Consider the following 121,896-nt stretch of genomic DNA (forward strand, 5'->3'; position numbering starts at 1 on the left):
CCTTCCTAGCAGGAGGATTTCTTACTAAACAAAAAGATATTCTTCTCAGTGGGAAAGCATCATTGCTTTCAGGACTCAAATACAGTCTCCTGAATTAATCTTTGATGGGAGACACTAAACTTGTAAGAAAATAAACATGCTAGAAAAATAATATACTTCTGACAGATCTTGTATTTTCCAATAATAAAAATGTTTTATTATAACCTGTCTACAGCATGAATCTCTGGATAGTCTCAATCCCAGTCTGCTGCCGTCCCTCCTCTCTCCCTATTTTATTATGTCAGACTCTAAAGTGCATTCCTTTCTCCAGGTAATATTGGATAGCCAGGAAACAGTCATTGATCTGCTTTCATAGCAGTTAGTCTTTGAGAGTTTATATTGCTCCCTGTATCCTCCTGTGTGGATATGGAAAAGATTCTATATTCTTGGTTAAAAAAAAAGACAAGACCAAGTAAATCTAGAAAAGTAAGGGCTTATTTTTCTTTGTTTTGACAATGCAGTGGTAGTACTTTTTATTTCCTTCTTTTTTTTTTTTCTTTTTTCCTTTTTTCCCCTGGTTTTTTAAATCTTTCCTTGGTTTTTTAAAACTTTCCTTGGTTTTTAAAATATTTTCTTTCTTTTGGGGTCACTAACATCATCTAGGTTTATTTTGAGTCATGATAAAACTACATTATCCTATTTTAATTAGGACCAGATGGTGGTATGGAAAATCCCCTATAGTTCTGTATCTCAGTGGATACTTTAACCCACCCCCCGCCCCTTCCCCCGCCCCACTTTGTTTTAACAGCTTCTTTTGAAGTTTTGGCAGTGATGCAAATTAATAAAGGAAATAAAACCAAAAGGCATTTCTTCCTCAGTTAGTTAAAAATGTGGAGTAAGTGGGCAGATAGTATAAAACATTGCTAGGGAAACTCATCCTCTAGTTCAGTAAGGCATAGTCTGCTTTTTCATAGATTTCTAGTGGTTTTTGAAGTTCTTACATCTGAAGAAATTTCTAGTGAAGTTACTATGGTAAAATGTGACAGGATGTATATAGTAAAGAGACAAATTAAGTATTTTAAGCATTTCTTCAAGTGAAAAATGAGATTACACATTTAGCAGAGATAAAGTACAAGCAGTATTTGTATCTGCATATTTAAGAACATAATGTTTCTGTACAAATAAGTAACTTCCTTAAGTTATTGGTTTTGTGATATTTGAACTGAATCATGGATTCTACACATAGCACTTTGCTGGACTTCCTTTACTACAGATACTGAGAATTTTGTGAGTGAAAGATCAGGAAGACCTGATTTATTTATCAGACAGCTCATGGGTCTACTCTGACCTCCTCTCCTCAGTTTGTTTTAAATTCCTTAGAATTAAAAATATACTAAGAATGTATAGATAATATTAAGATAGATTAGTAGAGTTTTTTTGAGAAACTAGACACCTGACCACATTCTTAAAGACAAGTGCAAAATGTTAATGGAAATTAGATGAGGAAAAACCAAAACTTTTGAAAAACAAAAACATTAAAGTCTTTTTGATATGTAGTAGGCTCAGTCTTGGTACTCCATCTTAAACAGGTACGAGGAATTCATAGAATCATAAAATATGCTGAGTGAAAGGGAGCCATCAGGATCATCATGTCCAACTCCTGGCCCTGCACCTCATAAGCCTATTGTTTGTTCTTGGTAGGGACTTATATCTGGCACATGTCCTGGTCCTTTATTCTGGAACTCTTTTTGAGTAATGAGCTATAAGTAGAAATGGAAAAGAGAGTATGAGAAAGTATGAGTAAGGGCAGGGGGGAGATGACATCTCTTTCATTTAAAGAGGATTATATTTACAAATACAATTTTGGGGTTCAGTTGGTTATTTTTTTTTCCTTAATAAATTCAATTAGCTCATTACTCAGTCAAAACTCTATCAATTATTATCAGTTGATCTTAAAATGAAATGGTGCTTAAAATGCATATGTGCACTATGTTTTGACTCTTGGCAGGAAACATGGCTAGTGTTAAAATGCCAGTGAGTTTCTGAAGAAGAAAATTTTCTTCATGCTTCTTCTCTTTCATTGATAAAAAAGGAAAGTACTGACACAGGTTTCTGCAGTTCTTCCTGAGCCTAATAAAACTTTTTGTGATGACATTTTTCCATCTATAGATTTGTCACCTTATCTTTGTTAGTAAAAGATCAACTACCTCTATAATGAAACCTGAAAAATTTAATTTCTCTTAATGTCTCAGACACTGAGTCATTTTCTTCAGGATCATGTAAATCCCTAACCTTTTCCTCCCCAAAGTTTTCAGTGAAATTTATTCAAAAGGACTTTTTTTTAGTTCTAGTAAAATGAAACCAATTGTTCCCATTCTTTCTCGTGAAGTAAAATGTAAGCAAGTTTTGCCTTTCCAGATTACTACCATCTGTTTCCCTTTGGGGTGGGAAATAGCTAGATTTGTTTTCTATTGACAAGATACTAGTAGCGCTTACGACATCACTAATGCATTTGTCTTGAAGCCTTACATAAATTGTTTTGCCCCTTAGGTGATCTGGGCTTAATTCTGGGAAATAAATGCTCTCTGGTAACAATTCTATGTCCTTATTAGTTTCTCCTCATCAAATGGAACAGAACAAGATAAATGATACCTGTACTGAGGAAGATTAGAACCATCTGTCTTGCAGGGGAAAAGCCAGTTTGGGTGGTATTAGCTGACAGATTGTATACTCTGCCTGATCACTGTAAAGAAACAAATGAAGTGGTTAACAAAGAGCAGATTTTAATAGCTATTTCTAATATGTAATGACTACCAGCAAAAGATGCAAAACAGACTGGTTGCTGCACTAGTAGTGAGACAAATATTAATTAAATTTATTCACTTAAATAAATTATACCAGCATTTTTTGGGGGAATATCTGTGACTAGTACATATCATTGTGAATACAGCTTGCAAATTTTGTCTTGCTTGGAGGTGAACCTCCAGCTTACCTTTATATATTTAGTCTCAATTTGTTGGAGGAATTTAACTGACTTCAAAGAAAAAGTGCCTTCTGAAACTGCTTCCTGTGACACAACAAATTTACCATAGTTCCTTTCCTCTTAATAGAGCAAACCTATTGTTTTAGTCTTTTGTTAAGTCCACTGAAGTAAAATTTAGTCTTTTACTTGCTTTCTATGGAATACTATTTCCTGAATGTTAAGTTTCGGGGGGGTGGGGAATAGCTCTTACTCAGTTATTAGTCAGATATATAAATTACTTGATTTTGTAATATTAACTCTTTGTTTTATATGTTTTGATCTATTTTACTATTCCTTCAACATTGATACCTGCTTTTACATAACTGGCTATTCAATGACTTTGGTTTGTCTCGTATAAAACTTCTGAGAATTCTGAACGCTGGTAACAGTACCTTAAAATTTCACTTACTTTTGTTGATAAGATTATTAAATGCAGGTGGTGGATGCCCTTCTGCACTCTGCTGCATGTTTGTTGCCTAAAAGACACATAGAAGAAAAATAAGAATGCTGGGTTACTGTCAAGAAATTTTGTCTTCATGCTTTGCCCATTAAATTGAGTCTGTCCTTTGTGCAGCACAAAATCTCACATGGATTTGAGAGCTTTTGATATTATTTCTTCTTTATAAAGAGTGCAAATTCAGTACCTTATTGACAAAAAAAGGAGTATAAAGGATTTGGTGCTAATAACATGAAGGTCATGGGTTCAACCCACAACTGTTCACATAAGGGTTGGGACTTGATTCTGGTGGGTCCCTTCCAACTCAGAATATTTTGTGATTGTGTGTGATTTTTTTTTTCACACAGAAACAGTGCAGTTTATATTCTGGCTTGTGGCTAATATTGTGAGACCCTTTTTCTCATAACTCTTTGCTTCTAAATAATTTGTAATCTGTCTTTGTGTGGGGAAGCTTTAAAAATTAAGTTTTCTTTTTAAAGTGCAGTTTCTTGCAGTGCTAATAATTTTAATTGCTTTGTGTACTTGATGTGAAAAATATCTGCAAACAAGCTTTGAAGCAGCAGGATAAAACATTTAGGTCTGATTTATTTTAACTGTTTGATCTAGAGGCCCATTTCCTGAGATGTCTGTGGGCACGCTGATCATAGAACCAAGCAGACACTGCATAATTATTTTAAGTTGTCATCTCTGTATTGCACTCTGGTGGCTTACAATGGAGGTGTAGAGATAGGTATCATTATTCTATTTTTCATTTATTTTTGCCAAAGAACCATTTGCAGCAGCTTCTTGTTTTACCTATTGATTAGAAAAAAGGACACCAAGAATAAGTCACGCGAGCTGTTAGTCTTTCATCTACCGATGAAATGCCACATATAGCTGTACTATCTGCACACTAACTTTCATACATGTTTTGGAAGGAATTTGCAGATTTTTTTACGTGTGATTGTCACTTTTTTAATATAATTTAAGCCTTATTTTTCATTACAGCTCTGAGTCCTCAGAAGCTAGAAGTTAGTACTTTTTAAAAGAATGCTTTCAGAGTGTCTGAACACTGAAAAACTGTAAGTGAAAATAAGCTATTATAGGCAGAGTAGCCATGGCCTCTAACAGATGTATTAACCTGTGACAAAACTGGAGAGCTCTTTTACATGAGTGTAAGGGAATCCCAAAAGTTTCTTTAAGTTTCAGTTTTCTTAGATTTATACACTGGGTTTCAGAACATAAGTAAAAATGGTGTTTATGTGATTATTTCTTTTAAGGTAGTTAATTCCCTTCCTGTCCAAATATCTGTTTACCGGGGCATCAATATAATTATGTCTTAATGATAGTGACAATAAATATGTTCTCTATAGATTTACTGCCATGACTGCTCTCAAGCTAAGTGTTTGTTCAGCCCAGTATTTTAGATAGGTTGGGTAAAAGAGCATATCTCCCAGGAGAGCCATTAAGCATATTGGGCTGCAAATTGACTCCTTATTGAGGGGTGATTACTGTCTCTTCCTCTGCATAGACACTTAGACTCACACAGAATACACCATCGAAATAATATTTAATACATGTGGGCAGTGAAGAAGAGAGCATTTTGCACTGGCTCTGCTTTTAATTTCTATTGAGTATTTGTACACCACCTTCCATCCTATTTGGGTGTACAAAACCAAAGTAGCATCCATTCCATCTACACATGGAAGAGAGAAAACAAGCTAAGAGTCTAAAGTATGAGAAATTTCTAGTCAAGTGAAGATGTGACTTGTAATCCAGAGAAGGATTTTTTTGCAAGTTGTCAAAGTCAATTAAATATTACAGATGAGAATTTTCTCCCACTGGATTTTAATCAATTAAATGGTGATATAAATGCTCTTTTGTGTGGTTTGACATCATTGTGGCAGTCTGAAGAATAATCAGTAGAAATGATAAGGATGGTTACCACTGACAAGTTTATTAGCATTATCAGTTTCCCAGTAACTGACCTTTTCCCTCTGTGCCTCACTTCTCTTCATCTGTCATGATTCATTTTGTAACATTGATTTCCTTTTACTCTAACAGTTTCTGTGTGACAGACTTCAAAATCCCAATCAGCCCTTACAGTTGCTCACACAGTGTTGAGAAACTACTAGCTGTATTTAAAGAAAAAATGGGAAATTTATTTCTTATTGGGCCCTCTTGAGAGTGTTATAAAATTTAAAATGTCACTTGCTACTGGTACCCATTTATTTTGAAATACTATACTTAATTTTTAAAATTATGCAATCAATATTTTTGCCAATATAGAAGTTGCTATTGCCACTTTTTTATTATTTTATTAACTGTGTCTATAAAATCATGGTCTGACTGTTACAGGATACAAGTAATTGAAAAGCGTGCTGGGATGTGCACCCATGTATCCACATTACAGCCTCAGCTCTCCTGTGCTATGCACAGCAACCTGGCTAGGAAAATTACAGTATCTCTCTTCCTCCTGTTCTAAAGCTACACTTCAGATCCTTTATCTGTAGTTTTTAGTGCAAGTATAGTCATGTAAATCATTCCTATTGAAGTTTTTATGGCTATGTAGATGGGCCATTTGTGTACTTAAAATGAAAGAGAATTTGTTCCCTAAGACAATGGCACTTGGATGGTGAATGGTTGTTCACCTGATAAGTGTGATGTGCACCTGTGGCTTGTTTTCTCAATAATCAGCTTTTCCCATCAGTAAGACTTTTCTAAATAAAATACAGCCCATCTCTGCTAAGTCCGAATTACATACTTTTTTTTGTCTTGTTACCTATAAAATTCTATAAAATGTTTTGCAGTAAAAATGAATACCTACTGTTCTTAATTCTTCTGTTCTGCCATAATGAAAAATAAGTAATCTTAAAAATTATTGTAAAGTAAGTCCTAAGATAGTAGGACTTGGTGTTTTTCATAAAATCTGCATGTTAATAGATCAAAAGTCTTTCACTATCCCAGTGTGACTGACATTTTCAATAGAACACATGTGGAGGAAAATAAGACACAATTACTAGGAAATTAACAGCTGAAAATGGAATATTGATTTGAACTGCAGTCAAACACGGTTTGGTTTTCTTTCATCTAATTTCGAGTCATTTTTTGTGGTAGACTTCGGATCCTTTTCCTATATACATATGTTTTCAAATCCTGACTGCCTTAAGGTCTTAAGGCAGTCACTTAAGGCACTGGTTTTTTGCCTTAAGGTCTACCACGATCTAGTTATTCGCCAGTTTACGACCAGCACGTCAGGATATCTTGTCCATTCAAAACTACTCATCTCCAGATATTCACTTAAGATTGGCATGTTAAATGAATAAGCATAAGGATATTGCACAGGAATTGTTTTAATTTTTAAAAGACTAGTTTAGAGGAGTTGCCTGAGTGCTCATGTAGGTGTTTCATTTTGATACTTAGAGCATCCAAAATTTATTTAAAGGTATATACGCTTTTACAGTCAAGAATTGCTTTTAAACCTATTTAACTTATCAGATGTCGGGTCTGGATATGTTAAAGCAGTATTTGATTGCACAGGATAGGCAGGTGCCCTGCCTTTTGTCTGCTTTGTCAGAATATGCCGGAGAGGTGCTCCCTGCTGTGCTACACAGTGGCTACAGAGCTCCCTGAAAAGAGCTCAGGTGTACCCCAGACTGGTTTTTCTACAGTTATTCTGCTAAGTTTAAGTCATGTGATGAAACAGTATTTAGTAAGACTACTTCGGCCATAATTGTTGCTCAGTTTTTCCTTAAGGAGACTTTGAAATCCAGTGGAGTCAGTGTGGAATTGCCCTGGAACACTTAGAGCATTTAGACTAAATCTCTTAATTACTCAGATTCCTGTTGTAATCCTAACAGCTACCGCACTGTAGTCTTTTGTTTTGCAAGATGAAACTATGACAAGTAACAAAACTGATCTTGAAAATGGAAAGCGTGAATAAAGATTTTTGTTGGAATAAAGGAGTACAGAACAAAGGGTACTTCTGGCATTTGAGAGACGTAATCCTGGGCTTGGCATAAAACCACATAGGTTTTGGAGCATGTATTCATGTATTGTTACTAAGTTTTCTCTGTATAAATTGTGACTAAATAAAAATTGGTTTACAAATCTCTGCATCAGTACTGTAGCTTACTTAGGATCCCCAAACTTATCTCAGGGCTTTCTTGGTGCTACATTGGTGCTATCTTGTAAACTATTCTTTGTAATAACATAAAACTTCAGTAATAGCAAGATTTAAATTATTCTTTTAGCCAAATGTCACTAGATCTGCTTTTTACTGCCTTCTGTGGATTAGTATTCCTCTGAAATAATTGTTTCTTGGCTGTCACATTTCGTCATGTACAAAGAGAATGTTCATCTCTAAGACTTGTAATTCCAAAACTTTCCTTCAATATATCTTTTTTTTTAAAGAAATTAATTTAAATACAGTATTGTGTTTCATCTGGTTTAAATTTTACATCTACATAGAAGAAGTTTGCTCAAAGAAAAGGAATTACAGGCATTTTTCTATGCATTTCATTCCACCACTTGTTTTTTGATGGAGAAAGTTGAGGGTTATTTCACTCAAGTGAAAGAAAAAAGATCTAGTTAGAAAAGAATATGAAAAATGTTTGATAATGTTATCTGGCTGCTGTCTATAATATAGAATACAAGTTGTTTTCAATTATCATAGGTTATTTATATGAACTATTTGTAGATATACATGAAAGTACCCTTGGACTTCTGGAATTTGATATGACAGTCTCCTGCAGTATGGTGTTTGTTTGACTTTGTTGTTTGTGACTTATCTTTTTCTTTCAGCACAAGAGCTGTCAAAGTATAACAAGTGTGAGGGGTTTTTTGTTGGGTTTTTTTCGGGGTTTTGTGTGTGTATTTGTTTTTAAAGAAATCATGTTAGGATCCTTTACTTTACTTTTGTAAGTTTGAACTTACAGCCTTCTTTTTATCCCATACTTACTTCTTTCTAAACACTGTGCATGTTAAACTGCCTGTTTTCCTTCTTCTCCATTATTCCCTTTTAGCAAGACCTATATTTCATCAGCATATTCTTGTCCCACTTCCTTACCATGTGCTTCTTCAAATTGAAGCTCATTTAGGGTAATACTGTGCATCTTGGAAGCACAGGTCCTTATCTGTGCTGACAGGCAAACAAAGGATCCCTTAATATTTTTCACATATGTGGAAACTACACCTATAATCACACTGAAGATGAAAATAAAGTCATTAAATGGATATTACATGTCATTATTTTATCTTATCACGTCAGCCCTCAGCGATTTACCAGGCTTAGGATATTTGGGACCAAAATGGGTCCAATTGATGAGCAGTGTACTTGTTTATTTTAGAATTTCCAACTGCCTTGTAGGTGACAAAATAAAATCTAATTATTTTGATATTTTATTAAGTGGTCAGTCAGCCATTATATAATTACTTCTGAAAAAAAAGAAAACCAAAACAAAGTAATCTGAAAATTATGGCTATCAGAAAGGTAAAGCCTGTTGATATTTTTTGTGAGAACAACAATTGCAATGTAAGTCTTGAGGAAAGAGAAACAGATGAAATAGTACTGTGAGACTATAGTGAATGCTGTTTTTCCTACTGTGTACAATTATATATAATTAGATCTGTCCTTTTTTCATTATGCTGTCTCAAAATTATTTCTACCTATCTAGATACTGAATGAACTTGTAAATAAGATAGCAAGATCAACACAGTCTGAAGAAATAATTAGTAACAATTTAACAGAAATTGTTCTGTTCAGGCTAAATCAATAGTAATGGAGATGAATAAATGGGTGGAAACCTTAAGTAATTACAAATCCTTTAAATTATTCTTTAATTACAAAACAGGAGAAAAGAACATATTTAATTACTCTTAGAGATTCATTAGAAGAGAAGTTTCTGAATTAAGTCTTTGTTCTTTCTTCCCTAGAATACACTCATTTAGGCAGCTGGTATTCTGTTTCCTGTACCTTGTTGAACTTCTCATCCAACTTGGTTAGCTAGCCTAGACATACAAACCCAGGTATTCAATTTTTTCCCCACAAGATGAGTTATAAACATTGCTGTGAAGAAGACTTCTTCTTGTTCTGTTAACTAACTTCTCCACTTTGGTTTCACACTGCTTATTTTTGGCACAATTATTATTTTTTCATCCCTCTAAAAAGGAAATTCTTCTTGTGTTCTGTATAGTTGAGAGGAACTTCTGAGAAATACTGAATTTACCTTACTTAAATGAAAATGTAAGAGTAGATTTAGATGGGGCATGTAACTAAAAAAAAAATAAACCTAATGGTCTGCTTTTTTATTCTTCTGTACCATAGAAAGTTCTTCTTGGACATGTGAATATATTGACTATATTGTACTTTTGAACAGTTTTAAATTTTAGTTATAGAAGTATTTCCCTATGGACTTTTGATATATATTTATTATCTATAAAAACTCTGTTGCCTTCACAGTGCTTTTCTATATTTGTAACTGTGGTGTTGCAGAAGAGTTATGAGCTTTATGATGCATCATGAGGCAGAAGAAATCCTGAAAGGGAAAAGAGGTGTCAAGATTGACTCTAAAATGATTACAACTAAATTAGAATTAAGCAGAATGAATTGGGAAAGCAGGTACTCTATGAATCAGCATGGAAATGCAAAGGTCAGAGAATCTTAATCTAGAGAGTCCTGCTGAGACTTGTGTCCCACTCAAAACCTAACACTGCAATTTTGCTTGTCTGGACCTTGAGAAGCACAATTAGAAAGATTCTGCATAAAAGCATTTGCTAATGACCAAATGGTTTTTGGTTAGAAACTATTTCTGAAGAAGGCCATTCTCAATCAAAAGCCATGAAAGATTGCCTTCTTAGTTAGTGTTTTGGATTTATAGACCACTGAGAGATTGAGTCAATCTTTAAAATAAATGGATGACTTAGATTTGTTTAACTTGTCTCCCTTCTTTAGCTGGAAAGGCAACTAGCACTGCAGAACCTGATGAGAGACAGACAAACAGCCATGCAGATTGCTTGGACATGAGAATTTCTCAAATATTTCAGGACATTTTTGGACACTTACTACTGTAGTTTTAACAACTGGATATGAAGTTCATTCCATAACAGAAAATATAAGTATATTACATTATATATTTCTATTTTGCTGTGTTTTGGTTTTGCATTACATGTAGTTATTTTTATCCAGTAGTTGCTCAGAGATTGATCAAATGACAAATGGACTCTGAATTCTGTCTGCATTGAGTGTGTTCTGGTTATGTCTGTACTGCAGATTTATTTAAAAGCAGACACATGAGCTGACAATAAAATGACAATAAAATATCTGAAGTACAAAAAGACCAGTACAAAATAACAGTTGTGTGTGGAAGAGGAGAGAGTATTTAAAAGCCACGCTATTTTCTTGTCTGTACTGAGATTTAATGAATTGTTAGTGAGTAGCACATTCTCCATGTGGATTTTTTTTAATGCAGGGAACAAGTGGACGTATTCTGAAGTCTGCTCACTTAAATTTGAATCAACTTACCCAAGGGAAAAAGAAACCTGGCTAATAAAGCTATACTGCATAGGGAAGAACTTGCCCTACAGTACTCTTGGTTGATAATGCTTTCTTGGGCTGTAATACGTTTAGAGGGAATTAGGAAATATTTGTGTTTTTGTGTATGTAGTGAAGATTAAATGCACCTTATGCATTATGGGTTCTCTGTAGCATTTGGAAATGAACATAGAATCTACACTGTTATGTGTTGCAAGTGGCTGGGTATATGGCACTGCACATGCATGCTAAACGAGTTAGATCATCCCTTATTTGTTAATATTTTCAAAAATCACTATTGCATTTTTAAAATACTCTTGGGTTGAGAAAGAAGGCAACCAGAAGACAAATGTTTCTGAGGAAAGAAAGACTTGCTCTTTGAGTAGAGATTTTTAGAAGGATACACAAGTATATACAAGTCCTAGTCAGTCAAGGTCAGCCTAGAGTAACAGCGCTGATGTGCTGAATATACTAAATAATTTTTTCTTTTTCCTTGCACAGAGCAATAAAAAGGAAGAACCGAGCAGTTTTACTGCCAATACTTCCCTTATGCTTTGTATTTTCCTATCATTATGATATGGGCTATGGGACACTGTTGCAAAGGATTAAAGGTATGTAAGTCTGTCCTGTTCTCACAGAGAACCAAGCTTCAGATAACCTGTTATGGTTTTTTTTTTAATGACTGGGAGAAATCTTGTAATAGATATTTGATGGTTTCTTTGACAGAAATATTATGTCTCATTTCTTTTCCTGCTGTTGAAATCAGATATTTTGCTAGTCAAGAGTACTCATTTCTTTTCAGTTAAGACTGTCATTTTCTCTTCTTGTTTCAAACACAGCTGATGTAAGAATTGGATATCTGAGAGAAGTGACAGATGTAGTGATTTACTTCTGTATTCCACTCTCCTGCTGTTTTTTTGGGGAAAGGGTTAGGGATTACAATATAAAGGAATAGAGACATGAATCATGGCCTTACCCCTTGATGAACAAACACAGTCATCAGGTGATGATCTTACTGCAGTGTCCTGCTAAGACTGAAGAAAGGTGAGTCCTGGAAAGTGGGGTCTTGCCTCACAGTTGTCCCTTGTCTATGTGATTAAATTATATACATTGTGTTGAAGTTTATGGAGATTCATTTATGTTAACTCTGATTCCTAGTGAAGGAGACTGGCTCAGTGAGTGTTGACTGTAAGTGAAAACAGCATCAGACCATGGCATGTCACCTTTACAAATTGACTTAGTTAACTAAATCTAACTAATTGTCTTGTCTGCTACTGGCACAACTGTATTGAAACAAAATAAAAATCTGTTTTAGCACTTAGTCTTTAGCCTCCAGATCTAACACTTGGGTTTCCTAACTCCATATGCTTCATGGGAAATAGTGGTAGGTTAATTAGACAAAGTCTGCTGTAGTTCCTACTGCATGCAGGTGCAAATACATTTAGGTGATGCAGGATTGTATACCTGTGACCATTTCCCCAACAGCATTAAACAAACTTCTCTGGATTTTATTATGAAGAGTCAGCTAAGCATAGGGAAGAAGGGGTAGTTCTTAGAAATAAAAGTGTTGAAAAGGAGATTAGTACACACAGAGCAGAATTAGCACTTGAAATTTAGAATTTATATGTAATGTGTTTACTGTGTACCATGTGGTCCATAGGTTGAAGAGGAGCAATGGTATCCTATTGCTTTCCAAATATGAAAAGTCATCTTCGTGACTTCAGATCCATTAGGAGAACTTCAGCAGTATGCAAGGCTTGTGAAAATGTTTCGCAGAAAAGAAACTGTGGAACCAAATAAAAAATAAAATAGAATATTCCAAACTAACTCTGTCTTTTCCAGATTTTTTTTCTAAAAGAAATGTGGTAGATCCATTATAAACTCGTGAAAGCATTTGATGGGGTATTACCTAAAGATTAAGTTAGCATGAAAGACATGGAAATTAGTAGAGAGGTAAGCATGGGAGTAAATAAATTATGTCAAATCTTGGGCTTGAAAAGGAAGGCTAGGCTTCAGCAGGGTTATTAACAATATTTCTCAAGATTTGGTCTGGATCTTCATTTGCTTTATATTTTAAATTATGAGTAGCTTATCCTAATCGAATCTTTGGGTGACAAACTTGATTAAGTTCATCAACAAAGAAGAAATAAGCTGTAGTGCAAGAAGAATTGATGTTCTGAAGAAATGAGACAACAAAATAGGATTCAATTTGATAATGTCAGCAAGAAACTGGGGATTAATAGGAATTTCTACCACCAGAGCTCATCAGCTGGAAATGGTAGAAAAAGGGAAAACTTGAATGCTGATGATGAGCAGAATGAGTATAATGTGATGAAATATCACATCATCCAAATAATGTGATGAAATTGAGTTAAGCAAAGTCTAGAAGCATCAAGTGAGGTTTCCTAGTGTCACGGCATGGTTGAGTTGGAAGGAATCTGAAGGTTATCTGGTCCAAGCCCCCTGCTCAGACAGGATCATCCATAGCCAATTGCCCAGGAAAATGTCCAAAAGGCTTTTGAATATATCCAGGGATGCATATTTCACAACCTTAGTACAAACAGAGTACAGATGGGAAGGTGCAGGAAAATAACTCCTGTGGAAATTTATATGTAATTCAGATCACTTCTGGAAAGGGAATCTGTAATTTTACTGAAGAGCTGAAACTATTAGGGAATGACAAGCTGCCTTGCAAGAGGAAAAAAACTGATTAATTTGATTTAATTTTGTAAAAAGACATGAGAGATTTGGGTCTACAGATCCTACTTACAGGATAGGATAAAGGAAAGTAAGAGAAGGAAATTAGACTAATTACCAATATCAGCACTAGATTAAAAGGAAATGGAATAGCCTGGATGAATCTGGTCTGAAAATCAGGTTCAGGAGTTCAATTTTATTTTACGATTAAAATTACGTAGTTGAAGAGAAGGTTTTATGACACAATTAACCTGCAGCCACAATGCTTATTCTCAATACTCAACTGATCCCCGTGTTCACTCCCATACCTTTGCAACCATTTCTCTGCTTGTCTATCTATTCTGTTGGTGCATGCCGTGCTTAATCTCTCTGGTGTAATAATGAATGTATACACCATTCCCTTTACTGTTCTTTCTTTAAATGGTCTCTTTCTTCCAGGGTACACCTATCGTCAACCTCATAGCCAGTTCCTTCTCCTAAAATAATCTGCAGTTATTTCTGTGCTGCATGGTGAACCTTGTATCTGAACTAACTTGATCACATAACATCTGCACCTGCTGCCTTTCACCCTTTGGCATCATTTTATACCCCTGAAAGGTTTCATTGTTTCTCTTTCATTAGGCATTTTGTTTCTGATCTTGCTTACAGCTATTTTTTCCTTCTGTCTCTAGCCTACTTCACCAAAAATTATCTCATTATTTTAGTATTCTTCCACACTGAAATATTGGAAGGGTATTTTTCCTGCTCTATAGCTTGGGCTAATTAAAACCCAAACTGAAGACATAGAGGGAAATACCTGTTGCGAGTTCTGCTTGTGCTGTTGGAAGGTCCTAAATTTCCAGGGCTGTGTATCAGGACCTAATCTTTTGGGTATGTCAGGGTTACAGAACAGCTATCAAACTATCTTTTCTAAACCTCTGAGGACACCAAGAATCAACCCGCTGTCTGTGTTCTTGGCGTTGCTGTTTTGCTTTTCCTCCTAGTCCACGTACACATTGCTGGTGTTTTCCACACAAATTACTAGAGGAGGGGATGGATTTTATGGCCAGCCTCTAATGGCACAGAACATCTCCACTCAGCAATGGAGCTCTGGCTGCCTTTTCTGAGATTTAGATAGATGAGTCCTTGTGTCCTGAGCAGTCAGTGGGGCAATGTCCTCTACTACATGTGAGGGACAGGCACAGAGATTTGTCTGTCTAAATCCCTGTCCCCAGGATCTCTCACTATTTCATAATCAGATGCTATATGCATCTGACTGATGTTGTGGGAGTGGTAACTGGTGTTGGATATTACTGATGGTCCCAGGCACTGCAGTACTATAAAAATTACATCTGGGAGATGTCAGTGCTCAGACCTGTTTTATAGAATGACCATAATCCTGACTGCATTGCAATATTCAGTCAGGCTGATCACACATAAATACAGTTTAAAACCACTGCTATAAGGATCATAAAGCTGGGACTTAAGACAGATAAATAAGATTGTTGGCATTGTGCCAAGTGGCATCAGCCAAAACAAATGCATTCTTTGCCTAATCTTCATCTCTTCTTATATCACAATCAGACCACCACAACCTATGTACGATGTTCAGTCTGTATCTTTGTTTTTTGGATTCTCTGTCCTAGATGTTTTCATTCCAGTCTTACCCAGAGCATTCTTCACTCTACAACTTTTCCCTGCTATGCTTCATGTTTAGGTAACTGTCTTAGCAAAGCTTTTTGTGAGCAGTGGGCTTTGAGCAATGCTTCTTCAAGTCCTGTGCTGCCCACATTCTGACACCTTTTAGGCTTGTCCTGAGGCACAAAGAAAGACTGTGCCCAAATATGGCACATCTGTGACACTGTGTAAAAGTTTACTTGTTAAAGTTTATGTACACCTTCATGTGAATGTCTGATCCACTTTCTTCTCAGATTCCTAATCACCCCACCAGTCCAAAATTCCTTAGAGACAACTTTGCTGGTATATTGCATCAGCTTATTTATAAAATACATAGCTATGACTTGCTATTTTGCTAATGTGGTCCAAACAAGAATGTAGGCCAAAAAAATCAGTTTCTTAAGTTTTTTTTCCTTTGCTTTCTAGTTGTAAGACTGGGGAAATTTACCTTTTCTTTCTTTCTTTCTTTCTTTCTTTCTTTCTTTCTTTCTTTCTTTCTTTCTTTCTTTCTTTCTTTCTTTCTTTCTTTCTTTCTTTCTTTCTTTCTTTCTTTCTTTCTTTCTTTCTTTCTTTCTTTCTTTCTTTCTTTCTTTTCTTTTCATTTATTTTTTTTTTTACGGTGAAGCAGAGAACATACGTGCTGCACAGAGCACTTTGCTAGAATTGCCTAAAGGACCTCTTACATGTAAAGATTTGTAGAATATCAGAATATCTCAGAGCAATTTCTTCATAGAAAAATAGGAAGATGGTATTAAAGCTACATATCTGAAATGTGATTATAATACTGCATTTAACATAACTAAATCATTAAAAATTTGATAAGATTATGAGTTCTTATAAAAAATTAATGGATTTTTAAAAATTAGTACTTTCTAAAGCAATTGGTTTCATATTATATGTATCTCTTAAAAATAATCATTATTCTATAGTATATTTTCCTTGTTTATAATGAAATATTGAATTTGCACTGTCTATTCAGAGTCTGAAAAAAACTTTCACTGGTAGTAAAAAAGTCTGGTACTGACCAAACTCAGTATAACCAATAAAGATACGGTAATTGGTAGTTACAAGTTTGTATAAATATATAAATAAATATATACCATTTTCAAATACATTTCAGGATACACAGCTCAATTTGAAGTCAGGAGCAGGCAGTCAATTTCTTTGAAAAATAAGACACTTTTTATTTGCTGTTCTTTAGGCAGTGAACTCACCATCTCTGCTTCTGGAATAAACAGCTTTTATCAGAAGTAGGTTCAGAAGTAAACACATAACTTGCTAACTGTGTGTTTTACTGTTAGGGAAAACTGTGTTAAAGTATGAGCAGAGATAGCTTCTGAAGAAGAGGAAACAAATTATGTAGCTATTTCCTGAATCTTTTTCATGCTTGTTCAACATTCTGAAACTCAGGATAATTTGTTTTTCAATACTTGAAATCAGAGTTTCACTACTAAGATGAATATTAACTTAGGCTAACAGCAAGCAAAATTATTAATGTATGTTTTTGTAATGAGTAGATCCAAGTGGCCTTACAAGTACTGAAAAATTGAGGGATTTTTTGCATGCCTTTAGCATGGTATATCCCAAGAATATAGTTTTAGTATACTTTAATGTTCTGATGTCACACTTGGAAAAATTGTTTCTGTATTGGAAAGCTTGTTTGGAAACAGATTATTTTGTGTTTTGGATGGAAATTCTTCTAGCATTAATCTAATTGTGGAAAGAAAAACAAATGCTCAAAAAGCATCCAAAAATTAATTAAGCCAAAGTCTATACTGACAATTTGTTGACTTAAAAATTAAATTCCAGCTGGAGATAATACCCCAAATATGACTTTGAAGACTACTTAACTAAACTCAGAATATTGCTACAATAAGATAGGCAAATATATAATGGAACAAAAGCTTCTCAACGCAGAAGAAATTAGCACAGTTTCCATGGTTTGACTTCTGAAAGCGCATTAACTTCTGCATTCAGTCCCTTCTGTAATTGGTTCTGTCCCCTGCATGCTAACAATGCACACAGTCTGTAACTGATCTCAAATGTGATGAGTTTTAATGGTCAGTGTAAGAAAATGAACACAAGTACTCCACTTTCTTGTTTTGTTTGGAATAACAGAGCATGTGCTATGTTCCCTCCAAGTTCTGAAGTCCACCTTCCTTTAATTTTGAAGAAGACTTGTATGTTTTGATATCTGTCATCTATTGATAGATACTCTTTTTTCCAAAAAAGAAAAACAATTGAACCAGCCTTTTTGGGTATTTCTATGTCTCCATCTGTGCCTTTTAGCCCATATTTTAATCCTATGAAAGGCATTTTCACAAGAGAACAGTTTTAACAGACCATACAACAGTTTTTACTTATAAATCTTAGAAAATTAGGAAATACCCTAATCATATCCACTCTGAATTAAGAATCAATATCTGTGTGCTTGTGACAGATTCCTGACTATGATGTTTGATCAAAAGCCATTGTTAAAGGGAGAAAAATCATGGTGCAGGTAGCAGTTTTAGGGGATAATAGGGTAGCTATATATTAATCCATCCAAACTAAATTTGATTTTTTTTCTCCTGAAGTTTGAACTTAGATCAATAATGTTAGTCTATTGCAAGATTCCACACTAAAATGTGACAGAAATGAGGTAAGTTTCATCCAATATTACACAGTATCAGTGAAATGTACCAAATTTATTAAGGAAAAGGCTCCAAGCAAGATGGTGTAACCCACAATTAGATTTAGATGGGCTATATAGAATGTGCCAAGAATCATCAAGGAGTTAAGGGTTATTCACCTTTATTGTCCATATTTTTTACTGTTTGCCTTGCTTTTGTTTTTTGAAAAATGCATGGTTTTGTTTTGAAGATGCTCATTCTTTGTTGCAGAGCTAGTTATTCTACTGCCAGTATATTAATCAAAATGCTTGCATGTGCTATGTGCAGTCATATCTGTGACATAGTGACAGATACAGAATAATTGAATGGTATAACTTCCTTCAGAGGACAGTGAAATAAAACAGGGGCTTAGCAGTGACAAGATTTACTTGGGGTAAATACATGCTTACAGCACAAGTTGCCCACATTCATCATATTTGTTACAGAAATAAATAAAGTGCCTAAAACATCCTGCTCCTTTCTGTCATTTGTGCTCAACTGGCCTCAGCTGCTAGACTTACTTTAATATATCACAACAACTGTCTTTGTTTCCATGAATCACTGGGGAAAAAAAGGAGAGCAATTCCAGGGGGAGCCTGTTCTGGCCTGAAGGCACTACTCTTACCACCTTAATTCTGTTGGATTTTTCTGGTTATTATGTCTGATAGTCATATATCCTGAATCAGTATCATTTGGAGCAGGATTGTTCTGGAAAAGGGAGAAGTCAGTCATGATTAGGATGCCAAAAGTAAGCTGTTTGTGTTCTAATTATAGGTATGAACCCCAGGAAGTGCATGCCACCTGCAAGCCACAAGTGCCTCCACCTCACTCTTGTTTATCTGGTTGTGATAGTATGTATGAGCATTGAGGAGAAACAAGCAAAGTCGCTTTGGAGAGTCCAGTTTGGGCCCTTCCTTACAATAAGGAAAGTTGAAAATCACAGCCCCTTCCTACATGCTTTGGAGTTATTTTATTGCTGACTGCATGTCACTGCTTTTAAAAGAAGGGAAAGCACTCATGTGGATATATAAAAACAAGATTGTTTCTGCATTATTATTAATTTCCTTAATTAGCCTTGGACTTCATTATGCAAAAATGCATGGATTTCTTAACTTTTTCAATTATGAGCTTTCTTAAGATTGAACTGTTTTCTAAACTGCACAATCCTCTATTGAAGGTAACTGGATAATGCTCATGCTTGTTCATCAATAACATTGATGCAGTGGTATTTCCCATTTGTTGCAGAATCCTGTATGGTACTAAGCAAACTTTAGAAATGCTGTAAATTCATGTTTGGACAGCTTTCAAAAACTAAGTTGTCCTTGCAGCAGTGAATTGCATGAATTTGAAATAGAGTCTCTGGAAAATGTCTAATGAAATCAGTAAGTTTTTGTCTTACTGCTGATTTTCTTTGTCTGACATTTGTAAGTCATGGGAATAAGGCTTTAATTCAAGGTATTCAAGGCTACTGAGATATTGTTAAAGGATATCTTTTTTAATTAGCCCCCAGTTTTCATGAAACCTCCTTTACCTTCTATAAACTTTGCTATTGCTCAACAGATTAATAATTTGGTACAAGGAGAGAAGTAGTGTAATTATCTTTACCCTTTTTTAAGAAATTAAAAGACAAAAAGTACTTGCATTGAGCCAATACACTGGATGTACCTGCCTTGAAGATCATGAATGGAAATTAGTTTCTTTGTTCTGCTGTTGTTTTTTCTTCTTTATAAAACAAACAGTAGGACGTTATATAGTTACTTCAGATTTGTTAAATTTACATTATTAATCTTCTTCTGCATGTTTTGTTTTGAATAGTAGTTTTTCCAGTCACTCAGGAGGTACTATCCTTCTTGCCTTGTCCTGGTAGTGCTTTTTTAACATTACTACAGCTTTTCAGACACTGAAAACAAATATGTTGTCTAGAAGGCTACTTAAAGTCCATGCAGAAGTCCACCTGATGTGACGGTATTTTCAGAAAAAGTCCATGAGACCAACAAAATCAAGGTACTGCTCTCAAAATTCAAGTTGTAATCACCCCTGCACAATTTCTGTCTGTAACAATATAGTAGGTAAGACTTCAGCTGAGGGAGGAACAGATCAAGGTTTTGTTCTTCAGGAATTTCAGATTAGCAGACTCCACTTCTGCAGATTGCATCCTAGCAACACTCTGGATAATGGTGCTTACTGTTGAAGAGGTACTACTGCTTAAACACTTAAGACTGGACCAAAAAGAAAACTGTCCAAGTTTTGGCTGGGGAAGATTTTAATTTTTAATTTGGCTGAGGTAGATTTTAATTTTTTTTTGGTGGCTAGTATTGATCTGTGTTTTGGATTTGTGCTGAACACGTGGTTAATAATAAAGAGGTGTTTTTGTTATTGCTGAAAAGGTAAGAGCCAAGGCCCTTTCTGCTTTTGGTATTGCCACACTGGTGAGGGGACCGGGGGTGCTTGTGAGGAGATACAGCCAGGACAGATGACCCAAAATGACTAAAGGGATATCATGCTGGTATATGAAGTGGGGGAAAATGGAAGAAGGAGAAAGGAGGGTACATTTGGAGCCATGGCATTAGTCTTCCCAAGATGGCTGAATACCTGTCTGCCCACAGGAAGCAATGAATCAATTCCTGGTTTTCTTTGCTTTTGTGTGCAGGTTTTGCTTTCCTTATTAAACTGCCATGACTTTTCTCACTTTTCTAAGTCTTTCCCCAGTCATATTAATTCAGGAATTAGTGAGTGGCTGCATGGGGCTTGGGTAGCTGGCTAGGGTTAAACACAACTTTGCTCACTATTTTAGCCCTCCACAGCCTTGCTCTAGATCCAGATCAGTGCAAAACACCCAAGTCCTCCTTGAAAAGGAGACTGGAGTCTTTAACTTCTCTGCCAGCACAAGTGAATCCTACACCTTTATACACTAGTCTGTAGATGTGTATCTTCTCTGTACTCTCCTTCAGGATTGAGTTTTGAGGGTTTTTTATAAGCCAACAATACTCAAGGGATTGAAAGCATAGCCTTCATATGAAAGGATCTACAGACAACAGCTTCAAAGGATTTTAAGAGAGATGAACTTTTTCTGGTTCTTCACAGTATGACTTCTTATAAAAGGTGACAGCAACCGCTTCTAGTCCTGTCATACTGGGGGAAAAAAAAAAACCAACAAAGCCAACAAACAAATCCAGAAGTAAGGTTTACTTTCACAGAGTGCATAGTTCTGTGTGGAGTCCGAAGACCACCACTCTTGTCAGCAAGAGCCTGCTGGGCCCCATTCAGGAGACACACAGATGTGGAGCTCCAAATCTCTAGGATGCCCACACTGGACCCAGGGTATCTCTGACACTTGGATGCCTATGGCTGCCACTGAACTCAGGCGTCCAGTACAACAAACCTGAGAGGAACCCAGGCTCTGAAATCCCCCTTCAAGTATCCACAGCTTAAGTACTTCCTTGAAAGGGCATTTCTTTTACTTCATTTGTTTCTGTCTTTTTATGTCAAGACAACATTTTTAGGACACAAACATAGTTATGGAGATTCTAGACCTACAATAGAAAAAAAAAGTCGAAATTAAGTTTTTCACGTTTTCAAAACAACACGAAAGGGCATCGGCACTGCTATCTGGCCACAAACAGGCCCAGAGCCGGCTGAGGCCCAGAGCCGGCGTGTCTCCGGGTAGGTGTGGGCCGGGAGCCCGAGGAGGGAGGCCGAAGGTGAGGCACGGCGGCGTGAAGAGCCGGGACAGCTAGCAAGGGCAGAAAGAGGGCAAAGCGCTGCCCGAGGGCTCCTCGACGGCTGTCGCAGGAACAAGGACCGCCCGGCAAGAGACGACAGCCGCGGCACCGGGGAAGGGGAGGGGGCTCGGGGCCGGGGCCGGGGCCAGGGCGGTGACTCAGCGCCGCTCGCAGCGCATAAAAGGCGGGCGGCGGGCAGCGGCGGGGCTGGGCTGGCCGCGCGGTCGGGGGCGGTGTGGCGGCCGTCGGGTCTGCTGGGAACGTGCCCGCGGGACGAGGACGGCGCGATGGGGATGGCCAAGCTGCGAGTGCTGTACGCCGCCGTGGCACTGCTGTGCGCGGCACCGCCGGGGCACCCCGGCGCCGTGCTACCCGCGGGCGAGGGGGACGGGTACGGGGTGAAGCTGTGCGGCCGCGAGTTCATCCGCGCCGTCATCTTCACCTGCGGCGGGTCCCGCTGGAAGCGGCTCTCCCTGCTGGCGGTGGAGCCGGCGCCCGCGGCCGGTGAGTGTGCCAGGAGCGAGCAGAGGGGCAGGCGGCTGTCGGGGCGCTTCGCTCGCTGCCGAGCGACGGGCTGCGAGGAGGGATGGAGAGAACGGGAGGGAATGGGGAAGGGCGAGCGCCCCGCGGCGCCTCTGGCTCCTCCCGCTCTGAGCCGCTGAGGGAAGGTCCCCGTCCCTTTCTCGCTTTCCCTCTAGATCCTAGTTGGCATTCCGAGACTTTTGGAAGGACGCCCTGAGATTCAGAGGGAAGGGGACGGCAGGTCCTGGGGCATTATTTGCGGGGATAATACGCAAAGTTTTTGGTCAGTTCGGAGATACCGCGCGGCTGCGCAGGGCTGCTGGCCGCAGAGGAGCTTCTGCTACAAAATCCCGCAAAATCCCACTTCTCCCCTCTCTTGGCCGTGTAGGGTGGTCTGATGCGCCCTGGGGAGCGGTGGGAATGCCTGTCGCTATGGCTTCTCCCCCTTCCCAAGGCTCCGTAATTCCTGGGGCGGCGGAACGAAGTGGGGCTCACGGCGGGGTTTCCCTCCGGACGGGAGCCCTGGCGCCGCGCTGCCCCTCTGAGCTCCCGGGATGTGTGGGAGCGCACGGACGTGGCATCGCGCCGATGTTATCACTCCCCGGTGCTACCCTGCATCAAAGAGTTGGCACGCTGGGGAGCGTGGACTCTGGTGCTCCGGGTTACAGTCTTTGGGCTGTGCTCCCAAGCTGCGGTAAATGTAACAGTAATTTTAAGTTATTACTCTGATTTATGTTGGTATTTTGAATACGTTTTTTAAAAGGACAGAAGTTGTAATTATGACTAAAACGTGCAATGGAAGAGATTATTTTCTTCTGATTAAACACACTTCAGTGAAATAACCTAAGACTTCAGGCAGCTAATGAAGCCAGTATTCTGGGAATTTTTGCCACTTTTTTTCTCCCCCAACAGGTTGAGTAAAAGATAAAAGTAACTTTTGTAATTATAACAAATTACTTACATACAGCCTCTGTGGGGATTATGTACTTTCCCAGAAAATTTTGCTTTCCTTTTTGTTAACAGTAGCTTCTGAGAACAGCAGTCACTAAGGAGCCTCCACTATGCTGCATGAAGTCTAACTAGAAGACTTCACCCCAAAAGACTATTAAAGGGCAGTCACTGTCTAATTACTAAAGTAGCTACAGCTTTTATTTTTGCACATACTCAGGCTGCTGTTCTATCTGAAACTTAGGTTCTATATACTAATTAGGAATATTTAAGTAAATACAAAAGTTGCTGGATAGTCTCATGTTCTTTCAGCTTTCTGAAACAAAAAAAATAACTATTAACAGCATTAAGATCACAAGACAAAGACTTGTTTTGGATTCTTTTAAAATTAGGAATTGAAGAAGCTGTTTTTCTTCACATTAGTTGAAGTAAGCAATGCTACTTGCATTGCAGAAGTAAAATCAAGAGAAACAGTGTAAGGTCAAAGGAAGTAGGGCTGTATTTTTGAGAACACTTTAGTCAGTGAGATGAAGAATGTCATAAGTAAATTCTGCAAGCCCCTGATATGCCTTGAGAAATGAAAGAAATGAGAGGAAAGCATCAGTTTAAAATAGCTATAGAAAAATGCCTTCTACGACTCAGTTTACATACAATCTTTGCTTATTTAGTCCTTCCTACATTTCTTCTTCACATGATGCTACTTAGTGTGATTGTGCACAGGAGAGGAGGGGTCTGATCTAATGCATCCAACACAAGACACAGCTCTGTGGTGTTTCTGGATACATGCCTTTACAACAAAATTCTATTTCTGTGGAAAAATTGAGACTTCTCCTTCAATAAAACTGCAGTTGTTGACAGGATGCCTTTACTTCAGTTACAGTTGTTTCTGTGCATTCTGCATGTCTAACAAGAGGTACAGACTTTAAAATACAGATTCTGCTAAAAGTAAGCTACAAGTAAATCATGGTGTGGAGACTCTCAAGTACTGACAGTTCTCCCACATAACAGTGTTCCATTTAAAACTGAATGGGTTTTGTTGCTGTTTGTTAGAGCTGTGTAATCCTTTTGATGCTCCTACTCTCTGAATTTAAGATTAAGTCTTCTCTTTAAAACAGATTCTGCGCAAACAGCAAGTAACAAACTACTGGGAAGCTTCAACCTGCAATCAGTTTTGGATCCTGAAGTGGAGCAGCTGCAGAGAAGCAGCCCATTTCTTGGATGGGAGACGTTTAAGGACTTGTATAGTTTAAATTACTATAATGAATATGTACCTGTGGCAGGTGACTTTAAAAAGCTTGTTCGCCAGGTAGAGGAAGCTATTCAGAAGGACAGGGGAGGAACAGGAAATGCAAATCCTGTGGAATCAAGCAGCTACCTTTGGGCCAGGTATCCCAGAAGAAAACGGGAGTCTCTGGGTTTGGCAGGAATGTGTTGCAAATGGGGCTGTACAAAAGCTGAAATTAGCACTATATGCAGAGTTTAAAATCCTCTCTACACTTTTGCATGAAATCAGTGTATGTTGCAGTACTACTTGATTGATTACTTCATGGAGGAAGAAAACTCTTGCTGTATTTTATCTTGTCTATATGTGCCAATCAATATAGCTGGTTTTCTTTAAAAAAAACCCAAAACCAACAAAACAAAATATAAATGTAATTGCAATGAGTTTGTTTTGCTGCAGTAACTTCTAATCTCTATTTTTTACTAAGTCTTTTCATTTTAATGTTGAGCCTTTACACTTATATTACGAATGTATTATATCTTTGTAACACTTAAAGAAAAACTTCAATATTTCAATAAAATGTAATTATACTAAGTGTTGCCAAATTATTGTTCCTCTGTCAAAATAATGAATATAGAATCATAGAATGGCTTTTGTTGGAAGGGACCCTAAAGATCACCTAGTTCCATCCCCCCTGTCATAGGCAGAGACACCTTCCCCTGGATGAAGTTGTTCAGGGTCCCATCCAGTTTTGGCCTTTAATACTGCCAGGGATGGGGCATCCACAGAAGGCCAAAGCTTCTCTGGGCGATCTGTTCCAGAGTCTCACCTCACGGGGAACAATTTCTTCCTCAATATCTAATGTAAATTCTCCCTCTTTTAGTTTGAACCCCTTATTTCTACTGCTACTAACTTTCTAATGAAGTGTTCCACCAGCTTCCTTGTAACATCCAACAATAATAAAATGGGATTCATGGTACAAAGCTGTAGAGGGAGAGTATTTTGCCACTTGAAATCCCACTTGACACTGACTCAGCTTGCTGATTATTTTGACCACGTTTTCCATTTCCTTGTAATTGCAGAATTGTTTTTATGCAGTGTTATCTTTATAGAGACTTTACTGCAACACAACACTTGCAGCCTGCATTTTTTTATATTGATGTCTAGGCTTAAATAGTTAGAGTATTAACACTTCAGTCATTCCTTGTTTACTTTACTTCCCCATTTTTTCCCTACTGTGGCTGAGAGTGCTGGATATGCATCAAGTAACTTGCTGTACAGACACTTAGACATCTTTCTGTGCATTCTTAAAGTATGCTGGTCTACACTAATTCAGATGTACTTCTAAGTTGCTAATTGGTACTGTATTTATGAATAGCTGATTTATTCCTTGTAGTTTCTAATCCTTTTGCCTTCCTGCATGTTTTTCTCAGCTGTAAAAAAGTTATATTTCTAGCAATATGGTTCCTGAGGTGAGGGTTTTGGTTTTCCTGACCTCTGTGTGATGCTCAAGGTAACTTTGTACCAGCAGTTGACTCAGAGTATACTTCAGGGCTTAGGCTGTGTGGTTGATGCCTTTGGCTTTGTTCTTCAAAGTATCTTTTGACAAGTATTCATTGATTAGACTACTGTTCTCTGCAATTATTGCATATTTTTTTAAATTCCTTTTCTTAAGATATTATAGTTACTGCAGGAATTAGGCATCTATCAATCCTTTTTATTTTTTAAGACATGAGTTTAATTCAGTAGAGATTGGGCAGAATGGACATTCAGTACGAATGCTGTTATCTTCCACGTGAAAAGAACCATCTCTTCTGTCCTTGTAGCAATATTTATGAAGAAATGAGTTGTCTTCTTAAATGTCTTAGTTGTAGTGACTGTAAGATGCTTTTTGCCACTCTGAGTGGAAACAGCAACTGTGTGACATTCTGCTATAGTTGGTGTGGGTTTGTTTTTGCAACAGATTAGCTAAATGTCTACAGCCTGGCTTCCAGAAACTTCTCTTCACACATAGTTTTGGGGTTGGGTTTTGATTAGGATTTCTTAGAAGATAACAGGAGGAATTTGAGGGGAAGTATTCCTTATTTCTGAGCAGTTTCAAGCATTTTTGGAGTTAAGATTACTTAGTACTAAGGTGAGGAATAAGAGGTAGATAGAATCCCTACGAAAAGCCAAAATATGAAAATTCCATGTGAGAAGAAAGTGAAAATTATCCTATATGCATTTGTCTTGCTAGAAAACTGTCTCCCAAGCTTTTGAAAAGGAATATTGGAGAAGGTGAATGGTTATATCCAGTAAATGGTTATAGCTGACTGGAGTGAAACAAAGATGTAGTTAAAACCTTAAATTTGTGAGTTTAAGCCTTGAATGGAACAATCTGGAGTTTAACTTGCTGGGTTAGATGTAAGCCATTGGTAAAACTATAAATAGTGTAAGTGAAAATAGTGTTTGAGTGGAAGTGCTTCAGGCTGAGATGGGATTATAAATAGAAAAATCAGTCTTTATCTGATATAAACAGGCTTTTCTCAGAGGCATGAGTCAACCCAGAGAATAGGTGTAATTTGTGTTTTCATTTGGTTTCTGTAATAGGCCTTGTCATAGTCTGTAACAACTTTAACAGGCAGGCCATGGCAAAGGCAGATAGCACAGACAAAAATTAAGTCTGTGCTTTAGAGTAAGAAAATATTTGTGTACAAATTACAGTGTGCAAAGGGTCCCTTTCCCTTCCTTCTCCCTCATCTTAGTTAATTATATACAAATATTTATTCATTGTATGATATTGTTCATTACATACTAGCAGATAACTAGCATTTATATATCTATACATACACTATAATTAGTTTATTACATAGGAATACGAACAAGGACAAGGAAGAGGACAAGAAACAAAAAATGGCTTGATGTCTTAAATCATATTCAAAATCATGTTTTAATTGGCATGCTAGAGACTTGATTGGATAGTGGACACAGGCATGTATGACCCCTTCAGGAAAGATCTTTAACACTAAAAGGGTATTTCCAGGATGTTTATTCTTAGATCAGAAGGACTTTTGGAAACTGGAGTGACTAAACATTTCTCAGTAAAAAGGATATTGCTGTTACGTAGGGGACTATGGTAGGCTGTAAATAAAGTTGTTAATGGAGATGAGTCTTTCTCTGTGTGATCAAAGAACTTAACAGAAACAGAAAAACTTCATACTACTGGGAAATTTAAATTACCATTTTGATGAGAAAGTGATACAAAAGGACACAAACTACACAGAAAATTCAGGAAAGGTGTTGAAGCACTCTGCAGAAGATGGAGAAAACAGCTGGAAGAAAGTGTGCCACTTAAGAAAAGATCTAGCTGAGAATGTGGACATAGTGGGCACCATAAGAAAAAAATTTACCAACATAGAGTAGCTACAAGGATTAAAAGTATTTCCCTGATTTTAATTCACCACACTATTAGTCACTTACCAAGGATCTGTTGTGGATTAATGATCTGCCTCAGGCATGGCAGGATCTGTCAGGTAAGGAATCTGAAATCCCAAGAAGTGTCCCTACTCATCTGTTGCACAGTCCAGCTGCAGTTCAGGCAGAGCTCCAGCTGGGTCCATCCTAATGGTGGTACCTATTGAGTGAGGAAGTTGGCTGCTGGTGAACAGTAGAGGCTAGATAGATGTCTTAATTTTAGCTATGGTGTCCTGTTCCCTGCGTTGGATTACATGCATTCTTAGGTTTGGAACACCATTTGAAATCAAACCACTTTTATGCCCTTTTATGAGAGCCAGGGCTTATTAAGCTAGGTGTTTGCCTCCCCCAGGCTTAGACTCCAAAGTTGTTAATAGCTATCTGTGGGAATTCAAAAAAGATGAGAGGTTTCTAGTGGTAGGAAAAAAAATATGATTGGATAGAAAACTACAGATCAGAATTTAGTCTAATTCTAATTCAAAGGGCAAGAGAAAATGTAGCAAACAATCAAGTGAACAATATGAGTACTTATAAGATGATGAAGAGCCATCAACATGGATTAAAAAAAAAATCAAATATTGTGATTAGATGTTATATTTCTTGCTATCAAAACGTATAGTATTCATAATTAAACCAGGGTAAGACAGAACAAACTTAATTACTAGAAAATATTCATTCTGTCAGATCCTCTTTGAATCATGTTTCTGCTATGTAACAAAGGTGTGTTTTCAAGGCAGAGAGACAGACCATCTGAATTCACAGCATCTTCCCTTTGGTATAGTATTATTTGACATTTCCATTAATTGCTTATATGGAATGAGACAGTGAAGTCGCAGAAACTGGCAAACAGATGGAGAGGAATTTACAAATGGTATTGAGAAGGAAGGGACTGGAATTACATTGGAAGTCTTCAATCTGGTCTTCAAAAATTGGGGAAATTGCTTCCTATGTTTAGGAACAATCAAAATCTTTTGCCATCAAAACATTCTTTTAAACAGCAATGTCTTTGGCTGGCTTTGCTGGCACACGAATAGAGTGAAAGGACCCTTATGGTAGGTCCATTTTTTTTGAAGACTGAAGTCAAGCTTAAGTTCAACCTTAAATGTTACTTGGGATCTTCTCAGAGGTACTTTCAGAGGTAAGAATCTGCTTATTTGTAAGTGCCACACTTCCCATGTGAAAGCTGCTGTATGCAGACTAGATGTTAAGGTTGATTTACCTTTTTCATTTATAGATCAGTATCTTTGAGAAGCCAGTCCTAAAAGTGACCTGATAGTTAGAAAAGTCCATTGATCTGACCAGCTGTAGCTCAGGAAACACATCCAACATCCACATTTAATAGATGCCTTTTTCAACTGCTCTTGATGTAATTGTTTAGCTTTTTGTTGTTTTATTGTTCTTGTTAGTTAAATTCAATAACAGACTTATTATTGCTAAGAGAAGTTCTTGTTGGGGAGAAATTACTGCAATTTTAAATGTATTGCAATACCCTTAAGCTAGATACTCAGATAAATTTAACTATTTTAAATAATTGATTTGTTAATATTAAATTTCTTAATGAAGTCTTCTAAAAGTTATGTGAAATTTTTTCTATATAATGTAAAGACCAAAGCTAAAATGACTTGTCTAGGTTCAGTAGGAGAGTAGACAAGATTATAGTGTCAAAGTGAAATCACTTATACAATTACATTTGTTGGACACTTATTCTTTTTTAAGAAGACAGTAATATGATTCAGCTGTATTACAGAGATGAAACAAAATGATAATTTTCTTTCCCCATGCAACATTCAACCAGATATCACCCAGATAAAATTGATTTTATATATTTAAAATATTTGTACTGATCACATCCTTTGAACTTAAACAGAAATTTTTGCTACCCTTGTTTAGGTAGTCTGATTTATGGCAGTTCTGATACAACTCTGCAATAGTAAGTTCTTTTCTCCTGACATGCTTAATCTAGCTTTTGGCTCTCTTCACATTTCCATTTCTTCTGAAAGTCTTTTCCAGGTGGCAGGTACCTTTATGGAAGTCATCTGACAAAACTGCAATCTTATTATTGTCCCTTATTACAATAAAACAAATTGAGATGTGTGTAACCAGACTTATCTCCACAGGTACAGTAGTTCAAGACCGAAGACTGACTGAACATTTTAAGTATTTTGTTCTGTCATTTGTTATGCAAGCAGAACATGTTTGACATGTTCCTCTCTGTTCAATCATTCAATTTGAAGATCCTAAAATACAGACAATAGAAGAAAATGGTGTTTGGGGGACATCCAGTGTGTTAGACCCTGGCTACTATTTATTGGACGCTGCTCATTACTAGACAGTGCCCTCAGTGAGGAGGAGGAAAGCAGACCAGAAGGCACTGTGGCCACTCAAACTGCAGCTGAATCAGGGGAGTAACCCCTGCTGGTAGCAGCTGCCCCTGTACAGAAGAAGATACCCAAAACCAAATCAGTTTACTTTGTGAGGGATGAAGAGGAAGCAGAACCCTCACCACAAGAGGGAAGAGGCAGGGCCAGAGATAATTATCCAATCCCCACCCCTGTGTGAGCTGCAAGACATAGGAAAAGATTTCAACCACCAGAGAGGAGAGGTTCCGTTGGTCTGTTTGCTCCAAAGCTGGGATATTGTGGCATATGGTATGAAACCAGATGGTAGCAAAGCCAAAGAACTGGGATCCCTATCACAGAATTTGCGCAATGAAAAGGGGATTGGGAAGAGGACAGAAACTCTCAGCCTCTGGAGGTGATTTCTGTCAAATGGGAGGGAAAGGTATTCTTTCAAGGAAGACTTGGTACACAAAAGGGTGTTCACTGCTGTGAACAAAAAAACCATTTCACAAATATAGTGCCCAAAAGCAGTAAGGTGCAGAAAGCTCACACAGCTTTATGTCCCTTCCCTCCACCAGTCTGAAAACAACTAAGAACTGGAACAAAACAAACTTGGAAGATAGATCATCCATGTTGCACTGCTCATTTTTTTGTTGTTGTTTTTTCTGGATTGCTGAGCTCAGCTGTGTTTGGCACTGTTCCCCAGGCTTGGCTTGGTCCCATGTGGCTAACTGCAGCACCTGTGGGGCTTGATTTGGCTCAGCTGGAGCTTTGGGCTCTGCACAGCTGCTTCTGCTCTGCCAGAGTCAGGGTATTCACTCCACTGGGCCCTAAAGAACAGAGAAAGGACCAGGGTGACAGAGCAAGGCTGAGTGCACCAGGCTGATCCTGACACCGTCTTGGCTAGGGAGTGCCAAGATGGCACACTTCCCCTTCTTGCTGATCCTTGGCTTTTCCTGCTGATACCATAGCCCCATTGATATGTGTGTGGTTTGCAGTAAACCATGTTGTCACACCCACACAGCACTGAGAATTCCATCCCCACTCCCTGTAACCAGGGCACTGTGAATGTGTGCTGCAGCCCAGCAGATCAAGCAGGTAAACCCCTGTGGTATGATGGAGGATTGTCAAAAGAAAAATAGGGGAGGTGGGGCGGTCTGCAGATCACTCAAACCTGCCAAGGCAAGCACTACATGGTTACAAATAGTGGCACAACCATCGGATGGCTGGAGAGGTGCCCTGTGCCTCCTGCCACCACCTGGAACTCCATCTTGGCCCTTGAGAAACATGTCCTGTTGGGACATGGCAGCCTTGAGAGAAGTCAGTTGGACAGTGGGACTCATTTCAAAAACAGCCTCATAGACATCTGGACCAGAGAGCAAGGTATTGAGTGGGTGGGCAAAGTCAAATGGAAAGATGATAAAGTAATGAAAATCAAGACATTAGAATTTCTAACAAACTAAGAAATGTAAGGGGGTGTAAGGCACTTCTGTCTTAGAGACTTGCATCTCTTTAAATACTGAGAACAAAAGGAAGTGTTTCTTCATCCCAAATTAATTTTCTTAGTGAAAATCCTTATTAAAAAAGAGATTAAAAGCCCCCAGTAGGTAACACTTTTACTTTGGTACATCTAAGTTTCTTCCAGTAGATAAATGCTTAATATGGCTATGCTAGGAGGGTTTGGAAAGTTGTATGTGCTGTATTCTACCTCATCAAATGGAACAGCTGCCTTCAGCAGTGATTTAAATAGCAGTAACAAATTTTAGTGTGCAAAAGAAAATGTTGGCAGGCATGTGTCATCCATTGTATTCAGTTTTTTTTTTTTTTAATTTTCACTATCCAAATGCAAAAAGAAACACACAGTTAAGTTTCAGGTACGGATACACAGTTTTCTAAAAATATCCCTTTCATGTTCTCTTGACTAAACCATGTGTTCAAATGTTCACATTTCAATCATAAGTGGCAGGTATCTTTTCCTCCCTGCTCCCTACCACCAAGGTACTTTTTCTTCTTTAATATAAAGTACTGTAAACCTCTTATTCGAAAAGAAAAATTCAGAACAAAACTTCTCAGTCAAACACCTGTTCAGAATTGTTGTCTGGCATGGCACAACATTATTAGTTTATTTTGGTATAGTAATGATTGAATTTTTTTCAGCCAGGTTAGGTGTCTGTGAATATTTCAGACTTAAGGCAGACAATACACAGTTTAGAAATATATTAGCACATATTTGTCATGATATGACATTTTCAGTAGAAAAATCTATCAATTTTTCATAATTCATTGTGCATTTTACATTTCAGAAAGCTTCTCCCATGCTGAACATCATCCTTCTTCCTTTAGTCTTGTTCTTCTATACCTCTGCTTTTGCTCTCAGAACTCTAACCTCTATGTGTTTGTGATCCTACATTCCTGAAAAGCTTGCGATCTTTACACAAGAATTACATTTCTTCATCCTTAATACAGTAACATCTTTTCCCATACATTTCAGGGCAGCTGGTCAACATCTCAACTAAATGCAACAATTAAAAATTTAATTTTAGGGAAAAAATGTAATTCTTACATATACTTTCACAGTTGTATTCATCAGCACATTTAACAACAATTATCTCAACTATGGAAGCTTTTAACCAGTACTAGGACTTGACAAGAACATGTGTTTCTTTTCCTGAAAATTCATTTCTCCTCTGGCTTACTACATGACTGTTGCAAGTTTGTGGAATACTGTGTGGAATAGATTTAAAAACTGACTTTGAAACGTAACATATCTATACTGATAGACAACTAATCAATACTACACAACACAATACTTGATTGCAGAGATTCTATAAGATACATTGTGCACGTATTAAAAAATTCTTTCACTTCCAATATAAGTGCAAAGCAGTAGTTAATATTTTAATTCTACACTGTAGTAGCAGTCATGTATACATAAACCAGCACTTTTTGTATCAACAAAATCAAACAGCATGTTGGGTAGCATAATTATGACACTAATGTATTACAAATGCAATGCCAACTGAAGACATTTTCTAAAACAAAGTACTTAGTCTATTAATACAAATGCCATGTAAAAATATGACATTATCAATGCTACTGTAGATCTGAGAGCTTTCAAAATACAAAATACAGTGTTTTTTGGTGGTGTTGTTGCTTTGTTGGGTTTTTTAAAGGTTACACAATTGGCAGTAGCAAATTCAGCAAAATCACTACATTTATATCCTCAACAGCTTTTTGAGAAAGCCACCAGGTCTGCTCTGGGACATAAATATTGACACTGCAGATGACTATACATCTCCCAAGTCCTAAGCACTACTTGGTCCTATTCTTCAAACTAAGAACATTAATCCTAAATGCTCAAGCCCTCTGTACAGGCCTCTGGTTGTTAAAAAAGACTGTCTCTGGCCAACAGCACACAGTTACACTGCAGTGTAAAGATACAGCTTTCTCTCAAAATGATATAGTACTAAAGTAAAAAAAAAAAAAAAAAACAGAACAAAACCCAGAACAAAACAAAAACACTCCACAAGACACTTAAAAATCATCCTTGAATTCACTACTACATTTATGCAATCAAATAGACTATGTAAATAGTCAAACTGTAGTAGAACAAGAAAAAGACCTTTAATTCACTTGAAAAATTAGCAGACTGGAAGATTTCTTCATTGCATTACACAAACTTCCCTGAGATTTTTACATAAATTATGTTTAGTCTACTATGTATTTGAAACCAGTGAGCTACTGAGTGTCATACACTGCAAATGTTACATAATTCCTGCATATGTTATTCAGCTGAAATGCTGTCTCAATACTTTAAAGCTTTATCTCCTTTGTTACAAAAATACACATACATAACTGAGACTACAAATGCAAAGACATCTTTTGCACAAAATTTCAAATCCTCAAAGCAATGTATAGAAATTGAGAAAACATGTTAAGTTGAACATAGCACTTCAAAGTTCTTTGCAGCTTAAAAACTGTGAAATTGGTTTGAAAAATCATCTATGCAAATGCTTGGTGGCAAGAACACTAACAGAAATAGTTTTAAATGCAATGGGCAGAGAGAAGGTTGATGCTGCTCTCCGTATTTAGCACTCTCTCATACTATAAAATAGTAATTTTGTAGGAGTGACTGTGGGAGAGAAACATCACAGTGGTACAAAATACTGCTATACTGGCACTATATTACACCAAGTACGGATGTTTTTGTTTTGATTTTTTTTTTAAGTTTTTTTTTTAGTTTTTTTAAAAGCTGAGGTTCTTCAATTTCTGATAATATGGATGTAGTTTACCACAAATATTAAGGAGGCTCCACAGTGAAAGTAACTTCTGTTTCACTAACTCACTGCCACAAATTTTAAAAATTAACACTTCATTTTAAATATAAATCTGGATGTCAGGTCAGTTTGCCAAGCTGTATATCCCCTTAACTGAACTTCTCTCAGCAGAAGTCCAAAAAGAACCAGCATTATACTTTGCAAACAATAATGCTTAAGTAAAAACAAACAAACAAACAAGATTATTTGAACTAAAAATAAACAAACCCTGCAATTATACTGCTTTGAGATATGAGATTATCCCCAAGTTTTATGCCTCAAGGCAAAACCGAAGCATTCTCTTGTCCAAAAATTTTTGTTACTTATTTCAAAAGCTGAATTATACAGCATTCAGGTAGCTCTGATCTCCTTCCAGTTCTCAGTAACTGGAATCCTGTCCTTGCCCTATGCTGAGTGTGAGCAATTGCACTTGTAACTCCTTCCAAACAGTCTCATGTTGGGTATTACCACAGAAATAAATATGCTTGGGCCACTTCAATATAGAACAGGATTGATGTGGTTGTGACTGGCCATATCAGATACTGAGTTGTAAGTACTCTTTTTCTGTGCTGGAAGGAAGATATTTAGATGATCATCTTAACAGCAAAGTGAGGAATTGTGAAAGTGAGGGCATTTTCTAGATTTTTAATCCTGCTTTGAAGGTTTCAATTCATTCACTTATGACTCCATGAAAATTACAAGGATGGAAAGAAAAAAAGAGCAGCATTTAAAAGCAGTATACTTAGCTTTTCCTTATTTACACTGAAAACACTGCCTTGTGTAAAATGAATTCACTTCTATGTGTTATCACTGTATCTTCAATTCTATAAAGGCAATCTAATACTCATCAAGAGAGGAGTAAGAATAAAAGGATAACATCTTTGCTTTTTCATTTTTAAATTAAAATTTTTGCATGGATTAGTAAGTTTTCTGTCTCTCCCAGTAAAGCGCAATTTGCTCCCTTTCTCTCAAAATACTTACAGTACATCACACAGCTACATCTCTTTGGATATACTGCTGGCTGATAACTGATTCAGACAGGCACAGCAAACCACTTCTATTTTGTTACACAGAGAAGCCAGTTCTGCATTAACAATGAAAAAATCATGAAACTGTATTAACAGATAAAAGTCTTTGTGCAACACACAAAACAGGGTGCCTAGTCACTATATACTCAGTGTAAAAGTATTTCTAGAAGTCTTTTCTGGGCATCTCTACTTCAACAAAGAAATACACTGTTTTTTTATCTCTTATTTTCGTTACATTTTAAGTCACCTCTTTTTTGTACTGCCAAGTAAGGCAAATAATGGTGTTGCTGAATGACCACCCATTTTTTAATTTAGAAAAATAATTTCTTTCCCTATTGAGAATTTCAACATGTTCTCATAGTAACAAATATATCCTGATAAAAAAGCCCTAGCAGGATTCCTCAGTATGCAGATTGAGATAGGGTATTTGCCACACAGATTTTACTTCCAGCAAGGATAAGATGTGTGCACATGTACATATGTCAAATATACACAGCTGACCAAGTACATTTTGTTCTGCATTCCAACTCATCCTCTGAAGGAGGGACAGTTTTTTCATCCACCCATGTTTTCCCTTATATGATCCACTCGCTGAGCAAGATCCCGAAAGGTGGGGCGCTGGGCAACATTATTGTTCCAGCATTCCTTCATGATAGCATAAATCTGGAGAAGAAAAAAATATTGATAGTAGGTAAACAGATACCATACATATTTACTTGAAACTGGATTAAAGAATATCCAGCTTAACTTTATGCTTCCAAACAACAGCTGCAGAAGAGTGTGCCTATACTCTTGCCCAGTGACAGCAAGAACCTAGGATAGGTGGCTCTGCAAAAGCTCTTATTATGAAAGACAATTTTTTAAAAGTAAGCATGAAAATTCACTCAGCTGTTTTTTGAAACTTTTACAAGACTTATGTTACTTCGTTAAGTTTTTTCTTGCTCTTTTTTTTGGGAAGCTCAAAAATGCTTTAACATAACGAGCACCAGTATGACCAGAAATCAGATTTACAAAGACAGTAATTCTGAATAAGACTTCCCCTGCGAAGCTAACATATATTTCTCCACATTTGTATATTAAATTCTTAATTATTCTTCATATATAATCAGAAATAAGCAAAAAAAAAGGTTACTGTGCAAACTGAACCAACTTTGGAAGATATTTCCACTACAATAGTTACATGGCAAGAGTTTTCTTTTTGCCCAAAGATGTACCTGATACCTGGTCTCATACAACTTGCCAAGCTTTTCCCCTACTCTTCTCATTCATTCAATCCAGACTGTTATTACCAATTTCTCATACTTTCAACAGTTTTTCACATATTGCTTAAGAACAATCTGTACAGCTACCAGGAAAAAAATTAGAAACTGTTCCTTATCTTTCAGCAGATTTGAAACACCTGCATTGACCAAGCTGCTTTAGAACCAAGTCTCAAGCAGCTTGTAAGCTGCAAGATAAGCTGCTGCAAGCTACAGGTATCTGGAAGATTTATTATCTGTGATGACTGGCCTTCCAGGATCAAAAGGGGATGAATACAGTTTCTGACACAGAGACATTTCCATCTTGCTTTGATAGCTGGAAAAATGTCAGACACTGAAACCTTTGGGTTAGTTAAAATACAGTTTCAGTAAACAGATTTATTATCTTATACATATGACATTCAGGTTATCTACAAAAAGCCAAGCCTTGGCAATTCAACAGTTGCTGTTCTGGTACATAAAATGCAAGAAAGGTTCTTCAAAGACTTCTCTTTCTATTCTCTATACATTTTTTCCTCCCCCGTCGCTTCCTGCCTCACTTGTACCATTCTTTTTCTCCTCTATTAGATCACTTGACCCTGATGTTTTCTCTTTCACCAGTTTTAACAGTATTATTTCTTGACTTATTGCCAAGTGTGCTTGACCTTAAAAGGATGCAGCAATTAATCTGAGCTGGCAATTACAGATGTAAAAAACAACAACCCATAACTATTTTCCTTCCATTTTTTCACTACTGACTCACCTACACAGCCCAACCAGGTCAGTTTGACTGAACCAGGTTTTGTGCACCCTGCTCTGAAGAATAGAATACTAAAAGACTTAGGAGTGGTATGAAATTATTTTTGAAAGCATCTGGTATATAAATAAAACCAAAAGAACACTGAATTAATTTATGTGCTCTGAGGACAGCTCTACAGGTGTACTTTAGTATCTACAAAGAACATGAATACAAATCTGAAGACTCTGAACATAGAAAATATGATTCATATACTTAACTGTGCCTACAGTCTGCAAGTTGAAAATACTTGACGGTGAATAATACACATTATAAACATGAGCCTTCCACACTTGAGAAGGGAACAGTAACAGAAAGGCAGTAATCAAGATAAGAAGCTCTTTACATCCTGGAACTAAATGTGAAAAACCTTAGGTGGATATTAAGATTTTTTTGCTGAATATTACAGATTAAAAAAAAATCCAAAGTTCACAGCTTTGAATGAGAATCTCTACATGGGACTTACACAGAACAAGTTATATATACTAATCTTGTTGCCTTAATACATGTATCTTTTTGAAATAGAAGTGTGAGTGCCCAAGTACAGCAGTAAGTTACAGCAGTCCCACTTAATATATCCAGCAAGACTACAGTCTGGGCTCCTGAGGCAGTACAAGCTAAAGAATTAAAAAAAAAAGATTATACTCATCATGAAACTGATAAAATAACAGCACAGCCATTCCACTTGAATAAGTACTTTAGTGGTCCAAGCAGAACAAAATGTTAGTTTTGCATTTGCAGGTACTTGACTGAGCAGGTACTAACTGAGCACCCTTCACACTACAGTAACATTTTAACACAGTCCATCACCTCATCAGGGCATCCATCTGGTCTCGGCAGTCGTCCATTATTCTTCAAAAGCTCTATCAAATGAAATACAATCATCTGCCCTTGTTTATCATTGCCAATCATGCGCATGAATTCCTGAAACAAAAGGCCAATTGTAATATATAATCTTTAGAGGAAAAAAAGATGCTGCAATATTCTTACCAAGCAAAAATTACTTATAAGAATAATAAGAATGAATTGAATAGTACATAACAATGATCAAATTATAAATTACATGTCCAGAGAATATATCAAAATTAAAGATTTTTTTGTGTGTGTAAAATTAAATAATGACATGGAATAGAATAAAATGGAATGATACATACACAATTTAAAGCACTACGTGAAAAATCTTTAAAAATGTTGATCATCATCTGATGATTTGACTACCCTGGATAAAGAGAAGACTGAGGTTTTAAATTACTTCTATGCCTGAGTCCTCAAAGGCAAGTGTTCCAGGCACACTGCCCAAGTAGAGAAAGGCAGATGGAGGGACTGAGAGAATGAAGACCCTAAGACCACTGTAGGAGAGGGTCATGCTCATGACCATCTAAGGAAAGTGAACGTGCAGAAGCCTGTGGGACCTGAAGAAATTTATTCAAGGGTCCTAAGGGAGTTGGCAGATGAAGTTGTTAAGGCAAAATTTGTGATGACTGGAAAAAGGGAAAGTAACCCTGATTTTTGAAGACGGGAAAGTGAAAGACACAATGAACAACAAGCTAGTCAGTCTCACCTCTGCCAGGCAAGATCATGGAGCCAATTCTCCTACACATCATGCTAAGGCATATGGAAAACAAAGAAGTGACGGGAAACAAACAACATGGCTTTACTAAGGGCACAAATTTTTTCCTGAGAAATCTAGTAACCTTCTCTGATAGAGCTACCTAGACTTATACAAAGTTTGGCACTGCCCACATGACATTCTTGTCTCTAAATGGGAGAGACATGGGTTTGAGGTATGGGTGCCTCAGTGGATAAAGACGTGGCTGGAAGGCTGCACTCAGAGCTGTGGTCAATGGCTCACTGTCCACGGGGAGAGCAGTGATGGGTGGTGTCCCTGAGGGGTCAGCACCAGGGCCCAAACTGCTCAACATCTCTGCAGGGGACGTGGACAGTGGGACTGAGGGCACCCTCAGACGTTCCCTGGCCGCGGCCTGCGCGGGCAGCCACATCCTGCAGGGAAGGGTCCCATCCTGAGGGACCTGGGCAGGCTGGAGAGCTGGGCCCATGCAAACCTCATGATGTTCAGCAAGGAGAAGCAAAAGGAGAAGCAAAAGGTTCTGCCCATGGGCCATGGCAATCCTGGACACACCTGCGGGCTGGAAGGGGATGTGATTGAAAGCAGCCCTGTGGAGAAGGACTTGGGGGTGATGGTTGATGAAAAACTCCATGTGACTCAGCCATGAGCACTGGCTGCCCAGAGAGCCGAACGTGTCCTGGGCTGCATCCAAAGCACTGCTGCCAGCAGGGCCAGGGAGGGGATTCTGTCTGCTCAGACCCCACCTGCAGTGCTGCATCAGCTCTGGGATCCCAGCACAGGAGGAACATGGACCTGTTGGAGTGAGTCCAGAGAAGGCCATGAGATTGATAAGAGGACTGGAGCATTTCCTTATGAGGACAGACTGAGGAACTTGTGTCTGTTCTGCCTGGAGAAGAGAAAGTTGTGTGGAGACCTCACAGCAACTTCCAGGATCTGAAGGGGGCCTACAGCAAAGGTGGAGAGGGGGAGAGGGACTCTTAATCAGGAACTGCAGTGATAGGACAAGGAGTAATGGGTACAATCTGAAAGGGGAGGAACAAAGGTAATTAGGAAGAAATTCTTTTACTGTAAGGATGGTGAGACAGTGGAAGAGGTTGCCCAGAGAAGCTGTGGCTGCCCCATCCCTGGGGGTGTTCAAAGCTGGGCTGAGGGCTCTGAGTAACCTCATCTAGTGGGAGGTATCCTTGCCTATGGCAGGGAGGATTGGGACGAGATGATCTTTAATGTCCCTTCCAACACATAACATTCTGTGCTTCTGTGATTAATTAGTTTTAAAAGGATTAAACTCACAGCTGGTTCTAAAGAGCTCTGTGGAACACTAAAATAACTAATGCTTTGAAAAATGCTAAATAGAAAACAGATATTGTCATGCTGATGTATTAAAAACGGTTAGCAGGACTAATCAGTAACGACACAGCAGAAAAATTAGTATAATTAAAGCCAGAAAAAATGGCTTAGATAAACCTTGCTCTCCAAAAAACCAAAATAACCCAAAAAGCAGATGAAAACCTCACTCAGACTGCCAGACATCCAAAGTAAATGAGGATGTAGTATTAACTGAAAAAAATTTCTAAGCACAACATAAAGCATTTTTTTTTTCCTCCAATGCTTCAAAATTTCTTTAATGATCCTTGACATGACAGTGTGAAACACCCATTGGCTGAATGTGTAAATGGCCAGGTTTTGAAAACAATATATAAGTATATGTTGCAGTGTGGTTTCCTGTCTCACCTATCCCAACCCCCTCAGGGACGCCAACCTTTCCCCCTCCCCCTTTGCCCTCCTGCCTAGGAGCTGCCCATCAATCTTAAACCTTCCAGCAAGGCGTGGTGTGATTGGCAGATGCCCCCCAGGCCTGGGCTCATTGGTTTGTCCTAGCGTCCACATCCCCTGAGCCTTCCCCTGCTCACACCTGGTTGGCCCTCACCTGTCCGTCCCCTCCCCCTGTCCCTGGGGCTTAAAAAGGACACGAGACCATGCGGTGTCTGTCTGTCTGAGAGCTGTTACCACATTCAGAAGTCTACCATGCTACAATAAAACTCTGGATCTAAGCTCCACGGCAGAACCTGCTTCACGTCTGAACCTTTTCTACCAAAGGTAAACTGAGTTCCTATTTTGTTCTGAGCACCCAGCTGCAGCACCCAGCTGGCCAAAGGCATCTCTGAGGTGAAAGACGCCACAGCTGCTGCCTTTGGTCCAGCAGCGAGGCCAGATGAAGCCAAGCAGGACACACCCGAAACATTCGGGGTCTAATATTTAATAAGTATAAAGACTACAAGAGTTGAACAGACCACTTTGGTTAAATTTACCAAATTACCTTTTCTTGATGCATACCAATAGGATAACCAACCTGATGAAGTTGTGAATGCACGTGTAGAATTGATTCATTGAAAGAATAGTCCACTTGTGCTCGTGGACTCTATCACTTTTCATTTCACAATCCTTCTGAAGAACTCTAGGTGTCTTTATTTATGTTCTTATGCTGGAAGAGCTGTCCTGAGTTCTTCCTTGAAACCTCTGATAGCTCATTGTATGGAATTACTGAGAGGTCCACTGAGGCCAGTGCAGAGGTATCCTCCAAAGGCATTTCTGCCTATCATCACTATTCAGCTCTCAAAACCAGATTTGTCAGGACTGACTGTCTGGCCAAGGGTGAGGCCAGCTCCAGTAAATACAGGAGCCTGAACTCTCCTCTGTTATGCCCATGGTTACTGCTAGGTGAAAATAAGATCATGTATCTTATTTTCAATTGGAGGATAATAGTATCTTTCTTCACCCACTGTAAATTTGTCTTCAGACACCTGTCAGCAGTCTGCAAAAAGCCACTCCTTTTTTTCCTTTAACTTTGCTAACTTACTAACTTGGGTTCTGCTAACATAACTTACATAAGGAACTTAAGGTATTTTAACTTAATTTCTATGTATGTGTTTGGCTCAGCCTTAAATTTGGAACAACATTAAAAATAAAGGTCATGCAATGGACTGGTTGCAGCTGGGATAACTCTCCACAAAGGATCAGAAAGAACAACCTATAACAAGAGATTTTAAAATATTTTTCAAACAGAAGTTACAGAATGAATAAGATATGCACAGACTATGAAGTAATTTTCAAATCTTCTTTCTTTCTTATGGCTTGATACCGGTTACATTTTAGTTACTACTTCAGATTAGATGCTGTCTCAAACACTAAGGTATCTCCAGAAAAGGATCAGTAAACATCAACCTATTGAGGTACATGACAGTCTAGGAAATTCAAATAAACAAATTTTCTGAGATTCATAAACTATATACTTACAGCTGGTGGGCTTTTGCTTTTGTCGATATAGGTGAAGAGTTCATACAAGACCACACCAAAGCTCCACACATCTGAGGCCACAGAAAATTTGCTTTCTGTCAGAGATTCTGGAGCGTACCTGCAACACACAGTACAAGGAAAATTGCTCTCTGCAACATGTGCCATTTTGATTTTGAAAACATTTGTTTTAGTAAGACAGATTTCTTTTTCATGAGTAAGTGTTCTTTATTCATTGATATTAGCATGTTCTCATTTCTTTTTGGTACCTTCAATTACTAACTACTCCTTTAATAATAGTTAATTGGTTTTGAAAACCAAATCCACCTTAAACAAACACAGTTGGTGATAACTATAACCAAGTTTGATTTTTTTTCCAACAAGGTTGTAGATGTATTTCTTATTTGTAGTGCAAGTCGACAGGAATTTGATGTGATTAGACCTGCAAAGAAAGACAATTACAGCCTTCCATCACTTTCAGTGAACTGTGTTGCAGGCACTTTTGGAACTAAACTGTACCTCTCCAATAACATCTACTAAGCTGCCATTTTGTATAATTTATTCTTTAGGTAAACAGTGCCTGAGTCAGAATTAAAATACAGATTAAAATCGCATGTATGGAATGGCATTTTCTCTTGGGGTGTATCCAACTGATCTCAGCTGGAAGACATGAATGACCAGTTTTTAAGGAACTAGAATACCTAAAAATGTGAAAGAATCCAGGAAAATGGGCCATTTTAGACTTCCTTTATATCTGAATATATTTTTTGTTGGATGCTATTTCCTTTAAATACGTATTTTTTTGGATCTTTGTTTTGGGAGTTTTCTTGGGTTTTTAAAAATATGTTGAAAAGTCCTAGATGCTACTCTGTGAAGTGAAATACCATGCAAGTGACTTTCACAATGCTGGAAAACTGATGTGGAGCTTGCAAGTAAGAATTCCACAACATGCAAAATGAATTGGCTAAAAGGGTAAAAACTGAAAACATGCCATGATTTCACATACCAAAAGAAGACTTACCAAAATATAGGACTTTCACCAGGTTCTTTCACTTTGTAGTATTCTTTGTCTTGTGGCAAAACTTTTGTCAATCCAAAATCTCCAATTTTAACTCTGTTCTCATTCTCCACCAAGATATTTCTTGTTGCTAAATCTCGGTGAACATATCTTTTTGTTCCTAGATACTCCATGCCCTAGGTGTAGAGGTTACAAACAGAACAGGAAAAGAGTTATTTTTACCACTACATAGCTGCACTTTCCCTAAGAGGATGAATTAACCTCAAAGTTAAAACCAAAACCAGGTTTGTCTTCTCCAAGTCCAAGCTCAGTGACTTCCATTTAACAGAAGGGAGACAGACTAATCACCTGTCAGAGCCAAGTATTTTTTTGATTATGCAGCTGGATAAATGCTACCACTCCTTTCTGTGCCCAAATGCAGTTGGCTGGTGATATGTAGAAGGAAAAAAATTGGGCTAAGCTACACAATCCAGAGCACATGAGAAGATTGTCCAACATATCCATTTCATTTAGCTTTTTTCTTCATTTTCTGCATCTGCTTTCCTGAATGCTTCCATGAAATTTTGTATTATGATTCCTTGAATTTGACTATTATTCACTGTATTCCCAACAGTGTGCTTTGTATCTCTTTCGTATGGACAATTATTCACCAATACAGTTCTGCTTATTGTTACATTCCCACAGATTGCTGTAACAAAGTGTTGGTCTGAAGGCATGTTGTCTTTTGCTGCAGATGATCCCTTCTTACCAATGCACTTAGTTACTTTCACTAACAGTGAAACTTAGAAAAAGTGTGTGTAGTGGCATTACTAAAACAAGAAGGTCTTGCTTAGACAGCAATAAATGGAGGACTGAGACTGATGCTGCACAATGTCAAGAGATACCCAACTCATACATGAAAGGAATCACCAAGCAAGTTGTCAGTTGCATAGTTTTATAAGAAAGCTTATCACCCTTTCAACACAACGGAAAAGTTAAATTACACAAATAGCATTGGTGATCTCAAATGTTCTGAAAAGCAATGTTATTACTAGTCATGCCAAAAGGCTTATTTCTTTCTCTAATCTTTTTTTTTCTTAATGTCAGAAACCTCAGAGTTTGGCTACAAAGTAGTCTTTCTCTCAGATTCTAGTACCTCCCAGTACCATTAGGTGGCATTGCGGTTCTCTCACAGCTCATTCCAAAACTGTTCAAAAATGCCCTATTCCTCATTGCCAGCTTTTTCACTGCCATAAATACCAAACCTTACTTCAAAGTGAGGGTTCTGTCTTACTGGTACAACTAGCCTATGAAAATGCTACAGCTTTTTCTTACTACAATGTACTATCTGAAAACAGCCCTAAAGTTTGATGACAGTAACTTTTCTGTTAGCCTGGAAAACACATAAGACAGATCTTTAATTGAAATCATGCAAATTCTAAGTGGATATCACAATCCTGTGGCTCTAGTCTGACAACAGAGTTTAAATGTGATTTAAAATGTTTCTGTCTTTAAAACTGGCTCACCAGCAAGGACACCTGAAACACTTCAAACACTAGGAGAAGAAAAACCCTTTCCCAGTATTGTAGCAAGGAACCAAAACACAATAAACAACCAAACACATTCATCTTAACCCTCAGGTAATGGGTGTGCCTTCATTTCTCTCATACACTTCAGAGGAAAACAGCAAGGCAGAGGCAGAAAGGTTTTTTCATCAAAATCCCCCAAGATTACGGACTGACAGAAACACACAGCAGAAAGATGAGATGTGAGATGCTGAAAGACCAAACATTGCAAGAAAAGCAAAACCAGCTGAAAAGTGTAACATGATCAGCTAAACAAAGAAAAAGCATTCAGGTTCCATTTTCACAATATCAGGTACTCACTAATTATGTTGTTTTGGAGAAACAGAATGCCACAGATTAAAGAAATCTTAAAGCAATCTATATAACCTCTACTTTGCAGATTGTACAGCAAAACACTCCAAAGCAAGGTACATACATTGTAACTCTTAGATTTCACTTTTCTTAGAAGTGAAAACATTTCTTTAAGAGCAAGCTCTATGTGGATTTCCTACATTTTCATACATTGTCCCCATGTCATTATCAAAACTGGATGTTTTCCCGCTTTAGTATCTGCAGGATGCATATTTTATCTCCCTTTCTCTTGGCTGGTGCTTGGTACTTAGGAAGGAATAGTCTCATCTGCTATTTCAATTTCTCACCGTCCTGAAGACCTGTAATATTTTCAAAGTTCTTTCATGTATGTATATGTACACACACACTAAGGTCCTTTTTCTTTGTAGTTTCTGAATACAGTTCCTTTCCCAAAGATTTCTACCATATTTGCACAGCCATCAAGGGTCAAAATCTACCTTCCAGTCCTCCCAATGAAGGCCTCAGACCAGGGTCCTGAGACATGATGCCACTGTTATTTCATCAAGCTTTGAATGAAAGCCTGAGGACTTCTACACGTTTGCAGCTTCTTATGAGAGTGCACAAGGCCAGCACCTTGAGGTCACAGGCTGAGATGGACACAGAATAAAACAGATAACTGTTTTATTAATAATTTATTTTATTTATAAAGCAGCCTTTGTGTACTCAAAAATCCATGTTGCGTCTTACTTCCATGAAAGATTTGGTCACCACCCTCATAGGTGGTGCTGTTTTTTAAGATTCTTCCAGGTCTCTGCTTGAACAAAGATTGTTCATAATGACTTACCAGCATAAAAACATAATTTTGTTGCAGAAGTAAGTGTGAGATAATTTCTTAGGCCTGTAACCAGAGAATGACTTCTTGTTTTGGAGACACAGATCAGAGAGCTCTTCAACCCTCTGAAGTGGGCGGTCACCTATTCAATCCTTTCTCTCTCCAAAGACACTTGCCATGGACTTGCTAACTTTTTTTGTTTTCCCACATTCCACACTGTTTGCCCATGATTGAGCTTCTCCCAGAGACTACCCACATTGTTGTGCTTCAGTGAAGCACATGAATAGGTGAGATAAGCTGTTAAGGGTGCAGCATTCCTCATACATGCAAGAGGTTCAGCAGCTAAAAGGTTAGTCCACTTTCAAGCAGGGAACCAGCAAGCTCTTTTCACCATGAGAAAGTTTGACTGTCAGGAAAAGGTCTTGGCTCTGGCAGAGATTCTCCCCTGATTGTCAGACCTTTTCTGCAGATATTGCAGAAGCTAAGTCTTAGGACCTTAGGATCTTAAGGTGGCAGGGCACAATTACCAGACATAAGAATATTTGTGGACAACATACTCTAATAAACATCCTCATCCATCATAGTGTGATGAGGAACTTGACAGAAGATCTCACCAAGCCACTCTCCATCATCTGTCATCAGTCCAGGTACACTGGGGATGTCCCAGATGACTGAAAGGTGGCCAGTGTGACACCCATCCAAAAAAGGCCAGAAGAAGGATCTGGGAAACAAAAAGGGCCAAAAGACGGATCTGGGAAACTACAGGGCAGTCAGCTCAGCTCAGTGCTGGGCAAGGTTATGGAACAGATCATCTTGAGTGCCACCACACGGCACCTAAAGGATGGCCAAGGGCTCAGACCCAGCCAGGATTTAGAAGGGGCAGGTCCTGCCTGGCCAACCTGATCTCCTTTTATGACCAGGTGACCTGCCTGGTGGATGCAGAAAAGGCTGTGGATGTTGGGATGTTGTCTACCTGGATTTCAGCAAGGCCATTGACACTGTCTCCCACAGCACACTGCTAGAAAAGCTGGCAGCCCATGGCTTGGACAGGAGCACTCTGTGCTGGGTTCAGAACTGGCTGGATGGCTGGGGCCAGAGGGTGGAGGTGAATGGTGCTGCATCCAGTGGGTGGCTGGTCACCAGTGCTGTCCCCCAGGGATTTGTGTTGGGCCCAGTCCTGTTTAATGCCTTCACTGATGCTCTGGATGAGGGGATCGAATATACCCTCAGTAAATTCATGGACAACACCAGGTAGGGTGGGAGTTTTGATCTGCTGGAGTATAGTGGGGCTCTGCAGGAGGACCTGGACATGCTGGATCAATGGGCTGAATCCAGCAGTATGAGGTTCAACAAGACCAAGTGCCAGGTCTTGCACTTTGGCCACAACAAGCCCAGGCAGAGCTCCAGGCTGGGGACGGAGTGGCTGGGCAGTGGTCAGGCAGAAAGGAACCTGGGGATACTGACTGACAGCTGCTGAACGTGAGCCAGCAGTGCCCAGGTGGCCAAGAAGGCCAATGGCATCCTGGCCTGTGCCAGCCATAGTGTGGCCAGCAGGAGCAGGGCAGGGATTGTCCCCCTGTACTCAGCACTGGTGAGGCTGCACCTCAAATCCTGTGTCCAGTTCCTGGCCTCTGAATTTAGGAAGGACATTGAGGTGCTGGAGCATGTCCAGAGAAGGGCAATGAAGCTGGTGAAGGTTCTGGAGCACAAGTCCTGTGAGGAGCAGTTGAGGGAGCTGAGGTTGTTTAGCCTGAACAAAAGGAGGGTCAGTGGGGACTTCATCCCTCTCTACAGCTCCCTAAAAAGAGGCTGTAGCCAGATGAGGGTTAGGCTCTTTTCCCAGGCAACCAGCAATAGGATCAGAGGACACAACTGCAGCTGGGGAGGTTTTGGTTGGACATTAAGAAGAAATTGTTTACAGAAAGGATGATTGGGAATTGGAATGGGCTGTTCAGGAGGATAATTGGGAATTGGAATGGGCTGTGGGGGAGTTACTGTCCATGAAAGTCTTTAAGGAAAGATTGCATGTGCCATGGCCTGAATGACTGTTCATTCATAGGTTGGACTCAATGATCTCAAATGCCTTTTCCAGCGTAGTTGATTCTGTGATTATGTAATCCTATGTAACCTACTGCTTCCATGTATTTGATGTAGGTATTGAGAAAAGAAATTTAAAAATATTTCTGGTACATGTCTTGAGGGGGTATGGTTATATCTTTTGTCTCTCTCCTCCTCACTCCCATTTATTTTTCTTTTCTCAAATTTCTAAATATGCAATGAAATCTCAGGTGTCTCTAGTTTCTAATATCTAAAACATAATTACAGAATAAAACTAGGGAAGGTATAAGCCCTCTTTATAAGGAAAATGAGATCACAAGAAAGATCAGATGTTTGTACCACTTTTCAGGATTTTATGAATTAGGTTTGGTACCAAATAATTTATTACAGGTTTGGGTACTTCTAAGGCCTCTAGTTCTGCATACAGAAGTCATGTATCTTTGCTCTTACAGTTTAAAGTAAATTGTTTAAACATACACATGTTGTTATGCTGTTTTTATAGCTGAATGTCAAATTTCTGAAAATTCCATTATAGAATGTTTTGCCTGAGTGAGTATATTAACTCCTACAATACTTTAGGGAGTCACCTTAGGGAGAAAAGTGAGTATATTCTGCCTCAGTCAGCAGATAGACCAGTCTCAGCATCCTGTATTGAGATACCCAGAAGTTTTTCCAGGTCTTGATTACATTGCTACTTTTTCTGAGGGTTATGTGGTGCTAGCAGCCCAACCACATTATAGAAGATACACCAAAATAACCAGTTATTGTTGGTTTGAGACAAATGGGATGGAAAAAGGAGAAAAAACTTCATTAAAAAAATATATATAATTTGAAATGTCCTACCTTGCATATCTGAGATGCATACAGCAAAAGCTTCTTGTGGTCCAGCCTCTCCTTGTGTTTCTGCAGATAATCTCGTAAACTTCCATATGGTAAGTATTCCATAATTAATCTTAGATTCCTCCGTCCTTTTACAGCAATAACAAAAAGTAAAAATGTAATTTTTTATGTAATTTTCCAAAGATGAGTTTTTTTAATAGAAGCGTTTCAATTCCTCTATCAGTAGCTATAATATAAAATGGACTTAATACAAAAATATTAATTTATGATCTATACATCACTATGCAATGTTTCATATCCTAATTAACTGCATTTCCTCAAAAAATGCCACTTATTGAAACTCAACAACAATGTGGATATGCTTGGAAAATTAATATATCACTAATCAATATCATCTCATCAATACTTCATCTACTATTGCTAAGGCAAAGTAGAAGTCTGTATGTCTGTGTTGTCAAGATGAAACTCAGAATGGTAAGTGACATCAACTTGTTACCAATGTTATCATCTTTCGAAAAACTTCCTTTGTTTTGTACTCTCTCAGTCCTGGAAAATTTATGACAAATGAGTGACTGTCATAAACACTTACCTCTCTGAACTTCTCAGTATGCATATTTAGGTGTATTCAATATAGCACATACCTGCACTGTAGCATACTCCTTTGTATTTAACGATGTTATCATGCTGCAGTGATTTAAGTATTTCAATTTCTCTTTCAAAATCCCTAAGATGCTCTTCTGTGCTATGTTGCAGCTTTTTCACAGCAACCACCTCCCCAGTATTATCCTGCAGCGGGTCATACCGGCACATCTCAACACTGCCAAAATTTCCCTAGGTCACAAATGGAAACACTTGGGAGTTAAAAACAAGTCCACATCATTCACTCTTTGCGTTTCCTAGAGTACATGTTTGCTCATGTAAAGTGTAGTTTTTGTTCAGTGCTCACAGTACTAAGCATTAAGGTTATGTGATTAATTATTTAAGTGAAAGGCCACAAAACTTCCCTGAGAGGAAAAGTGCAGGACTGAGGCTAACAGTTGAAAAGAAATATATTCCATGAAAGGAAGCAAACAGAACAAGAAACGAGGACAAGGAAAGAGGGTGATGTCCATCTATTTTCTCTCCTTTCACAAATTTCCACTTCCACTGGACTAATACTTTTCCTGCATTTGCATAAATGCCTTTGTCTTGCTTCTTAATTCTGCTCTTTTTAATTTTGGCTTCTTTCCAATTTGTTTCAATGTTCTGGTTTTGTCTCTTTCTTCATTTATATTGTCTTTTGTCTTCCTTTATGCAGCCATCACCTACCACTCTGCTGTTCTCCCTATGCTATGCTATCACAGTGAACAACTATCTGCAAACAGAAATACTTGTGCTACTTCACTTTCAGGCTGCTTCTGTACTTGAAGCCAAAAGAATACTGGTAAAAACCAAATAAAACAGCAAAGAACCATTCTAGAAAAATAGTACTTGGTGAAGATCTGCCAGCTGCACTTGGTCATCTGTCTAGGTCTGCTTTCACACAGCCAGGCTGCAATGACTTGCAAAACTAGTAACCAAATGCTGATTTCTAAGACCAAAAGTTCAAGGCCTACATGTATCTTGAAGACATATATCTTCCTTTTGAATGTAGAGGCTGTATATTCAGATTTCTCAGAATATGCATGCAAAAAACCACCAATCCTACTAGTTCTGCACAAGAATGCTCCAGAGTTTTGTTAACTGAATATCTAGTGCATGTGTGTATCTATCTATCTACCTACCCATCTATCTATCCATCTATCATTTATGTCAGGCAGCTCTGCATTACTTAAAAGTACTCAGCCTTTTGGTGTGACTGGATTCATTGTGGACGTTAGCTAATTTTCTTCTAAGAATACCGTGAAAGTGAAAAAAGAGCTAGAAGGAACTGCACATGTTGCTCAGATATGACTGAAATTATTAACTTCTAAAACAGAAATTTCACTGCCAATAATGTATATGGGGTCATCAAAGGATAACTGAAAACCATAGTTATTTCCTAAACTATTACAAAATTTTGAAACATCTTACCTTGCCAAGTTGCTGTAAAAACTTAAGATGTCTTTCTTCAAATTGTGTTGGGTCCCGATCTTCAAAAGCACCAGAAAATCCAAGTGCTCCAATTCTCATATTTGGCAACATATCACTTTCTGTCAATAGCTCATAATCTGAAAGGTAGAAGGAAGAAGGGAAGAAAGGGAACAGAGTAGTTAACAAGAAAAGGAAGAACCTTATTACAGTCATGGCCTGTTCTACTTTTGTTAGGCATACTTCAAGCTCAGTAGAATATTGACAGCCACCTTTATTTCTATGCAGTAATTTGCAGTCAAATACAATGATGTATTGCAAAAAACATACTAAAAAGAAAGTGAACCAATAGGAAACAGGAGTTGTTTTGATCCTATTATATCGCAAACTCACCTGGAGTGAACAAACTGTTCAGATCACGTATAATTGCTCTAAAAGAAGGCCTGAAATCTGGCTCATAATCCATGCAGTTGTTGATGAGGTTTGCAAGTTCTGTCCAATTGGGGGCAGGCAGCTGGTGCCTATCTTCATAAAACTGTAGTTTCTGGAATTAAACAGGTAAGTCATTTTACATTTTACAACCATGAAGAGTTGCAGAAGCCTTAACATTCTCCTAAGAGTAGCCAAAAATTACAGCTCTAAACCTAGACTTGTTAAATCACCAAATGTCCATCCCACCAATGTTAATCTAAGGCAAGGCTGGTATAATTTATAGTGATCAGTTCAGAAATTTCCAGCCAATTAGTGGTAGAAGATAAGAGGATAGAGAACGATGAGAAAAATAGTGTCTCCTTTATTGGCAATTTCATAAATCCTCAGATGGGTAGGTCCAGCAGAAAATTCTACTGACCTGTGAACTGGCTGCACTGACAGTTGTGAAAAGCTTTGCGAGCATTATGAAAGAATGTAGGGCAAATTCTGAAATACTTAGATATCTATAAGCTAGGTCTAGGTAACCTTGGAGATATTGTAAGAGCTGATTAAAATACCTGAGAAATCAAATCAGGCTTTATGGGAAGGTTACAGTACCTTTACAAAAGTAATTCTATTAGTACTTTTGTGGCATAGTGAAGTATTCTTTTTGCTTGCAATGAAAGAAGCAAATACATATTAATTAGTTTTTTATGGAATATGTTTCTCCTCCATCTCCTGCCCCTACCTGAGATAAAAGTTAACATTACTCATTTAGCTAAAATAGTAGAATTGTTGCAACACACAAAGTACTGCTGTATTTAAGATGTTCAATTACAAGAATGCTAATTAAAATCCATGCACACTTGTTATGAGTACTTTTCTGTTTAAAGTGAAACACTGCTGCAACAAAGCAACAAAAATATGAACTAGATAATACTGACAATTGTCCCCGTAAAAATCAAAATAAACAACATAAAAACAAACTTCAAATCATCTCTTCTGGTTATTACCTACAAGCAAATATGTCTTTTTCCTACAGTGGTCATAGGCCACACCACTTTACATTCATATGGTTACAACAGTAGATGTTCTAAATTAGAAGTGTTCAAAGAACTGCTATGACTGCAGACCCAGTAATACTTACTCTTGAAGAATCTAGTGCACTCAGGGGTTTGTCTCCTCCACTGCAGATTTCCCATAAAGTGGTACCAAAACTCCATTTGTCTGTGGCTAGGCTTAGTTGTTTGGGATTCTCAATACATTCAGGAGGAACCCAGGGTATTCTCTCAAGAAGGACTGTGCAATCACACAAAGAAAACTTGTTAAGATAAATAATGATACCATAAAATTCCCTAACATTTTGATTTGGTAAAAATTACTTTAATACAGACAGGTATTTCATTGCAATGTACTAATAATATTTTTCCAAGTATTTGTTTCCACAAAGAAAATCAAATTATGGAATATGGACAAAAATTAAAATAATATTTGTGAATCAAAGAGGGAGATCCATTTGTTTTACTGTAAAATAAGCCTAAAAGTACAAAATTGCCTTAATATAATTTCCATGTTACATTTGTTCTGTGATTTCTCTATTTCTCCAATCTTACCAAGACTCAACAGCTATCACAAACAACTAAGACATCAATGAATAAAAGATACTTTGCTAGTGGTTGGCATATTATGGCACAGCAAAAGGCACCATAAAAAGGAATTTTACACTATGTGATTTTTAAGCTATTGCTACTGACTGTAGTAACAAGTTAAAATATGGGATTGTACTGATTTGGATTAAGAGCTCCTTAAAATGAGATCTCATAAGAATAATGTAAGCTTCATATTAAAACAGGGAGAATTTAAATAGTTTACTGGCAAATAATGACACTGCACTATATACAAGCTGTTAGATACATTACTTCTTTAGACATCAATAAAAAGTACCAAGTAAGAAGTGTTTTCATTAAAAAGAAAGACCATAAAAGCAATAGTAAGGTTACTTCCATTCCATTAGCATAACAACCTTGCACACATTTTCCATTTAGCTAATTATGCTGTTTGTAAAGCATTGGAACAGTCTTAAGAGTGGATGATAACCCAGTATTTTTAACATCATCAACCAGCTCTAGGTATTCACAAAGAAATGCAATGAAGATGATTTTTAACTGCCAGTCAGCATTTTCAAAAGTGCATTTGGTTTCAGTTCTGAAAGTTCTTGATCAATTACAAGACACTAAGTTCAGCAGCTATCTGCAAATGTAAGAGACTATATTGTATATTTACAATAAAATATAACAATACTACTACCAATGAAACATGGGTTGAAAATGAGAACAGCAGGGAAAAAAGCTCACACAATGGAGAACTGTGGCCTTATTTCCTGTAGCTGTTTGCTAATTTAAAAGGTACACTCAAAACTGCTTGGCTAAGACTGTAGCGATAATTATAAAATTACACACAGATCAAGGAACTTACTATGACAAAATTAGATTAGATGGTGGTCAAAAAAAAACCCCACCCTTAAACTTATTTTTCAAGTCAGAAGCATTGAACAAGAAAGTTGATGCAAAGACTTACTATCTCTTGGCAAAACTGTAATACTGATGCCAGGATCACTTAGCTTTATAAATGGGAGGTTTCCAGACTTCCTGTCTTCCTCTCTGATAAGCAAGATATTTTTTGCACAGACATTCCCATGAACAAGGCCTTTGTCCTCCTATAAACAGAAATACATCTTTTACAAACTGCCCAAAAGTCTTACTGTTGAAGAGATATTTAAAAACAAATACTGTACAGCATGAGGGAAACATCAGCAAATAAAATAATGATCACAGATTAAGTTGACCAAACTCCTGGTACTCCACCAGTTTCTCTCAAACTTACAGTTTTCAGCCAATTTTTGTTATTTGCCTAAAGTCTGAAACAATTTGACATTTTTGAACTCAGAAGAATGCTCATCCATCCACTTAAAATTAATATAAGAATATTTAAATATTGTTAAAGGAAAGACTTTTCTAGTAACATATCCTGTCTTGAATAATGGCCTTTATATGTAACTGGAAAGACTGTAAGGTTGAGACCTAATGCCCAAGAAGAATGCACTAGCAGAGTGAACAGTACAGTGTTTTCCCCTCCCAGTGGTTAAGTATTAACACTACCAGGAAATAGTTTATGTTCAGCATCGTAAGCTGAGGTGGGAAGCCCAGAAAGGACTGATTTGTGGGGGTGGTGGGGGGAAAGCACTACTGCAAATGTGTTTATATTTCATGCTAAAACATAAAGCATTAAAAAAGAATGGACATTCAACTACACTTTGTTCAAGATACAAAGTCTGTCTCTGGATATCTACTAAATAGCTGGTATATGGCCAATCCATTATCAAAACCCTCCAGAGTTTTAAGAATTCAGGTAATAGCTCAGCCTTTCTACACACATTAGTCAGAATCACTTGAATTCTGCAATTAACAAAACTGAACCACTTACCAGAAAATGCATGGCTAATGCCAACTGTTTGGCTACTTCCAGCTTCCACAAAATGTTGATAACATTTTTGTTCTTTTTCAAGTATGTGTCCAAGGATCCAAATTTTACATATTCTTGTACAAGGATGTCTGATTCATAATGATAAAAAGAGTAACAATTAAAACCAACAACAAATAATAAAATTTCAGAGCAGATTAATGACTTTAATAGTACACTTCTTTTGATACCTTGTTGGTGATCTAACTATAAATTTCAACTTCTGTGGTATCTGAGTACTGCCATGAATACTGTATGTTCTTTATACTTTTTCAGAGTGTGGAAGTTCACCTAATTTCTTTTTACTAGATTTAATCTTTTAGGGTTAATTATTTAGATTTAATCTTTTACAGATTAGGTTAAAATCCAGTGAGCATCTTTCCACCCTCACCTGAAAGGCACAATAATGTAACTGTTGATGAAGCATAGTAGTGTACAGCACTATCAATGTGGTGAGCTGAATAACATTCAAGTCATTCACTTCATAGTTGTTTACTATCTATATTCTTACTGGAAAATGCAATGCTTTATTGACAAAAGATGCTTTGCTTGAAAACAGACAAGTATTTTCCCTAAAATTGTGCATATGTGTATGACATATGCCTTCATGCAGCCATCTAGCAAATTACGGCAGAAGCAAGAACTGCCATCTTCATCACTTTCAACACAACAATTTCAAATCACATGACTGAATCCTTGCCCTCAGCTGCAAGATGCTCACATTGAAGCTACTAGTATTATCTCACTGTAACAAAAAACCCCAGATTTTTTTAACAAATTCATTTTAGAGACAGCAAATACTTTTTTTTTTGCAATTATGTGAAACAATTTTTATCAAATTTGTACATCAAGTGTGTAAACCGCTGAATCAATAAACAGCCTTAAAACTGTAGTAAGTCTCTTACCTTCAGAAAGAGAATCATTCCTAGAGGACAGCTATGATCTAAAGGTGAAATATGTAACCATATACCTCTTGCTTTTCAATTATTTCTCTTCAATTATAAACTTGATCTAACTGAAATTTTATATATTGTCCCTATATGTGTGTGTGGTAAAATGAATAAAATACAAAAAACCCATGTGGTTGTCTTGGCCAAACATAATGCTGTGCCTTTTCCAGCCTTCTATGAGAGGTAATTTCTGATTACTGAATCAGAAATTTACAGAGGTAAATTCTGATTACTGAATCCACCGTCTCTTTTGGAAATTCTTTCTCCCTAATGAATGTAACCACCTACCTAATATGCCCATACAATTATAAAATGCTTCCTTTCATACAAATTTCTAATCACAGAAAATAAAGGGTTTTGGGCAAACTGACGTTTCAGCCCAAAGACTGAATGAAGAAGAAAAAATGTCAAAGTGAGATCCAGAAGTCATATTTGAAGACAAATTAGCATATGGCAACCATCCAAAATTAAGATTTCATTTCAAGATGGTATAAATGTATTTCAAGTGTTCTTAAAAAAATCTTATTAATACATAGTCACAAAGCTGTAAGCTAAACTGGAAAGACATTAAACTTTTGCAGACAACGCAAACATTTTACTGCTGCTAAAACTTTGTAGTGTGTTTGCTGAATTACCAGGACCTCATGTTTTCAGAATGGGATGTCTAAACCAAACTTCTCAAAGTTTTATTTGTGCTCATAAAGTCAGCACAGGTGGTAAAGGGCAGCAATGTCTGTTTCTAATCACAGTTAATGAAGATTTTTCTGGGTAGCAGAGTACCTCCCTTTCTAGCTAACCACAGCTGATATAATGTAAGGATGCAATTTTTCTGGCCACTTCATTCCAGAGGCATAGCAAAACTCATCTCAGACAGAACAGACATGACTGAGTCATCTACAGAGGTTACTATTCACACTGACTGTACTTTAAACAATTTTCCCTTTTCTTTGTTTTTACTATTAACTAGCGCTCAGATACCAAGGCTAATACTGCAGCAGCATGAACATGTATTAGCTGTCCAGCTGGTGTTGAACTTCTGCTGTTTTGTTTGGTTTTTCTCTGGTTTTATCAAAAAAAAAAATGTCAAACTCTAATAGAGACATATAAAAATTGGTAAAAAAATAATTAATTTCTACTTACTCTCTTCTCCACAAACACAGACTCCATAATTTAACACCAAGTGTTTGTAAGAAAGCTGGCTCATCATACTTGCTGCTTCAAAAAAGGACTTTTTGGAAGGAGAGGGAGAGATTGAGAAAGAAAATACATCAGTAAAAACAAAGCCCCAAAGTTCTAATAAATTTACTAAAACAATTTTTTAAAAACATTTCAACTATCTCTTTGCAAAGACCCTATGTAACGTATTTTATATTGTTGTTGGTTTGTGTTTGGCAACTGTTTCTTGTTTGGTTTGTTTTTGCTTCAGTGTTTTTGTCGTGGAGTTTTTTTCCTAATTTTCTTTTTTTAAATAACTGGTAGTACACATTCCAGATAGGTTAACAACCTCTTTTTCTCTGCTGGCAAGTGTATCTCAACATTTTTAAAATAATCTTCTTTTTTTCAGTGTAAATTACCTAGGTAAATTGAAGGCAAATTTATCATACACTATTCACTTTCTAATTTATTCTGCCATATGCACTGTTCAGTTTCCAATTGATTTCTTTGTAGCACATTATTAAGTTAAAACAGAAAAAATTATTATGTAATTCATCCACTACTGCAAGACTTTCTCCAACTTTTTCAGGAAAGTTTCAAATACTTTTATTGCTTGCTTTATTTTTTTTATTCTGTTCAGTGGCACCTCCACCTACACTTGCTTGTGTACTGGTTATTCACCCAACAAAGTGAAGTGAAAATGAGAAAATTTTCCTTCAGGTGACTATATCTTTATTTATATCCTCTGAACTTTTAGTAACTGATTAATACTTTAGAATACAAATTTATCACCTATGTTATCAAAAGCAGTATTATAAAGTTACATTACTGTAATAAACATTACTACATCTTGTGAAATTCAGTTCTCACATACAGAGTCTTGGGATTGATTACACTACCAGTTTATTAGTTTGTGCACAAAAGCATTTCAGGTCTGCTAAAACCATCACTCAAAAAGTGAGAAGGCTCAGTGATTATGGGTGAATCCATGTATGGCAAGTTTTTCTCATACATAAATACTTCTGATTACTTGATTTTATTGGAAAATCTGAAGACAGTCTACCCAGAGGAAGTTTTTTTCCATAAATGGTCCCTTGTCTGTAAATAATGAATTTACTGGTTAAGACAATCCTGTGGCCATACTACCCCTCCTTTGGTACTTTAACTGTATAAATTACTTGCTCTTCAGATCTCAATGAGTAGTTCTGAATTCTCTCACAGGTGGTGGGAACAGGGGAAATAAAGTACATAGGTGTACTTCCCAAAGCCAGTCTCAAATCCATATTCCCCGTGTCACAAGTTCAAGCATGAGCTTGGTTCAACATAGAACTCTATACCACACAAATACTCATTTATGAAGTAAATGGGTAATGCTTATGAAAAGAAGAAGAGTAATGCTCAGCATAGCATGGACAAATGTTATATAGCAGTCAACAATCACACCAACCTCAGAGTAGTTTCTGTGCACTTTATCCAGCACCTTTAAAAGAACTTCAGTTTGATGGAGCTGGCCATAGTCTCCTACTTCTTTCCTTACACCTTTGAAAATCTTAGTAAATGTGCCCTGTCCAAGACTCTCCTCCTAAAAGGAAGGAAGGATACAGACAGAAATAAAATTAAAAATATCTGCCTGTTTTAAAAGACATCTTTAGAACTCCCCCCTGTATAAGCATATGCAAGTCTTTAGAGGTGTGCTGGGTGTAGAGTCCAGCCGAGAAGGAAAGGAAGCAACTATATCAGAAACATCTTAAATTTTTGCTTGTCTTTTATTGATTACTCAAGGATCTCAGAAAACAACTTGCTGCAAGAACCAGAGAGGAAGCAATTCCATTAAATATGTATTTAGACATCTCTAGAACCAAATAACTGTTATTGCAGTCAAAACAATGCTTCTTAATTATAAAAAAAATAGTTATTTGCATTACTGAAAAATAAAATAAATTATTTTCCACAACTCTAAGGAAACTCTAAGGAAAGATTACAGCAAAATCTCCTAGCTCGGGTAAGATTCCTTTAAACACACACCTAGGTTTTTAAAAATTGGTGCATATTAAACCCAAAATCTGCAGTAGAAAAAGCAACAAACTGACTTACGAATATCAAGTCCTCATTACGGATTTTGTGAAAAACCATCTGATTGACATTATTGTGTCTCTGTAGCATAGGTGATGAAGGTACATCAGAAACGCTATTGCTTCTGAAGACTAGGAGATTTGATTTATCTGGGAGAAGAAAGAGGGAAAGGAAAACCAAAGTAAATTTGTAAAATATAAAACTAAACCAATACTGTTTCAGAAGGGTTCCTAATGAGGGCTCCTGATTCAACACAAACAAGATATCACATTGAGATCAGTGTATTTTAAAAGCCACACAGCATTAAACTGAAATCAGACTCTTGTATTTTCTAATCAGCAAAATCATCTAGGTTCACTCATGAGTTTTATGTTTCTTTTGATAAACATTATGAAAATATTCCTAGCTCCTTTCACATTTTAACTGCTGCACTATTTGTAATAACAACTGGGGATGGAAAAGGGGATGTCAATTACCTTCTGTTATAATACGAAGTCAAGCTAGTCTTATACTAAAACTAAACCTGAAAAGTATGTCTTTGTGGGTATCTGCTCATATCCACGATTATATTTATTCAATAATTTATCATTCTGATGCATATAAATTTTTTATTTAAATGGAATAATGTTAAAAATTTATTCTCTATAATGTGCATGCATATTTACTTGTTACATCATTTCTAAGGTTTTGAATCCATTGACTATTTTCAATCAAATCTGAGAGAAGTAAAAGTTGTATCATATAGTCTGTTCTGGCAAGTTTGTCTTTAAGTAAGAACTTTGATAAAGACAAAGACAATATTAAACTGTATGTAGTACTACTTAGGAGGGCAGATATTTAAAGATTTCATAAAGCAGAAAGATATGAATATCAAAGGCAGGGAAAAAAATTAAATGCAAATGCAAGAAAAATCCCCTCCTCAGGAAGAAGCCCTATTCCATGTGTATTTTTTTAGTGTTAAAAAGGAGCTGAAACCACACTGCAGACTTGACCTAGCTCAGCTAAGATCAACAATGACAGAAATTCACTGACATTGTTGGTTCCATTGCCTATGGAAGTATTCTCAGTGATAAATTATTCATTTAGTAGCTCTTTCCTTCTCAAGACATGAAAACAATTGACGTAAGAAGAAATGCTGCGGCACACAATCCACTGCAATTAAGAAACCAGTTTTGCTTCTAATCACAAAGCAAAATGATTGCTTCTTGAAGATTATCTTACACAAAAATCATGTTACCATGACTGCTTCTTGAAGATTATCTTACACAAAAATTTTGCAGACACCATGACTGGAAACTATGACTAAGAAGATGAATAAATAGATCAGTGAAATTTAAAAAAACCCACGCAAATGTATCACAGAATCACAAAACATTTTGAGTTGGAGGGGACCACAAGGATTATCAAGTCCAGCTCCTGGCCTTGCACAGGACCATCTCCAAAAGTCACACCACATGCCTGAGAGCATTGTCCAAACACTTCTTGAACTCTGTCAGGTTTGGTGCTGTGACCACTGCCCTGGGGAGCCTCTTACAGTGCCCAGCCACCCTCAGGGTGAAAAAGCTTTTTCTAATACCCAACCTAAACCTCCCCTGACACAGATTCAGGCCATTCCCTCGGGTCCTGTCACTGTCACCACAGAGCAGAGATCAGTGCCTGCCCCTCCTCTTCCCCTCATGAGGAAGTTTTAACTGCAGTGAGGTGTCTCCTCATTCCCCTCTTCTCCAGGCTGAACAGAAAAAATTACTTCAGCCACTCCTCATACAGCTTCGCCTCCAAATCCTTCACCATCCTCACGGCCCTCCTTTGGACGCTCTCCAATAGTTTTATACTTCTCTTTTATTGTGGCACCCACTCTTTTATTGCTGCCCCCAGCACTGGAGGTGAGGCTGCCCCAGTGCAGAGCACAGCAGGACAATCCCCTCCCTTGCCCAGCTGGCCATACTGGGCCTGATGCCCCCCAGGACATGCTTGGCTCTCCTGGCTGCCAAGGCACTGCTGACCCATGTTCAGCTTGCCACAGACCAGAAACTCCAGGTCCCTTTCCATGGCACTGCTCTCCAGCAACTCATTCCCCAATCTGTACATCCAGGGTTGCCCCATCCGAGCTTCAGAATCTGGCATTTTCCTTCATATGAAACTTCGTATGATAGGTCATTGCCCCCTTCTCTGAGGTCTCTTTAAAAGGCTTCCCTGCCTTCAAGGGTACCAATAGTTCCTCCCAGTTTTGTATCATGCATCTACCTGAGAGTCGTTTAGTATTAACTTATTTTTAAGTCTTTAATCTAGAAAATAGAAAACTTTCTGCTTAGAAATAATCTCTCTCTTACCTTTTGGTTTTGGAGGACAGCATTTGATGAACTGGAAAATTATGCTGTCTGAACGGACAGTTTCTGTCTGGTAACAGGTCAAGAGATCCTTAAGATTGCTAAAACTTCTCTTGGTTCCACTAAGATTATATTCTCCGTTCTCATTCTTCGTAATCAAGCAGTGCTTATAATCTGTAGTACTGTCACGCTGCAGAAAATAATTCCATTAAAAATGAAATTGATTAATATTTAATATTCGAAAGCTTATCTAAACGTATAGCACTCTACTAATTAGAGAAAGGATGCCTCAGTAAAATATGATCATAATTTGTTATTTTGTTCTCACTATGTAATATTGATTCTGAGAAAATATGACTCTACTCCCATCACTGGAACTAGCATGTTGATACTAGAGAAAAACAAATGTTAATGAAATCTGAAAAGATAGAGCTGAGAAAACAGATAATGGATCCTAGGAAAAATCCTTTAGAGCTATTATGGAAAGCTCATTCACCCTGACACGGGGTTGCATCAAAACAAAATTTTGCTGGAAGCAATAGCCCTAATGCTTATGCTCCATGTTTGTTTGGCAGGCATTTGGAGATCTCAGCTGTAATTTTGCTTTCATGTCATCTCCAGCACAGTTCTAAGAAATTACTTCCTAATATGTATTTTTAATATGCACTGAATTTTTTCACAAAGACTCTTGAAAAGATACCATTAAACATTTTTAAGCAAGATGAACTATTAATAGTGCTTTTGTGATCCTGTATCTCAATCCTGCAACAAATGTTTCAACAAATTTTGAATATAAAACATCTTCCAATGACTTGCACAAGCCTCAGGGAAAAAAAAAAGTTGCAGTAAAGTCACTTAAAGGCAATGGTAGTCTTCTCTCACAAGCTTGACTCTCAACTTTGCCTTTCTAAGCTTGTTCAGGAACTGATTTCTTTGTCTATGAAATTCCCTACCAAACATACCTCATTGACTGGACATAACATTTCTCCATTCACACATCAGCATTACTTGGTCATTTTCAGAGATGTACCTGTCTCTGACAGTATTAGCAAACTTGCTAGCTCGCTGTATACCAGCAGGAAAATTCTAGTATTACCTTTCCTAGCAAAAACCACAAAGGGAGCTCTGCTAATGTAATTAAAGATAATCCATTCTTGAAAAAAGATCATCAAATTATTTAACAGCAATAATAAAGCATTATATCATCACGAGCTGCAATGCCAGAGAGAACAGGTACATCTGGTTCTCTAAGTAACATATGCATTTCCAGGGTGGCTTTCTCTCTAGCTAACAACAGAAATACCCAGGAGATTTGTGTTGATGTAACAGCTGCAAATTAATATGGCTGGCCCAGTACTGGGGATGAAGACAATACCCAAACCCAGAAGAACCTGTGAAGGAGGGACTCTCAGATTGTCAAAGTCTGTATACCCAATCTAATGAAGCCCCACTTGTGAGGGGGGAGGAGGTATGTGGAAAACCCAGGAAAAACTCAAGTAAAAATCCCCAAACATTAAAAAAACAGAAAACCCATCAGATTGCTCCAGCTCCATCTCTCAAATATTTACCCCAACATCACAGTCCCAAGATCCATGTCATTATCTCCAGAACTCTTAAGCTCTCTTCCCTTGGTCTCCAAGGCATGTGGCATGTGCATTAGCAATTCTGTATCAATTCTGACCTTTCTCACAAGACCCTGAAAATTGCCTTGTCTGACAAAAGTAGCTATAGAATATACATACCAGACAAACATTCTGGAGGAAAATTCAGAATAATTTACTGAACATCTCAGGCTCATTGTTATATCACAACAAAAATTTAACAGGCACTAAGACAGAATACAAACCTCTATAGCAAAGGTAAGGAAATATTTTTTAAAATCTTTAGGACTGCAGCGAAGGACATAGAAACCAGTCTGATTACCCGCTTTCTTCAGTTTACTGATAGCAAAGTCCATGCTGCAGTAAAAAGAAAATGTTTAATATTGCATAATTGCAAAAGGCAGATAGATAAGATGTTGAATAATGAGCAATATTAACAAATATCTAATAGAACAATAATTAAAACTTTCAATTTTGTACAGCTTTCTTTAAGATAATCTCTCTGCCCTTTATTTTCCAATATATAGGGTGATTGCTTAAAGAGAGAGCAGCATATTAAAATTTTTTCATACTAAACCATCACACTTATTTATCCAATAAGAAATGTTAAGGGCTAAAAAAGCATATTCGCCATAGCTTATGATATGATTTTCAACATGCATTATGAAAGAAGCTATAATAAAATTACCTAACAAATAAGTTTAAATTAGCAAAACATTTGTGTGGCTGAAAAAGGTGGGTTTAACCAGGAAAATGGCTAACAAGAAAAAAGAGCTCAAATAAAAGACATTCATTATTATTATAAGAACTAATTTCCTCTTAAACAAGCCTTGCTAACTCACTATTTCTATCTCTATCAAGGAATTATCTTTCCACTTAATTTTTAAAACATGTCACAAAGGCACTGTATTTTACAAGAGAAAAATAAGATGAAAAATATAAAGCATTTTAGTTACATAAATGCAATTAAAACCACTTTAAAATGCCTACCACAGTTCACAGACAACTAAAGCTCATCTTCCAAAAAAATATTGAATTGTCATATTACTAAAAAAAATACTTACAAAATTGGCCCATGACAGTTGCTTTGGATATTTTCAAGGACTGATGGTGGTGCTACTTCTTTACAGAGATAATGATGGGCATCCGCTGTTAATCTGTAATATCCATCAATTAATGATACAAAGGAGAGAGCTTCTCTTAATGACTGAAATTCAGCCTCCTGTTCAATTGCCAGAGAACAATGTGGGGCAGGGAGGGAAAGAGAATTTCAATCTTTAATAGGCAACAAAAAATTCCTGAATATGCTAATGTTATAAAAGATATGCATATATGTGCACATTAAAGTCATTAATAAAAGCAGTTTTTAACTGATGTTTGTACCTTCTACCTTCTTGTTATGATTCAAAACTTGATAGCAACTTTCAATATCAAATCCAAACCAAAGAAAACAGAGAAGCTGTGGATGCCTTATAACTGGAACAGGCTTTTGAGCAATCTGCTCTAATGAACTGTGTCCCAGCCCATGGCAGGGTCGTCGGAACCAGTTGATCTTTAAAGTCCCTCCCAACTCCAACCATTCCACGATTCTATGAAATCTGCCTTAAAAACAAAACCCCTTAATCTAAATAGATGAAACAGCAGAGGAATGTCAATATGAAAGCATTTGAAAGGGAAAAACAAGTAGATACAAGTCAGCATGCAGATACCTACTGCACTGCCAATACAGTCTGGTTCATTTCCCTAAAGGAAAGCCTTCACTTATCAAAGATTTATATGTCTGCCTTCAAGCAGAAAAGAAAAATCTCCAGGAAAGTACCTGCCTGAAAACTTAATTACTAGTCAGCAAAAACTGGCATCCTCAGGTGGATCACAGACAGAAGATGACCTTTTACTACTATGAAGACTGGTACACTGGAGAGGAGCAGGGAGAAAAATCGTGTGGTCAAAGGAAAATGGGTGTGAAAAAAGGTCTTATGCACAGTATGATTAACAGATAACAGCAGGGAAAAAATTACATTAATCTGCAACAACATATTAATTGCTGCAAATAAAACAAAAACAGAGAAGCATTTTCTGAGTCACCCTAGGTTTCATTCAGTAGTGTAACCCAAGAGAACAGGCTTTAGTATGTGTTTGCCTGTGACACCAGAGACATACTTAGCTGAGCATAATTATTGGGCAAGTTCTTTGCTAGAGACCAATAAAAAGAGGTGTTTTTGAATAAGTGTCAAGAATTTAGTGTCTTTAAACTCCTTTTTAAGTGGACCAGGACCTGGAAACAACTGCAGCCCATGGTGCAGACCATGGTGAGGCAGCTATGCCTCTGCAGCCCATGGAAGTTCATAGTGCAGCAGAGATCCCCCTGCAGCCCATGAAGAACCTCAAGTCACAGAAGAAGGATGTGCTTCAAGGAGGTTGTGAGCCCATGGGAAGCCTACAGGGAAACATAGGTGTTGGCAGGATTTGTGGCCCCATGAGCCACTATGGAGCTGTGGAGAAGCCTGTTCCTGGAGAACTGCACTTTGTGGCAGTGACCAGCACTGGAGCAGTTCATGAAGAACTGCACCCTGTGGAAACAATTTGCATTGGAGAAGTTAATGAAGGACTCTCCACCATTGGAGGGATCCCTTGCTGGAGCAGGGGATGAGTTGAGGAAGACTGAGAGGCAAGGACAACATGCAATTAACTGACCATACCTCCCATTCTCAATGCTCTACACTGCTGAGGGGAAGGAAGTAGAGAATAAGGAATAAAGTTGGCCCATAAAGAAGGGAGGGGTGGTGGGAAAATATTTTTAGGATTTTTTTATTCTCATTAAAAAAATGAGAATAAAACCCTACTCTGAAACAAATTCAATTAATTTCCCTGAGTCAATTCTGTTTTGTCCATGATGGTTAATACGTCAGTGATATCTATCCTTATCTTGACCCACAAGCCTTTCATTGCATTTTCTCTCCTCTGTTCAAGCTGAAGAGGGGAGTGATTAGAGCAGATTTGGTGGGCATCTGGTGCCCAGCCAGGATCAACCCACCCCACAATTCCGTGATAGTTATGCCTGCTAGAAAGCCTAACTCAAATGCAAGGTTGTAGTTCAAGTAAAAAAACCTTTTACATTTGGGTATAAAACACTTTCTTAAGATCTTCTTCACAGTAAAAGCAGTAACATTAATTTTGTCCTGATACTTATTTTGTATCATCATTCCTCAGAACATTTTGAAGCTTTTTTGAATGTGTTGGTCTCTAGCAGACAGCTTATCAGGACACCATGGAAACAGCACACTTGAGAACTGAAACCATGGACTCAGGTTTAAGACTAATAAACAAAAGAACCAGTCTGTGTACCAGAAATTTTCCTCAGATATAAACATCTATTTCTATTTCTATTTCATTTCAAGCACATAGCTTTGAATGCAGAAAACCATTAGTGTTCTGATAACACCCCTTACACTGCTGATAGTGTTTAGTTTTATCTCATGCTTATTAATGTAATCATGGATTATACAATACTATGCATACAACAATCACACAGCTTGCTCAAAGCATTATCTATCAGAAAGAACAGCAACCAAAGTAAACAGACCAGATTCTTGCTGTCTTGTTTGTGAATGGTGACAATTCTTCTCTCACTGGAGCCTTCTTGGCTCGCTTGTTTAATGCTGACATCAATGATATCAGGAAAATCACAGTATGTTTGTAAATCCTGCAACAAATATCATATAATTTCAGTAATAACATAAATGGCAATTAAAAATCCTCACCTATTTGTAGCATTCTACAATTCTGAACTTGTAAGCTAACAACAAAGAGGATTATAAAACCTTAAACATGCCAATTACAAGCAAATAAAGGATTTTTTCCTTTATGGAATCATGACTAGGAACATAAGTTGAAGAACAGACAGAGATCCAGGAACCATGAACAGAAATATCCACATATGAGCTTGGGTTTTTATCATTGTAGATATTTCTTCACTCTGTAGTATTTTATGAACAGTGGAACATTTAGATTACTTTTTTGAGAAGGTTTTTTTTTTGTGAGCTTATTATTGGTATCCTGATTAAACAGGTTTAGAAAGCCTGTTAACAATACAAAATGTCATAACCTCATTCAGAGTGATACAAGCTGCAAATCTGTAGCGGGATGAAGAAAAATGTACAGTAGTCCTCTCAAGTCCTATCTACTTGTTCTTCTGGTTGGTGAAAATGTAAACTTGCAAAACAAATTTCTTCACAATCTACTCCACATATGTCATTACATACAAATAAATAAAAATTATTTTTCAGTTCAGTATCTAAGTAACAATTCATCGGTAAAGCTTACTGAAACAAGTTACAATCATGTTTACAAGCATCCATATTAATTAATCCGGTTTTCAAAACCAACTTTATACATAGTTTCTTTACCAGTGAAAATATATGCAGTGTCTGTCAATAATAGGATGATAATATTTTTAATTATGAAAAAATAATTTGGCAATCTTTATAAAAAACATTATTCATTCAAATGCTATGCTTACTAAAGGCTTGGTTGCCAAGCCCAAACAGCATAGTACGCATACACTTTGTACACCTAAAACTGGAAATTGCAGAATCTGACATTTATTACAGCTCCTGTCAGAGCAATTTGCATTTACAGGAAAATTAGGGAAGGCAGAGGGCTGATACATAGCAACTATTAATGAAGTAATTGTCAATCTAAAATATTCCAAGAACACCACACTTCAAAAAATATGGGCATGTAATCAGATTTACTTTTTGCTAAGTATTGAAAAACCCCACTAGCATATAGAATTTTTTACAAATTATTACAGCACACTATAGAAATGCAACTTTTTGTACTTTGGTCTTGTCTGCTACATATTACAAATCAAAATTACCAAACTAATGAAATTATTTTGAGAAAAACACACATACTCCAGTTTGCCTTTACTTTTACCTTTGCATAACTCCCACACTCTCAATGTACACTGTTTTGAGTTTCTATCGGGTTTTGGTAAACTCAACATAATGAACAGTCATGATGGGAAATCTCACACACACACACACAAAATAATACCGATAAATAAAAATGCAGCCGTATGTGATTACTAGCACTTATAGGAACCACTAAGCACCTAATTCCTGAAGAAAGACTATAGGGACTCCACAATCACACAGATGTCATTTTAAATTTGCTAACTGAGACACTGGTAGGTTTCTAACTGCAGCAGGAAAGAGGTATAGGAGAATTTGCCTCTTGTTTGGAGTCCTTAGATCACTGCTTTCAAAGAAGATTTGGAGAATTTCTGCATTTTATCTACACCTGGGGGCATGGTCATTACATTTTCACATTTTTTATATGCCATTGTGAAGTAAAATTTGCCTACCAACTTTGCTTGAGGTAAATCAGAACTTCTAAAACAAGCTTACTACTCTGTTCCATAACAAGTTATTAAAATAATTTTTTAAAATTACCTGCTCTCCAAGTGTCTCACAGTCTTTAAGTTTTCCCCTTGAACATTGAATACCACCATTTCCAGTTATTACAACGGTTGCAAAACTTTCCTCTCCAGAAGGACCTCCACCGGGTTCTTTTACTTCAAAAACCTCTGAATAGAAGGCAGGCTGAAGGGTTTCCAGATTTATGAGATACTTAAGTTTCAAGTTTCTGGCAGTAGCTTTGCATTGGCCAAACTGTTGAATAAATTTGCGGAACCTGTACCTTATTCTTTTTCGCGTCAAAATGTGGTAGTCTTGGATTTTTGCTCGCACACACTTAGGTAAAAACATTTTGTAGCTGTGAATACATAACCAGACAAAAAAAGCTACTAATTTTATCCATTAAATCCAGCAAAGATAATTAGTTCTGTGCTAAACAAGTCAACATTGAAAAGACCTTTTCTAAATGTACTGTTATTTTTACAACTGTAGGATAACAAAAATCCTTTCTTAGATCTTTCAAACAGAGCCCCCTGTCTTCTTCCATTTTCCATTTTTTCCTTCATTTAATTGCGACATAAACTACATAAAGCATTTTCCATAATTCAAAGATATCTGTTCCTTCATTAGAGAAGTTCTAAGGTAAGGCAGCAGAAGTTACAAAATTGCTCTGTTTGGTGTAGAAATTGTAAAGAGGATACTCCATGGCAATTACATGGATAAAGGACAGATTTCCTGGCTGAAAATACAGGTGGTAGAATAAAAAACTGTGGTTGGTTGTCAGTGAAGTTCCTATGTTAGGGACAGAATTAACTCAGCTGGAGTAGAAACTGATAGGATTGATACACCCAAGTGAGTTGATAAACTCAAGAAAGTTTAGCAGAGATCTGCCCAAGATGGTTAAGAGCCTGGAGCACATGACATGAGAGAAGAGGCATATGGGAGCTTGATTTGTTCAGCCTGGAGAAAAGTAGGCCCAAGTATGGTGTTCTACTAATTGTCATCTATCAATACGAAAGGACAAGAGAGGATTATCAGTATCACAGAGGAGACTGATTAGGTACAGAGAAAATCTTTCACAATGACCATGGTCATGCAGAGGACAAAGGAATTACAGGGGAATCTCCATATCTGGACATTTTCAGAACTTGACTGGATGAGGCCCTGAGTCCCTTCACCTAACTTTGAATTCGACTGTGACAGGAACAGGGGCTTGGATCTGATGACATCCAGAAGATGTCTCACCTAAAATTATTGCTTACATATTTTCTTGCACAATAAGCTGCTGCCTTACCTTTCATCAAGAGAGTCAAATCCATGTCTCCAAATCATAAATGGTCATCACGACACAATTTTTTTATTCATTTCTAGTTTACATAATAGGTAAAATTATGTAACTATTTTACATCAACACATCAACTGCCAACAGGTGAACACCTTCTCCTACACACTAACGCGCAAAAATATAACATTTAGGCATGAGATAGATGTGAAACAGTTACAAATTATGGAATCACCTGACTGAATTGTAAATAGCCATTGGGGTTTGGTCCTTTTCTTTGGCCACTCTCATCATATCTAGAACAGCCATTCCAAGGCATTCTTCTTGTGTTTCGTGAGTAACAGGCATCTGTACCCATCCATCCAAAAAATCAGCTCGCCACTGAGAAAGAACGCAAGAAAGCAAATGAAATCTGGTGCACTGCTGCTTAACAAGAATGGAGGTTTGGGGTGCAGTTGTTAGGGGGAGCTGTGGTTGTGTTGTTTGATTGTTTATATTTGGTTTGTTTAGAGGGTTTTATTGGCTTGGTTCTTTAAAGACTGAATGACCTACTTCATCCACAAAAAGATGTACTTATTCATAAGGAATACCAGCTGCTATCATGCTTAGAAGCACTGTTTTGAACTTCATCTCTCCAAATACACAATAGGGCATGGAATTTAATTTCCAGCTTGAGAGGGCTTCAGGCTTTCAAGAGCCTACAGAGTTACTAGGAGAAGATGGAAAGGGAATAGATGCTAATAACACTCACCAATCTGCAGTTAAAAACAGGAGAGCAAAGCATACCTGTGCGAATAGGTAAGACATGACAAGATCGTCAAGGACGGGGCTTTCTGCTCCTCGAAGAACACCATACCGGTATGCTCTGTTGCTGCCACTGCAATACCAGTGGGGAAAATAAAACCTGGTAGGAAATAAATTCAAGCAAATGTTAATAAACAGATATTTTACCAGCATCAGACTTTACTGCTCTCAAATACATGTAACTAGTGTTGCTGATCTGAAGGAGCACTATGAAACCCCAGTTACTCAATGAAGACTTCAGATCCAGTTATTGATATTTTAAAGTACCATAGTATTCTAGCAAGGTGATAAACTGTACTGAGAGGAATGAGAACCTTTGCTAAGTTATTCTCACTAATAAGAATACAGAGAATTTTATTAGTGCCTTCCAGCTTCTTTTGAAACAGTTCCCAAAAAAACATTTGGGCCAAATTATATGATGTAAATAAATTAAGCAGTTTACAAAATGAAAACTGTGACTACAGTTTTAGTTGTCCACATTCAATTATAAGGTTAGGGAAAAATGGTTGCATTGCAGAAACATGTCTGACTATGCAGGACAATTACTCTGCATTTCAGAAACTACTACTTATTTCAAACCTGCAAGCACAGAGGAGATGAGATGCATCATTATTAAGAAAGCTTTTTACTTCTAGTGTATTTTTATTGTTTGTTTCTTCAATATGACACTGGTAAACACATTGGATAGAGAAAATTAATAAAGTACAAAATTCATATCACTCCAGTATTTTTGATTCTTTTAGCTCCCTGTTTTCCAGAAAAAGCCAGCAATCTGTCCATAACTTCTAAGAGACTACAGTTCAACTAAATATCATATTGGTTGTGTTCTCTCACACAGTCTTGTTTTATCATGAAAAGTGTACAACATTTTATTTAGATTACCTTATCCGGTAAATTAGGATGAGCCTGGTTGTTTCATCCACATGGAAGATGTGATTTGGGGGATACCACATTCTGTCTGTTTCACTCATGAGTGCAAACATGTTATGATACACTGGCATGATACCTACATGAGGGGCAGAGAAGCACACATCAGCAGGAAACAGTTTTCACAAAATATTTTAAAAATATTGTGGGTTAAAAGCAGCAGATTGCCACAGTCCTCTACTACTATGGGCAACAGGTATCAGTACTGCCAACAACACTGCAATCACAATCCCATAACCTGCAGGCTGCTTTGCTGGTTAAATTTTTCATTCTTCCTTTATGCTCTCTGACTTTGTTCACCTGTTGTCCTATACCCACTGTTAGATAACAAGATTTTCCCATTTTCTCTGTATGACATTTAATAAAATGTCTTCTTAGCCTCCCAGTTTAGAAACAGCTTACAACAGTAGACTTCTTTTCCTGCCTTTCCAAAATCAGATCATTTGATTTGAGCATTGATTTTACAACTAAGCATTGATTTTAAGATTTTAGACTGATTAAAAATTAGAAGTAAAGCAATACAAAGAAAATTGTAGTGACTAGGACAACCACTAGCCATTTTCATTTTAGTAACTCAGTTTGCAACAAACCCAAACATATACTGTTAAAATAAAACAGAACTGGAAAATATTTTTTTCCCCTCAACAACTTTGATTTATGCTAATGGTAACTGACAAGCAATCCTACTTAATTAGAAACTAAAAAAATCAGTTGAGCATCAACTCTTCAGCAGCACCAGAATTTTAATTTGACTTTAATGCTCCCAGCTGAAACATAGCCTACGACTCAGCATTGTACTGTGCTGCAATGTTATGCATCCCTATGATGCCAGTGTTAGATCTGGAAAACAGGTTAACTGCCTGAAAACTGATAGCACAAAAGGATGAACTGCAGGTATTGACATGCATATTCTGAAGACAGAAAGAGACACAGGTCGAGAGGCCAGAGAGTAGGATGAAAAATTACGATGTCAAAGTTACAGTAGGTCATAGCTAAAGAAAACTTTACATTAAAACAATATACTTTGGGGTAAGAAAGCAAAAAAAAAAGGAAAAACAAACAGGTAATGACAATAAAAGTAACTTAAAATGACGTTATGAGACAAAAGAATTCTGGGAAAAGTCAAAATACCAACACTCCAGCTCAAAGACTTAGAATGAAGGAATTGAAATCCTTGCAACAAACCAGGAGCAGAAAAAACTCCTTTATTTCTTCTTCTGTTCTGAACCACATGTAGGTAACTACTGAAAGGGGAAGACCTCACATTTCTTTCACCACATCTAAACAGCATGTAAGACAATCAGAAGAAACATATAAAACCACGTAGCCCTTTGGAATAAAACATATTTCAGTCTTAAACAGCAACTAGCTTAATAAATTTGATACAAAAAAGGGTTTGCTTCTATAAGGGTCTAGTAAGAGGGCTAAGAACTAGAGTTCTGTTGCATATTTGTGAAGATTAAACTGCTGAAATCTGTAGGCCAGTCATCTAACACCTTCTTAAACCAAAGCTCTACAAAACATACCAGAACTGCAGGTCTTAACATATGATTTTCTAAGAAAAGGAGTCACAGACTTACAGGAAACTAGAGAAAGGGAAAGCGTTATATAAGGCAATGAAAGGGAAACCAAAACGAAACCAATCCCCCACAGGAATAAAACTGAAGGGATAAATAACTGAAAGATTGGCTGTAATTCTAAATGTTGCAAATTTATGGTGCAGTATTACATATTTGATCCATCCAAGTTTTGAGGATTTTTTTATGGCGATAAAAAGAAACCTACCCCGTACAACTAAACATGGTTCTCATTTGATGTGTAAAGTGGGATGAACTATACTATACTACATGTCAGCTGTCCACAAAGCAGTAACTTAGCAGTTACCAACTTAGCAGCTTGATGGCTGTGTGGTGTATGTATCCCCAAAAATTTCAGATCAATTACAGTGTAATGTATGTGAGAGTCACTAGCCTGTTTCATGACTATTGCTAGATGCTAAACACCATTCGGGGCAATGCTGAATATTTTCTATATAGCTAGTGAGACCTAGTTAGCCTCCCTAATACATTTACCCAAACTACTAACCATCCCATGTATGCTTACTGACCAACATTTCAAAACCATATTCTTAAATTCAAATGCTAAGCTGCTGTATTTGACCAAACACATTACAGACACCACAATCACCATGCCACCTCATACCTCAAAAAACCCCACAGGGATTCCAAGATCCTACCATTGCCATTCTGAAACTTTAACCAAGACATGACCGTGGAACTCCCCCTACAAATCAGAAATACTTATATTTTGCCCTCCCCCTGTCTTCCTTTGTATGAAAAGTAAACTCTGCACTCTTCCATCCCTCATATTTTGGCATTTATAGTTCTGAATGGTAACTTGCACCATTCACTGGCAGTATTTAAGAACACAGAGATCATGCATATTTTTCAAGAAAAGGAGTTTCACTTTTTTATCTCTTCCCCTTTAGAACTATTAATTTGCTTTGTTCAACAATTGCTCAACAATTATAAAACAGAGCAAATGCCTTTATTAAATAGAGTCTTAAAAATTGTCCACAAAAATCTGACAAAAGCAGAGAGACCAGAAACTTCTTTTCATGTAATTCTTACCACCACTATTAACTGCAGGGTCTTTTAAAGTGAAGAAAACGGCAATATTTAAATGTTTTCTCTAGAAACAATGAAAGTCTAAAAACTGGAGTGGGGAATAAAAGTCTTCTGCTGAAGCCTAGATATGTCAACAATAGCAATAACTTAGGAGAAATATAAATGTAGGTGAAGGTAAATAAAATCATAAGAGCCATTCACAACAGGTACTGAAAAGCCTCCCCTGGAGTTTTGCGCCACATTAACCATGCTATCAGCTCAATCTGTGAGGAATTAAGAGAGAAGATAGTGACTCAGACATAATTAATCAGAATTTTCACTGCTTTGATTCTCCTGCAAGGGATATCAAGTAAATTTTCTGGAATATTGCAATGACAAGATCTCTTTAAATTTATTTATTTATTGCATAAGGCTAAAGAAATTAGTATATATATAGTATGTGTGTATATATATATATATATATAGTATATTCATACTATATAGTACATAGTATATATACTTGAGTATAGTCAAATAACATCACAAAAGACTACAACACAGCATAAGTTTATACTTCAAACTTCTGTTTCAAACCTAAAAAAAAGTAGAGTCTTCTTTTCCTCATTATGATTTTAGAGCTTCACATCCAGACAAGTCTCACTACTTCATTTATCCTGAAGCAGCTAAGAAAACACAGTTTTTCTGTATCTCCTCTTTATTAGCATTAGGAACCCTTTCTCCCACACAGTATATTTTCATAAGGTAGTGTCCCTCTTCTAAGAAAAAATAAGAAACAGGAAGTGTAAATCACAACAAGCCATGACACCACTATGAAATGTTAAAGTCATGCAGAGTCTGCAATAGAAATACTGTTGTATGAAACTCTCAACTCAAGCGTGTAAGTCATTAGATATAAAAAGATGAAAGTAATTAGTTAAATGATTAATAAAAATCTCAAATTTTCTATATAAAAGTCTAATACATACATTAGTTCTCATACAGCTGGAAGTAAACTGTTTAAAACTTATAGAGCCCTGCATATACCAGATGAAAATTTGCTTGCCTTTTCTGACATAAAAATAGTATCTTGCATTATCATTCATACAAACTGGAGGCTTACCAAACCCTAAACATCACATTCAATGTCACTATCCTGTCAACAAAATGGTTTCTGAATAGTCAATCAAAGCTTCTATTTCTTTTCCTGGAAAAATAGAATTGCCCAGAGTTCTGATTAATTCATTCCCCAGCTAGTGGGGGAGAGCAGGGGGGCTGCATGTTCCAGGTGGATTTTCAGGAAAGCCTATCACCTAAAGGAAGACAAACAAAGAAAAACCAAACAACAACACGACCTCACAATAACAAGCAAACACACACACACACTCACACACACGAAAAAAAACCCCCGAAACCAAACAAAACCACCGAACAAAAAAAACAAACCCTCAGGGAACAGTTACACTCAATGACAACTCTGAGCTACATGAACACTGAGTCGTGTCAATTCTGGAAATTCAGCATGCATAGAATTCCCTTGTTAACAGCACAGAATCTCTTCTCGAGCATAGAAGCAAAGACTACAAATCACACCATTATGCAATGCACTCTCTGCCTTGAAAACATTTCATTGATTGACTGCAAACACTGCCACCATTTGTCACATAAAATGCTTTGAAACAGTGCTTTTACTTATCATTAAAAACTCTCTGCCATTTTATGGTTTTCCAAGAGAGACCAGAATTTTTCAAGGGTTGTACCATGGAAATTCTGACAAATTGCAAATTTGCAATTCAGATGGGTGAGAATTAAAATGAAGATACAGCTAACAGAAAGATTCTGCAACCTCTAGAACGATTTCTCTAAAATATTTCATTTCCATCATCAGTTAGTTCCTCTAATACCACTCTCCCCCTCAGACTAAGAACAATACCTTTTCTTCAATTTGGTGTGACATTTCTAATCTTTTACTTGGCAATTAACTAGCTAACATGCAAGAACTGAACCATGACTAACTCATCAATTTAAATTTAATGTCAAGACACCTTATTTATTTTTGCATTTCTGCTTGGAAAATGTGATAGTCACTTTTACGTACAGTTTTCCTTATAAAAATACAAACTCACAAAAATGTTTATATTTATTATATTTTCCCAAACCAGAGAACTGTTTTTAAATAAAGTTTTTTAAAAAAATGGCCAAGCTTTTGCATGCATGTATCAAACTGGCAGAAAAATATTTAGACAGACTAATATTTTTATAGCCAATACATACCAGATATAACAGATCTAATGTCAAATTAGCAGTGACTGGAAAATTTTCAATTGTTTGAACTCTTTAAAAGATACGTAACAAAACTCTCTGACTGCTGATGTTTGCCTAGATGCAGTCCTGCTTTGCCTCCAACAGCAGTCATACTTGGATATAATCTGCTCTGCTGTCAAAAGATCTATCAGTTGTTCAGATCACAAAATTCATTAACAATTACCAAATTTGTCATATTTCAGTCTTGCTTACTACCCAAATCACTCCCTTCTTAACCAAGTATTCTGACTCACAGCTTACTCCTGAAAGATGAGTCTTGCAAACAAACATTACATGACTGTATGGAATCATATGTGTTCTGCTGTACAACCAAAAAATCGTCTCAGAAAAAAAAAAAAAAAACAATAAGAAGCAATGACTCATGATTTAAGCACAAATGGTTTCTATGAAAGAGAAAAAAAGAACAAAAAGATGATCACTTTCATACCCAGAGTTTGTAGGAACGAATTTGTTTTATTAAAAAATTCAATGTACTTTTGCAAAGAAAGATGTATACACAAAATGCATATTTGAATTATTTTACTACAGATTTCAGCCCTGGTGTATGTTAGACTCTAGGTAAATGCAACAATTCAAAGGTATTCTTAGATATCAATGTATTATTTATTTATATTATACCGCCCTGTTATTTACATACTTTATTTCCTAAACCATTACAAAGAGCATCAACCACACACACAAGCATTCATGTTATATCTAACAGAACAGTTTCCTTCTGCAAAGTGATTAAGCATGTACAATATACAAAATATGCACATAACTTCCAGGACCAATCCGTTTTGCAGGGCTGCATCAGGAAGTAATTCATGCTATTTGCAGCTCCTGCTATGATTTAATTATTCAAACTGTATCTTAGCTCAATGAAAGAAGACTTTCAGTTACAGGATGGTATACCTTTAAATTATTTGAAAAAACATGGCAGTCACCCAGTTCAGCTTCACAACCATTCTAATGGGAACAGTTTTACAGCCTGCTGCTAACTACATCTGAAAGAACAGAGAAATTAGCACTTCAGTCTAAATGCCACCATTTTGATAGAGCTTTGGATTGTTGAAAACTTTCTTGTAGGAAGCTGGATTTCATGGCTTTATTAGATAAACTCTTAGGTATATACTTACCACAGGCTTTACAGGCAACAGCACAAATCTCTTCTGCAACATATTCTCCAGCTGAAAATTGAAGGTAATCTCCTTCTGTCTTCCCAGGAGAATGATAAAGGAACACTTGAAGCAATGGTTCTGTCTGCTTGGGTGCACTGCTATTTCCACGGACGTCACCATTCTGGTGGACAGTAGAAGTTGCTGTACTTTCCATATTTGTCATTGTAAGACAAGCCATAGTTTGTTCTGGTTCTGTTCAGAGCATCTGTCTGAAAGAAATATAAGAAATACTTCTTGACTAACTGTACTTGGTTTTATTTGTAATATTCATATTCAGTGACAGTACTGTTCTGACACTGAAAAATCATTAGAACTTGAAGACAAGCAACTAGCTTAGGTGATTTATGAAAAGCTAAGTTTCTCTTCAATTTACCACACAGCCATAGAGGAAAAGCCACCGACAGTATTAGAGGAAAAAACAAAATATAAACTTGGGAGTCCAGATAGAGGATTATCACTTCTCACTGGATTTTAGACAGCATGTGCTCACCTGCAATATGCTAATTAAACCTGAAATCCAAAAGAATTGTTTTAATGAGATCTGTACAACTCATTTGACTCCCAATTTAAACTTAGAAGACAAAAAAACCTAGCACTGATGAAGAGAAGGATAGAAATAGCACCTTGCAGCTGAGTTTTCTTTGTAAGCAGACACTTCAAAAAAGTGCTGAGATGAGAATCTAACAGACATGGTTTACATCTAGGAATGGGAGATCGTCCAAGACCACCTACTTTCAGAAAAAAAAAAAATTAATCTGCCATCAAAATAACAGTCCTCTCTGATAAATGTAATCAAAGGAGATTAATAATGTAATAAATAACCACAGATATATCTGATAATGAAAAAAAAGTTTAAAAATGTGAGATTAGACAGCATATTCCAAAAGCCAGTTGAAGAGTATCTTTGCTTCTCTGTGGCAGCATCATAATTTTAATTGGTATAATCCCTGCTTAAGACAAAAGCTTATATAACAGTCAAAAAGCTTGCTTTTTATTAGAAGTCATTCCAAGTAGCTACCACCTGGAATTCTGCATTTTTTATTCTGAAAATGCAGAATAGGTTCAAACAAGACAATTAAAAATATTTAATTTTTTAGAATCAAAGTATGTTTTCGGCCACAATGATGTTGCCCTGACCCCTCCTTCTCTTTGAGCTGAACAACCCTAACTGTCTCAGCCCTTCCTCATGGAAGAGGCACTCCAGCCCTCTGATTGTTTTTGTGGCCCTTCTCTGGACTCACTCCAAATGTTCCCTGTCTTTCCTGTGCTAGGGGCCCCAGAGCTGGACACAGGACTTCAAGTGCAGTCTCACAAAAACACACCAGAGGAGGAGAATCACACCCTTTGACCTGCTGGCAATGCTTCTGTGAATATGGTGAAATTGGTTTTCTGGGGTGCCAGTGCACATTGCCAGCTCACACCTCAGTTTTTATCTACCAGGATCCCCAAGACTTCATCCACAGGGCTGCTCTCAAATCCATTCACCCTCCAGCCTGTACTGATCCTAGAGATTGCTCTAACCTAGATGCAAGACCAGGTGCACTTGGCGCTGTTGAACTTCATGAGTTTCCCATGGAATCACTTCTCAGGTCTGCCAAGGGGCCTCTGGATTGGTGTCCCTTCCCTCAGTCCCTTCAACTGCACTAGTCAAGTTGGTGTCATTCCCAAACTCACTAAAGGGTCTACATGTTGCTGCTTAATATATTGAATGGTTAATAAAGATACTCTACTTGAAAATGTAAATCCTTAAGTTAAAAATATGCTTATTGTTCTGCATAGGCATATGGGTGTTACATTCTTAATGCATGATTTTCAACAGCTTTTGTTTATATTGAACTCTGCTGCTTTATCAGGAAAGAGCTGTTTGGAACATGTTCTGGCATTTTAAAAAAAATTTTCTGTTCCTAACTAGAATTATCTAAGAAAGAATGAGTGTATGAATATTAATTAATGTGGGCTAAAGATGATGTGTGCTATGGAAACCACAACAGTTATATCAGCAGGAAATAAAAGCTGAACATCTTAAATAAGGAAAGCATTAACTTAATGAGTTTTGAGATGACAAAAGTATTCAATTACATAAACAAGAGGATAAGACTGTGTTACCATTATGCTAATTCTGTAGGAAAGAGAAAAGAAAAAAGATACCATCACCAAGCGAAAAATCCATTCTTTTACTTCCCAAACTAAGCAACACGAAGAACCAGTGTGTTATAGATATATAAATATGAATGTCTAGACACAAATGTCATTCACTACATTACTTAGGCCCTTATGTAGGGGATACACAGATTTCCTGTGCCTCATTTACAAAGCCAGCCACCTTTAACTGAAAAGATATGTGCTTTTAGCTCCCAAGGTAGCACAGGTAATGAGTCCATGATTAACTAAGGAAAAAAAGCATCCCTCCTCACTCAACAAGGAATAATTGTTTTTTAGAAGAAAAAAACCACCACATGACTATAAACATTATATTTAAAAGATTTCACACTACCTTTGTCGACATTATGCAAGACATAATGCTTGTGCTCTACAACTTGCTTTTATAAAACACTCACAGCTTTAATAACACAGGGAGCCATCTTTAATTACTACAGTAGTTTTTCCAAAATACTCCAAAATTAACCCTCTGTTTATTCAAACCTTAACCTGAACTGACAGATTTTTCATCTTGGTCACTAGGCTTTATGCCTATCCAAAACTGAATGGAAATGTAATTTGTCAACCTAACTGAAAACTTGTCCAGTTTCAGAAGTGTACTAAACAAATGTGCTTGTGCCTGCCTCTCCTTCATAAAGTCTGTGTATTTACAACATATTTGTCCTTTCAAAAAACTCCCATCATTCCCTCTTTGTTTCCATATTAAAAAAATCAATAAACCAAGAAGGGAACCTTACTTAATCACACCTAAGAATGTGAAATAGCAATAAATGCAGTAAAAAATGCAAACTAAATACTCTACTCACTCTGTTCTGTTTGTTGTGCTAATTTCAAAGGTTCCATATGACAATGTGAAAAAAAACCTCAAGGGATACTATTTGTAAAATTGTGACATCACTTCAAATTAAATAACTTTCAAGTTTGTCTTTAACTATGTTAAAGTGCAGACAAAGCAGGTGAAACCAAGAAATAGTCCTACATTATTTTCTTCACTGAAAATAGAAAACATGTTTTCTTGGCCTCTGCCTTATACATGTAAGTAAAGCAGTTATATGGACAGAGTCTCACGTGCAAAGTAACTGAAACGCAAGGTCACCACTCACTGGTGAAAACAAAACAAAACTTTCACTTGTTTTTCTTATCAGACAAGTCTCAAATTAGACACACTTAGTTTTCCCTGCTTTGGTCCATTCAGAGACCACTGTATTAGCACAACAGAAACACTAAACATGGCAAAAAAAATTAACTACTGTTGATCTAGTATATTTAAAATATGACCTATTCTTCTGATGGAGCTAAGCATTTAGAGACAAAATATCAGGGAGACAATAGCATACCTATTTGCAGAACTCTCTGAGTATAATTTTCTGGAGTATATAGATTTGTTCATATTGTAATTCAAAATAATTTCTGTGTTTTTGTAAAGAATGTAAATAATTCTCACCGTTCTATGAAAGGATTTAACATATTCAGAAAACGACTTTTGTAGATAAGTTACTCAGTACCACAAAGGTATTTGTTTGAACAACAAAAGCCCCTATACCAAGTCCCACACATCTTAGAGTGGATGTCTGACACAACAAAGGCTCAATAAAAAAAATGGCCGAACCAATTATCCAAGTAATAAATAGGAATAGGTAACAAAGTCTGAGGTAAGGATGATGTTTTGGAGATGACAACTACTAGCTGTAAGACATGTGATTCTGGTACTGATGAACAGAGTATTTGATTCAATAGAATTATTTTATATTCCTAATACAGATAATATCTTAAGCCATGGCTTCTAAAGGATAAGATTAATCATTCTATACATTGCTGTAACCACAATCACCAGCATGTACAACAGAACATGTCTAAATACAATTCTCTGTTGATGTGTGTATCAGCAATGCACCTGAAAATTATTTTCACCAGCCCCACTGCGCTGCAGTAATTCAATAATTTTAAGTCAACAATCAAGAAAACGGTTAATGAGATCGAAAATCATGACTCACAGAAGACATTTCACTAAAACATGGAGGACATACAAAATTCTCACAATTTAATAATACACATCATTCACAGCCTTCAAAAGATTGGTTTTCAACTTACAGGGTTTCTTTTTGGGGAGGGGGGTGGCAGAAGCATTTGAGGCAACAGGTGGCTCTTGAAGGGAAGCCTCCTGAGCCAGGGTCTTTAGCCATACCACTTCAAATGTATAATTTCAAAGGTTTAAAAATGAGAGCATCCTCTCACTACAGATAAATCCTCAACAGTTAATTACCTTTTTATCACTTGGGAAATCTCTGTACTAAACATGGGAGTGATGAAGCCCTTTAAATAAGCATGTCACAAGACATCCACTTGCTGCAGGAATCCACAGAAAGTCAGAAAAAGCAGGCACGCATGCAGAGGTGGAACATATTGTATCTGCATTAAAAGTACAATATTAAAAAATGTTAATGGCTGTGAACAATACATAATGAATGATTACTGAAGAAATCAAATCTGCTTTTAGATACAGATGAAGTGATCCCCTCCTGTCTTATTTGCCCAAATTCCTACCCTCTTTGCCAAGAACTTAAAATTTAGCCTTTTTTAAATACAAAATTTTTAAAAAAATTAAACCACATTTTTGGTACTGAGACTGCTTCTCAGTTCTAGCAAGAAAGTGGTATAGAAGCTAGATACCTGACTTCAAACATTATCACCAGGTTTTTTTTGCACACAACGTGTTTTTCTTTTCTGTGAATACATCACCAGTTTAAAAAAAAACTGCTGATGGCATTACATGGAGAAAATAGAAACGAAAAGGGAAAGTAATCACAAAAAGAGACATGGTATGTTCACTTCATGTAATAAGCCACAAGAATTAATTCTCTTTGAAAACTGACAACATCCACACATTCCAATTCATGTGGAAGTTAAGATCAACTGTCTTGCAGCAGGAAGGGCAAGGGCACACCCACCCTTTGCTCTCATTGCACAACACTTCTGTGGTTGCAGGAAACTATTTGAAAGTGCTTAAGCACAACAGCAGCTTCCTGCAGCAACGGAAAAATATATATATATTCCCTTTGTGACCCTCCCAACACAGAAAGAGCCTGACAGAGAACCAAAAATCGATTTTAAAACTGAACAAAGGTGAGGGAAATAAAATGGAAGTTTGAAGGGGGCAGAATTCAGAATGGAGAACTCTTCAAATTTTATATTGGATGCCTCTTCAGACAGGTATCCCCCTGAACAGGAGTGAAGACTTCAACACAGCTTCCTCAGTGCCATGTGCTGTGTTGACTGAGTCTATCACGAATATCACACTCCCTTTCTTCCGTCCCCAAAAAAGAACCCATCTCAGTGAGCAGTAAATTCAGCTTCTTTCCCCACAGCAGTCAGACTGGTGGCAATGATTAGCATTTCTCCTCTTGCAATACTAGCTTTAGAGACAGACAGTTTTGCCTTGCTTGGACAGCTGTGTATTTTGTATGCACCTCCTCCAAGCGCTTCAGACCACACAAGGATCTGATGTGTGAAGGCCAGCACAGTCAGCACAAGTTTTTTCCATACCTGTGCTGAAATGCTGGAAGGAGAGAGGAAGGGTTGTTTGGGGGAGAGCTGTCTATCTCTGACCTACTGAGCACACATTCCATGCACACTGATCTGAGAGCACGACCTTCAAACAAAGCAGAGAACAACCACCTGTTCATGCAGGTTTCAGATCAAGGGGCCTTGTGGGTATTCTAATTTATCTTCTATTTTTAAAGTACTGTTCCATGCTCAGAACTGCTAGCATTTAAGTCCCAGTCAGGCTCCTGAATTTAACCAAAACTGCATGAAGATTTATCTATGTTTAACTATGTTGTTTTTCCACAAATCCAGCAGAATAAGGATTGCAACATTTTGAATACCTTTGATAATACTGTAGCTTGTGCTTCACAGGCAAAAAAATCAATGAAGCAGCCTAATAGAAAATCTGTTCTTCACATGATGAACAAAAATAATTGCTTGTTTATAAAGAAGCAGCTTTCAGCTGTGAACAAGAAGCATGGACACTCAGAGATTAAAAACTCCAAGCTCAACAGGTTCATGTGACATATTTCTCTCTTTCTCCCTCACCCCATCTACAGGATCTGCATTAAGGCCTTATAAAACTATTCAGTTCACACACTTTTAGACTAAGTCTCATCTAATAAAAATTACTCCTTTAGAAGCAGACCTGCTGCACTGATCTCACAGTCCACCATCTTGTCAGTGACCTAGCTCCCCTATTTCCTCCTTCCTTCTATTTGTTCAAGTCTACACCATCTTACATTTCTGGTAGCTGCAAGGATGTAAATGCCCAATTCCAAAATGAACTCAAGAGACTAATTAACCTCAGCCAAAAGAAATTACTCCATCATCTCTGATTTGCCACTGTCTGCAAAGAGCACAATACAGCATTTATTATTTCAACAAGTCTTCAGAACTGCTATAAATATGATTAATGTTTGTGCCTGTGTCACCAACTGCTCAGTTTACTAGTGAAAGAAGAAAGATTAAATAGTATTTTCTATTGACAAGCAAGGCCTTGAAGACATAAGCTGTCTCCCAACAGCTCAGTATGTTTACTGCCAGTAAACCAAAGATGACAGTAATGCGCACACTGTCCATCTGCTTATATACATGTCCTTCTTTCAAGGAATTTGAATGAACATCAATAATGAAAGCCTTCCCAAGTAATGGTGGGTAGGTGGTACAGCAGGGTGCATTGCCTGGAATGGGATGAACCAACTTGAACAATGCTCTATTTTGCAAAGCTATCTATAGTGAACTAAAGAGGGTGTCATGCTGCTTTCAGTGTTGGGTTATGCTAAACCGGCTTGACTCATCAACACCAAAGTTTAACATGCTGATAATGAGGTGGAGATGTGGCAGATCTGGTAAAGTGTCCTTATCTAAAAATGCTAAGGTGACACAGTTGTCGATACAGGTAAGTAACATCAATCTCTACTTAATAGTTTTTAGGGGGTTTCTTTGCTAGCTTTAATGGAATTGCTTTAATAAAATTGTTTCGACATAGCACACACTATACTATCCTAATTTAACTTCTATAATGCATAGTAAATAATTCTGATTAAGATCTTCATGTCTAATCATTAATTATAGTAAATAATTCATTTTTATATTATTAGATCTGGTTTGCCTCCCTTAATCCTGTGGGACAAAGCTGTACAAAGGTTCAATGACAACCCTATAATTTCTTAGACCTAAAACTATTAGTTTGGCATTAAGATTGGATCTAGCCACACCAGGCTCCTCTTTGAGAAGGAGTTTAAAAGGCAAGCGCGTCCCTTCTGCACCTCATGACTCAATGGGAACTTTTCTAATAAACTTTGTATGAAGGTCTCACTCTACCTGTGACAGGAGATTAAGACTGCAGCAAAGTATCATAAAAAGTGCTAACAAGTCTTATGTTAGCTGGCAGTGATAGAACATCACAAGGGTATTATGCATCTTGTTCCAAGACGACCAAAATCAAGTTTTTACCTCTAAATCCAAACTTAGACTGAGAAAAAAGTCAGCTTCCCACTTGCCATAATTTTGGCTAGTTTGTTTGATTTACACTTAATATGTATATTTAATATTTAATTACAGTCTTTGCAGTTCAGTTTGAATACACAGACAAATGGAGCACAATTAAACATGCCCATAACAAGTGCTCAGCATGGCTTGTTATGCTATTAAAAGTTTAAAATCTTATGACAATAACAATAGTTTTCATATTCAGCATATATGACATGAGTTATCCTTGCAAATCTGATTTTCTTTGCATGCGCAAGCTTGTTTCAGTGGGCTGCTTTAAAAACAAAAGTATACTAAATTCAAGGAAGCAAATGCATACACTATGATGACAGGCAATAAAGTATTGTATTTTTAAAACATCACCTGTTACAGAAGGACAGCGCTTTTTAATGGACCAACAAAAGGTTACAAAGGCCTTGTTCAGTCCAAGCATGCCACATCAGTGAGAATTTCACCAAAAAAGTCACAGCAACAGATTCATATATTTCCAATACATATTCATAAGAAAATATTCTCCAGACTAACTTTGCCAAAATATTCAACAATACTTTTAAAAATACTAAGCAATCTGGAAAATCTGAGAACTTCTTTCCATTATTTGGATAACACTCATAAATAAAATTAATCTACATTTTAAATGCACCATCTTCTGCATTAAAACTCTGTTGTCTTTTCTCAGGTAATATTTATTCTGACCTTAAAACCAGCTTTCACAAAAATATAAAATATTCTCCTAAAGCATATTCAAAGATGTTTAGTTAACAAGGAGTGCATTTTCAGTTTTCATGGTCATTTTTCTGATATGCTCTGCCTATTGTTCTTCTGCCATGAGGTAAAGCCACACAAGAAAACAACTGCTCCTACAAGTAACAAGCCAAAAATTAAGTAACTCCAAAGGAGTTTTCCTATATTATCAGCTGTATACTAATACCACACAAGAACTTTTCATACACCAAAATTTGAATGCATGTGGTAGCAAGCAAATACATACAGAAGGTGACAGATTAACATATCAATGACAAAACATGCCCCCCAAAAAAAGAAAGGTAGAGAAGCAAAGATAACATTTGCTTACAGTTTTCACTTGGAAAACCACTCCCAGTATCCACAATTCAGTCCATGAACTTGTGTGTAAGAAAAGAATAATGGTCCTGGCCTGATCTGCTTGCATGACACACAGGGACTAAGTGGATAGCTGTTAATATGAGGATTATCACATTTTCATTCTGATTAGAAATTTTTAAATTGTGATTTTTAAGTTCTTCACAAGAGAATGAAGTGATCACTGTACTTATTGAGGAAGAAAACTACCTGGGGCTGCTGTCAGAAAATGAATGAGCACCGTGCTCAGGTAAAAGCTTCAACACCACAGTAACATGCCAAGTAGGTGAGTTACCAGAGAAGTAATCAAATCAAAGACTTGCCCAGAAGAAACAGCTCTGTTTAGATTCCATTAGAACTTTGGAAAAAGTTGGTCCATATCTGCAAAACATTTCAGTTTCACCATGGTGATAAATTTCAGCAAAAGTCTATTTCATCAGAAAATTTCCAAGCAATTCAAATAGTTGCCCAATCATTTGGCACAGATTATGTCCCAAGATAATAGCATCTGAGGGTCCTTAGTCCATTCAGAGCCACCATTATCTGCACATCTTTATATACGCAGAAGACATAGGAAAAGTACCAATAATGGCTCAGGGAGGCCTTTTGCATGAAGCATGTGAAAAATATCACCAATTTACCTTTATTAGCTTACATATCTCCCAAATTCTTTTAAAGTGATGCAATAAAAGATGACAACACCAAAATTAGGACTAAGTGATATTTTCACAAGTATGCTACATCATACTAGATTTTTTTTTGTAAACTGTACTGAAAATTGAGTACTGTTTAATAGCTTAAAACATGGAACAAAAGATTGTTCCAAGTTACTTACTAAAGCACAGGTCTTCCTGAATTGGTTCTTTGATTTCTTTCAGAAAGACATTAAATAGGAATTCCCAATGCCCCTGTGTACATGGGGAAACTAATTCAAAGTAAAAAGCAGGATTGCTTGCTACTGGTCTCATTCTGCCTAGTTGGATTTTGGTTACAAAAAACTATTCTACAGTGAGCAATCAAAGCACCAGTTTCTACACAGGAAAAACTACCAATGTATTATGAAGAAGTTGAGAAATGATAAAAAAAGATTCAATGAAAAAATATTAATGTTAAAAAGTATTCCAACAAACCACCAAAGAAGAAGAAAAAAGTATTTTTCTATTAAAAGTCATTTTTGTTAAAAATACTGTCTTTTACCTTCAACTTACTTTGAAGTTAAAAATACTTCAACAACGTCTAGAGAATATATAAGACAGTTACAACCTCACTCACAAGTTAAAAAATACTGGAAGCACAAACAAAAGCAAAAATTACAACACCAAAGTAGTCTGTGAAATTACTTCATTTTCTTAAATGTTGCAAGATCGAGACAGTCGGGATGTGATGCTGGAAGACACTTTTGAAAAGCTAGCTATTCTTTCCCAGATGCAATTCCTGCTGTCATAATTGAAGAGCCATTTGTGAAAACATGAACCAGCACTTGTCTCTACAGTACTGCAGGGCCAAAGAATAGCATCAACAGTTGCAAAGCAGATGTTGGCTTACAGATGCTGTCAAGAGCCACACAGGCTGGTGCTAAGCTATCACAAGTCATACACATTCCACACTGCAGTCAGTGAGTGCTGAAGAGTGGCACGGCAGGCACCACCTGTGTCACAATGGAAAAGGTTTCAAACCAGTTGCTCTTCTCCCAGCCTTTTGTGGCAGGCAGGGATTTCCCAGGTACATTCTGGTTTTAGCAGCTTAACTGTAGAATAGATAGAACAGAGAACAGCCAAGACCCACCACTTGCTGTGGTCTGGTACTTCTGAAAGATGTCTGACTTTTGACAAAGTTCTTTATCCTCTCCCTCTACAGATGGACTCTGGAGTTCTGAGTCTATAAAAAATATTATCCTCTAAGTAAATATCAACACAACAGTTTAATCAAGCAGAGTTATTTACTGGTAGAAATTAAAAAGTTCTCTTCCTCACAGAAGAAAGATAGTTTCTCACAGCAAACATTTTTGTGAGGAAAACCAGTCATAACTCTTTCCAGTTGCCATTGGCTATTAGTATAAATTACCCTGCTTGCATTTGTTCAGGAAGCTTTTTCCAAGACCTGGATTTTAAAAACTTAAACTCTTTTGGACTTCCTTCTGAATTCTGTCATCTCCATTTTCTTGCACTCTTATCTCACTTCCCCAGTCTGGCAACTTCCCTCCTCAGAGCTTAGTAACACTACAGCCTCTACAGTAACTGTCATATGTGTTTACACTACATGCAGAGCTCAAGAAGGCTGAAGAGCTAGAATTTTCCTGAGAACCAGGAGCAGAAGATTATGTAGTAGGGATAAAGGGCAGTGACATCACGAAGTATCCTCTAGGCAAGTAGGAGGTAAACAGAAAGAGGAAGAGCCATTCTAAAGGCAAATGTCAAAACAATGTTTAAGAACATGCTTTCCCCTTCACGGTTTATTTTGTGGCTTTTCTCTTTCAACACAGATTGCATTTAGTAACATAAAAGAAAAAAGAGACAAAAGAAAAAAAAGAGGGAAATTAATGATCCTGATTCCTGCCCAAGAATCAGAACATCTTAAGAAAAAAATCTGTTACTCAAACCTCAAAGACTGTTTAATGAAATTTGCAGTCACTTAAGTGAGAAATAATTCCATGGAACAGTAACACCAGGTCTCTTCATTCTATCATTCTAGGTGAAATGGTGCCTCCAGTTTCAACTCCAGAATATCCCAACTGAAACTACTACTCTTTGCCAAACTTCTAAATATCTAGCCTTAGAGATTAAAGGTACACTTTTACAGTCTGTCATACACAGTAAAGTACCATGGAGAATATAATAATCATAACCCCAACCAGCTCTTCTGCCTACAAAAAGAAAAACCACAAGAAGATCCACTATGCTCAACATAACACAATGTTATGTTTGTAAAATGTCACTCCTGCTGCTCCCAATTTCACAGATTATTTGCTTCTTTCTCCTCCCAGTTTTCATCATCTGACCAAAGCAAAGGGTAAAGTGGTCTTGGACAAGAAAATTGCAATAGCAGGCTGAGAGACAAAACATGCATTACCTTGATTCCTGTAACATTTTTTTCTGGGAAAAATATGGGAGAAAACAAATCTAGTAAATCTGAGACAGAGACATCAAAAATGTGAAAACATCTGGATGAAGGAACTACTCCTATGCCAGCTACACTATCTGAACAGAATCTGGAAACACGTGCTTCAACAAATTAGCTCTTTGCAGAAATAACTGTCAGCATGTAAACAGGATAACAGTTAAGTCAGAGTGAATCAGCAAACTCTTCCAAACAGCCAAGAGCAATAGATGTCAGTGTCTCCTCTGGACTCTCCAGAAATACTTTCTTCAGCCTACCCTGCTTTTTCAGCTTCATTTAAGAAACTGTACTTCAAAAGGTCAGATCTAATGCAAATTTCATTGTACAAATTCCCTCCTCAAGGTGCGGGAGTTTCTAGGGGATTTTGGTGTCATTGCCCTCCTTCCTCCTTGTCTTTGGAAAAGTGCCTAAAGTCTTGTAAAGGAAACCAAGCTGGCTCTTTACAGCGACACATCAGTTACAGGAACCCAGGACACTAATATTATTTACAGCCCTGCCTTAAAAAACACTCTCCTCCCCAGAAAACCAAGCAAACAAACAAACAAACAAATCCCCCCAAAAATCCAGCCAAAGGAAAAACCAACAAAACAGAACACTCCCCTCCCTGCTCTCCAACTTAGATCCCATACAGTTTCAACAAGGTTTCGACTAGGTACTTTTATGAAAGTAGAGTCAGGGCCTGATCACATAAAATGAGACAACAAAACATAACAAAGACCATCTGAGAGATACAAACAACAATCTGAGATATTCAAGCAACTGCCACAGAAATATTTCAAATAAAATTATTTTTGTAGAAGTTTGATCAAATAGTAAAGTCAAGACTATGTAAATGCATTCACAAGCCTATCAAATAATGATTCAGAGTTCAATCACTGTATCAATATATAAATATTTATATCAATATATTAACATTGCAATTATATAGAAAGATATTATAACATATAAATACTGCAGCTTCTTGTTACTCTTTAGAAGAAGAGCTGAAGTATTTTTGCAAAAGAATACATTCTTTTTTTTAAATCCTATGTTAATGCTTAGTATTGCTGAATAATTTATGACAGCAATGTTGATGCTTTATCTTTACAATTCAGGAAAATGTACTTGCTTGATAGTTTATTTAGTGTTTCCTTAAACACCAATGGCCTGCGAGTTCTCCACTTGTTCCCTATCTGAAATACCAGACAGCTTTTTCAAAGATACTGCACTACTTGCTTTGCCAAGATCATGTTATCTCCATAAACGCAGATTGTCAGAAAAAAATGCTGGCCAGAAAACCCAGGGCTCTGAAAGCAAACAAAGGTTTTTCATAAAATATACCACTAGCAGAGATTCTGCAGAAGTCTAATAGAAGTGACAAGGAGAAAGAAACATTAAGTTAAGACAAGCATATTTTCACAATGTAGCATTTCAAATAGTCTGTGTTCTCTTGAACATTTTAAAAAAAGAACAGACTGGTGCTTCCCCAAACACTGCAGAAAAGTCAAATTATCATCATGTGTATCCAGTATTTACAGAACTCTGTTTTGAGTATGATTAAGCATTCAATTGTGCACTTCACTTTCAAAGAGAAAGAAAATATTCCAAAATAAGAAAAACTGAGAACTTCCTATATTCACATTGACTGTTCCCCAAGCGCTGAAATAAGAATGACACAAACCTTTTTTCATGATTTTTGAAATGATATCCTGAAATACCATAAGAAAATTGCAGAAGACAAGAGCATGAAAATTGTGCCCCAACAGACTAAAAAGATCTAGCAGACTACCTGACAGTCTCAAGAAATAAAAAACATAGTGGAAAAACAAGGAACTCTTTAAATGAGATATACAATACCTTTAGAATAAATACCTATTTAAAAAACATTTTTTTTTCTTTCAGAAACAAGAGTGTCAAACTACTGAAAAAAACAGTTAAGAAAGATGTAGATTCTGTATTTCCTGATTTTAAAACATGAAGAGTAGATGCACTGTTACAAAATAGGTTTTAGATAATCCTATGTTACTGAACTTGATGAAGGGAGGAAGAAAGCCCAAGTGTAACTGACTGGTTTATGATATATAGAAGATTAGACAGGAAGATACAATGTTCTTTTCTGGATTTTAAAATAAGATGTTACAGATTGTGCTATTATCAGTTCCTTTATGACAAGCCATTATAAAATAAAGATTAAGCATTCAAAGCACAACAGTATTAAAAAACTGGTCACTTGTTGAAAAAATGTTAACATTGCAAAATTCCCACTAAACAATTATTTAACTCCCACTAAAATTCTTTCTGATGACAGAAAACTAGAAAAAAAATCCTGAAAACACTCAGATCTCTCAGTACCTAAGTTAAACTCCAACACAAGTTTTGCCTCTGAGCCCTGAAGGCTTTCACCCACCTTTCAATGTCCTTAGCATTGTGGGAACTCACCCAAATTTTCTGCAGATGTATGCACTCAGTAACATGAACCAGGCACCTCAGCTCTCCCTGCAAGTCCCCACTCCAACTCAGCAATCATACTGTTCTAATCATGTCTAAAAGCATTTTTTTCCAACCCACTCATGGATAGGAAATTTGAATCTACCAAGGTGATCTGTTCAAAATCTAAGATATTCCATTCTCTAAATTACATAACAACTCTTTCCTAGATTATCTCAGACTTACAAGCCACTTAAGTTTTTTACAGAACTTTTCAGCATATTTGGCATAGTTATTTGCAGCTTCACTTCAGCTGTGATGAAATAAAAATTTCATATCTCTCCCCAGGTTTTGGAACGAGCTGTTGCACAGAAGTGTGGACCCCAAGAACCACTTCCAAAAGTAAAGCAGAACAACTAATGCAAAGTCGACAAAAGCAAGCTGTGACCATGATGCAATGAAAAATCCAGCTAGTCCCCCCAAAAATGTCTGTAAACAATACTGCAGACTCTTTGACACTACTCCATTGAATGCAATGATTAGATAAGCTGGAGCTAAGTCTAGAATACAATACAAAGTGCAACACAGTTTATTACAGCCAAGTTTCTTCATAATTTGCTAATTATAATAAATTCTTACTCAAATACTGAGTAAGAATTGTCTCCATCTGAACTAGTTGCTCTAAGAGGTAAAGATTTGTACATACATTTACAAGACAAATTGCTTGAAGCCCACTGAAATGAACTCAAAGATTAAAACCAACCATGGCCTCTCCTCTCCTTATGCATGCTTTGAGCTCCCAAAGATATTCCTAAACAAACTACAAATCACTATAAATACTAGTAGTTCTTAGATTTGCTAAATATAATTCCAATTAGCAAACAAAAGCCAATTAAAAATCCTAGGCAGGAATTAATAATGTCTGAGCAGACCACTTCTGACCAGGCATTCCAGCACCTATAAAAGGACATCCCTCTCCCCTCTATGGCCCTTTAGAGTTTGTCATGTCTACCAGTAACCAGGCTTTTAAATACTTTTTTTTCCTTAACTGGGACTTAGTAAGGACTTCGACTACTAGTAAGTACAATAAAAAGTCCACCCATATCTGGGCCCAAACCACACATAAAAATATTTGTCCGCCAATCCACCAAATAATAAGTGAATTAAGTTTCAAGTCATTAAAGTAAATACAGATACAGGGCACTAAATCCCTTTGACTGGCACACAGACAAAAAGAAAATATAAAAAAAAACCCAGCCAAATGACAGAAGAAGTCAGCCCGAGGCCTTCATTTTTTAGATCACTGAGAGCACTCTTCAGTATCAAATTTGGTTAAAAACAAACCCCTACAATGTGGCTTTGCCACAAAAGAGAACATACTTCTGTCAGGGACAAAGGTAGCATCAGTGTCACCAGAACACTTCCCCTATTCTAGGTGATCTCTATATATGTGAACAAGTTTGTAACAACACATAATAATCCTAATATTTTCAGTTTCCACTGGAGTTCAATACTAGGATGCTTTACATAAAACACTGTCACTTCTCTTACTTTCTGAATCTAATACAAAGGTCTAAATAATTTCTATAGGTTCACACTGTTAACCACTGGTAAACCAGATATAAACAAAATTCTTTGATTCATGAAATATTTAAGAGAAAAAATTTCATTGCAAAGGAAGCTTTATCTCATCATTCTTTTCATATAAGGTAAATAGTTGAAAAATCTCCAAATTGCTTGAATACTGAAAAAAAAAATCCATTTTAAATTTCAACTCTTACTGTAACTTTTCCCACACTGTTCCTCATGTTTCATCTTTCAGTTTTAGTATACAGAGGAAACCTCAGGCAGAGGAAAGAGAAAAGCTCTTCTGAACACAGAGTTCAACACAAAGGGCATGAATAAGGAAGAAACCAAGGAAAAGAAAAAGCACTGAGGGAAAGACATAGATGCAATATATCAACATATGTAACACCTCTCAAAGTAACTAAACACAGTGACTCTGCACAGTACTTATTAACTCTGTTTTCAATTACTCTTTAGAGTTCAGAAAAGATATATAAGTAGGTAACAAACGTGACACTACTGTGAACAACTCTATCAAAAGCTGTAGGTGTATTGTTCAGTACCTCATAGGTGAGCAAGATATTCCTCATGCCTACAACAGAAACAAAATGCTTAGTCACTGTGGTCCTGCTCCACTCTAAATGTCATTACTATGCAGGACGTAATGCCCTCTACATTATTTCAAAGCAGTAAAACAAACTCACAAAAACACGCTCTTGTTATTCTTCCATCTGCACTAAGAAATGGTAAGTTTTCATTCACCAGATGCATCCCCCTTCCACCTCCCTGAAAACTGACAAAGATCACCACTGAACACTTGGCCTAACTACAGGCACAAGCAGCATATGTCACCACAACCACATCTCAGGATAGTTGTAGGCTGGGATGGATTCTGCCTGTCACTTCAGACAGGCAGTCAGAATCACAAGAAAGGTCTGGCGGGTTGACCTTGGCTGGAGGCCAGGTGCCCACTAAGCCACACTACCACTCCACTTTTCAGCTGGACAGGAGAGAAAAAAGATGGAAAACAACTCAGAGGTTGAGATAAGGCAGTTTAGTAAAGCAAAGCAAAAGTTCATGCATGCATAAGCAAAGACAAAAAACCCTTATTCTCCACTTCCCATCAGCAAGCAATGTGCAGCCACTGGGCATGAAGCAGGGCTGCAGCACATGTCACAGTTGCTCTGGACGGCAAACACTGTAAATAACCGGTGCCCTTCTCCTCCTCCTTTACGTAGCTTTTCCATCTGAGCTGACGCCATATGGTATGGAATATCCCTTTGGTCAGTTTGGGTCAGCTGTCCTGGTTATGTCCTCTGCCAAGATTTTGCCCAGCCCCAAGCTGCTGGTGGGAGGGTGGAATGATGGAGAGACAGAGCTGGTGCTGTGCAGAGCTGACAGCAGCAGCCAAAACTCTGGTGTGTCACCAACACATTTGTAGCTACCAATGCAAAGCACAGCAGTGTGAGGGCCCCTGTGGGAAAATGAACTCCATCCTAGCCAGACCCAAGACAAAGAAGTGCAGCAGAGGTTATGGTAGTTAAATAACTCTTGTACTTGACAAAGGATTTTAGAAACCTAGAATCTGAAATCAAAATAACATAAGTGGCTCTTGAGCTTCTTTTTACCAGAAGCTTCTGTGGACAGCAAGACAGGGTAATGGAAGGATGCCTTCTCTGATGAAGGATCCTATCTCATCTGATACAGAAACTTCCTAAAACCAAATTATCTCCCTCTCAGACTGTGTCCTGTTAGGCAGTGTAAGCACAGCAGCTGAGTCACACTGAAGATTTTATGGCATTTTATGTGTTGTACACAATCTCCACCAGAAAGAAAAAGAGTGGGCAACAAGTAAAACAAGCAAATCTTTGAGGGAAAAAATGAGAGCGAATTGAGAGAGAAAGGACAATATGACCTGTATTAGAAAATGACACATCAGATCTTCCAGAAAAATCTGAGTACTCCTTACTCTAAAACCTGGATGTTGCTTGAATAGTCTACAAGTTTACTAGGTCAAAAGCACAGATTAATATGCCAAGTAGCCCAAACTTCCCTCAAAAGCAGCTGCTTTTCCTCTTTCCCTATCCTCACTCCCCCTCCCTACTAAGCATTTCTAATAAAGAGAATTTCTCCTCTCCTCTCCTCTCTCACCTACAATTGGGTACAAAACCAGGTTCAAATTTTAGCTGAAATAACCTCAGTCATTTAGCACTTACTCCACTCCCTTTAAAACTAATTAAAAATTAATTTAACTTGTTTAAAACTAATTAAAAGTGCATGATTCAAAGGCAGGCATAACCTTAATACACACATGGTGAAATCAATGCTTGTGCTTAAGCAAATGAGAAAAACTAGAAGGTTGGGCCTGCTTCATCTTGGTAGGCATAGGAAAACAGTAACTATTGAACATGACCAAACATCTGGATGCCATTTGATTCCTAGAAAAATCCAAAAAGAGGCATCCTGTGAAAATTAAGTTCTTCCAGAGCATTATGTTTTAAACTTCAGAAACATAACTGAACACAAATGAAAACTTGGGAAGAAGTTCCAAGTACTCCTGAGAAGAAAGTATCTTCTCATGGATTATTTTCTGGGAGGCAGTGACAGGTACCAGAGGAGGGGGATACTCCATGACCAGAGGAATAAGTAAAAGCATGAGTCTCAGTTCAGGTGGAAGATGAAAACAGTGCACTGAGTCACATGTTGAAAATCAAGAAAAACAAGAAAAGCATAGATATTTCTCCCACTTAATCTTCTACACCTCTACATCATTGTCTTGTACATAAGAGTACTTAGGACTCTTCTATTCCCCTTCTACCTCTGGCAAATATGGTCTCTCCTCATCAGGTCCCAGACTCATCCAACTAAACCAGTGCTATGTCACTCCCCACCAAGGACACTCTTTTTCCAGTTTTTGTTGGTTCTATTGAGTATGCCCTGCATTGCCAATCTAACAAATCAGATACTGCAGAGGATACAGTAAAGAACACTTCCCTTACTAAGGTTAAGAAATTCATTGACTTCTCATTCACATGGTGTCCAAATAACAGCTACACATGAAGAGAAATAAGAAGCATGAATAGTTGAAGTTTAAAATATACCACAGGTGGTTCAGTGCATTCTGTTCCCCTCCTTGCCCCCATTCTCTCCCTCCCCATCTACAGAGAAGGAGGACTGATTATTTTAAGCCTTAGCAAATGTTTCTTCAGTCACTTTCCAAGAAGCATTTACTTATTTTCTCAATGGGCTGGAAAAAGTTGATGGAGGAGAGATCACATTGCTGAGCATCAGGGGTGGTGATTAGGAACTTTAAGCTGAAGATTTTAGTCATTATTCCCTCTTTGAACATGGGAGGGAAACATCAAGAGGTAGCCCATGCCTTTGAGCCCTACAACTGCAGCCTTTGAGCATTAAAACCTATTGCCACCCTCCTATTGCTGACATCTTCAGGCTGGTTTTTTTAATTAAGGTAGAACAAATGAAACCTACAAAAATAATATTTTAAACTGACATAAAATTAAAGGAAGCAGGAGTAAATACCTTAATGGGAAAAAAAAACCAAAACAAAACAACCAAAGACTACAGGAGCTAATCTGGGGAAGAAAATAAAAAGGAGAAGGTTTAAGGAGTCTCAATAGAGCCCTTGAGCAAGATCAAGTTAAAACAAACGTTCAAATCACTGTTTTAATCTTCCCATTGTGGGGTGAGAAAAAACACCAGTAGAAGTGACTGCTTTTTCTTAATGAACGTCAGCCACCACAGCACAAGAGGTCACGGACCAGCTGGAGCAGAACACTTATTGTCCCCTGTACTCGGCACTGGTGAAGCCACACATTCAATCCTGTGGCAGTACTGGCCCCATCATGACAAGGACATCAAGGTGCTGGAGCATGTACAGTGAAGGGCAAAGGAACTGGTGAAGGGTCTGGAGCATAAATTCTTGTGGGGAGCAGCTGAGGGAGCTGAGATTCTTCAGCCTAGGGAAAAGGAGGCTCAGGGGTGACCTTATCACCTCATCAGTCTCTGTCTGTAGCTGCTATGAGAAAGGAGGTTGTTGCAAGGCAGTGTCCCTTCTCCCAAGTAACAGGACAAGGGGAAATGACTCAAGTTGTGCAAAGAGAGGTTCAGGCTGGACATAATGAAAAAAATTCTTCACTGTAAGAGTGGTTAAGCACTGGGATAAGCTGCTCAGGAAATGGTGGATTCACCATCCCTGGAGGAGTTCAAAGGAGTAGACACAGCACTTTATGCTATGGTTTTAGTGGGCATGGTGGTGTTCAGTCAAATGCTGGACTTCCCTTGGAGGTATTTTCCAACCTTTATGATTCTATGTCTCTATAGCATGCTTTGCATGCTCCTAATGACAGAATAAATCAGTCTCAACTACTGTTTAGTCTCAACTACTGGCAAATGTTACCTGTTGCAGAACCAACTAGCCTTACTAAAAGAAATCAGAACAGTAAATACTTGTAACAACACAATCTTCCAGAAGAACAAAGCAGCTCTAATCCTGTGGTTCCAGCTGTGTACCCTCTGATCTGCCACTCTCAAAAAGAATGGAGAGAGAACAAAGTAGCTATGTTATTTCCTTACCACTTGGAACATACAATGAATGAAATAAAAAACTATAAACATCTGGCTTTCTTCCAAGTACATACAAAATCAAATTGAACGAATAGTTCTGCATAGTCCATAAACTCACAGGTATGGATTTCATACCTGTTCAGATTTTTCTTGGGCAGACTGTGCAAACATCTTGCTCACATAAACCAGTTTTGCTTCATCCTGGAAGGAAAGTACATAGTTTTTCTACAGAGCTTTTAAAACACCCAGCCTAACAGGGGGGTGAAGAGGCTTCAGCAACTTGTGCCAGCTTTTATAACACTGGTTTATAAAATACATCCATGCCAGCCAACTCTTCTCCAGTCAAAAAAAAAAAAAAAATCACTACTATGGTTTCAATGCCCTAATGAAGCACTGCTGGTCTTAAACGACAGCTCCCAACAGCTTCTGAAGCAGTTTGTCATTTCCTTGTGTCTTGTCACAGCATTCACCCCACGTACCTTGCTTTTGTAAAATGAGTCTGAAGGCTGTGCAGCCACAGAGAAGTTGAAAAGGTCAAAGCACAGACTGCAGAGAAACAAACCTAGATGTTCAGAAGCACTAAAAGCAAGACCAACACAATTAACTGATTCTCACCTGTCAATGCTAAGTTAATATTGGTCTTTCTATAGCGTGATTTCTCAGAAATCCTGTTCATTTATGTTTGAAAAGGGCTGTATTACATCAAACACACAACAAGCTCTCCCACAATGTGCATGTGGAATGTTAGTGCATGTTTTATCTATTCAGCCATCAAAATTAAACAAACACATTTGTACATCTCCTTCCTTCAGCTCTTTTACATACAATTATCATAACATATATGATGAATTTATGGGAAATTAGAGACAGGTCTGCCTTTAAGATAAGTTAAGATAAGCCTTTAAGTTCTCTTTCAGTTTTTCAAAATAATTCAAATTAAAGGTAACTGTTTTTCTACTTCAAGTACTTGCTTGTATTGCAGAAGTTCTCCTTGTTAATACTATGCAGTTCTACAATTGGTGAAGTATTTGCTTTGTGATCAGTATCACAGCAAGAAACAGTTTATCACAAATGGTTTTGTGATTATTAAATTTCCCTAGACTACCAATGTGATGAGTTTGAAAAATTTAATTTCCCTTTAGTACCAGTATGTGACATAAATTTCTTATCGACTACTGCCCAGATTCAACTGTCTACACAAGAACAAGAAAAGAAACTGACAGAATAAAGCCTACCAAGTTCCTTCTTACTACTACTTGATATTTCCTTGGATTTTGCTTGCAGTGGTGGCTTGAAGCCCAGTGCCCACTTAAGACATACCACAATACAACAGCTTTCAACAAAACTGCTACAGACTGATATTCTTTACTAGCATAGACAGTATGAGAAACATTAATTAGTGCTTATGGTGATATGATTTTCAAGTATGTGAAAATTTCAACTTGGCGACAAAGCTAATAAATATGTCCATATCTTTTGGACAGACACAACATCAAAAAGGAATCTTGTTGCATGCATTTTGCCCTACAGCTTTTGCCTAACTGCATTCCTTTCCTCCTTGTTTGTTGAACACTCAGAACAGGGAACTTTCTTGGTTCAAAACCTGAATTCCTAACTACGTGCTTTCTTCGCCATTCCCTGGTCTTTCACATCTCCTGATCCCAGTGTTCTGAGCTGCTACTGTTACTTCTACAATGAAAGCGTACCAGAAAGTGTTTCTGGAACACCTACATCCCGCTGTAACTACAAAGCAGTGAAAAAAAACCTTAATTCTTCACACTCAGTAGTTATGAAACATTTCTTTCTTAGTCTACCCCTTCTGTTTCTTTCGGCTATATGAAGCATTCCCTCCTTCTTTTCCTCAAACTGCTAACTAATAAATTGTGACACCTGTAAATCCAATCCCAGTTTTGAAATATCTCTAGAGAATTTAGCAACAGCAAATAAGGTTCTTTTATTTATTTATGAAAAAAAGCCAAAAAAGCCACTTTGGAGTGGCTTTGACTTAATGCATGCAAAGCTAACTAGATGTACTTGGTCACCTTTTTCTTTTCTAAACATCTGTTGTGGTTAAGGAATGGCACTCCTCAGTTCAGTGCCCCCACCGGTACTCTCCCAAACCAACACCACTTGCTTGATCTTCCCTTCCCACTCTGGCAGGATGGAGTTGAGAACTGGAGACGCAAAAGGTGACAAGCATAGGTTGAGATAAGAACAAGTTACTGGAAACAGCAATGAGATAACAAAATGAACAATAACAGCAACAGAAGTTCTACCTGGATATAAGGATGAATTTCTTTACTGTGCAGGTGACTGTGCACTGGAATAGATTGTCCAGAAAGGCTGTGGGGTCTTCCTTAGCGGAGATATCCAGGAACTGTCTGGACACAATCCTATGCCATGTGCTCCGCGGTGGCCCTGCTTGAGCAGAGAGGTTGGGCCAGACAACCCACTATGGACCTCCTAACTTTAAACACTCTTTGAGCCTGTGTCTTTTCTCAGCTACTGTCATTGTTTGACTAATTTTTAGGCTAATTTTCAACTGCCTACAAAACAATTCTGCTACTTGTATTTTTTCTCTACCTAAACTACAACAGGCAACTTGATTTTGAGAGTTAAACCTCTCTCAGTACATGTTTTCCAGGCCATTTTTTGGTTCACTTGTTTCAGAACAGGCATTCAGAGGATGAGACCAAAGGCACATCTAGTTCTAGTGGCCAGTAAAAAGCAAAGTGCCCAGAAAAGAGCTAGGAGCAGAACAAGCCCACAATAGTACTTTCCCCGGGTAGTTTCCTAGTGATCCAAGATTCACAAATATTTTAAACCAAGATGAATTTAAAAGAAACAGCTTTGTGATATTTACCTGAAAACAACCACCTTCCTCTCTACAACTACCTGAAAGAAGGCCATAGTGATTTGGGGTTTAGTATCTTCTTCCAGGTAATAAGCGACAGAACAATAAAAAATGGCCTTAAGCTGCACATGGGGAGATTTAGTTTGGATATTGGGAAAAATTTCTTCACTGAAAGGGAAGTCAGGCATTGTAACAGGCTGCCCATGGAGGTGGTGGAATCACCATCCCTGAAAGTGTTCAAAAGGCATATGGATGTGGCACACAGGGATATAATTTCGTGTTGAACATAGTGTCCTAGGTTAATTGTTGGCCTCAATCTCAGAGATCTTTTCCAGTCTTAGCAATTCCATGACTCTATGAAAAATTATACAAGTGCTTGTCCCTTCACACATGAAAATCATCAGACCAGAAGATAATAAGGTCCTAGAATTAAGTTTAAAAGTCTTTTTTCTCCCCGAATGATTAACCTTAAGAACACCCAATCCTCATTTCCATGTAATTTCTTCTGTTTCCTTTCTCCATCTTTTCTTGTCACTTTCTACAGTTTATTTCTTTCTCCCATCCTACTGACTAACACTCTTCTTCTGTGACCCAAAAGGGGAAGGGAATTAGAGTAACTTACTGACTTAAAAGACAGATAATCATGATCAGTCACTCAGGAAGTCAACTTGCAAGGTAAAAAGCAAACTCAGAGCAGCACATCTGACAGGTATTTTCAGACAAGAAAAATACATACATGAGCAGTCTTTGCATGACCTAGGATGGACAAGTCATAATAAAATAACAATTCCATACTAAAATAACTGGGTAAACAGGGCAAGAAAGGAAAAGAAAGAATGCAGGCCGTTTTGCTGCCAGGTAAGACACAGATTACAGCAGCAAAATCAGGCAGGACTGCAGATCCGTTTGGCAAGGACAATGACTCACACTGGAATACATCATGGGGTGAGGCAGAACTACCTAAGTTAATTATCTAGAGATCTTTAAAGAATTTGAGGAGGAAGGCAACTGACCTTCTCCAATAAAGCCTCCTGACCCTTAAGTAGGAAAAGACAGGCATACACTAAAGGAAAAATCCTGGCAGTGCTTTTATTGAGGCATAACTGATTATACAGGCTGACCAGCAGAGAGAGCTGCATGAACTGGAAAGCCTGCCTCCCAAATGGGGCACCAGACAACACAGACCTCCTGGAATAGCAGTAGGGGCAGCATTTAATTAACAGTGTAAGATATAAGGTATGCAGATTGGTACACACACAAACTGACAGACCACAAGAGAACTGAACCCACACAAACACATTAGCTCAATTCTCATACAAAAGTGGTAGGTCTCCTGGCAACACATGAGAAGAATGCAGTTATGGAAAGTTCTTATATGAAAGTGGCACTTCAAAAAACATCAACACAATTTGGACTATTGAAATCAACACAATTTAGACTACTACTTGAGCTGCTGGCAAAACTGTGGAGGCAGAGGAGGCAAGTGTTAACATTACTGCAAATTCAAACGAAATCTTTTGAATACATGAGGGATCAACATGTAGTTTATGAAGTCCAAAGAAACCTCACTTCAATTCTCAACTTTCCAATTAACTCTTCTACATGCTATTTTTCAGTACATAAACAGATATATTTAGCCATTTAAACCCCACTAAAAACCAGAGAAACTGTGAAAGATACCTATTGTATAAACATGCCAAAGAAATAAAAGTTCAGTGAACCAAGGGCATTTGCTGGAAAATTTACCTGTAAGAGGGTTATGTTCGGAGCTTAACAAGCAGCTTAACTAACTATGAATGTCTACAAAACAAGCCACACTGCTATTCTAACATCACCAAAATCTAAGATTATGTATTATTATGTATAATTATGTATAATTATGTATTTATTATATAATTAGTGCAGTCTAGTTTTTGACTACAGTGGTTTCACATTAGCTTAAATCTGTGAAATTCTGGAAAGCTAAAGTCTTATTCTCTCTTTCATCTGGTATTCCTAATTGCTCCCTACTTGCTTAGCAGTTGTCTTTGTACTGGGACAACATTCAGTAAACCAGTTTCAGTTAGTACTATTCAAAAGTTTTCAGCATTTACTGAAGTTTTCTGCATTTTTTTTCACTCCAAAAACACAGGATTGCTAGCACAGATGCAGAGACATGTATGGGAACATGCCACTCCAACTGCCATACACTGACTGGAAAATGTATCCTACTTGAAAACGCACCACAGGAAACTGATGTTTCTCTAAATCTGCAGAAAAACCAGCAGAGTTAAGAAAAAGCTGGTTTGTAGATGGAAACTTCTATTTTCTTAGGAAGATACTCAAAGAAAATCCGAAAATAAAAGGTTTCATACAGAAAAAAAGACATGAGCATACTTTGTACTTAGTGAGGCATTTAATTTAACCACAAATATCCATACAGGTTCAGTAGACATTTGCAGGGATTTAGACTTAATATCCCATTGCATTCCGCCTTCAGAAACAAGAAGAAACCCACACTTTAGAAAGCTTGTTAGACACACTATTTAGAATCTCAAAGGAATAATCAAAAGGGAATCAAAACCAAGCAATACTATTTACCCTAGTGTTACGATTATTCATACACAGGTGCGATTTAAGCAAATATTTTCTTTGGTGTGAAACAATACACCGTTTTCATACAGCAACAAAACTGAAAGTCACAATTATTACATGAGAAAGTGAAAAATAATAACATTACTACTACTACTACTAGTAATAATAATAGATTAATATAGTTGGAAGGCACTTATGGTGGTCATTTGGCTTGTTATCCCTGCTCAAAGTAGAGTCAAATTATACCAGGCTTAAAGCCTATATAGCAAAATTTATACCATGTTCAGAGGTGGATATTTCACAACTTTTCTGAACAATTTTTTCCAGTGTTCAGACTGTCCTCCTGCTGAAAAATATTTCCTTAATACCTAACAAAAATTTCCCATGCTCCTTGTGTTTGTTTTCTCTCATCCAAACACCCTGTGCCTTCAAGAAAAAGTCCAACTCCATATTTTTTATAGCCTCCCATCAGGTAGCTGAAGACAACAAATTGATGTCTCCTTAGACTTCTCCAAACGAAAATACACAATTCCCTCAGCACACAGTACATTATGTACTCCAGCTGTATTTATCTTTGGCAGTACTTCACTGATCTTTTTCCAGCATGCCAATGTTGGAATGATCTAGTACTAAGAAGCTTTGAACTGGAATCACAATCAGACAAAATTAGATAGAAGCCTTTCAAGTAGAACTTTCTTTTAAAAGACATGCATTTTAATATCAGTGTTAAGTTAGATACTCAAGAAAAATGCAGGCTACACTTGGGAAATAATTGAGCATGCCCTGAGTAGTAATCACAGTAAAAAAAATCCTGCTATAGTGAGATCTGAATTTAATATAAATTTTCAATGTATTTGAGCAGAAAACACATCTTATAAGCACTACCTATATATATGGAGCAGATTATGTGTTCTTTATACATACACACATACAATAAACATCAGGCACATTCAATTTTATGTATATACTTCAAATATATAAAGGACTTAATCATCGTGGGTGGAGACCTGGCTGAAATCCAAAACAGAAGTACAGTTTTATAGTTTCTGCATTTATTTAGGATTATTCTAGTTTGAAGACTATCTAGACAACAAATGACAAATGTAAAAATACTTAACAATTGCAAAAATTCAGGACTACATCAAAGAATAAAGCTATCATTCATAAACATTTGTTGTCTGTTAAAGTTGCGCATATTTGATACAATCACTAAACTTGCTGGAAGAGCTTCTAACTTGCAAAAGTCAGCAAAACAATTGCAAGATCTGCATATGAAAGAAGGAACAGTAATCCAAAATTTTATTTTTATATAGGAACTTTGCTATGCAACAAAAACAAACACAAAGTAGCTGGTTCAATTTAAAGTTTCTTTGCACTAACATGATTTTTTTTTTCCAAGCAGTGCAGACCAAACTTTAAAATGAGAGAAACCCCTTTCCTCAAACCTGAAGGATGTTTCACAATACTCTACAATAGACTTTGCTAGACTACATGAAAGACAGCAATATTTTACTCCAAGTAACATCAATGACCAACGAACTCAATCTGTAAATGAGGAAAAAAACCTACAGAAAGATTCAGATTGATTCCTGGAAATGAATAGGTTTTTTCTGGGTTCTACATAAAGATAGAAAAGGACTTGGTTGCTTTTTGCTTTTCTTTTAAACTAAGATGCCTTGTGGGATGATTACATCAACCAGCAAGTAATGTCAGTGAGAAAAAAAAAATTCAGACAATCCATTTTATTATCGGAAGAGATATTACTAATTGCAAAATGTCTGGAGATTAAAGGTTTTTCTTCCCTTGCAACTACTATAAAGTATGTCTCTGCAACCCAGTCTGCCAATTAATACAAGCAAGGACTATAACCTCTTTCATGCTGTCCACTGCCTATCCTCCAGCCCCTAGTCCTCCATTACCTTTAGAAGTTTCAAGAGGAAATGGACACTGGAGTTTTCCCATACCTCTTCTCAACATTTAGCTTACATTGCAAGAGTGTTTTGGGACATAGAAGTTTGTTAAATTTAGACTAAGAACTTCAAGATTTTAACAATAAACAGGACCTGCTACACAGAAATATTGTCAAAGTAACAAATCCAGTGGGTGCTAAATGGTGGCAGCCTCCAAAATGCTCCATCTGATATTTTATCTAGAACAATTACCTTTTAGTAGCCTACTTACCTCAGCAATAACTCAGAAATCAATCTAAATAAAAAGATAATATACATAAAACCTGCTTTATTAAGCAAATACCTGAGCCACATATTACTCAAATTTGAATCATGTCCACATACCTCAAAATGAAAATGGCTTACTTCAAATGAATTCAAATAAATTTTGCTGATTTCACAAGGCTTTGAATGAGATCCCAAGAAGGGAAGCAGAACTTGAATCCTCATACCAAAAAACAAAACAAAACAAAACAAAAAACCACAAAAAAACGCAAAAAAACAAAACAAAAAAACCCTCAAATTAAAATTTGCAGCTCAGTATGATTATGGAGTCAAACATGCTTGGTTGTTGACTTGCTTTATGCATATTAATCTAATGTAAATTTCAACTTGAATCCCAAAAGATCAGAAACCAGGTTTCTAGTGATAATACTGAATCTTTTGCATGTACGTGTCTGGTTATTGTTAAATACAGAGAAACAGAAAAAAAAAAGTGCACCAGATGCAGATCCTCTTTAAAAGCACTTCAAAACATATCCTTCAAAGCCACTTCAATGGCTGTAAGCATGTTTCCAGTTATGACTAGTCTTTCATTCTTAGTAATTTAGGGACCTTATTTTATAGTGAATGTAATCAAAACTCCTTGCTTTGATGAAAGCCACCTATATGTTGTACCTCTGGAACAGTATTTCTTCAAATTACTTCAAGTACTGTAACAATACTGAGTAACTAGGCATAATGATGTTGTCAGTTTAATTCCCACCCCTTCTCACTGCAGCAGAAGGACTAGAAATAAAACATGACAAATAAAAGCCTACTGGCATTCTTCACCTATGGTACACAACTCCAGTTAATTCAGTTGTCCTTTAACTCAGTCAAAAGAGGATCACTGCAGCACTGAAAACCCCATCTCATGGAGCCCTTCAAGAATGTGTCTGCTAGGCCTTAAACACAGAAGAAAGTGTCAGTACTCCAAACTTTTAACCCGCCTCTCACCTCAGTGTTTTCTGGTCAAGGGCGTCGATCATCCTATTTGTAGGAGGTGCTGGTAAGAGTGACAGCAAGCTTCCACACACCTTCTCATCTCAGCCTTGCCAAACACCTTCCTATTAATGCTTCCACCTCACCCTATTAGCAATTCTACTCTATAACCAAACAAACACAGAAATACTTGTATGGTTGTCTTCCTTTACACTCTGCTTCTGTGTGTTTGTGACTGACAGATTGGGTAGGAAACTTTTGCCAATTCAGTAATACAGGAGGTACCAGCTAGGCAGCCAAAGACTTCACACATCAGAACTCACATTCTGGTGAATGGACACATTATTGAAACAAGGGTGTTTTTCATTGTGACCAAACCAGGTTAAATATCATTACATCTTAATCCTTTTACAAATTCAAAACAGTCCCATATTCAGTCCAGTTGCCTTCCTAGAGCTACAGTTGCTCTCTAATCAGTCCTTCCTGTACTGCCTTTGTTCAGCTACTGAGGGCCACCTTACTGGCCCTTCACTTCACAAGCTTTTTCAATGCAGTAGCTTGACTAGGGCAAGTGGTTAAATATTTTTCCCCTTACCACACAAATGCAAATATATTGCTTGTACTCATCCTGCAAAACCTCTAAATACTTCTCAAGCTGAGCGTTTAGCCCAGCAGAACTATAATTATGCTAGTAGCTAAATTCCCTTCAATTTTTTTTCTGGTTTTGCTCCTCCCTTCTCTTTTATACATCATAATCCTCTCCCTGCCCTGAAAAAGGCAGAAGGAAAAAAAGGAGGAGAAAAAGAATCCCACTCTTCTTCTTGCCACTTTACTCTATATCTCTGATCTATTCTGTATTTTGTAAAAGCTCCTGACTTTAATTCCTTTTCCTTTATTTATTCAGGGCATTCTCCATTTCCTATTTCCTCCTTCCTTTCCTAGCAGCTGGACTCCTCAAAGGAACTGGTTCTGCCCCTTTGAGAGGTTTGGGCTTTTTTTCCTTTTGGTAGAAGACAAAAGAGCCAGCTCTCCCCAGTATTTCATTTCTTTATCACTCAAGGGCATACAAGTTGCTTTCAGAGTTGATAATCTTCCATGTCTTCTTGTGTAACGGCTCTCAAGTCGATAATTTTAAATAATCCATTGCAAATAGAAATTATCAATAATCTGCAAACAGGCAACACTCAAAGAATGTCTTCTAATGGGGAAACAAGTTAAAAACTTACATAAACTCTAGAATATACAAGGAAATATATCTAGAAAAAAGTTTTAGAAAAGTAATGTTCATGTAATCATTAGAGGTAGTATTGCCACAAAAACTGACAATTTTTTCTTACTTCTGCAATGCAAAATACTTCATTTCTGCCTGTGATGAAGTTTAAATTACCAATTTCAGAAGTTTCAGCACTATGAGCGAGCTAAAAATTACATAAAGGGCTGTTTTCATCTTCTGTTTTTTCTGTGAAAGAAACACACCATTGCATATATAGATGATATGTTGCTGTTATCAAGTCTAGATATCATGCATCTGTTCTAAATAAATGGTTTAGTTATCATAGTAGCCTTGACAGTAAACATGACGTTCCTAAGTCAACCAGGACTTTCAGGTTACAAGGACAAAAATGAAAAGACACACAAATTATCAACCTGACACTCCTACATAGTCTGTGTAATCCACAGCTGACCTGCCATTTCTTTCATTACTTGTACACACAATTTAACGCTTTAAGTATGGCCGTAATCATATAATGAGATTTGCTAAAGCCAGACTTTGTGTGAACTAGTCCAACAGTAGCATTTTGATGATTTACTTGCTGAACACCAAGAGTACTTTTCAAATGTTTTGTAACTAGCAGAAACAGTAGCATTAGCCATACACATTTAAAATGCTCTATCACATTTGGAAGGTATATGAATTTCTAATAATTACCTAGAAGTGACTCCAATATTCTATGAAATAGAAGCACATCATAATTTAAAATACCGAATTACTAATGTTCTGTACATATGCAATGATAGCCTATTAAAGACTCCCTCTCATAAAAACAACAGAATTGTATAATATTTTAAAGTAAACATTACACTTACAGCACTGTACTTATGAGTATGTCATTGTTTCAGTAACAAAAAATATTATGTAGCAATTCACCCAGTGAATAAGTACAGTGATCCAATATTTTAATTATGACTTCAAAAGGGTCTCATCCATTACACAGATAAAACAAAACTTTAAAATAAAAGAGAAAATGAGACATCACAAACTGTAATTGCAAAACCAATCCTGTACATGATCTGTGTCAGTAGATGGAGGTGTCATAAATAAAAGGTTTATTAAGCTGACACTTTATTCCATCACATGGCCTAAAAAATGAAAGGATGGTGTTAGAGTTCTAGATACTGAGAATTTTAGACTGAAATACATACTTCTGCTTATTTCCCTGCCCAGAAACTATAAAGGTGTTGGTGAAAAAGTAGTAAGGAATATGTGCACACACATGTAAAATACAGTATTTTCTGGAGAAATTAACACTAGTTCAGAGAAAATTTTAGTTTAAATTATGAAATCTTTAATGCTCACATACAGCTAGAGTGTCACACCCTCAACCATGGGAAACCAAAACTGAGCAAAACACTTGCAGATAGCATGAATGCCTACTTCAAACACTACCAGATGACCAATCTTTTCTTAGATCAATTGTCTATACTGAGATTATAAAAGAGCATTTCCAAAGTCTTATCACAAAGGACCTCTCCACTGTCAATACAGCAGCCTCACTGAAATCTGGCATTACACAGTACTTTCCAACAGTTACTACTGCTGGAATAATTAAATATGTACAGCAACAGTTAAAGTTAACAAGACATACAAGGATTTGCACCCATTTCTATTGCCATACAGTGCCACTCATCTACCCACACCTTCACAGAACATTCGGTTCACTTTTGTGACACTTCACAGACAAAGAAGCAAGGACACTTGTAACTTTAAGAATCACTAAATACTCCGAGTTGGAAAGGACTCACAGGGATCACTGAGCCCAAGTCTTCAGTGAATGGCCTGTGTGGGGATTGAACCCACAAGCTCAGCAATACCAGCCTCACTCTGTAACCAACTGAACTAATTTCAGGGTTTCTTGCACCTTCTTAATTACCCATCATCTGTATTTTCTTTCCCTCATTTGTAATACATTTGACTTCCTACCATTATCCTTGTATGCAGATTAAACATCAGTTCTCATCTACTACCAAGCAAACTTGCCAGTTTCTGTTTTCCTTCCAGACAAAGTACCCATACTTCTCCTTCCTCATACACCAAAAAAAATTATAATCAAAATACTACACCCTTACCCACTGAGGCTAATAGAACTGAGTCTTTTCACAATCTGTTTTTCACAAGAAATTTGTTTTTTCCACTAAAAAATCAAAACTAATTTCTTCTTCAAAACTAGCAATAGTTCTCCTCCAACTTAAAATCAGTTTTCCAACTCCAAAAAGATAATCTTAATATAGCTTAGCCCAGCTTGCAAATCTAATCATATTTAAGGTGCTGTAAAGTGCTTTTTGGTTATTTTATTTTCTTCCCATTTTCTTTCCAGAGGCACTCAAAACTTGACCGGGGAGTTGGCTATAGTAAATCTGAGGACAACAGATCCAGAAAGACAAAAGGTTGTTCCAGCAATGTAAACTGAAAGAAAAAATACTTGGCTAGATGTGGGCCATCAAGTTTGATTCCAAGTAGGTCAGACATTGACTACTGTCAAGATCAGAAAGCAATCTTCAAACCTACTCGATTCAGAGCAGAATGGCTAATGGCCGTTTTATTAATGTGATCAGACGAAGAAATGTAAGAAAGCAACAAAGCCTCAACAGAAGAGATGTGGCTGAACATGAGAGAAAAGTTCTGAAAAAAAAAGAGTAAAGAGATAGTAAGAAGGTAATGAACAGAGAGGCCTCTGGAAAGAGACAAAGCTGTTTACATTCTTGCTCCTGCCTTACTTTAAGCCCATATTATTTCCAGAATCCTATTGAGTTCCTGCTTCTGCCTGTAAATTCACCTCATGCTCCACTACTCTGAGAAAGGAATGCAGAAGTATCTTTACTGTTGTGATAAAAGAGAAAAATTCCTTTTCTTACAACACTAGAAATATAACCATTTAGAAACAGTAAGGTTATATTATGCTTATGACCTTATATATATTTTATAATATACATATTATATTCCAATGTCTTTGACTATGACCATCTTCTTTTATTTCTAAGTTCAAAATAGTTATCTTGTGTGCGGAGCAGTATCATTCATATTAGAAAGTTCAAATTAGCATTTTGAACAAACATATTTTTCCTACCATTTGCTGTGTAAGCTTACCAAAAGCTTACCAAATGAGTCTACATGCCCATTTAACCTTGCTGCTGCATCATGTATGTTTTTGCCACAAAGGCTTTAATGCTTTCTTCCCTTAGTTTCGCTTTTTTCTCCTGTAAATGTCATCGGTGACAATGACTTACCACCTTAATTCCCTAACAGCAAAAGGATGTACAGCAGTTTTGTTTGCTCACTTTCTTCCTCTAAATAATGAGTGAGTAACTGGAAATTATGTCTAGATAAGAAAGATACTGTACCAAACAACAGGTAAGTATTCTAGAATCGCTGTAATGTATTATAAAGAACTGTTCAATGAGAAATTGGATTTTCTTCTTAACCAGAAGTAAATATATTATTATATATTATTTCAACCAATAATACTATAGTGATAATTCCTGCATGTTTACTGCCTCTGAAAATATACCTATGCCTAACAGGGGAAGTAATTGAGATGTTATTTTGCTTTACAACCGGGTTTCTTAAAATTTCTTCTTTCACCTTAATATTTCATAATCAAGAAAGCAGCCCAATAATTTAGGTCATTATAATAAGAAAAGAGTCAGGAACATGAACTCTAAAAAGCAATAGAAACCAAAAAGAAGTGGAAACAAGGCACGTATTCTAATATTATGTATATACTTAGCTCCTCAAGTACAAGAGCAAACTTCAGTAAGAAATGGAAGAATTTTAGCCACAAATAATATCACTAGTACAAGCTCTTATTGAATAAATTTAGAGGTCATTAAATGATGCCAAAAAAATGGCACACTGATCCACAATAAAAATATGTTTCTTCAGGGAAGAAACCTGCATTCCACAATTAACTTCATTAGAATGCAAGGAGATCACAGAGAAACTCTTAAGAAAAGCAAATATTAAAACTTGTAAACTTGTACTCAGGAATCCAGCTTGATCAAAGAACCAAACTGCACTGGCACACCCTCGTAACCAGTTCTAGAAGACATTCATTCCAGCAAAACAGAATGCTTTGGTATCAACAAGTTGAAGTTTAATGACCTGACAAAAACAAAAGACTGAAACACTCCAAAAGTTCCAGCTGGTTTAACAGTCCATGAATCTTAGAGAGTCAAAGATAAAATAAAAAGAAAACAAACAAAAAACACCAAAAAAACCTCGAAATATAAATACATGTGTTCTATCCATGTCATGTATAATTAAGTACTCAGCAATCTAACGGCCAGACAAATTAATTAATTCAAATTAAAAATATCTTCTTTAAGTTATGACTGAAATGAAATATCAAATATTTATATTTAATATAAACCATTCATGTAGCACATTTACTTTTTAAACTGTTGTTCCATGTGTTTTATCACTCAAGGAGCCAAATAGTTCTCTGCACTAATGTTTTTAATTAAACAAGACACATTATGGTGCATTTTTATGTAAGAAGAGATGGAATTTAATGAGTTCAATCTAGACTTTGAATTTTAATTAATTAAATTATGCCAAAGAGCACATTTGCTACAGTTTCCAACTACAGTAATTTTTAACTTACTGTTTGCACACTGCATTTCTAAAATTGAAATGTAACAAAAACATAGGAAACCATTAAAAAAACTACAGTTGACATTATTAAATACAATACTTACAATGAAAAGTTAGAGAACAAAATAAATTCATACAAAACATACTACGTTTTTCAAACTATGCAGTTCAATAAAGAATGAACGTTCAGTTAATTACATGAGCTGAACAGCCTGTTTCTGGTCACAGTATCCTTCAAGGATTTAAACCAATCATCATTCATCATCACATGGTTATTTTTACACAAACTGGGGGAAGAATATATTCCCAGTTTGGTTGTGGCAAAGTCTCTGGCCACCTACTGTCCTGGCCTTTATTTAGGAATTTGTCAGTATTCACATCTTAGCTGAATTTAAAATTCTGAATCTAGGTCTTATTCCACTGCCCTAACATAGAAAAAAAAACACTGGCAAATGGGAACAAGTTCACAGCACAGGCCACCAACACTGTTGGAGGCTGTAGCATAGACCCTATGAGGACAGACTAGGAAGTAGGGTCTATTCCACCTGGATGAGACTGGGGGAGCCTAACAGCAGTCCCCAGGACCAACATGGAAGTTATTCAAAAGATGGAGCCAAGCTCTTGTCCTCCATCCACAGGACAAGAGACAACAGGAGCAAGTTGAAACACAAAATGTTCAGAGAGGAAATAAAGAGAATGTTTGACATCCAGATGATGGCCCAATGGTCAACATGTTATCTCCATCCTTGGAGATTTTTATGACCTTCCTGGATACAGCTTTTATACCTGTTATGACCTCCTAACTGACCCAAAGTTCTACTTTATGCAGAACTTTGAAGCAGAAAGCAACTGAGGTCCCACTTCACTAAATTATTCTGTGGTTCTATACAGTATCTGTCTTTAACTAAAAGTTACAACATTTGACTAAATTTAGGCTTTAGCAGAATTGTAACTACAACCTCCAAATAGTTTTCTTTAAAACAAACAATAATTTAAAGAAATCCTTTTCGTATCTATTAGCTGCTTGTCCCCTGAAAATCAGGGATGACGTGCTCTTGTTTTCATTCTGCACATCCCCTGAGCACGAAAGGGGACCATCACTTTTCCTGGCTTCACGGATATTTAACCCATTAACTGCATGATAAAGGGCACTCAAGGTGACTTCCCTTTAGGCATTCTCACTTAGAAATGCTTAAGCTATGTTGCATCAACTCAAAATAATACTGAGTTTTCTACCCAAGACATACTACAGATGTTGGAGAGGGAGCAAAATAGTTTGACACACTAGGACAAAGCACCAAGTGCCCTATATGCTGTTCAAAACTAATGCTTGTTCAGTATTTGCAGAAATGGTTTCAGAAAACCTAAATATAAAGCTGCTCAAAGGCCTTCCATAGAATTTGGTTGAGCAGTCCACAAGTCTACTGCACGGATAAGAAACCAGACAGTCAATGCCTTCTAGCATATTATGGCATGCAGATAATGGCTGTAATATCAAGTCATGACAAACTTCAAATATCCTTCTAAAAAGTCTGACTAAAAAATATTATTTCACCACCCTGCATAGTTATAACAACTGCACAACCACATCACAGCATAACAAACTACAAGAAGACATCATGTATTATCAACCTACCAAAAAATTTTTACATCAGGTTCAAAAGTTTGAAAAAATTATGTGTCAAAACACCATAAAAATTGCCAAATACTATAATCTCTTTCAAAAAACAAAGTAAAAACATTTTTGCATTCCAAAGTGAATTTAAAATTCAGCTTTGTGGGTTCACTGGCAGAATTATTGATCAGTGTCATAATTTAGAAATAGTATTCCCAGTTTGGAACTCCCACTAAAAAGAAACCCTGGCTGCTCCCTCCATGTCCCCACTCCAGTGAAAAAAACAAAAGGCAGAGATTACTGGTTGATGTAAGAACAATTTACTGGAAACAGCAATGAGATAAGAAAATGGACAGTAACAGCAACAGTATTAATAACAGAGGTGTACAAAAGAGGGTGATTTACATGCAAAACACTCCCTAAAGACCCCAGGTTCCCTCTTCCCACCACACTTCTTCTTGACCTGATGCCACACCCTTCTTTCCAGAAGTGAGATCACCCTACTTCCAACAGGATGAAGTGCATGGTATAGAATAAGAACCTAGACATTGCCACATGGGCCCAGGCTCTACCCCCTCACTGCTACTGCAGAAAAATTAACTCTGTCTTAGCTGAAACCAGGACAATAAGATAGCAATCTCAGCAAGTGGCAGAGCTCTTTGGAAAGAAACCTGGAAAAAATACCAAAGCCCAAGAAAATTATGGGATGGCTTAAGAGTGCTGCAGTCTGAAGATATCCTTCTAAACACTGCTAATACATGTGCACCACGTTGGGTAGCAAAGGCCATGAGAAACATTCAGTGTCCTGTATGGTTTAAGCTGCTGTGGCTTCCAACTGCTGAAATATGAACAAGTTCAGGTACACCTATGTATGTTACAATCACACATGCAACTACATTGCAAACCTAGCTTCAAATTCATTTGTTTCTGAGTGATTCTGGTCATTACACCTCAGTCAAATAAGTTCTCTGGTTTATTTATTCTCCACTTTGATGTACACCTATTTCATCACACTGGTTTTAGGTCTGCCAATGCATAACAATGAAAACTGAAGACTCCAGTTCATTTTCACACCCACTTTGCACAGTGCCTGTATGTTTTACTAAGTTTTGCACTCTTGCTATCACAAACTTAAATCTAACATGCTTATCCCCAGCTTCTGCAAGCATGTTTATGAAATACTCACTGCAATTCAGTACATGTCCATCCTCCTTGCAATGTCCAAAACATGGTTTTAGTGGGCTAGTCTCCAATTTTAGGGAAGAGAAGATACATCAGAATAGAATGCCCTAATGTTACCTTGAAATCACCTTTAACTGAAGAAACCAGGTTAGGAGAAAAGCAGCCAGAAGTACATTTTCACAAGCTCCCTGACAGAGAGCATAGTTACAAAGGTTTATGAAGACCCAGGTATGCGGCAATTAAAAGATAACCATGCACCTATTTACTCAGTTGTTAGAGTAGTTCCAAAGTCTGTCTTTTGGGAGCCAGCTGTTGGATTGACACAAGCTTTACTGCCCACAGCTGAGGATCTGGGTTTTGTGCAATCCAGTGCCCTCCAATTCCACTGGGAACCCAACATTTCTTTTGTAGCTCAGTCCATCTTTGGGGTTATCCAGGATGCGATTACACAACATTTTCTCTGACACTGCAAGCCAGCTTAAGAAGTTATCCTGTCCGCTCCCTTTCCCTCATGCCACTTGTTCCAAATGAGACAAAAAAAATTAATTTTAACTTAGGTCACTTGTGATACAGTTTACAGCACAGACCAATAAAAAACTGTTGTGTTTATACAACCGAGGAAGCAGCAGATTCCAGTGTTTGTGAGAGGCTAAGGAAAGAAAAGTTTTGAGAACAAAGACAGCTTAAGAGAAACAGTTAATACACATGATAAAACTACAACTCCACCTTATTCTTAGATCTTTGTGACTTCATGGTTTATAATTCTCTCTCTATAGTTTATAAACCTCTCTTTCATTAGGAATTAATGTTTGTTTTCCAACTGTCTTTGTCCTCAAATGGTCTTGCATTAGTCTCCCAGTCAAATTTTACCTAATACATAACCCAAACATCACCTGCAACCTATACCTCCATATCTGAATCCATGTAAGTAATCCCTTAATTTCATGTTGAAATTAAAAGGCCTCCCAATCTAAATGGACTTGAATAACTGAGGCCTCTAAAAACGGTTTGATAAGTACAGGTACCAAATGTATCTTTATCTATCAACACTGGATATTTAGAAGGCAAAGGTTTCTTACTAAGAAAATATCTGACAGTACTAGAAACCCAAGCCATAGCCAGTATTATGAAATAATGAATAGTGATGAACATTTTTGTCATAACTATGAAATCCTTGCAGTCAAACAAGACTAACAGATATCAGAGATGGAAAATAGTCATTTAAAGCATACTAGACTTGTACGCTAACACGATTCTTCTAACATATTATCTGCTCACCAAAAAAACTCTCAAAATTCCTGCATAGTTTCTGGTAAACAGAATGATATAGACTGTGCGAAAAAAGGTCTAAAAAACTGATTTAAACTGATTTGATAGTTACTCTCACTAAATACTACAAAAAATGAATCCTTGAGACCAATAAAGTCACATAAAGAAGCATTTTAAAAGTTTTAATTACACATGCTAATAACTTTAATCACAATACTTTGAACATGTATAGTGAATCCATTTAATTAAAACATCCGTAAAAGACTTTCTTAAGTACTGAAACCTACTGCAGCTGCTCAAGCACATAAGTAGAATGATAAAGGTAATACCAGCTAAATCAGCTCCACTGAACTGTCGATAAAAAACCTTACCATGAACAACACATAGATTAAGAACTGGGGTAAACATCAGAAAAGATCCCACATGGGGCTGCATGAAATACCACACCACACATATTTATGCAAGCATATAAGCACTTTCAAAGTCCTAGCCTAAAAACAACTTTGGTGATAACCGGCTTACATGAGACTTGAGCAAGATCAAAACTGAGAGCTAGCCAAGCAAAAAAAAAAAAAGACAGATAACATCTGATGTCAACAAACATAAAATAATATACCCCTGAAAGAAAAACTTGCAGTTATTCGCACGCGACATTACATTTTAAGCCAAATGTAAGCAGATAAACAAAAAACAATTCACAGGATGTGCAGCTCAGCAGAATCTCTGCTTAATACAGGCACACAAGAGACAAGAAAAAGTGTTCTGATGAAGAGAGGAAAGATATTGAAAACATTCTCAATTCACCTGGAATACTGTCTTTTGTGACATCACAAAAACCACAGAAAAACAGAATTAGTTCATAGATTTGTATAAGCTATGAACAAATACTAAAGACTCTAAGGAAAAAAAAATGCACACATATACCCCCCTTCCCTGCAAAAACAGCATCACACAAAACCAGAAGAAAACCAAGAAGACAGAAAATCTAAGCAGCAAGAGCTAACGCCTCCCTTCCTAATATAAGGAAATGTGCAACCATGATTTAAAAGCAAACTACTAACAACAAAAGGAACCACGTAATGCTAGTCATAGTCAAAGACAGATGCAGAGAAAACTCACCTCAGAAAAGGACAATGTTTCTATTGATTTTAAATCAATAGGTGCCTGCACCAGACTGGACAGGTTTTTTCCTACAAATCAGATTTAAAGATTCAGCTTTGACTGTGTGAAACAGTAACTACATAACCAAAATTAGATGGACAATTGCCTTCTAGGCAAGTCATTCTACATAACACAGGGGGGTTATCATTGTCCACGTGAACCAGACCTCTCTGCATCCAGAATTGCATAACCCACAGGGCTTGACATTTGAGTGAGGCACCACCCTTTTTCTTTGAGCATCTTACAGGTTGCAACTGACAGTGACAACCTACCTTACACTTGTACCTTGTAGCTGTCACTGTACTGTTGCGCACAACCAATTTAAGTGAGACATACAGTCTACTCTCTAGACGAACACAGTATACAGCAGAAAGCATGTATTTGTATGCAGCAAAGAAAACTGGATCACCGTTCCTTCAGCAGAACTACTACAAAGAAGCTTCTTTGTATATTCACATTTTTGTACAGTTTTTCACATTTGCATGAAGACTGATCTATCTCACAGAATAATTTTAAAATGTCATATTCAGAAATTCAAGAAAGCTCCTCATTCAACTTTTGATAAAGAAATTGTAACTGAAACAAGTTAAATACAAACGTAAGCATGAGCTCAAATGTTGACTCAGATCAGGCTAGTATTACTCGTATTAGTCATCTTACTGGCCTCTTGCTGAGAACCCCATGGGAGACATGAATACATAAAGAACCCACCAAAATCAGTGCACAGCCAGGGTCAGAGGTTTCGAAACAGCAGCTCTATTAAGTCAAATGAGAAAATATAGCTGAGTACTTGCCTAATGATAGGGCTAACATTTGCATGCAAGCCTAGGTAAAAAGTAGCAGGTGTGTTACAAGAAAAATGCTAGTCTGTAACAGAACAGGAGCACTAGGATAGGATAATTTGGGTTGAAAGGCACTGCAGGAGGTCATCTAGTTCAACCCCCTACTTAAAGTTCCAGTTACTTTTCTAAAAAAAGCCACCAGATTTTGGTCACCTTATTCCAGTTGTTTTTTTATTTTTAGAATAACATTTTTTAGAACAAATACTTTTATTTTTCTATTATTGCATGGTCAATTCTGTTAACTGCTTTTTAATTGCAAGTTTGTAACTTTTGATACTCTTCTATTCATAATGAACACCGTTTAATTACTGTCTCAGTTTAATACTACTACATTTCTGAATTGTGTTTATTTCCCTTTTAAGGCTCTTTCAGATGAGATCTCAGGTTATTTCTTGTAACTGCAAACATCATCACTTAGCTTTTGTTTACATAAGATCATACTGTAAAAATGTCCCAAAGCTGAAATAAAAAGAAACCAATGGCAAAGCAACAACCTCATTAAGCAATTGCTTTTCTCCTAACTTCAGAAAGATGATGACAGCAAATATTCCTTCCCCATGTTGCTGTCATTGGTGCTTACAAAAAATGAAAATCTGCAAATAGGTCAAATTTAGGCTTCTCTGGAAAGTCCACCACAGCTTAAAATCCCTGCTATTTCATATAATAATACTGAAGTTGTTTACATAAGATCATACTGTAAAAATGTCCCAAAGCTGAAATAAAAAGAGACCAATGGCAAAGCAACAATCTCATTCAGCAATTGCTTTTCTCCTAACTTCAGAAAGATGACGCCACTGCTAACACAACATGGCAGTAACACTCACTTTAGTACTATTCTGTGGTCATGCATAACACTACCTCCACATAGTTTGGAAATGGTTATTCTACAGAGATTTCAACTTTTTATTAGCATAATCATAATTTTGAACAGCAACAAGTAAAAAGCAGTAGCAATCTCCTTTCATTTTCCATTCTGCAGTTGTAGTCAGTCTGATTCAACCAACAAGGATGTTGGACCATTTTCTGCATTCCATGTACTTCTTGCTCATTACAACTTCCCCTTCCAGCAGCAAATACTCCTTCCCCATGTTGCTGTCATTGGTGCTTACAAAAAATGAAAATCTGCAAATAGGTCAAATTTAGGCTTCTCTGGAAAGTCCACCACAGCTTAAAATCCCTGCTATTTCATATAATAATACTGAAGTTGTTTAATTCAAGAGTCTAGACTTACACCATGTAAGTCACACAGGATGCATTTTCATCAAGCAGAACACAGTAGTGGCTACTGTATTCCTACTGAATCCTTAAATTACTTTTCTAAAAAGGGAAGAAAAATAGGCATGCCCAAAGAACATCACTACAGTATTAGCACCATATCAGTTATGAAGAAGACTGAGATGCAGGGAAGGAAAAGAAAGTTAATCCATATAACTGATCCAAAATACCCTTAAGTGTGCACAGAGTCTCTCTGTAGTCATCTGTCAATACTGATTTTCCATAAAATAGAAACTTAATAAATACTTCTCTCCCACCTACTTACATACATGTTACATTTAATTAGTAACAGAACAAATTAAGAGATAATAAATTGGTAAGCTTTACAGAGCTAAGATGTCAGAAACAATGATCACAAAGCAAATAATCTCAAGTACAAAATTACACTCAAAATTGTCAATAGCCGTTACAATCTTCCCACTTCTGTACAGCAACCAGAAGGAATACAGTCAGCAAATCCCAGCATAACACAATTTATGAATAACCAAAGGAAGGTGTTATTTTCTCACCTGTGACTGATTGCAGAAGTGAAAAATTTGAAGACAATGCCACAATCAGGTTCTAATTAGACTTCAGTCGCAAAAAAAAAAAAAAAAAAAAAAAAAAAAAAAAAAATCTGAGGAAGTTTTATCTGAAATTCTTTTCTTAAAAGAAAAAATTATCTTCTGCAAATTAATCAAATCCATTAATTCACAACCCACACCTAACGGAACACTTCCCCACGCAGATGCAAATTCAACAGACACTTACAGAGAAAAACCACAAGTGTGGTTTTTCGTGACTGTTTGCCCTCCTTCTGCGAAGAGATTTTTTTTTAACGGCACAAATAAGTATTCGCGAGGAAGTTCTCCCGCAACACACAGCACCTCCACCGAAGAGGCGCGGCAGCCACACTTCCAGCTTCCCCGCCGCCCAGGTCGGCCCCGGCCCGCCCCCCGGGAGCCCTGTTTACGGAGGGGGAGGAAGCCAGCGCGGTGCCCCGCTCACAGCGCTTGGCGGGCAGGGTCGCCCGCCCCCCGAGCGCCCGCCCGCCCCCGCCCGCCGGGGCTGAGCCCCCGCCCGCGGGACGGGGCTCGGGACACGCCGGTGCAGCCGCCACCCCGGCCACCCCCTGGGCCCCGCCGGCGGGCGGGCGCTGCCAGCCCCACTCACCGCGGCCGTGGCTGTGCAGCGCGGCGCGCAGGCAGCGTCCCGCCCGCTCCCTCCCCATGCACGGCGGCGCCGGCTGGGGGACGCGGCGGCAGCTCCGCGCCGACCCGCGCTCTGGCCGCTGCCTCCGGCTGGGCGGCGCTCCCGCCGCGCACGTCATCGCGCGGCTGCGGGCGGGGCGGGTCCCGCCGCGCTGCCCCAGCAAGGCGCGGCCGCTCCGGCGGGGCTCGGCGTGCCGGGCGGGGCGGCGCGTCCTTCGGCCCGCAGAGACACCGTGCGGCCGCAGGGCAGGCGTCGCGCAGCTCGCCCGTGCAGGCGGCAGCCCCCTCATCGCAGAATCGCAGCATACTCTGACTTGGAAAGGGCAAGGGACACACGTGGGTCATCGCGTCCAGCTCTTGGCCCTACACACAGTACCATCCCCTTGAGTCACGTATGTGCTTGAGATCGAAACTCATCTGGAGCTCTCTCAGGTTCCGTCGGCACTAGAGAGGGCACCAGGGTTTTGTCAGTGCGAGAAGCGGAACCGCTGCCGAGCAGGCGAGCGCTGCTCTTCGCCCCTGCTGCCTGCTCGACAGTCGGTGTGGGCAGCGAGGGCTTTTCTTGTCTCCCACAAGTCTCCGTCTGTGGGAGCCCGCCCAGGTGAAAGCTGGAGGGCTTGGGATCAGCGAGCGTGAGGGACAGATCTGGCCTCGTACAGCCACGGCAAACAAGCAGTGCGTCCTTGCTGCGGTCTGGCTGCACAGTAGTGAGTGTGTTAGCTGGGCCAAAGAAAAAAGGTACGGTTGTTTTTTAAGCAAAAAGTGTGTGTGTGCACTAGTTCTGTCCCACCTC

At 37.4% G+C, this 121,896-nt stretch overlaps 2 protein-coding genes across 2 annotated transcripts; one reads left to right on the plus strand and one right to left on the minus strand.

Annotated features, from left to right (window-relative positions):
* Positions 1 to 21,928: 21,928 nt before the first annotated feature.
* On the plus strand, positions 21,929 to 24,980 carry LOC136569116 (relaxin-3-like). Its single transcript, XM_066569422.1, has 2 exons — positions 21,929 to 22,198; positions 24,280 to 24,980. Exons 1-2 carry the CDS (start codon positions 21,982 to 21,984, stop codon positions 24,645 to 24,647), a joined length of 585 nt encoding a protein of 194 aa, XP_066425519.1. The 5' UTR covers positions 21,929 to 21,981; the 3' UTR covers positions 24,648 to 24,980.
* An 8,803-nt stretch (positions 24,981 to 33,783) lies between these two features.
* JAK2 (Janus kinase 2) lies at positions 33,784 to 121,121 on the minus strand. Its single transcript, XM_066568922.1, has 25 exons — positions 121,066 to 121,121; positions 120,423 to 120,483; positions 77,604 to 77,854; positions 71,513 to 71,636; positions 70,613 to 70,730; positions 70,062 to 70,207; positions 68,581 to 68,902; positions 66,708 to 66,827; positions 64,189 to 64,346; positions 63,370 to 63,481; positions 61,527 to 61,713; positions 59,218 to 59,345; positions 58,571 to 58,705; positions 57,109 to 57,196; positions 54,983 to 55,110; positions 54,077 to 54,215; positions 52,647 to 52,798; positions 51,482 to 51,632; positions 51,092 to 51,228; positions 49,681 to 49,870; positions 49,043 to 49,167; positions 43,457 to 43,629; positions 42,439 to 42,556; positions 38,367 to 38,480; positions 33,784 to 36,185 (listed from the first exon to the last, which is right to left on the minus strand). Exons 3-25 carry the CDS (start codon positions 77,821 to 77,823, stop codon positions 36,078 to 36,080), a joined length of 3,393 nt encoding a protein of 1,130 aa, XP_066425019.1. The 5' UTR covers positions 77,824 to 77,854; positions 120,423 to 120,483; positions 121,066 to 121,121; the 3' UTR covers positions 33,784 to 36,077.
* Between the last annotated feature and the right edge of the window lie 775 nt (positions 121,122 to 121,896).

The sequence above is a fragment of the Molothrus aeneus genome, chromosome Z (assembly GCF_037042795.1).
Source record: "Molothrus aeneus isolate 106 chromosome Z, BPBGC_Maene_1.0, whole genome shotgun sequence".
In the NCBI taxonomy this organism is placed as follows: Eukaryota; Metazoa; Chordata; class Aves; order Passeriformes; family Icteridae; genus Molothrus; species Molothrus aeneus.

Excerpts from the sequence above, each read along its gene's own strand:
- LOC136569116 (XM_066569422.1), top strand. The coding sequence starts at position 21,982 with ATGGGGATGGCCAAGCTGCGAGTGCTGTACGCCGCCGTGGCACTGCTG. Across the intron at positions 22,199-24,279 it reads GGAGCCGGCGCCCGCGGCCG|ATTCTGCGCAAACAGCAAGT; the intron begins GTGAGTGTGCCA and ends TCTTTAAAACAG.
- JAK2 (XM_066568922.1), bottom strand. The coding sequence starts at position 77,823 with ATGGCTTGTCTTACAATGACAAATATGGAAAGTACAGCAACTTCTACT. Across the intron at positions 55,111-57,108 it reads CTGTGTTTGTGGAGAAGAGA|ACATCCTTGTACAAGAATAT; the intron begins GTAAGTAGAAAT and ends ATTATGAATCAG. Across the intron at positions 36,186-38,366 it reads CAGATGGATGCCCTGATGAG|ATTTATGCTATCATGAAGGA; the intron begins GTGATGGACTGT and ends TTTCTTCTCCAG.